Source organism: Silene latifolia, unplaced genomic scaffold (genome assembly GCF_048544455.1).
Source record: "Silene latifolia isolate original U9 population unplaced genomic scaffold, ASM4854445v1 scaffold_57, whole genome shotgun sequence".
Taxonomy (NCBI): Eukaryota; Viridiplantae; Streptophyta; class Magnoliopsida; order Caryophyllales; family Caryophyllaceae; genus Silene; species Silene latifolia.
In genome coordinates, this window is record NW_027413480.1 from 6,916,000 (window position 1) to 7,060,178 (window position 144,179).

At 38.4% G+C, this 144,179-nt stretch overlaps 1 non-coding gene across 1 annotated transcript; it reads right to left on the reverse strand.

The window, feature by feature from the left end:
• Positions 1-84,152: 84,152 nt before the first annotated feature.
• Positions 84,153-84,259, reverse strand: LOC141639880 (small nucleolar RNA R71). Its single transcript, XR_012542741.1, has one exon. It is a non-coding gene; the product is annotated as a small nucleolar RNA R71 (small nucleolar RNA).
• Positions 84,260-144,179: the final 59,920 nt, after the last annotated feature.

Below are 144,179 nucleotides of genomic sequence, written 5' to 3' on the forward strand. Positions count from 1 at the left end.
CAGCGTCCATATCCAGCTCTCCCAGCGAAGAGAAAGAGAAGGGTAGGAAACCATAACCAGCCGACGTGTACAAATCCTGGTACTTAGCACACTTTCGCTGAGCAGCATCAGCGACAACCCGACCCAGCACAAAATCAGACAACCCAGTCTGAGACAAGGGGGAAGACCCCGTCAAATCGACACACATATCTCACCCCCTGTCCAAGGAATAAAGAAGCAGATCCGCCGGATGAAGGGAGCTACCATGTCCATCAACCAAACCGATATCATGAAGAGTTCTTTAACGATTTTCAACAGATTTGAATTACAGAATCCCAAGATCTCATGCATGTTAAGTATTAAGATTAAATAAAAGGGGTGATTAGCAAACTTACTTGGATGCGGAAGAATTCCAATAATATGCTGATAGTAAGAAGTATAATAAAACCCAAATCGCAGCTCCTTGAATAGAAATATAATCTGTGAGAGCGTCTCACAATAACGCCCCAAGTGTTGCGCCTCTAATGGTATCCACACGACATGAGTATGTATGCTAGTACAAATTTAAGGGCAATTTTCTTCCTTTTCTCCCTTGAGGTTTTGTCTTTCAGAACAATTGATCATCAAACATCTCCCCTTATATCTCTATATATAGGGAGTTCAAGGAGAATCCTAGACTATCTAGAATATGGAAAGTCGAATAGAATAATCTTTTATTATTCTTATTACCTTTATAATAATTAATATATATTAATTATAATTGCCCAAAACTCATCTAGTGCGTGACCCTGTAGGACCGATTAATACTACCCGAATCCTAACTCATTTAAGACTCAGACTACAAGCGGCTCCTAGCAGAACATTGTAGCCACATAGAATTAATCGGTTATACAATATTCCGGATATATGGGCAAACTAACTCCTTCATTCTCCCACTTGCACTTATTTCCTATAAGGCACCATAATCTCTTTGCTTCTATCTCTTTAGATGATAATAGGGTAGGAGAAGTGTCATCCCTATAAATCTCTATCTCTTTTCTCGAATCTCTGAGTTGAATTATTACAACAGACGACTGACTTTCACCTCGTTTGGACATGGCCATGCACTTATACAATTTCCACTCTTCGAGAGGCCAAAGATGATAAACTACTTTCTCAAAGGAGGAGCAAATCCCATTTTGTCTAACCACATTCTGTCACACATTCCATGGCAAGTTCAACAATCACCTTTATAGCCACCAGCCACGGTTGACGCTTGATGATGTCAAAACTAGCACTTCACATGTATAGAATAGTCAAAGACTCGGGTCTAAAGACTACCAAACGGTGAAAGAAACTTTGTTGACACTAAGCGAAACCTTAACAAAGTTATTTGACGGGTCAGTCTAATACACATTCCAAACATGTATCTATGTGCCTGGTTTGATATCTCAATATCATGACTTACGGAACGTAGTCATCAACCAACTCACAACTAATCATTATGAGGCATAAGTGTCCATTTCACTATGCCCTGATTAGAGACTTATATAAATATATTATCTTACAAAACAGAGTTTCATAACAAAGTCACGCACTTGGTGATCTGTTTAAACATTGTATACTATTTTAGGACAAACATTCAATTATACGATAATTAAATGCAAAATCAACCTTTTATCATATAAAAGAACATGCCATACAAACGTATCAATCATATCGAACATAACCTCCCACTAAAATAAAGACCTCTTGGTAGTATTAAGACCACTCGCTAATGCGTCTTATACAAATCGCAGTGCTATGAATTTTCATATTATAATTGCGAAAGAGGTTTTCTACGGGACATGCAACCATTGCATCAATTACTATCTTACATATGTTTAACTTACCTTATCTGAATAAAGTAAAATCAATAGCACACGTTTGATTCTTAAATCAAATGTACTCTTTGTTTTTTCATAAGCAACAAAGTATATAGTTGTGTATATGTTTGATTTCCAAACCACACACTCTATTTGATGTTTCATAAGCAAAAAAGTACTCATTTTAGTTGTAAAATTAGTCATAGTGTCGTACTTGAAACCATTTTAGCACACAATTACTTTCATTTAAAGATAATGTGTCCAGATTACAATCAGGAACCATACTTGTCTATTTGAAATTGATATCAATGTAACCAACTTACAATGATTATTTCTCATGTTGTCCATAATAGTCATCAAGACTAGATTGGTATCCACTCGTCATACGAGTACATATACAACATTTTTGCAAGTCTCATTGAGACAACAAAATGTCGTTTCCTTACTATGTATGTCATTAGCATACCAACCCATAAAAGCAAATTATACTCCCATAACTTTCGTGTACATATAAAATTATCCTTATCTCAAATAATTCAAAACACTTCTGAATCATTTTATTGAGATTGAAAATTCCAACCTCTGTATACTCGTTTCAAAAACTTTCTCACTTGCCTAGCACACTCTGATAACGTGAATCTCAAGGTGTGTCTGACACAACTTATTGCATATTTCCATTAAGGAAAACTACATTATTCACGTATACCTGTCAAATCTCATTTCATGTATGTTGACATGTGCTAGGAGAATCCAAACTCTATATGATACATGAAACCATTTTGGATTCATGGCCTTTAGCCACTTTACACCTTTTTTGAGTTGAAGCACAATATTGCTTCCTTAAAAGTCAAACTTATGCGGGCTTATTCATAGGTGGTACATCCATGACTTTTTATGGATCTTAGCCATCTCCATCAACATTTGATGAGAATTCCTATGAATCTTGATCTTTTTAAGAATATTCTACTCCCACTGTTTCTTTAGAGACAACATTCCCATTGAGAATCATTCCAAGTAACAAACTCTTTGTACTTGAATGGGACGTAGAATTAATATACTACCTTAGAATAATCCCACAAAGTACATGTCAAATTTGAGTCTAATTTCAGAAAACTTTTTTTTTTTAAAGTTTTAAAGATCTCAAATATTAAGAAAATACTATATAGGAACAATTCCTTTACATATCTTATATGTAATGTATATTCATTGACTTAGATGGAAACAATTTTTAAATTGTGTACCTAGATAATTTCGAGCAAATAGCGAGATCTGCATGACTCATCATAGACAGAACCATATCAAAATAGGGCTCTTCTTATCTTATAAGACATAACATTCCACAATCATTTAGAAAAAGACCACCATCAAAATAAAATTAGTATGATATTTCCCATTTGGGATGAACCCACATAGTTATATCTTTGTGACATTCCCAATATACCACATACCAATTTTAGTTAGTGATGTCCTTTAAGAAAAATAATTATTCTCTAATATTCTTACTGTGAAACTTAGATTGTCTTCTTAAGACTAGTAGTGAAACAATTTCATTACTATTATGATGATCATAAACATTTGGTTTAAGTTTCCCCATCTCGATCAAATCGAGCGATACTGATTGTCTTCCTAAGTTGACCTTTACTTCAGTCCAAGTCTATTTCAAGTAAACCTTTTAAATGGTCAGACTAATGTTCATCGTATGAACATATGCATAATTACTAAAAATAGTAATTATGATGAAGTATTAGAATCTCATTCCTTAACAACATCACTTAATTAATCCACACATATCTGAATATGTGTGACCAAAGTAGTCGGTTGCCCTCTTAACAAGTTAGAGGCACGTTACAGTTTTTCCACCATTTAAACAAAATTCACTTGCCGTAGTTGATCCAAATCAACAAGGCTTAGAGTTCCATCATCATGGAACTTCTTTGAATGTTTTTTGTTTCTTGGCTCATAAGACAATGTTGTAAGCGCGTGAAACTCGAGTCATAAGACTTGAACCCTTTTGTATTTCATGTCATAGATGAGATTGAACAAAACTAAAATTGTCTTAACAAGAAAGAGAACAACAATTGTTCTTTATAAAATATTAATTCAATTTAGTTCCAAACAGGAAATAATTAATATTTTTCTAACGACAAATGTGAGAATAACTATTATTCAAATAAATCTAGTTTTGAACAATACAATATTCAAATGAATAACTTCTACGCATAATGCATTTCCTCATTATATACCTAGATATATTTCATTCTTTACCATTATCCTACTCTACATGGCATTACATTCATAATGTAAATACCATCTTTGGTACTTATACGTTATAGTAGAATATTCGTAGTAACTTTTACTTCTATAACATGCATACTTCATTTAGAAGTCATACTTCAATAGCTTTCGCAGATGTTCGAGACATTTCTAAAAGCTATCTTTCCAATGTTATCTGTCATTACAGTAATGACGTTAATCACTAAATGATTTCTATACATGTGTAGACATTGATCATCAAGTTGGACTTGACAACGATTTTCCATTCCACCATTACCAGTGTCTAAAATCATATCTCAAAGTCTATTTACTGATGAACTCAAAGAACATTAGTTTTTTTATTCTTCTTGATATGAAACTCAATTGTCACTATGTGAGAAATTCGCTTAAGTTACATGCATCATTCACAATGAATTGAATATAACTTAAGGTAAAACTGAAACAGTTTCAATCATCAACCTTTGATGAGAAGGATATCCAATTAATCCAAATTATCAATATAATTATATCATAACAATGACAAGTGGACTAAGTGATTCATTCCACAAATTTTTCTCACTAAGCGGGAATAATTCCATTATTTTAAACAATTGACACATATGATACGAATAGTCATGTTTATGACTTTCGGTATATAATATAAACTATACATTAGCATTAAGTATGGTTTGATAAAATTTCTTTTGAAGACAAACTTCACTTTGCCTAATTGAGAACAATTCTAAAAAAAAAACCAATCTATGAATTTGAACGATACAAACTCACTTGAAAAACATGACAACAGTGATAAATTACAACTATCAACATATGCAAAACTAAATCGATATATTAATACACTGTGATTATCTTAACCAATTTAAGACACACAATTTGTACGAGATTCTTAAACAATTTTAATATTTACTACACACACAACCCTCATATGTGCATAGTATCCTAGAATCCCCAATCATATATAACTTGAGTGAGCTTTGGCTCATCGCCCAAATTACACATATCAAGGTAGACATCATATGTCAATCGCACCAAATGTGACTCCTAGTCGTCAGGTAACATTTTATGTGACTTGACTATTTGCCCCAAAGTCCAAAACTGTTATGATGACCTTGTTAAGTGAACCAAATCTCACGTGTGGGTAACTGTTACCCACCTATTCTACTTATATAGAAGGAGTACTCTACTTTGGCAGACAATACTTCCAACGATATAACTATTTTACAGTCATTAATTTGAAAGGGCATTACTTAATATTTTAATTGAGGGAATATTGAGTCATACATGACACGGGTCCTAAACATGGCGCTAGTTCTCTTAGGAAAAGGGTATAAGGAAACCTAGCCATTCTAATCAACACATTAGGCTTCAATTAATATTTAAACATCTTATGTAAAAAGTATTATAAAAACATTTGTAAATTAGAACAAGTCAAGTTAAGAACCCAAAAACGATTCATAATCGTCTACAATTCATAATTGTTTGTTTTTAAACATCTTATGTAAAAACATATAACATGGGTAGATGATAAATATTATCCAGGGTATATATACATTAAATAAAGATATAAACATAAATCAATACAACATTGTAACAATCAATCAATCAAAGTGATTAAAACCCAAAACGAAATTATGAAAAATCAAAATCATAGTTTTTAATCAAAAACGACCTGAAAGTCAATCAAGACGTCAGAATATGGCTTAAAAACGCCGACCCTGCGATGCAGTCCTGTTTGGAATGCCGTTTACACTCGAAAAACACTATTGTAACATCAAAATCCGACACTCAGAACTGATGAACAGTAACATTCCGCGAACAGTACCCGTGCGTGAATAATGTTTCGTGAACAGTATTTTTTTTCTTTAATCAAAATTAAAAACTGATTAAACAATTTAATCACCTAATCAAATTAGGGTTTATTATATATCTATTCTAATTAGATCCAATCAAATTAGAAATTTTAAGACAATCTTAAAAAAGGCATCTAGCAACAAATTAGGGCTTTGTTAAAATCAATTAAATTAGGGTTCTTTTAATCGAATTAAAGGAATACATCATAATATCAAATATTACAATACATGCCTAAATTTAATGTTTAACAGCATAAAACAATTGTATTAATTGAACAAATTCAATTTCAAAGCTCCAATCTTTGAATCATAGAACAAACACAAGGATACAACAATTATATCTTAAGGAGCAACCTTTTAATCTAATACTTAACAATACATGTTCGCTCTGATACCACTAAAGGGTTCTTTAACGATTTTCAACAGATTTGAATTACAGAATCCCAAGATCTCATGCATGTTAAGTATTAAGATTAAATAAAAGGGGTGATTAGCAAACTTACTTGGATGCGGAAGAATTCCAATAATATGCTAATAGTAACAAGTATAATAAAACCCAAATCGCAGCTCCTTGAATAGAAATATAATCTGTGAGACCGTCTCACAATAACGCCCCAAGTGTTGCGCCTCTACTGGTATCCACACGATATGAGTATGTATGCTAGTACAAATTTAAGAGCAATTTTCTTCCTTTTCTCCCTTGAGGTTTTGTCTTTCAGAAAAATTGATCATCAAACATCTCCCCTTATATCTCTATATATAGGGAGTTCAAGGAGAATCCTAGACTATCTAGGATATGGAAAGTCTAATAGAATAATCTTTTATTATTCTTATTACCTTTATAATAATTAATCTATATTAATTATAATTGCCCAAAACTCATCTAGTGTGTGACCCTGTAGGACCGATTAATATTACCCGAATCCTAACTCATTTAAGACTCAAACTACAAGCGGCTCCTAGCAGGACATTTTAGCCACATAGAATTAATCGGTTATACAATATTCCGGACATATGGGCAAACTAACTCTTTCATATCAACCTCACTACCAGCAGAGATCCCCGACCTGTAGCAGATGTCCAATAAGGTTTCGCGAACGAGGTTATTGTTGTTGTTGTTGTTGTTGTTGTTGTTGTTGTTGTTGTTGTTGTTGTTGTTGTTGTTGTTGTTGTTGTTGTTGTTGTTGTTGTTGTTGTTGTTGTTGTTGTTGTTGTTATATTTTTTATTTTTTTTGGTCCAAGGTAAAAAAACATTTATTAATGCATCAATGAAGTACCCACCATAAGGCCATTTCACTCTATTTTATCGAGCTACATCTGGATTTACATCACTCACAACATGATATATGAATTACATTACAAACAATCAATTTGCCTTAACCAATCCACAGGTACCCTATGCTTCACAGTCTAGCTTCTACCTTGAAAACGCATCTGAATACACTTATGAACCTCCTGTATAAGATGAGTAGGGTGGAGGACATATTTGTTAATCCTGCACTTGTTACGAGTCATCCAAGTCAGGTAGATCAAGGCGTAGACAACAGCACAAACAATTTTCTTCTTTATCAGGGACTTGCATCTGAAATAACTATAGCACCGCAAGGGTTGAACTTTTGGAACCTGCACTCCCAACCATCCATTCAACATGCCCAAACACACTCTATTATAGTTGCATTCAAAGAATATATGAGCATGAGACTCAGATTGTACCATACACATCTCACATCCAGCATCCACCCCCATACCAAAATGATAAAGCCCATCCTTAGTCATTAGTCTTTGTTGTACATAGACCCAAGCAATTAAACTATGTTTTGGCACATTCAAAGTATTCCACACCACATGTAACCATTGGACCTTATCACGATCCCACAAAAGCCTGTCGTATCCAGAATGTTATACCATTCTCCATTAGAGCATCATTGCTCCTGCACATACCCTGCCTTCATCAAATTCTTAATTTTATATATATGTCTCCATGTCCAACTCGAGTTTAGAGAAGGTTTGTAACTGAATCAGTCTTAACCCTTGATATAAATGTGGTTGACCCATTAAATCCACAAATGATCAGCCTTAGTGACAATCCACCAATAATACTTACCTATAATTGCTTGATTCCAGTATTTGCTGTGTATCACACCCAAGCCTCCTGTTTTTTTCTCAGTGCATACCCTATCCCATAAAACAGGTGGAACTTTAAGGAATTCCTCAATGCCTGCCCACAAATAGTTTCTACAAATGTTCATCAGTTTAGTAATAATAGTACTAGGGATCATGAATATTCTTGCCCAATAAGAGTGCAATTGGGTCAACACACTTTGAACTAGAAATAATCTTCTTGCATAACTCAACTTACAAGCCCCCAACCCCCTAATTCTGCCCACCAGTTTCTCCACTAACCTATTACAATCCCCTGTTGCAGTTCTGTAACACCCCCCATTAACTAGGAAGCCTTCCTTAAAGGCCATCCCAGTAAATGAGGGCGCTATACATCTTGGTTTCCCAAGGTAGTTGTGCGAACATCCGAATTAGAAATATTTAAAATGGATAAGTATATATTTTTTGCAAAAAATTATTTCATTTTACTGAGAAAAGAAATTACATTTGCAAATAACTAGCACACTAAAAGATCAGAGAAATAATATCTAAAAATTATAGGCCATAAAATGGCCAAAATAGAAACTAATGACATTGGTATCGGGTAACCATATTATGATCTCGATTTTTTACTTTTCTGAGAAGTTTGATTATGACAAGGTACTGAATTATCCTAATAATACCTTTAACAGTCCCTTGGCCATTGTTGAATATTCTGCACTTCCTCTCCGTTAAGATTTGGTGGACAACAGGTGTAATGGAAAGCTGAAACAGAACCCTTCTCTAGTTATTCTTACCACATAGAGCTTGAATATTCCCCAACTCTTGCATTAATGTACTTCCTGATCTGTGAATTCCCATTCAAGACAGCATTCCTTGCAATATGGCAGAGGAGAAGGGGCAAGAAAAGAATAAATGCAGGTGAGATTCCTCATTAGTTCGACAAAGACAACACCTATTTGCAAGATGAAATCCCCTTCTTTGCATATTGTTAAGAGTAGCTAACTGATTCTAAACAGCTATGGAACATGCTACTTTATGACTAGGAACAATTGCAGATTGCATAAGACTGATGGGCCATGAACCTGTAGAAGAGGTGTTCCTGAAAAAATCATACACTTCAGAAATATTTAGCTTCCGCCCTTTTGTCCATTTGATAAGAAGCTGTTGTGCCACCTGTATATTCCGAGCCTGGGCCACAAGTCTATCCCTTGATGCCAGCATACCATTAAAACTTGCTGAGAATTTATTATTAGAATCTAGAGTCCATATATCCTGTTATTTTAGACAGTTCGCAGTATGCCATTTTGCCCAAATCTCCCCAGTATTATTGGAAAGCTTCCATAGCCACTTAATCAGCAGAGAATAGTTCCAGTCCCGGATGTCTTTTATATTGAACCCACCAGCACTCCAAAGAGCAAAAGTTTTAGTCCAACTCTCAAACACCATCCTTCTACCATTATCAGGGATACCCCAAAAGAAATTTTTGCATAGCCTATTGAGAGTTTTAACCACTTCCTTAAGGAGAAGACCTCTGGAACTCCAATAACTCTCAAGCCCAAAAATTACAGAGTTTATGAGCTGGGATCTACCTACATAAGATAACAATTGAGAGGATTAGATAGCTTGAGGATCAAGCTAAGGAATTAGATCTCGAGTCAGATTTCTGACATCGAGTAGGATTAGGAAAGAGAGCTTATTAGTCACGCTGGGTAGGAGTATAAATAGGATTTCGTTGTAACCTTATTTTTCAGATTATGAGTTTAATAAAAAACGTTCCCTGTGTGAGAACAATCGAGTTTTAAAGCTTGCGAGCTTTGACTTTCAGATCTTCTTTGCGAAGTTGATCATTTGAGTTTCGAGTTCGTACCTTGCGAGGCGGAGAGCGAGATTCACCATACTATCCCGGTTACTTTGTTACTTGTTACTTTTTACGTGTTACAACAACTTTAGTTAAATTCCGCTGCGTTAATCCTAAAATACTTAGACGAAGAGACAAACAAACTGTCAGATTGTCACATTTTTCATCCTGAACAGACGGTCGAACTGTTCAATATAATTCATCTGAGTTATTTTACATCAATTTGGTATCAGAGCTTCGGCTCTTGATTTCCTTAAATCCAGACGATCCTATGATGGGACAAAAGATGGAACCCTACGACGATGCAACTTTATCCAACTTGAGACGGTCACGAGAAATTGAGTGTCTAAGGATTGGAATAGGAGATTTGGCACGTTGTACTATGTGTCATGGATTTGGACATTCATATATTTGTTGCGCTAATGAGGAATACATATCCTTCGAACAATATTGATGCTTTGAATGATTACGCATTCAAGGTAAACTGATGGTACCAAAGGATATTGGCATACAAAAATTAAAAGAAGAAAAGGTAGAATCTTACAGTGATGCTCACGAAGAAGAAGCAGAAAAGCATGGAGAGACGACACAGAACAGTCCAGACGACCGTCAGATTGTTGAGATGCCTGATCTTGTCCAAACGAACAGTCCAGAAGACTGTCAGATTCCGTATGATGAAGCAAAGGGGGCAGACGAGATTGTTACAGATATTGTCGAGCCATCAGATGAAGGTGATTCTTTTTTAAATCTTGATTTACCGCCTAGATTTGATGATTATGGAGATGAGGAAGCGGTTGTTATAAGTGTCAAGGAGCCGTGTTGTCCAATCAATTATGGCTATAAGTTCGATATGATTTCTAAGGTTTACAAGAGCACGATCAGTTCTGTTAAGTTTCAAGAGCAATCACCTTGTTATTTGGTCGATTGTGTAGCAACTATGAAAGAATCGTCATGTTCGACTTATTTGTTCATCAATGAACATGAGTCTGAGTTAAATTCTGAATCCAACAAGAGTACAATTTATCCTATTAAATTTCAAGAACAATCCAATTGTTATTTCGTTGATTTCCTAACAGAAAAGGGTGCTGCAATTATGAAAGGATCTTCTTGTTTATATTATTTGTTCACTGATGAGTTTGTACTTGTGCACGGAGGGAGGAGGGGTGAAAGGCACAAACTAAAAAGGCACGATAGGGGACCGAAATCGAACAAGATGAATGAGCTTAAAGTTTGCATCGAGGATGATGAGCTCAAAGATGATTCGAGTGAATTGATATTTCTTATCAACGAACTTGCATCCAAAATTGTAAGGTTCATATTTGATCCAGGAGGTCGCGGTCCAAGAATCGGGTCGATTCTTTTTGAAGAAAGGGAGTGTGATGTAGGAGCATACTCGGACAAGCAAGAAACACGGGTTACTTGGTGAGCAAGCAAGGGAGCTGGATTAATTGGCGTGCAAGTAACACGGATTCCGAGTCCGAGCTGTGGAGACACGGTTTCCTAAACGGTGTGGAGTTAGTTTTACCTTATTTTATTTAATTTCGAATAAGATTAGGAAAGGTTAGCTTATCCTATTTATAGTCATATTAGGAAAACTTGTTATTTCCTAATCCTAGTTTAATTAGAATACCCTAAGGGGGCGTTTGGTACGGGAAAGGGTAAGAGAATGAAATCAAGAAAGGGTAAGAGAGGGAAATGAATGGGATCACCCATATTATACTTGGGTGTTTGGTTGACAATTTGAGGGAAAGGGAATTAAAAGCCAACATCTACCACCTCCACCACCATTACCAGCGGCGCCGACGATCTTCCTCACGGTACCCCATGGCGAACCTAATCACCGAGCATCACGCCCTCAACAAACACTACAATCCCGACCCCAAACACCTTATTCATTCTATAAAAATCCACCACAACCCTTCGAAAACCCCTCCCCCACCCCTTAAAACACCAGATCTGGTGTGGCCGGCGTCGGGCGGTTGCAGTGGTGTGGCCGAGGAAAGTGTTGGTGGTGGTTGGTGGGGTGGGAGAGTTACTGAAAGTGTTGGTGTAGTGTTTAGTGGTTGAGGATATGGGGTAGCGTGGACAGGCGGCGTCGCTGGTGGTGGTTATGTCGGCGTCGCTGGTGGTGGTTGTGTCGGTGTGGTGGGTGTAGGGTGTAGGTGGCAGTGGTTGACGGTGTGAGAGGGTATGGTGGGTGTTGGTGGTAGTGGTGGAAATAGGGAGTAGGAGGAAGAAGGGATTATGGGGTTATGGGCTTACCCAAGGGGGGGAGTGAAGGAAATGTAGATCTTTATACATACTAACATACTCATATATGTCGAAATTAATTTGTCATAAAATTAAATACGGATTTTATGCATGCAAACAATATTAAAATAGAGGAGAAATCATATTCTTACATTGGATGTATCGGTTTTATGGGCACAAAAGAAATCTCCTTTTCTTTTGTTCTTGAGCTTTCCTTATGGATGAACCAAGATCCAAGTGTAGGATCTCTCCCTAAGCTTTATACCCAAGGCTTACTCTTAATCAAATTAATATTATATGAGCTAGTATAATATTAATCTAGTGAAAAAATTGAACCAAAATTGTTTGGTTTTGGCTCCTAAAACCGGGTAGGAGAAGAGGAGAGGAAGAGAATTATTTTTATCTCACTAGAAATTAATTTTTGTGAAGTGAATGAATAATATTATCACCCACACATACGTATGGTAAATGATAATAAAATAAGAAAAAGAACCCTTGTTCTTTTCTAGATGAAAACCAGTTGGGAGGAAGAGGAAGGTCAATGCATGGGCTAGGTGCTCTTCCACAAGAAGCACTAGGTATGCATGCCTATTGTAAAAAGAATGATTACATCTTCCACTACACTAATTAACATTATAAGAATATGTTAATTAAGTCCAATATTTCGGTCCAAATGGATAAAATGGAATCCATTTTATTTTTGTCAATTGTCAATATGTCACATGTCATATGTGACATAAATTTGTCATGTATTTTTATCATATAAAAATCAACGTATTAATAAAAATACGTCATATACAAAAATCGACTTAGTAATTCAAAATTACTTATACCAAAATATTTCACCAGTTTATAAATCGTATTTATAATAATTCATTCAAATTCAATTGTTTCTTTAAACAATAATTTCATCCGAGTAATGATACAATTCGATTACTCAGACCGTATCTCATTTAATCACATTTCAATTTGATACGTAAATTTTACTTCCAAAATCGTCCGTCAATTTTTCAAGTAATTTAATTAACTCGTAACATTATACGATTAATTAAATGATCAATTAAGAGTGTTGCACTATAGGTATGACCTAGGGGTCAATCGATCACCACCGTCACACGACAAGTAATGTCAAACTCTAGTCGACCAATCATTACCGATATATGTTGACCAGTTGATGAGTATAAATACTTCCCAATTGAATTCTTTAAAATGAGATTTAATAATGATATTTAAATCATATGATCGCACTATTGTTGAGGACACATTTCCCAACAATCTCCCACTTGTCCTCGACAAGTGTGCGTCACCAATTCTCTTGTCCTATTACTATCTCCCACTCAATACAAGGTGTCTTTCGTGTCGTACTTGCAAGTGAACATATCGAGAGTGGTTTCCTCGATCGGAGAATAAGCGATTGACCGGACTTATCTATCATAGATACTTTCCGAGCGTGGCCACACATTTCCAGTTCATTACTCCTCGAGTGGCCCTGAGATATTGTTATAACCCTGACTAGGGGTGGACAATTCCTATCGCACTCATTCCCTTCGACTAGCCACAGCCATCATAACCCAAAATATGCCCATTTGACCCCATTTACGAAGGTCGTAGTAACACAAATCAAAGTTAATCTGAAACCGTGCCATCTTAGGTGAATAGTCTTTAGTCAAAAGAATCGACTCATTAGAATACTATAGTAGCTCTCGCCACGACCAGGCTATATAAATTTGCCAGAACTCTATAAGCGGTCATTAGGCCCGACAAAATGTTCCTAACAGTCTGCCTATGTGATCGACTAGTCATCTTACATGACTCTATGGCACTTGAACTTGCCATCAATCGCTTCACACTCTAGTCACTTCGAGACGTCACCTCATACAAGTGACTATGGGCAAATACTATGTTAATCCGTGTTCACTTTAACGGGGTTCAATTGTCTTCACAACCCGTTTGGATGTAACAATGTATAAATTAAAGATAAAAGACAAATGTGATTGTGAACATGAATAAAAACAACACTTTTATTTCATTTCAAAGTCTAACAAAAATTTGGTACACGTTTAAGTCCCATGGACGTAACATGTCCATCATGTTTAGCCTGCGATAAAGGCTTGGTGAGCGGATCGGCTATGTTATCATCCGTCCCAACCTTACAAATCGCAATTTCCTTCCTTTCAATAAAATCTCTTATTACATGATATTTTCTAAGTACATGTCTAGATCTATTACTAGACTTTGGCTCCTTAGCTTGGAAGATCGTCCCACTATTATCACAATAGAGAGTGATGGGATCATTGGCGGTAGGTACTACTTTTAGACCTTCCGTGAATTGCTCGATCCACACAGACTTCCTTGGCGCCTTCGATCTTTGCTATGTACTCAGCCTCCGTTGTAGAATCCGCGATTCTGACTTCCTTGAAGCTTCTCCACTACGGCACCACCATTGAGCATGAACACGAAACCGACTTGTGATTTCAAGTCTTCTCTATCTGTTTGAAAACTTGAGTCCGTGTATCCATTAACACGCAACTCGGTGTCTCCTCCAAACACAAGGATAGAGTCCTTAGTTCTTCTTAAGTACTTAAGGATGTTCTTGATCGCAATCCGTGACTCTCACCTGGATTTCCTTGATATCTACTCGTCATGCTCAAGGCATACGAGACATCAGGACGTGTGCATATCATGGCATACATGATTGATCCAACAGCGGAAGCATAAGGGATCAACTTCATGCGTTCAACATCATGGGGTTCGGAGGGAGATTGAGTCTTGCTCAATATCGTCCCGGTTACCATTGAAGGAAATGTAGATTCATATACATACTAACATACTCATATATGTCAAAATTAATTTGTCATAAAATTAAATACGGATTTTATGCATGCAAACAAATAAACAAAAGGAGAAGAAATCATATTCTTACAATGGATGATTCGGTTTTATGGGCACAAAAGAGATCTCCTTCTCTTTTGTTCTTGAGCTTTCCAAATGGAAGAACAAGGATTCAAGTGTAGAATCCCTCCCAAAAGCATATACCCAAGGAATACATCTTAAAGACTAATATAATATGATCTAGTATTAAAATTAGTCTTACTTAAAATATGACACAAAAATGTTTTTGTACTCTCACATATTTCGGTTGAGAGAGGAGGAATTTTGTGATTTTATTTCTCTAGAAATCTCATAAGATTGTAGAGAGCATATAGATTTTCTTACTCTAGAAAATTATTGCATTGTGTGAATGAATAAATTTAAAAGAAAAAGCTCCTTTTCTTTTCTTGTATGGTTGGCCGAAATGGCTAGGGTAGGATGCCCAATACTTTTTGTTTTTGCTCTTCTCAAAAGCATAGGTTGGCATGCCTACTAGCTAGCTTTCATCATTGTGTTTATATTTAAACAATTAACACAATTTCCACTAACTCCCTCTTAATATTTCGGCACTTATAAAATGGAGAGTCCATTTTATATTTTGTCATTTGTCAATTTTGTCACATGTTACATGTTACATGACATGTTACAATGCAATGTATTTTTATCATATTAAAAATCAACGTATTAATAAAAATACGTCATATACAAAAATCGACTTAGTAATTCATAATTACTTGTACCAAAATATTTTACCAATTTATAAATCACAATAAATTGTATTTATAATAATTCATTCAATTCAATTGTTTCCTTAAACAATAATTTCATCTGAGCAATGATACAATTCGATTACTCAGACCGTATCTCATTTAATCATATTTACAATAAGTTACGTAAATTATACTCACAAAATCATCGGTCAATTTTAAGCAATTTAATTAACTCGTATCGGTATACGATTAATTAAATAATCAATTAAGAGTATTTCCCTATAGGTATGACCTAAGGGGATCAACTGATCACCACCGTCGCACGACAGTAATGTCAAACTCTAGTCAGCCAATCATTACCGATATGTGTGGACCAGTTGACTGTAAAATATTACATCCCACATGTATTCTTAAAATGAGATTTAATAATGATATTTAAATCATGTGATCGCACTATTGTTGAGGACACATTTCCCAACAATCTCCCACTTGTCCTCGACAAGTGTGCGTCACCAATTCTCTTGTCCTATTACTATCTCCCACTCAATGCAAGGTGTCTTTCAGGTCGTACTTGCAAGTGATCATATCAAGAATGGTTTCCTCGATCCGGAGAATAACGATTGACCGATTTATCCACTCGGATACCTTCCGAGCGTGGCCACGCATTTACGATTCATTACTCCTCGAGTGGCCCGAGATATTGTTATAACACGACAAGGGGATGGACAATTCTATCGCACTCATTCCCTTCAACTAGCCTTGACCATCATAACCCAAAATATGCCCATTTGACCCCATTTACGAAGGTCGTAGTAACACAAATCAAAGTTAATTTGAAACTGAGCCATCTTAGGTGAATAGTCTTTAGTCAAAAGAATCGACTCATTTGAATACTATAGCAGCTCTCGCCACGACCAGGCTATATAAATTTGCCAGAACTCTATAAGCGGTCATTAGGCCCGACAAAACGTTCCTAACAGTCTGCCTATGTGATCGACTAGTCATCTCACATGACTCTATGGCACTTGAACTTGCCATCAATCGCATCACACTCTAGTCACTTCGAGACGTCACCTCATATAAGTGACTATGGGCGAATACAATGTTAATCCGTGTTCACTTTAACGGGGTTCAATTGTCACTACAACCCGTTTGGATGTAACAAAGTATAAAGGAGTTTTTAAAGAAAAACTCGAACGACAAATGCGATTATCACATATGAATAGTCAATGCCTGATTACTATTTCATATTCTATAATCTAATTTGATGTTGTATGTAGTTGCTCATTTCAATTCAATTGAAATGACATGACTCATCATGTTAAGCCTATGAGAAGGCTTTGGTTAGTAGGTTTTATCAACTTCTTGTACCTTACTCAACCCTACTACATACTCGTTTTCCTTTGTAATGTATACATTTGCATTACAAAACTTTCCGAGTACGTGTCGAGATCCAATCAAGACACAGGCCCTCTAGCCTAAGAATAGCTCCCACTGTTTTCACAGTGTGCGGGACTCATCCTTCTTGCACATCTCATGATTGCAAATGTACTCAATTTCCGTTATAAATATCTCTCATTGTTCTTTATTGCCTAGAACGATTCTAGAAAATCTACTTCTTAATTATCATAGCCACAATGGTATCTTAACCATCCTAATGTGTTTTGATTATGGTTTTGTCGGAAACCATGCGCAACCTCAATTGTCAATTGTCACTTGTGTAACACTCTTACACAAAATTGCATCATAAACACTTTGCTTTACGTCCTTAATGCTTCTGCAAGCACTTAAGGGTAATCTTTATATACTAGGTAAAGATTACTTAAATTCGATTTTGAAAACAGTTCATCATACTCAAAGTATATGAAGTGTTATACATCATTACTTATTTAATTGATCCGGCAGCGGAAGCAAATGGAATCAATCAAATATGTTCAATTTAATTGAACTAGTCATGAATCTTATCAACATAAGACTTCTTCGACGCTGATATCATGTGGATTTATCTTCATAAATCCGGATATTCAAGATGTATTATAATACTCCAAAAGTCTTAAATCATTCTCAATGATCAATATGTCATCCACATATCGGACTAATTAAAATTTCCGTAACTCCCACTAAACTTCATGTATAAACAAAACTTCTCGACTTATCGAGAAATGTTTTATCACATGATCAAAATGTTGATTCTAACTCATTGATGTCCTACTTAAGACCCTCTCTTAAGTTTCACATTATCTTAGGATTGCAAGAATCTTCAAAACTCAAGACATGTATTGAATACATTCCTTCTAATTGAAGAAGTGGGTTTTAGATTCACTCGCTATGTATTTCATAATAATGAAACACAATCCCTAAGAAGATCCAAATAGACTTAAGCATTTCAATTGGTGCAAAACCCTTTGCAACCAATCAAACCTTGAAATCTCTCTTTATTAGTGCAAAACCCTTTGCAACTAATCAAGCCTTTTAATTTCGGATTTTCATGGCTCTAAGCCTTATATTGAGTTGTGACTTAAACACTCTTATGTAAGTCATATGTTCATTACTTTCTTGAAGTAATCATCTTGAATCAAACAATTTCTTTTGTAAGTTATAAGCTCTTTACTTTCTTAAAAGTAACATGAATTCATCATTTTTAACAAGTGACGAATTTTAACCTCCTAGGTTTTGAAGAAACAATGTATTACACAAAACGTCTCATGTAGCCAAGAAAGACCAGTTTCTTGCGACAACGTTTTACACAAAACATCTCACGTAGCCAAGAAAGACCAGTTTCTTGCGACATAACATCTTTGTGGCTCTTTGAATATTTTCTCCCACTCTGTCTTCTAGAAATAAACTTGTATTTTAGAAAGACAGCTTCATGAGCCGCAAACCCGTCGTACTCGTGATAATTGAAAGGGAAAAATTGAGCATTTGTTTCTTGTGAGAACTTACAACCATGGTACCCTTACCATTTCATATCTCATATGATTCGATTTAGTGGAAAAAATAATTTAGACAAAAATGATAAAATCCCCAAAAGGATCAAGTAACTCAAAGTAACTTGATTGAAATCCAAACCATATCGAATAGCGTTTGATTTCTTATCCAATCACACATTATTCCATGATGCGTGCTAAGAGAGATTAACTTGTGATACTATATCACATTTCCTTTGGCTTATATCAAAGTCTTCACTTTGATAATCCCATCACGACTAAATCGTGATTCCTTGAACTTTTGAACTTCTTCAAAGATTTCTCAATTTACCTTATTAAGTGAACACACTAGTGTCAACTTGAATCGTTGGTAAAAGAAAATGATCAACCTATTTTGGATCAATGATTTACAATCTCGATCTCCTTTTTCAAACAAAAGGCACGAGACATCTTGCTTTGAATACAAGATACGCATATACCATTAACAATCTAATGGTTTCAAGAGTACTCGTTAACTCTTTGCGTTCATCATTCCAAAATATTAAGGTTTAATCTTGGGTTACCAATTTGAGTCTTTACATCATCTACATGATATATCATTCTAGTTTGGTTTAGACTATAATCACCTTGATGATGGGCTAGCCATACATCAAATCATGGTGTATATGGTCACAAAAGTGAAACCTCTTTTGTATCTTTAACAAATTGTATTCTTATTTAGAGTTTATGTACTTAATAGTCACAATTAAGTACAACTCGAAACACAAAACTAGATTGATTACACAATGACTCTATCTCTCAATATGATTGTTGCTAGTCGTCATATTCTAATCATCCTATGTATCAAGTACAATGATGAAAACCTCCATTGGTTTCTAATATTGTGAAGTGGTACTAGCAAAAAATTATGTTTAATCAAATAAACATTTAAAGAAGAAGGTCCCATTAGATGTCCCACAACTAACTTGTTGATTCTTCAATAATTTGGGGTAGTTTCCTTTCTCGTGTCCAACATTTGAGACAATGGAAACTTTATCGGTCAGGATTGATAGGTTTAGTATCGTCATTCTCAACAACTTTACTTTTAACATTACCTTGTATCAATTCCATTATAATCTTTTACTTCTTGAACCTCGTCCTCATCTTAACGGTTTAAGAGAATGCTCCCACTCATTTCAATGAGTCTTTGCTTTGAGAAGCAAAAATTGAATTCATGAAGATTACTCTCCATTTGTTCGTTTTAGTCTTAAAACTTTCATTGAAGTGGTTGCGTTATTTTGGTCAATTACGAATTTGAAAATCTAATCACCAAAACAATTTATCACTTCAAGGTACTTAATTCAATTAAGCACATGAAAAATAATCCATTGTAAGTAGATGTGTTAGTCAAAAATCAAAAACCTGTTTGATAATGAATAACTTTATTCTATACTCTTTACAAGAGATCCTTAGCAATGGTTCATTTGAGGTTTTCAGAAGCAAAATTCAAATTTGTCTCTAGTTACGATGTTTTAATGGAGATTTTGGAAAAATCGAAATGATATCGTATATGAATTGTGGTAAAGAAATAGAACAATATAATAACGGAATAGTGGAAAACTTAACATTTATCGTTATATTAATACTTGTAAAAACAAGTATAGCATTTACATAGTGACCTCTACCCAACTATGATAAATGATTCCAAGATCCAAATTCATATTAACTTAGGCACGGTGGGGCCGATACATCCCTTATCAATATAACTCGGTGGATTAACTCTTTAATCGATTCTACTTTTAGAACTCTTGGTCGATAACATTACATTAACAATTATCTATAGCCCAAAACACATCGACAAGGGCACGGTGGGGCTGATACATCCCTTATCAAATACTTTTGTTGAGTTCAATCCAAATTTCGAATAAATGTGTCCATGATCCAAACCCACATTAACTTGGGCACGGTGGGGCCGATACATCCCTCATCAACATGAATTCGGTGGATTAACATTCATCACCCACTTCCCCTACGTAACAAGGTTTGTACCCCGGTGTGGCCGAGCGCACTCCCCCGCGAAATAGGTTTTCATGGTTTCTACTATTTGGTAAGGCTATGTCTCAATTGATAGTTTTAGCGAGAGGTCATGTCAATTTATTATCTATCACGTTTTAAGTGAACTAAAGCGGTGAACTACGATAATTTTAATTGACACGGTCGATAAACTCGATAAAAGACAATGCATGTTTAGTTATGGCGATTTAGCGATGCATGTGACATAAAATAAAATGCAAGCATAAAGATAAATAAATCCTAGTATGGCCTTCCCTAAAATAGAAAAACTATTAATCTATTACATATTCGGAAACCAACTCCATTGGTCCCTTGAACTTCGGTTGTGGCACACATCTCGAGGTAACACCGTCTTTATGTATCGCCATTCTTGAAGAAATCCGTCTTTAGGAACTCCGGAATGAATAAAATTACATAATAAATTACATAATTTCCTATTATACATTTGTAACTAAAATAAAATAAATCTATTAAATTACAAAACGGTGATACGAGATCACAATAAAAATTACAACCGAATCGATATTCCCATACATTTCGGGAAATACCAATTAAAAATCTAAGGCCATACTAAGTAAAATTACATAATTCAAAATTACATAAATTAAAAATATGACAATCATAAAGAAAAATGCAGCATTATAATATGTATGAACATGCTCAATTTTTATGCTAAATCGCCTTTAATTAGCCAATATCATATATTACTCGGTTTTTACGGATTTGCGTGATTTCAACATTTTATAATCACAAAAATACATAAACTCATATTTATGCATAAGTTAATTACCCTAACCTCTTAGGACTCAAAATATAGTCTTCACTAATAATTTTGACCATAATTAACTTTTATTTACAAAATTGTTCATAAATGGACCAAAATTACAAAAATAAGCTATTAAACTTCAAATAAATCCAAAAATTTCAAATAAATTCAAAATTTGAAATTTAAATTCATGAACATTCTGGAAAAATTCCATGACACTCATAATGTTCAAAATCTTAGGTTAAAAATTTCGAAAATTTTTTTCGGAAAAACAATGTTGCGGTTTATCGATTTATAATAAAATAATCATAAAAACATGGAAAAATTATTTTCACTAACTTTTCAATTTTAGATCTGAAAAATATGATAAAATGCAACATTATACGTTTTTCCTAAGTCATAGATTATATTTTATTAATTTTCACTAATAATGTCACTATTTATGCCATTTTTCTTCAAAAATTCATAAATCATGCTAAAAGACTTCTTTATAGCCAATTATTTTACACACATCTTGTAAAATTGCATGTGACAACATATAAATTTTCTATGACCAGATTCGAAATTTAACTCATATTAACCTATTTTTCTCTTAAATCCGAATTTAATAATGAAAAATTCATTTTTCGAGCATAACAAGTGCAAAAATTATGAAAATTTACAGGTTATCTCAAAATAATATATGTAACAACATATCCAAACACCAAGTGAAAATTCGAAGTATAGCTATTTTTAGACCAAAAATGACATTTTTACTCATAAAATCACATTTAAATGCCATTATTGTAAAATATGAACAATAAAAATCCGAAAAATTAACCAAAATATCCTAAAACACTTTAGGACCAGAAATATTAACATGCATGTAATAATTTCGTGATATATCATAATAACACAAATTTTACAAGTTTTATTTTGTTATTCATATAACTCGGAAAAACTTTTAACCAATTTGCATGCAAACAACCGTGGCTCTTGATACCGATTGAAGGAAATGTAGATTCATATACATACTAACATACTCATATATGTCAAAATTAATTTGTCATAAAATTAAATACGGATTTTATGCATGCAAACAAATAAACAAAAGGAGAAGAAATCATATTCTTACAATGGATGATTCGGTTTTATGGGCACAAAAGAGATCTCCTTCTCTTTTGTTCTTGAGCTTTCCAAATGGAAGAACAAGGATTCAAGTGTAGAATCCCTCCCAAAAGCATATACCCAAGGAATACATCTTAAAGACTAATATAATATGATCTAGTATTAAAATTAGTCTTACTTAAAATATGACACAAAAATGTTTTTGTACTCTCACATATTTCGGTTGAGAGAGGAGGAATTTTGTGATTTTATTTCTCTAGAAATCTCATAAGATTGTAGAGAGCATATAGATTTTCTTACTCTAGAAAATTATTGCATTGTGTGAATGAATAAATTTAAAAGAAAAAGCTCCTTTTCTTTTCTTGTATGGTTGGCCGAAATGGCTAGGGTAGGATGCCCAATACTTTTTGTTTTTGCTCTTCTCAAAAGCATAGGTTGGCATGCCTACTAGCTAGCTTTCATCATTGTGTTTATATTTAAACAATTAACACAATTTCCACTAACTCCCTCTTAATATTTCGGCACTTATAAAATGGAGAGTCCATTTTATATTTTGTCATTTGTCAATTTTGTCACATGTTACATGTTACATGACATGTTACAATGCAATGTATTTTTATCATATTAAAAATCAACGTACTAATAAAAATACGTCATATACAAAAATCGACTTAGTAATTCATAATTACTTGTACCAAAATATTTTACCAATTTATAAATCACAATAAATTGTATTTATAATAATTCATTCAATTCAATTGTTTCCTTAAACAATAATTTCATCTGAGCAATGATACAATTCGATTACTCAGACCGTATCTCATTTAATCATATTTACAATAAGTTACGTAAATTATACTCACAAAATCATCCGTCAATTTTAAGCAATTTAATTAACTCGTATCGGTATACGATTAATTAAATAATCAATTAAGAGTATTTCCCTATAGGTATGACCTAAGGGGATCAACTGATCACCACCGTCGCACGACAGTAATGTCAAACTCTAGTCAGCCAATCATTACCGATATGTGTGGACCAGTTGACTGTAAAAATTACATCCCACATGTATTCTTAAAATGAGATTTAATAATGATATTTAAATCATGTGATCGCACTATTGTTGAGGACACATTTCCCAACAACCATAGGTACCAAACCCCTTTTGGATTTGTCCATGCTGAACCGTCGAAGAATCTTATCAACATAAGACTCTTGACTTAGTGCCAATATCCTCTTGGATCTATCTCTATAGATCCGGATACCTAATATGCGTTGTGCCTCTCCTAAATCCTTCATTTGGAAGTGGTTACCTAACCACTTTTTAATAGAAGACAACATTGGAATATCATTTCCAATGAGTAGTATGTCATCGACATACAAGATTAGGAACACAACATTGCTCCCACTGAATTTCATGTATAAACATGGTTCCTCAACACTTCGAGTGAAACCATTTTCCTTTATCACATGATCGAATCGATGATTCTAACTTCTAGATGCTTGCTTAAGACCATAAATAGATCTCTTAAGCTTGCACACTTTGTTAGGATTTTTAGAATCAACAAAACCTTCGGGTTGTATCATGTACACCTCCTCTTCTAAATGCCCATTTAGAAAAGCGGTTTTGACATCCATTTGCCATATTTCATAGTCATGAAATGCGGCAATCGCTAACAAAATCCGTATGGATCTTAGCATGGCTACGGGGGCGAAGGTCTCATCTTAATGGAGACCTTGGACTTGGGTAAATCCTTTTGCCACTAGCCTAGCTTTGTAGACATCGTCATGTCCTTCTATGCCATTCTTGACCTTGAATATCCATTTGCATTGGAGGGGTCTTGCCCCTTTAGGCAAATCTACCAAGTCCCAAACTTGGTTTTCATGCATAGAATCCATTTCGGACTTTATGGCTTCAAGCCATAAAAAGGAATTTGGACTAGAGATTGCGGCCTTGTAGGTGGCGGGCTCGTCACATTCCATAAGTAACACATCGAGTGTTCGATCTTCCTCGATAAGTCCCACATATCGATCGGGATGGCGAATTACTCGGCCCGTCCTTCTTAGTGGAGGAGGTACAACCGCGTTAGGCGACGAAGGAACATCTTCTTGCGTCTCTATCTCGGTTTGTGGCTCTTGAACTTCATCAAGTTCAAAATTTCTCCCACTCTGTCTCTTAGAAATAAATTCTCTTTCTAAGAAGACAGCCTCGCAAGACACAAACACTTTATGATCTTGAGGTTTGTAGAAGTAATATCCTCGAGAGGTCGAGGGGTAACCTACAAAGATGCATTTTTCGGATCTTGGGGTAAGCTTGTTGTCGTTCTTAGTTTTGACGTAAGCATCACATCCCCAAATCTTCATATAGGATATATTGGGAACCCTTCCCGTCCACATTTCACATGGAGTCTTTTCGGTGGACTTTGTGGGACTATTGTTCAAAGATCGAATTGCGGTTTGAATCGCAAATCCCCAAAACGAGTTCGGTAACTCGGTTTCACTCATCATGGATCGAACCATATCAAGTAAGGTTCGATTTCTCCTTTCGGCAACACCATTAAGTTGTGGTGTCCCGGGTGGAGTAAGTTGTGATATAATACCACGACTTTTCAAGTGTGAATCAAATTCAAGGCTAAGGTATTCACCACCACGATCGGATCGTAGTGCCTTAATCCTTTTGTTCAATTGGTTCTCTACTTCGTTTTGAAATTCCTTGAATTTCTCAAACGCTTCACTCTTATGTTTCATTAAATAGATATACCCATATCTACTTAAATCATCGGTGAAGGTTATGAAGTAGTCATAATTACCACGAGCGGTGATAGTCATTTTGCCAAGTAAGCAATATTCGCATGTACCATATGATTGATAATCAAATGGTGTAATCATATTAGTCGAAATTAATCTTTTGATGCGATTCTCGTTTATGTGACCTAATCGACAATGCCAAATGAACGCTTCACTTGGGTCACTTGATTTGAGTTTCTTTGATTGAATGTTATAAATATCATTTGTCGGATTTGAGGTCTCTAAAATGTAAATGCCATTAATGGAAGAAGCTTGGCCAATAACCAAATCATTCCTAGAAATAGTACAACGATTGTTCTTAATGACAAAACAAAAACCGTCCATGTCTAGCATGGCGATTGAAATAATGTTTTTAGAGAGCGTAGGCACATAAAAACAATTATGCAAATACAACTCAAATCCATTAGGCAAAGCTAAAACATAAGTTCCCTTGGATTCGGCCGCTACCCGAGATCCATTTCCAAGGCGTAGATCCACATCTCCCTTGCTAAGCCTCTCCACATCTCTTAAACCCTGTAAATGATTACAAAGGTGAGAACCACAACCGGTATCTAGTACCCATGTCGTAGTGGAAGTATAATTTATATCAATAACATAAATTTCTTTAGGAATTGTACCTTTTGGAGTAATGAGTCCTTCCCTTATATTTTGCAAATATACGGGACAATTCCTAAGCCAATGTCCCATGCCATAGCAATAATGGCACTCATCATTAACTTGCTTGAAGTTTTTGATTTTCTTTCCTTTCTTCTTGAACTTTTTGCCCTTTGAAGCAAGAGCTTGATTGCTTGAGCTCCCACTAGCTTTGGCATCTTTATCTTCCAGAGACAAAGACCCTATAGATTGTATGAGGTAGTCTTCCTGAGACGGACTCACACGAGGTCTAGTAGTAGTAGGTGGTTTAGAAGAAGTGATGAAGTTAAGGTTTCCATCCGAACCTATCCCGAAATGAAGTTCTCTAGTAGTATCGAAATCATTGTTGGAGCATACGTCGTCAAAAACATTGTGATACGACTCAATAGTTATTGGTGCGGTAGCATTTGATGGATTCATTGTAAAGAACTACAAATATGGAGGAAAAAGGAAATATTAACATTTGTCATTTAAAATCATACTTGCAAATTAACAAGATATGAACATTTATATAGTGACCTCTACCCAACTATAATAAATGATTCCAAGACCCAAATTCATATCGACTTAGGCACGGTGGGGCCGATACATCCTTTATCAATATAACTCGGTGGACTAACGTTTAATCGATTCTACTTTTAGAACTCTTGGTCGATAATATTACATTAACAATTATCTTTAGCCCAAAACACATTCGACAAGGGCACGGTGGGGCCGATACATCCCTTATCAAAAACTTTTATTGAGTTCAATCCAAATTTCGAATAAATGTGTCCATGATCCAAACCCACATTAACTTGGGCACGGTGTGGCCGATACATCCCTTATCAACATGAATTCGGTGGATTAACATTCATCACCCACTTCCCCTACGTAACAAGGTTTGTACCCCGGTGGGGCCGAGCGCACTCCCTCGCGAAATAGGTTTTCATGGTTTCTACTATTTGGTAAGGGTATGTCTCAATTAATTGTTTTAGCGAGAGGTCATGTCAATTTATTATGTATCACGTTTTAAGTGAACTAAAGCGGTGAACTACGATAATTCTAATTGACACGGTCGATAAACTCGATAAAATGACAATGCATGTTTAGTTATGGCGATTTAGCAATGCATGTGACATAAAATAAAATGCAAGCAAAAAGATAAATAAATCCTAGTATGGCCTTTCCTAAAATAGAAAAACTATTTAACTATTACATATTCGGAAACCAACTCCATTGGTCCCTTGATCTTCGGTTGTGGCACGCATCTCGAGGTAACACCGTCTTTATGTATCGCCATTCTTGAAGAAATTCGTCTTTGGGAACTCCGGAATGAATAAAATTACATAATAAATTACATAATTTCCTATTATACATTTGTAACTAAAATAAAATAAATCTATTAAATTACAAAACGGTGATACGAGATCACAATAAAATTACAACCGAATCGATATTCCCATACATTTCGGGAAATACCAATTAAAATCTAAGGCCATACTATGTAAAATTACATAATTCAAAATTACATAAATTAAAATTATGACAATCATAAAGAAAATGCAGCATTATTATATGTATGAACATGCTCAATTTTATGCTAAATCGCCTTTAAATAGCCAATATCGTATATTACTCGGTTTTTACGGATTTGCGTGATTTCAACATTTTTATAATCACAAAAATACATAAACTCATAATTATGCATAAGTTAATTACCCTAACCTCTTAGGACTCAAAATTTAGTCTTCACTAATAATTTGACCATAATTAACCCATATTTATAAAATTGTTCATAAATGGACCAAAAATTACAAAAATAAGCTATAAACTTCAAATAAATCACAAAATTTCAAATAAATTCAAAATTTGAAATTCAAATTCATGAACATTCTGGAAAAATACCATGACACTCATAATGTTCAAAATCTTAGGTTAAAAATTTCGAAATTTTCCCGGAAAAACAATGTTGCGGTTTATCGATTTTTAATAAAATAATCATAAAAACATGGAAAAAATTATTTTCATTAACTTTTCAATTTTAGATCTGAAAAATATAATAAAATGCAACATTATACGTTTTTCCTAAGTCATAGATTATGTTTTATTAATTTTCCACTAATAATGTCACTATTTATGCTATTTTTCTTCAAAAATCCATAAATCATGCAAAAAGACTTCTTTATAGCCAATTATTTTACACACATCTTGTAAAATTTCATGTGACAACATATTAATTTTCTATGACCAGATTCGAAATTTAACTCATATTAACCTATTTTTCACCTAAATCCGAATTTAATAATGAAAAATCCATTTTTCGAGCATGACAAGTCCAAAAATTATGAAAATTTACAGGTTATCTCAAAATAATATATGTGACAACATATCCAAAAATCAACTTAAAATTCGAAGTATAGCTAATTTTAGACCAAAAATGATATTTTTACTCATAAAATCATATTTAAATGCCATTATTGTAAAATATGAACAATAAAAATCCGTAAAATTAACCAAAATATCCTAAAACATTTTAGGACCAGAAATATTAACATGCATGGATTAATTTCGTGATATATCATAATAACACAAATTTTACAAGTTTTATTTGTTATTCTTATAACTCGGAAAAACTTTTAACCGATTTGCATGCAAACAACCGTGGCTCTTGATACCGATTGAAGGAAATGTAGATCTTTATACATACTAACATACTCATATATGTCGAAATTAATTTGTCATAAAATTAAATACGGATTTTATGCATGCAAACAATATTAAAATAGAGGAGAAATCATATTCTTACATTGGATGTATCGGTTTTATGGGCACAAAAGAAATCTCCTTTTCTTTTGTTCTTGAGCTTTCCTTATGGATGAACCAAGATCCAAGTGTAGGATCTCTCCCTAAGCTTTATACCCAAGGCTTACTCTTAATCAAATTAATATTATATGAGCTAGTATAATATTAATCTAGTGAAAAAATTGAACCAAAATTGTTTGGTTTTGGCTCCTAAAACCGGGTAGGAGAAGAGGAGAGGAAGAGAATTATTTTTATCTCACTAGAAAATAATTTTTGTGAAGTGAATGAATAATATTATCACCCACACATACATATGGTAAATGATAATAAAATAAGAAAAAGAACCCTTGTTCTTTTCTAGATGAAAACCGGTTGGGAGGAAGAGGAAGGTCAATGCATGGGCTAGGTGCTCTTCCACAAGAAGCACTAGGTATGCATGCCTATTGTAAAAAGAATGATTACATCTTCCACTACACTAATTAGCATTATAAGAATATGTTAATTAAGTCAAATATTTCGGTCCAAATGGATAAAATGGAATCCATTTTATTTTTGTCAATTGTTAATATGTCACATGTCATATGTGACATAAATTTGTCATGTATTTTTATCATATAAAAATCAACGTATTAATAAAAATACGTCATATACAAAAATCGACTTAGTAATTCAAAATTACTTATACCAAAATATTTCACCAGTTTATAAATCGTATTTATAATAATTCATTCAAATTCAATTGTTTCTTTAAACAATAATTTCATCTGAGTAATGATACAATTCGATTACTCAGACCGTATCTCATTTAATCACATTTCAATTTGATACGTAAATTTTACTTCCAAAATCGTCCGTCAATTTTTCAAGTAATTTAATTAACTCGTAACATTATACGATTAATTAAATGATCAATTAAGAGTGTTGCCCTATAGGTATGACCTAGGGGGTCAACTGATCACCACCGTCACACGACAGTAATGTCAAACTCTAGTTAGCCAATCATTACCGATATATGTTGACCAGTTGACAGTATAAATACTTCCCAATTGTATTCTTTAAAATGAGATTTAATAATGATATTTAAATCATATGATCGCACTATTGTTGAGGACACATTTTCCAACAGGGAGGGGTATGGATGAGAATGGTTTTGGGGGTAAGGGGGGGGGGGGTATGGGTTACCCTTTCTTTGTGTCAAACAAACAACAACAAAAGGAATCAACCATTTTTATTCTCTTTCCCTTTCCTTACTCCCCCCAACCAAACGCCTCCAAAATCTGATTGTATTTTAATTACTATTAGTTTAATAACTTTCCTAGTTAATTTAGGAAAGGAGTAGATAGCTTGAGGATCAAGCTAAGGAATTAGATCTCGAGTCAGATTTCTGACATCGAGTAGGATTAGGAAAGAGAGCTTATTAGTCACGCTAGGTAGGAGTATAAATAGGACTTCGTTGTAACCTTATTTTCCAGATTATGAGTTTAATAAAAAACGTTCCCTGTGTGAGAACAATCGAGTTTTAAAGCTTGCGAGCTTTAACTTTCAGATCTTCTTTGCGAGGTTGATCATTTGAGTGTTTCGAGTTCGTACCTTGCGAGGCGGAGAGCGAGATTCACCATACTATCCCGGTTACTTTGTTACTTGTTACTTTTTACGTGTTACAACAACTCTAGTTAAATTCCGCTGCGTTAATCCTAAAATACTTAGACGAAGAGACAAACAAACTGTCAGATTGTCACGTTTTTCACCCTGAACAGACGGTCGGTCTGTTCAATCTAATTCGTCTGAGTTATTTTACATCAGAAATATTCAAGGTGCATAACCAGTATCCTGCAGAATCCTGTGCTTCACTTCAGGAGCAACACCACCAAAGTATATGCTAGTCTTCTTTGCATTAGCAAACAGACCAGAGTTCTTAGCAAACTTGCTTGCTGAGTACTCTCTTGATTGCATAGACATAAGGACAGTCTACCCTTATTAATATCATTAAATCATCAACAAAGATGAGGTGAGTGCAGTATATGGTTAATCAACCTAACCATGTTAGCGTTTCCACGTACTCACTTGATTTAAGTACGTGAGAATTAACCGGTTTGTCCTACATGAGACGACATTCGACAAAGTGGACCACGACTTAATACTGGAGAATTTATCTCGTGAGCAATATGATTGATGCATTGTCATTGTAAAGAAGGTGTCATTGCAAGAATCAAAATATTTTTTACCAAGCATAACTATTGTTTATACTCTTCATAAGAGACCCTTACAACGGCGAATACGAGGTCAATATGAATATACAATTTGTCATTTTCTATGGTGGTTTTACGGAGACTTGCAACCTAATCGAAAAATTTGCTTACCGTCTTCCTTAAGGAAAGCATTTATATGGAATAACGGAGTTGCGAGTTTTAAAATGAGGAGCATATTAATTGTTTGTCATTGCGCCATAAATAAAAGTGGAGTAATTGAGAAATTAAACATTCATTATAAATAAACACTTGAAAAACAAGTTTAAAAAAACCATTTATATAATGATCTCACACCTAAATTATATAAATAATTCCGAAATCCGTCTCTAAATAAATCTCGTCTCGGTGACGCCAGACATACGAGATCTAAATAAATTCTGTGGTCAACTCCTTGACTGATTGTATTCCTAGAAATCTCGGTCGACCGAGTTCATATAAATCCGTCTCCTAGCCCCGGAACACAAGACCGGGCCCAGTGACGCCAGACATACCAATCTTGATATTCCGTCGAGTCCAACCAACTTTTACGTGTAATAACATTTATTACACTATTTACCCAACTTAAAAAGGGAATACCTCGGTGAGGCCGAACCTGCCCCATAATGAAGAAGGGATTCATAGGTGTTGCTAATTGGAAAGACTAATCTCAATATTAAATTATATGAGAGATCTTGTCAATTAGTTATCAATTACCTATAAGTGAACTAAATCGGCGAATTATAGATAACTGTATATTGACAATAGTGGGAAAATAAAATTTAAATAAAATGCATATTTTAGGCAATTTGGCATGATACACAAATAAAACATGTAATTAAAAACATTCACAAAATCCTAGTATGGCCACCTAAAACTAGTTAATCTAATTAACTATTCTAATACAAATTCAGAAATCAATTCCTTGGTCCCTTGCCTCTTCTTTGGAACTCCTTCCGATTTGGCACCATGTTCAAGAAGCCATCGGTCTTCATCGAAACTTCTTCCGATTGGCACCGTCTCGGGAAATCGCCGGTCTTCGAAAAATTAAATTACAAATATATGTATATAAATGAATTACATTGCAATTCCTATTATACATTTGTATTAATAAATAAAATAAAACTATTAATTATTCCAAATTGGCGATGCGAGATCGCAATTAAATACAAACCAATTGGTATTCCCTTTCATTACGGGTAATACCGATTAAACTAACTAGTCAATACTAGGTACAAATTACATGATATAATAAATGAATCAAATTCATAAAAACAATATAAATATTATCTAATATCGGAAAATAAAAAAATCATGCCAAATCGCCCAATTACCATCATTTGATATTAAGGTCGATTTTTATGGAATTAACGATTTTTAACCATTAAAAATCTATAATCAACACTTAAATCATATTTAAGCTCAAAATCATCTAAACTGATTTAGTACTCAAAAATTAGTCCTCACTATAATTTTTTGATAATTAATTAGTTTGATTTTATTTTATTAGCTAATTAAGTCGGTTTTATCTTAACAATTATGAAATAAATCCAAATTATTCACAACAATTATGAAACATTTGAAATAAATCACAATTATTCATATTCTGGAACATTTCCAGGAACTAAAATTAGTCAAAAATTTTGCCCAAAAATTTATTTTGTATCATATACACAATTTAATTGTCCTTTTCACAACTTTTATGACTTAGTTCCAAATTAATCACATAAATTATGAAAATTACAAAATAAAATTTTTAATATTCTGGAAAAAATTTCAGAACCTAAAAATAAAAATGATAGATGGACCATCTCAACCAAAACATGTCTACTATCCAGCGAAACCACAGCCAAGGTCACAGGTTCAAAATCCTGACAGCCTCCAATAACTCACGAGGTGGAAATTCAGCATATGGTATGAGGGGACCTGTGCACTAACCACTCTTCGAGCCCAATGGGCACTCGAGTGAGGGGGCGTAATAGGAATAAATATAATAGTTGGACTTCAACTATCAGCTTAAGATTTTGGTTGAGATGGTTCATCTCACAAGAAAAAAATCGACCAAAAAATTTCGATTAATATTTTTGAGAAAAACAATCACTATTTATCGGTTTTTATCATATAAAAACCAATAAACATCCAAAATTAATCAAATTAATTTTTAAATTCCACTTCTCATACGTAAAATATGCATGTGACCATATATAAATTTATAAAACCCAGAAAATTTCGTTTTATATTTTTAAGCAAAATAATCACATTTTATTGATTTTTATATGAAAAAAAATCAATAAGCATGCAAAATTTAACTAATTAATTTCAAAATTTTACTTACACTAAGTAAAACATGCATGCATGATTATATAAAATTTCCATGGCCAGAATTAACATGAAGTTTTTTTTAGTTAACTTTTAACTAAAAATAAGCATTTTGACTCGGTTTTTAATCGAAATATGATAATAATTGTAAGATCAGTATGAGTACATTCAAAATAAAATTTCTCTCGAAAACCCTTTTTAAACACAAAATTTTAATTTTATCAAATTATCTCATAATTCGATTATTATGTCGTAAATGAACATGCATGTAACGATTAAGCTCTGATACCACATGAAAGTTCTAGACCCCTAATTACATTCTTCTAATCTTCTCTATATTAATCCAGAAGCATTTCAAGCAATTTCATGCTTCCACGTCATTAATATGCAGTTTTTATTTTTCATTTTTTTTCCGGAAATTGAGTTAGTGGTGGGGCCTACTGGTGTACAAATGCATTTATTTGATAAAATGTCGCGCGGTTAAACACACTTGATAAAAGTCGATAATTAATTGTATTCTAATTAACTTCGCAAGATTTTGTTTACAGAAATTAATTTCATTGAGGCAATTAATTACATAATTAATTATAAAGTCCATAATTACAATTAAATATATTGTCTATTTAAATAGACTGTATTAAGGCAATAAATTTTGGACGGAACTAAGATTGTCTAAGAATAATATAAATACAAATGGAAATTACGATACAACTTTTGCTGAAAAAAGAGTTGTACTAATAAATTAGCCAATTATTATTATAAATGAAATAGAGCATAAAATATTCATGTATATTTATTAATATATTTTAAATGTCAATTATTATATAAATGTTCTTCAAAACATACCCGTGCAATTTTGCACGGGTTGAAAACTAATTAGTTACTAAATAACATTTATTTAATGTCTTAAGATGATCTAGTTACATGCATGTTAAGATAAATTGATAAAAATAAGTATAAAGATAAGAATACTACCTATTCTTCATCTTCAATTTGGCAAGAAGATGGAAATCATCAACCCTTGATGGTCTTGGCTTCATGCATATGATGATCCTCCTAGCATTTAAAATAGAATGCTTCATTTGGTTTGCACCCAAGATATTACCCCAAAATACCTCTAGTTTTATGAACTACAGTAGATAATAACTAGAAGCATCCCTTAAATATTATGTATATTACTACTATAGTAATATTTCTTGTATAATATTAATATTTATGTGTGAATTTATTTGATGAATTTTGATCAACTTTTGATCATTTATTTTATGATGAAGATCTTAAGAGAAAATAACAGAACCATTCTCTTTTTTTTTCTCTCTTCATATCACATGGTACAAAGTTCCTCTTTTTATAGGCAAATTTGACAAAAATAACCCAACCTTTGATATGTCTTCCAGAAATAACCCAACCTTTTAACTTAAACAATAATAATACACCCTTTGTATTTTTGTCACAAAAATATCTCAAAATCTCACCTAAACTGATTTCTACCTAATATTGAGAAATGATATTTTGTAAAATAGTTTCATAAATCTTTATTAAGTTTATTTTGCGATACCATACTTAAAAAAAAATCATAACAAAAAATTTGAAAAATTATAATTGCCTTAGTTGTAAATGGAAAATTAATTAATAAAAAAAATATATAATTTTTTGAAAAAAAAAGTTTGGAAAATATTGCAAGTTTCAAACTTTTTTAATGTTAGCGAAAATTTGTAGAGTTGATAGCCATGTTTGTGATTTCTCAATTAATAAAAAGTTTGGATCTTTTTAATTTTCTACGTGATTATTTGATTTTATGTAGTATTAATAAACTTTATATAAAGATTTATGAAACTATTTAATAAAATATCATTTCTCAATATTAGGTAGAAATTAGTTTAGGTGAGATTTTGGGATTTTTGTGACAAAAATACAAAGGTTGGATTATTATTGTTTAAGTTAAAAGGTTGGGTTATTTCTGGAAGACATATCAAAGGTTGGGTTATTTTTGTTAAATTTGCCCTTTTTATATGGTTTTTCTTCAATTTTTCATCATCTTATAATGACCATAAGAAAGGGTATATATATAATAGGTCAAATGTTTAAAAATGGTGAATAGTAGGTAGACATATGCACATGGTTTTGTTATCCAAAATTGGCCAAATAAAAGTGTGTCTAACACTCCTTAAAACCGGAGCACATGTTAGTTTCTGGGTCCATTTTGACTTTTGACATTTATCTTACAAATACTTATAAGTCTTATATTTAATTATCCTATATAGTTAAATATTAATTTGATCATTTAATAATTAAATGATACAAAATAGTGACTAATATACACTTAACTTTTAAGTGATATTTGACCATTATATCGATATATAATGGGTTTTATAAAACACAATTACCTCGTTTTACAACTGCTTGTAAAATAACTAGCTAATTATCTCTACTTCATATTATATAAAAATGCCTCATAAATTTAGTGAATTAACTATTATCCACTAAATATCGTCTTATTTAATCTTATTAATATATGGCATAAAATTTATTAATCAATCCCCTATCTACTATATGAATAGGCATCTTCACAAATTTTCCTTCCAAAAAGCATCTTTCCAAATAAGATAGCTAATAGAAATTATGTATACATTAACTAAGTAAAAAAGCTAATAATTATAATAATTTATTTCATTAAATTATTATCTTTTCATTTAAATTAATCTTTTCATCAAATTACAATTTTTTTTACTAACTCTAATCTATAATCTTTTTATTTAAATATTAAAAAAAATGTACCAAACTATAAATTACTAAATATTTGACAGATGCTATTATTTCAGAATAATTTGACTCATACTGGATATAATACAAAATTATAAACCATTTTAATTACTCTCGAGGCAAAAAATTGAGAAAATTTATAAATTGGAATCATTAGCTTTGCGGTATAAAAAAATATTCTTTTTCAAAAATACATTTCAACATGCTACTCAATTTTCTTAATTAATTTCCAGTTCCAACTTTTTATTTCTCGAAGCAAAATGCATTAACGAGAAAAATGAACAACTAATGAGATATTATATATGTAATTTAGTATAAATAAAAATAACTCTATAAAACGTGCATTTAATGCACGGGGCCTAACTTAGTAAAGTAAGTAAATTATTGAGAATTTGGGATACAGAGAGTATAAAAATCGAATTTTTAATGTACATTATTTTTCTAGGTTTGTTTGGTAAAATTAGCTATAAAATTAGTTTTAACCCGAAAAGTAAACTGATTATATTAAAAAAATATTGTCAAACTAGCTGATTTTTGATGAAATGACGTAAAAGGACATTATAAAAAATATTCTCTTAGTTTTCCCTCCAAAATGTATTTATGTAACTAGGGAAACAAATAAAATTTTCTGTCATTAAACTATTTATCCTTTCAATAAAATATAATCCTATAATTAACTATAATCTTTTGCTTTAATTTAAAGTTATACGTAATTATTTTCATTAAAATAAAATAAAATTGGTGTTAATACACTACTCTGTACACTAAACTCTACTTATTATCAAAAGTGATACCTCTTCAGGTGAAGTATGTTCCATGGTTTGTGTATGATTTGACCATCCATGGTCATTAATCTGTACGCCCCATGGCCAACAACTCCTTCTGCCTGGTATGGTCCTTCCCATTTGTAGGCGAATTTGCCTGCCTTACGATTCTTTGTGTTTTGGAACACTTCACGGAGAACCAGGTCTCCTACCTCCAGGAGCCTGACTTTTACGTTCTTGTTGTAGCTTCTGGCGACTGACTGCATATAGGCAGCCAGACGTATTTTTGCGCTTGCTCGCAACTCGTCTATCGTGTCTAGGCTCCTGATCATCTCTGCACTGTTCAGTTTCCTTGTCATACATCCATACCTGTGAATTGGAACTAGAATCTCTGATGGAATTACTGCTTCTGCGCCAAACACCAGGCTGAAGGGTGTCAGGCCTGTCGTCGTCTTTGGTGTCGTTCTGTCTAACCATAACCCTAGTGTCAATTCATCTGCCCACTTTCCTCCTAACTCCTGTAACCTCCTTCTTAAGTTATCCATGATGATCTTATTGCTGGATTCAGCTTCCCCGTTGGACTTTGGAGTCTTAGGTGCTGACTTTTTTTAGAGAGATGTTCCATCTGGCACAGTATCCTTCCACGTCGTTTGAGATGAATTGTGATCCATTGTCACATATAATTTCTGACGGGTATATACCGAACCTGCAGATGATGTTCTGTTTGATAAAAGAGATGACCTATTTCTCTTTTACCTCTGTGAACGCTTCGGCTTCTATCCATTTGGAGAAATAGTCTGTCATTGCTAGCATCCATATTCTGTTTCCTGTGGCTCTAGGAAGAGGACCCACTATATCCATTCCCCACGTCATGAATGGCCAGGGAGAAATAATGAGATGTAGGGACTCTGCTGGCTGATGGATCATTGGCGCTGAGCGCTAGCAGGCGTCGCACTTGTGGGCATATTCTGCCGAGTTTGCCCTCATTGTGGGCCAGAAGTAACCTTGTCTGAGGGCTTTGTTTGAAAGACTCCTGCCCCCTACATGGTTTCCACATTCGCCACTGTGGAGGGCATGCAACACAGTCTGTGCTTCTTGTCTATCCAGGCACCGTAAGTAGGGTCCTGCCAGCGACTTCCTGAAAAGCACATCGTCAATTAGTATGAATCTGGAGGCTTTCATTTTAAAACCTCTTATCTCCTTCTTGTCATCTGGCAGCTTGCTGTGTCGCAACCAATCTAGGTATGGTGTCCGCCAGTCCTAGTCATCTTCCTGGCCAGCTGTTTAAACGCTTGACTGGGCAGCCGTCTGGCCATCTGGCTGATCGTCTGGCTAGGCAGCTATCTGGCCATCTGTAGTTGGTAAAACTGCTGCCCCATCTTGCTGATCTTCCAGTTCTCCTCTGCCCGACTCTTCTAATTTTTGGATAGAAGGTTCCAGCATGTGCGCAATGGGAATGTTGGACAGTTCGGTTGGTTTGAAGGTTGCCCCTAGAGTTACTAGCGCATCTGCCTTCACATTCTGGTCTCTGGGAAACTGCTTGAGCTTGCAAACTTTGAATTTCTGTTTCAACTCTTTTTGCCACTTTTAAGTAGGCGACCATCTTCGAGTCCCTGGCTATGAATTCATCATTCACATGGTTAACTATTAGTAAAGAGTCACTGAATATTAGTAGGTTTCTGACTCCTACTTCCAGGGCTAGCTGCATTCCTAGTATCAGAGCTTCGTACTCTGTTTCATTGTTAGTTGCCTTAAATTCGCATCTTACTGCTTGTGCTATCAGGTCTCCCTACGGTGATCGCAGGATTAGTCCTACACCCGCCCCTCTTTGATTGGAGGCTCCATCAATGTGCATCTTCCAGGCTTCTACCTCCTTGGTCCCTTTGAGGGTTAGTATCTCCTCATCTGCCAGATTTTGGATAGCTGGGCTGAAATCTGAGACAAAATCTCCCAGCGCCTGTGATTTTATTGCTGTTATTGGATCATACTTGATGTCGTACCCACTAAGGTGTACGGACCATTTTGACATTCTGGCTGACAGCTCAGGCTTCCTTATTACAGATTTCAATGGATAATTGGTCACGACATGTATGGTGTGGGACTCAAAGTAGGGGCGTAGTTTATAAGATGCAATTACGAGTGCTAGTACTAATTTTTTAAGAGATGTGTACCTGGTCTCTGCTGGTAGCATAGACTTGCTTACATAGTAGACTGACTTTTGCTCCTTGTCCTGCTCTCTAACTAGAACCGCACTCACTGCTACCTCTGTGACATCTAAATAGAGGAACAATGGTTCTCCTTGCTCCGATTTTGACAGTAGTGGCGGGGTGCTGAGGTAGTGCTTCAGCTCCCTAAATGGCTGCTCGTGGTTTGCAGTCCACTCAAACTTCTGGCTCTTTCTCTATATGTCGTAGAATAGTCTGCACTTGTCCGAAGATCTTGAGATGAATCTGCTCAAAGCTGCCACTTTTCCTGCTAACCTTTGCACGTCCTTCGGTTTTTCTGGTGACTCCAGCTGTAATACGGCCTTAATCTGCTCGGCGCTGGCTTCTATTCCCCTTTGAGTCACGATGTAGCCCAGGAATTTGCCGGGTGAAACTCCAAAGGTGCATTTGGATGGATTCAGCTTCATTTTGTATTCTCTGAGGGTGCTGAATGTTTCTGCCAGATGCTGCATGTGGTCCTTAGCTTTCTATGACTTTACCACCATATCGTCAATATATTCCTCCATGGTTCTTCCTATCTGCTCTTTAAACATCCGGTTGACTAGCCTTTGATATGTGGACCCTGCGTTTTTCAGGCCGAAAGGCATGCCGTGTAGCAGTATATTCCTCTTTCAGACATGAATGTTGTCTTCTCTTGATCTGCTAGATCCATCTTGATTTGATTGTAACCACTCCAAGCATCTAGGAATGGTAACATTTCATGTACAGCTATCGCATCCACCATTGCGCCAATGTGTGGTAGTGGGAAGGGGTCCTTGGGATATGCTTTGTTGAGGTCGGTGAAGTCCACGCATACTCTCCATTTTCCATTCTTCTTGGGTACCACCACTACGTTTGACAGCCACTCTGGGTATTTCACCTCTCTGATCTTGTTTGCTGCTAGCAGGCTGTCTACCTCCTGGTTGATCCCCTTATTCCTTTCAGCTGCGAACTTTCTCCGTCTCTGCTGGATAGGCTTGGATCCTGGGTCCACGAAGAGTTTGTGTGTTATGATAGATGGATATATTCCTATCATGTCGTCATGGGATCATGCGAAACAATCCATGTTGGCTTGTAAGAATTTGATTAGGTGCTGCCTAAGGTCTCATGTACACCCGGCCCCAATTAGTACGGTCCTTTCTGGGTGCAGCTTGTCCAGGTTGATCTGGTCTAACTCCTCGGTTGGAGGCTCAATGTATTCATCCTAGACATGCTGCTTCTGTAATTACTATGCTGGGAGGCTGGCTGTGCACTTTAACGCTTTCTTGTAGCAGCCTCTAGCTTCCTCTTGGTCTCCTCGTATTGTCTCTACTCCCCATGGCGTGGGGAATTTTACGCATTGATGATATGTTGAGGGGACCGCTTTCATTAGATACAACAATGGTCTTCCAAGAATGACATTGTAGGTAGATGGTCCGTCTATGATCAGGTACCTTACCTGTTTGTTGACTCTTCCTACATAGGTTGGGATTACTATTTCCCCTAATGAGTTAGCTGTCTCTTCACTGAACCCTACCAGCGGGATGGTCTTCTTCTGCAAATTCTTCTCGCTGAATCCCATATTTTCTATGGTCTTTAGCATGATCAGATTGACCGAGCTACCAGTATCCACCAGGACCATTCTAACTGTGTAGTTGGCCATTGATAGAGTTATGATAAGTGCATCATGATGTTCCTGTCCATCATGTACATCCCCTTCGTCGAAAGCAACAGTAAGTAGGTCACTATGAGAAATTCTGCAGGAAGTTTCTGGTCTATGTCCCTTAGTTTCAGTAGCACGCCTTTTAGCTGCTGAATATGTCAATCCACTTAAGTTTGAGCCGCTTGTTATCACGTTTATGATCTTGGTGCATGTAGGTGGCGTTGCAGGCTTTGCGGAGCCTACCTTATCCTGCTACTTGCCCCCCACGTGGTAATAGGTGGCTCAGTTCTCCTTGCTCATACACTCGTCTAATCTCCATGCGTAGTGTGTAGCAATCCTCTGTGTTATGCCCGATGTCATGATGGAACTCACATTTTTCTTACTGTCTTTTTACCATGCTTGTCCTTCTACTGGTGGCATGGGCCATCTTACCCCGTCTCCCATCTCTCTGATTGCTTTCAGGATTCCTCCGACGCTAGTTGTGAATCAATATTCTGCCAGTGTGGGGAGTTGCTGGTTCTCTTCTTTATTGTCAACTCTGTTGTCAACTCTGTTGACTCCCCTACCATATGGCCTGTATCTTTCATCCTTCTTGCTAGTGGGTTGCTTTCTACCTGACTTCTCTATGGCTGACGTGCTGGATACGCTTGGCGTACTTGGCATGCTGGCTCTGGCTAGGATATCTTCTTCTAGTCTGATCACAGTTGTTGCCTTTTCTTGCACCGCTTCAAAGCTATGACAAGGGTGCATAGTTAATTGCTTATATAGGTCAGACTCGTGGTGCAGACCCCTTCGGAAGGCTTTCACTGCTGTTGACACATCACATTCTCGCAATGCCACCTTCTCATTTTTAAATCTGGTGTTGTATTCTCCAATGGTCTCGCTTGCACCTTGAACAATTCTGTACAGGTCGCCTGCATGCTTTTGTGGCCTCGGACTGCTTTTGACTTGCGAGTGAATGCGTTTACCAGGTCGGCAAACGTAGATATTGATCTATTAGGCAAACTTACAAACCATTGGAGTGCTGGTCCCGATAGTGTGGATCCAAACCCCTTGCACATAGAGGCTTCTTTTACTTGTCCTACAACCGTCACTGTCATCATTTACTGCTTGTACTGGCTCATGTGGTCAAAGGGATCTGTCGTGCCATCAAAGAGAGGTATGCTTGGATTTGTTCTCCTTTGGCATGGCAACAACAGATATGGCATCCACAAATGGAGAGTCAGCGTAACTATCGGGTGTTGCCTTCTAAAGTGGAGGTGGTAGTCCTAGGACCCTGCTCAGCATCTCCCTCAGCTCCAGATACTGCTGGTTGGTCACGCTTCCCGAGTCCTGGATAGGTCTGTCTGCTGCCTGGTGACTTGGAGTGCTGCTTCTAGGCCCGAATTCTTGCAGATTTTGATGCGGCGTGACACCTAATGGGGTTGAGGTCACGAGCATTCCCTTGTGCCAGCTTACCTGCAGACTACCTGTGGATCCTGCACCGGGTGTTTGGTTCGTTATCATGAGGTTACCAACTGGGATGTTACCTGATTGTACTTCCACGCGACTGGCAGGCTGCCAGCTGTTTGGCGTGAGGTATCCAAGTCCCTGTGGGGGTTACCCTTTCTCCTGTTGGTAATGCTGTCAGGTCTAATCTTGTTACCAATTCAGCCGGTATCTGCTATAGTTGACTCCTGCTGCATGATGCCCCCTGGGTGAGATCTACTACTGGGCCCGACCTTCATCCCCCACGCTTGCTGGCGTGCTAGACTGTTGCTTCAAGATGTCTATCTGGGCCCAGAGTTCCCTATTCCTCTTCCTCGCCTCAGCTTCTGCCTTCTTTTGGTCTTCTCGCATACCTTCCATGACCATCTGAAGATTCTCCATGCTACTAAGCAAGGTTTGTGTTGGACTTGGCGGCGGAGTGAGGCCTGAACTTGCTGTTCCCTTATCTGATCTGGGTTGTGCCGCAACAACAGGAGTTTTAGGAGGCAGAGTGACTTTTGTCACGGCGGTGGTTCTGAATGTGTGTCCGGGGGCCTGAGTTTGTGCCGCTGATGCTGGATTTTGAACTGGATTTGGTGGTATCGACGGCTGACCACTCCCTGACACAACTGTTGATGTTTGTTTGTCCATTATATGTCTGAGTAATTAACGATTGACGACCAAAATGCCCCACGGTGGGCGCCAAACTGTTTTGGTAATTTTCTACCGAATTAGGTTAAGCCAGGTCAATGTGGTCTTACTCGTTGTATGTTGATTGTATGTTTATGTTGATGTTAAATAAAGAGATTAAAGACGTAAATAAAGGTTAACACAAGAGATTTGGTGACGCGGAAAACCCAATGTGGGAAACGACCGCTGGAAAGGACGACACCCTTCCAAGGATTGCACTAGCTGTTAATATGAGGACGAGTACAAAGAAGACGAGATGTAAACCTAGCTAGCACAATGTGCTACGTATGTATGAGAGATCTTGAATGCCCTTTCTCCCTTGCTTCCTCGGCTATTTATAGGGTAAGAACCCTAGATGTATCCAACTCCGTTTATGGTAAGCAATATCAATCCTACTATGCTTTTTTCCATAAACACGGTCTTGTACTCTACACTCCCTAATCTCCCTGAAATCTTCCTGAAGACTCCTTAGCATGCGGGTTCCTTCTATTCATGGACTTCTTATAGTCATAAGTTCCTCGGCCCAACTTATTAGACGGATTTACTTGGGCTTGCTCCTCATTAGGCCAATAAGCGGATTTTGGCCCAAACAATAAGTTTGTAAATTTTCATTAATGGAATAGTTATGCTTTAGAGAATAACTTGACACATTCTTACTATTAGTTTCATGAGGAAAAAAATCATTAAAATAGTTGGTGAAAATTTATAAAATGATTCTTAGTTTTATGGTAAAATAATATTTTCATAAAAACACACAAATCATCACTTTTCTCAATTCATCTCTTTGATTAGTTTTACATTTCAATTTTTTTTTTTCTGTTTCATATCAAACTACAATGGAGCGAAATATGAAATATTACTGAGGTACCGATTTAAAATGTATAAATAATCCGTGAAAATAAAAACTCTATTTATACCGTGCATGCATTGTGCTAGATCTATACTAGTTATCATATAATTGAATAATAAATTCCTTTGACCTAAGTTCCTAACTCATTATCAAATAAAATCCACTTGACTAACTTTTAGTCAATATATTCAAGGGACTAATTAATCTGTATCATATATATAAAAAATAAGTTTATCCATTGGGGCTCCATCCTATATGTGTGACCGAAAGGGATCAGCTGAACACCGCCATCATATAACACTAACATCTAACCCTAGTCGGCCGAGCTTTACCGTTATACATTGAACAGTTAACGAGTATAATAACAATATATCCCTAGTATATTACTTTAATGAGATTTAGTAAGTAGATGCACTATTATGGAGGACACCTACTCCAACAAATACAAAAAAGTAAGGGGATAAGGGATCACCTTGGTTTATCCCACTCTGGCCTTGGAGGAACCCTGAAACCCCTCAATTGATCTTTAGATAAAACCAAAAGTTGGTTATGCATCCCATAATCCATTTTTTGAACTGGGCAGGGAAACCAAAAACCTTAAGCATGTCAGATATGAAGTCCCAATGTAAAGAATCAAAAGCTTTTTTAATGTCTACTTTGATGAGGCACCTTGAGGAATACTTTTTCTACTATAACTCTTTACAAAAGACTGGGAAAGATAATATTTTCAAAAATATTTCCGCCCTTGATAAATGCTTTGCTCATCTCCGACAAGGGTAGGTAAAACAGATTGCAATATATTCGAAATTATTTATTGGCTGTTTTATAAAAAACAGTGTAACAGGAAATTGGTCTAAAATCCAAGACTGAAGAAGCTGCCTGTTTCTTGGGTATCATGGTAATAAGGGTGGAGTTGGTTGTTTGGCCATTTGACCAGATTTAAAGAAACTTTGGACAGCCCTGCAGTAATCCTTTCCTATTATGTGTCAAGAGGATTTGAAAAAACTAGATGAGAAGTCATCTATACTAGGGCTACCATTGGTGTCAATGCCAAAAACAACTTCCTTAATTTTCTTAAACAGTGATGTCCTTAATTATGAGGGGCTTTTCAGCAGGGGAAAGAACATCAGAACTAAACATAGCAGCATCTAGTTTAGAAACATTGGTCTTAGTTCCAAGAAGAGACTGATAATAGTCTTGAAAATCATTCTCCCCTTTATCAAGACCCTGTTGAATGAAGCCTCGGGAATTTTTTATGGCACCAATAATCTGCTAATGCTTCCTTTCAGCTATTTTTGCAAAAAAAAAGTACTTGTATCTTGAACATATTTAATCTTAGCTCTTTGCATCAGAATTTGAATCTCAACTTCCTTTCGTTTAATATAAATAGATAATAATTTTTTTTCTCAGTTATTAGGTGATCAGAAAAAGGATATAGAGAAAGACTTTTTGACAAGTTTTGAGAGCAACTTTAGCAGCCTTCACTTTGTCAGAGATATTAGTGAAATCATTCTTATGCAATTGAGTGAGGGCATGTTTGACATTTCTCAGTTTATTAAACAAGCAAAAAATGGGATTGCCTTGCTTATGAGTATACCAAGCATTTTTAACAGTTTCCTCATAAGCAGGAACAATCGAGCTGTTGAGGAAGCCTTGCTCTTTCAAATTTTGACCAAACTCTTTCGTTCTTCTTCTCTCACCTCCTTTTACCCGCGTCACCAAGCAAGAATTAACACATATAGAATCATATACACCATTCGTGTCATTTGTATTTAGCCATTTTTGTTTCTTTTCCATATGGGTAAAAATACCCTCTCATTTTCATCATGACATGGCAACTCGCTATTGGGTAAGATAGAGGCACACAGATCAATGACAAGGCAGCAGGCTGCTAGACGCAAGTGATGTGACCAATATTTGAGCATATTTAGTCCCCGAATTAGCCTCGTTCCTATGCTTTTTTAGTGCATAATTGGGTCATTTACTATCTTTAGCCTTTCGTTTTGCATATTCTTTGAGGTTTTGATCCCTTGGTAGGAAAGGGGTAAGAACCTTGCATTTTCATGGCAAAATGGAGCTAAATTGATCAAATATAATGACCAAGCATCAAAGTGAAGATAAGACTAGAAGGCCTATGTAAATAATGAAGTAAATGGGCAATGACGCGAAAATCCTTGCATCTCCAACAAGATCCTTGAGGATTGTTGGAGAAAGAAAAGAAGAGAAGCTGACTGGCTGCTGATCCGGGCATCGCAGTGCACGGGACGAGTGTCCTGGCCTGCCACAATCCGAGCGTCCCGTGGTCAAGACGCTCGTCCTGGTCCCTCTTAATCCGAGCGTCGCCCTCAACCAATCCACTCAGATTCCTCATCAGTGCAGACCATCTCTCCTTCAAGCCGCTCGGGATGAGCATATTATATGAAGACTAGCAAAGCGGAGATGAGCATCTCCTTCGAGAGGAGCACTTCCTCAACTTTTCTTAAGGGTCTTAATCATCATTTAAGCCCTTAGTAACCCTAATTTATGTACCTAATCCTTAGTATAAATACCCCATTGTACTAATTAGATTAAGGGAGGCTCTCTTTATATTATTTTAATCTAATTTTAATCTCATCTTAATTCTGTAATCAACTCTTAATTAAGCATTAATACAAATCTCATTTCCTTAATTTCTTTATTGTTCAAGATTTATTTTGTGAAAATGAAGATTATTTGGGGTTTATTTGGAGGATTGACAACCTTCCATCAATCATCAAGTACTTCTAACGACAAGTAACCGAACACACGATAAGTCCCGACCAAAAATGGCGCCGTTGCCGGGGACGGTGTTAACTTGATTTGATTTTCTTTGATTGTTCTTAGTTGTGTCTTTCTTTGCCTTGGGGAAGTAAAACTCCTCAAGGTTTGTTCTAATTGTTTTCGAGTTGTTTGATATTTTGCATGTCTAGAAGATCACAAGGTAACTTGTTACCCATTGATCACGAAATTGAAAGGACTTTGACAACCAATAGAAGACTTGCTAGAAATACTTTGAGAGGTCTTGGTGAGGTTGTAGATATTCAACCAAACACTATTGAGTTCATCAACCCTTTTGCAAGAGAAGGTAAGGATAACCCAATGTTGAACTATGTGTCCTCCGACAATAATGCGATCACAACTGTTGATCATGATGATCACATGTTTAAATCTCATTTTAAGAATACATGTGGGATGTAATATTTTACAGTCAACTGGTCCACACATATCGGTAATGATTGGCTGACTAGTGTTTGACATTACTGTCGTGCGACGGTGGTGATCAGTTGATCCCCTTAGGTCATACCTAAAGGATAACACTCTTAATTGATTATTTAATTGATCGTATGTCGATACGGGTTAATTAAATTACTTAAAATTGACGGACGATTTTGGAAGTAATATTTACGTATCTCATTGTAATTTGATTAAATAAGATACGGTCTAAGTAATCGAATTGTTTTATTACTTAGATGAAATTATTGTTTACGGAAACAATTAAAACTGAATGAATAATTTATTATAAATACAAGATGGTGTAATTTATAATTGGTAAAGCGTTTTGGTACAAGTAATTTTGAATTACTAAGTCGATTTTTACATGACGTGTTTTATTAATACGTTGATTTTTAATATGTTAAAAATACATGACAATTTTACATGACTTGTGACATGTGACAAATTGATAAATTGACAAAGATAAAATGGAATCCATTTTATCTAATATGGACCGAAATATGGAGGGAGTATGGTGTTTAAATTATCTTAAATTATTTGAGTGGAAACAAAATAATTATACCTAGCTATAGCCATGCAAGCCGATGTTTTCTTGGATAAAAAAACTTGTTCATGCATTGGCTCCTCATCCCTCCTTCCCACCGGTTTTTGAAAGGGCTAATAGAGAGTTTTTCTCTATTATTATTCATTCATACAATATACAACAATTCTAGTGTAAGAAATTGAAAAGCTCTCTAAGAAAAACTAGAGAAATAAAACTCCAAATGTCTTCCTCTCTTAGCCGAAATACAAGAGATAAAAACAATAGTTTTGGGTCAATTTTATTAATATTAATATTGTTCTAGTATTAATAATATTAGTCTTTTAGGAGGTTATCTTGGGTATAATTCCTTGGGAGAGATTCTATCCTTGAATCTTTGTTCATCTATATTAGGAGAGCTCAAGAACAAGTAAGAAGGAGATCTTACTTGTGCCCTTTGATCCGAAATCTCAATGTAAGGATGACGATTCTTCTTTATATTTATTTATGTTTGCATGCATAAGATCTAAATTAATTTTATGACTAAATTAAATTGTAACATATAAAAATATGTTGTATTATGAGATATAGATTTCTAACAAGCGGTATCACGAGCCTTAGGTTGTTTGCATGCAAATCGGTTATAGTTTTTCGGAGTTATACGATTAACAAACAAAACTTATAAATTTGTGTTTATTATGATATATCACGAAATAAATTATTCATGTTAAAGTTTCTGGTCCTAAAATGTATTTAGGATATTTTGGTTAATTTATGGATTTTTATTGTTCATTTTACATAAAAATGGCATTAAAAATGTGATTTTATGATAAAAATGCCATTTTTGGACTAAAATTAGCTAAACTTCGATTTTTCCAGTGTTTTTTGGATATGTTTTCACATATATTATATTTTGATTACCTGTAATGTTTCATAATTTTATGAGTTCTTATGCTCGAAATATGGATTTTTCAAGATAAAATCGAATTTAAATGGAAAAATAGGTTAATATGAGTATTATTTCGAATCTGGTCATAGAAATTTAGTATATTGTCACATGCAATTTTACAAGATGTGTGGCTATAATGAAGTCTTTATGCATGATTTATGAATTTTTGATGAAAAATCACATAAATAGTGACTTTAATTAGTACAAATTGCTAAAACATACTGCATGACTAAGGAAAAACGTCACATGTTGCATTTTATCTCATATTTCAGATATAAAATTGAAAATTTGATGAAAATAATTTTTCTCAAATTTTTATGGTTTTAATTGATAAATCCGATAAACCGCAACATTGTTTTTCTCGATAAATTTCGAAATTTTTAACCTAAGTTTTTGAATATTATGAGTGTCATGGTATTTTTCCAGAATTTTCATGAGTTTAAAATTTCAAATTTTGAATTTATTTGAAAGTTTTATGATTTATTTGAAGTTTATGGCATTATATTGTAATTTTAAGTCTTTTATGAACAATATTAAGAAATATAAGTTAATTATTGTCAATATGTTAGTAGAGACTAATTTTGAATCCTAAGATGGTTAGGGTAATTAACTAGTACATAAATATGATTTTATGTAATTATTGTGATTTTAAAAGGTTGAATCACGCAAATCCGTAAAAACCGATTAATATACGATATTGGCTCCTTAAAGGCGATTTAGCATAAAATTGGGCATGTTCATACATATTATAATGCTGCATTTTATTTATGATTGTCATAATTTTATTTTATGTAATTTTTGAATTATGTAATTTTGCTTAGTATGGCCTTAGTTTTTAATTGGTATTGCCCGAAATGTATGGGAATATCGATTCGGTTGTAATTTATTGTGATCTCGTATCACCGTTTTGTAATTTAATAGATTTATTTTTATTTTAATTACAAATGTATAATAGGAAATTATGTAATTTGTTATGTAATTTATTTATTCCGGAGTCCTTGAAGACGATGCCACTCAAGAAGGCGATCCATTAAAGACGGTGTTACCTCAAGATGCGTGCCAAAACCGAAGTTCAAGGGACCAATGGAGTTGGTTTCCGAATTTGTAATAGTTTATTAGATTTACTATTTTTAGGAAGGCCATACTAGGATTTTATTTATGCTTTGCATTTTATTTATATGTTGCATGCATCGCTAAATCGCCATAACTAAAACATGCATTATCATTTTAATCGAGTTTATCGACCGTGTCAATTACAATTATCGTAGTTCACCGCTTTAGTTCACTTAAAACGTGATAGATGATAAATTGACATGACCTCTCGCTAAAAATAAACAATTGAGACATAGCCTTACCAAAATGTAGAAACCATGAAAACCTATTTCGCGAGGGAGTGCACTCAGCCACCCCGGGGTACAAACCTTGTTACGTAGGGGAAATGGGTGATAAATGTCTATCCACCGAATTCATGTTGATGAGGGTTTCATCGGCTACCCCGTGCCCAAGTTAATGTGAATTTGGATCATGGACACATTTATTTGAAATTTGGTTGACCTCAACGGAAGTATTCGTGACCATAGTCGCATGTGTTCCGGACTATAGATAAATATTAGAGTAATTTTATAGACCAAGAATTCTAAAAGTAGAATCGATTAAAGAGTTAGTCTACCGAGTTATATTGATAAGGGTTTCATCGGCTAGCCCGTGCCCAAGTTAATATGAATTTGGATCTCGGAATCATTTATAATAGTTGGGTAGAGGTCACTATATAAATGCTCATATCTTGTTAATTTATTTACAAGTATGATATTAAAAAGACAAATGTTAATATTTCCTTTTCCTCCATACTTGTAGTTCAATATAATGAATCCATCAAACGCTACTACACCGATAACTATTGAGTCTTGCACTACTACAAAAGTAGACGTAATGCAACATTTTGTGTGCAACACTTACGATTTGTGTTGCAATTTTTAGTTAATTAAGCAACGGTTTATTTAAAAATGTTGCTTTTACTTACATAGGGCAAGTGTTGCAATGTATTACTACAAGTGCAACGTTCTTATAAAAATGTTGCATTTAGTCGCAACACTTGAGCAACACTTATGTCACATAAGTATATACCCTCTAAAATTTTTTCATTCTTCGTTTTTACGCCTTAAGATATTTGTCAAATGAAAAGTTTGCGCCGTTTTTTTTTTGGGAATTGCAACCATTATTCATTCATTCCCATCTAACATTTCCTCCTTCCTTCTCATTCCTTCACACCGTCTTCTTCATCCGTCTCTTCATTCAGTCATTGATTCATTCACATCCACCGTCTCTTCATTCAGTCATTCATTCATTCACATCCACCGTCTCTTCATTCTAATTCACTTCATTCAATCTCAACTTTGTTTCACCCAAAAACGGCGAAGTCAATGTCAACTTTGATTCACCCAAAACGCCGATCAATGTAATTGATTGGGATTCTGTCGAAAGGTATGATACTCATCCAATTTCAATTATTTTTACCATTTCTCATTGTTCAAATTCATTATTGAATTGTTTTTTTCGAATATTGTTTCCTGCATCTAATTATCTTTTTTCATTCCTGTTAATTATTTTTTTTCGCATTTAATTTTGTGTTTTCATTGAATTTCAATGCTGATAAGAACATTTAATTGATGTTGTTGTTGTTGATATATGATTGTGACAATGTTGTTTGTTGAATGATTTAGGGGAGTTTATAGGGCATATGATGGTTGAAATTGTATTAGAATAGGGGTGAAATTTAAGTATTCGGGTGAAATTTCAGTATTCGGGTCATCTTCTATTTTGAAGCTGAAATATTAGAAGCCCTAATCTGAAAATAATGCTGCAATTTACAATTGAAAACATATTTGAATCACAACTGAGAGAAAAAAAGTGCGGAATATAGGAATAGACTTAGGGTGCTATACAGATTCTTGTTTCCAGTGATTAAAAAATGGCCATTTTATACATATAAAGCAAGAGTAGTGCATATGGAAACATTTAGAATTGTAGCTAACGCATTATAATTGTACCTGTATAAACCAGGGGGATAAAGCAAGAGTAGTGCAAACACTGCTATTTGTACAAGGGATAAATACACTACTACAAACGCTTTTCGGTACGCGATTACCAACAGTGATAGGAGGCTCATATGCTTATATGGTCCCTATCATATCCATCATCAACAACTCATCTTTCACTACACTTGATCCTTCTCAGGTGCTTCTAATATTTCAGCTTCAAGTGTCGATGCTTAAGAGATGTGTCAACTTATCACAAATGTTCTTTTTATAGTGTTTCATATAGTCATGCTATGTGCAATGTGTGTACTTTAATTCAGCACAAGTCAAATGAGCTTTATTATTCTGAACAGGACTCATGAATCCTCATTCCTCACCTGTATCTTTTTACTTGCACCCCTTGTGTCATTACCTAATACATAGCTTCATACATCAAGTACTTGGCTTCATACATCAAGTACTGTAAGGCATGTTTGTTAAGGCATGTTTGTAGTGTTCAATGCCAAACCAAACAAATTTCATTGTTCTGAAAAATGAGACTGAGTTCATATATGTATTTGTAAGACCTTGGAGGAAGTGAAATTTTTTGTATTCTGATTTGTATGTCATTCTGTTTATTGTCTTCTATGTGGTCATAAGTTAGACTTGGGACTTGGGAGTGCTGATTAGAGATTAATTCGAGCCACTTCATGCCCAGTACTCACTTAAAGCAGTACGCTTAGATAGTTCTTACTTCTCAGTCTAACTCTACTCCGACTCAGCTGCGAGTGTCAGATGTACCACTGTAGGAGTGTCATATCAAATTTGTGAAAAAAAAATTCATGAAGCGTTGAAGTATGGTATTGTGCCGAGAACAGTTGTTGAGCTCTCCATTGACACTTTCTTAGGAGAGCAAAAATCAATAGACACCCACATTAGCAAAATTCTACATGCGTCATATAACGTTTTGGGATTATCTCCTTATTATTTACATCTTTAAATGAAATTCACTCTCACATCTCCACTTGATATGGCACACTAGGGTGGATCTTACCCAAACCTCACGATCACAAAATCAAAATTTTCCTAAATGTCCCACTTGGTGTGCAGAAGTAGTATTTTTTCGACGTTTTTAGTGATGATTAATTGAGGGGAAGCAACACTATTTACTTTAGGACAAAATCTATTACTGGTACATGCTTTGGGGAAACATAGACTATTGTATTGACGTCTAATATAAATACCGACAGCTGTACAAGTCCATGCTGCTTCCGTTTATTCCAGTCTTTGTTTGATTTCAGTGTGAGTTATGTCTTGGGCTATGATATATAGAGGTCGTATGAGTTTTTTTGAAGAACTAAACACATGCCATTCTGTTCTTCTAATTTAAATATTGCATCATTCTTGCAGGTTTGTACAAATCTTAGAGATACATTTAAATGCTGGTATATCTGAAATGAGTAAGCAGATTGTAGTACACCTAAGGTGAAAGTTTTTCTCATGTCATACATTCGTTTTTTCCACATTAAATTTAACTGAAGTATCTGCAATTGTTTCCTGTACTTATTCCCCATAACGTGTTTACTGGCTCTTTGATGTGAATTAATATAATCTGCTACCATCCGAATATACTACAGTTTGATCTCCAATGGTTATAGCTGTGAGTCGCATAACTTGTGAGCATGTGACAAAAACTGGTTTAAACCGTCTTATTGCCAGGATTCATGTTTATAAGTTTTCAGTGAGCTTGTGAGCTTGTGTAGATTCTTAAAATAACTTAAGTCACATCAAAGGCAAGAATCACTCTAGCTATTTTCTGCACATAGGCAGGCTGGGTTCACTGTATTCTGCACATAGGCTGCTGATCTCTTCAGTGCAATTGAATCACTCTATTTTGTGCACGTCCTTGACTACTTGTTAGTTGTCCTTCAATGATAAGTGTGACATCTATGCAGTGATATGGCACACAAATCAGAGCCTTTGAATTCCTCAAATCTAATTGTGTTCCATTTTTTATGTTACAGGTTGCTTTGGGTTGATTTTTTGTTCGGATAACAACATATATATGGTCACAAGTATACAACATTGAAGACTTTAAATAATCGTTAAGCATTTGTTCTATTTAAACATTTGTTACATTATTTGTTCTACTTAATTAAACATTTGCGAAGTTCTACTTTTGATCTTTTTTTGAAATGTAATTGACATATATTTTTAAGACTGAATCTATTGGAATTTTGTAATATTTTGCAATTGAATGCACAATTAGTGAGAATTACAATTGTTGTCTTACAAGTCTTTATGTTGCACTTTATTAATTGAGTATTGTTGTTGGATAAACTAGTGTTGCATTTGTTTATAATAAGTGTTGTTTTTGGACGTAACTAGTGTTGCGTTTTCAAAATAAAAATGTCGCATTTGTTTGATATAAGTGTTGCTTATCAACATGAAAAGTATTGCATTAGTTCAAGAAGTGTTGCTTTTTTTTTCACAAGAATTGTTGCATTAGCAGATAAAAAATGTTGCCTTTGCAATTGGAAAAAAGCGTTGCATAAACATAACCAATGCAACACTTTACAAAAGTGTTGCTTCAGATTAGAAAGTGTTGCATTAAGCGTTGCAATGACCTAATGCAACAAGACCTGATGTAGCACTTGATTAAGTGTTGCATAAACTCTATTGCAACATTTATATGACATTATGCAACAATAGCAAAGTGTTGCTATAGAATCTAAATGTAGTAGTGCCACAATGTTTTTGACAACGTTTGCTTCAACAATGATTTCAACACTACTAGAGAACTTCATTTTGGGATAGGTTCGGATGGAAACATAAACTTCATCACTTCTTCTAAACCTCCTACTGCTACAAGATCTCTTGTGAGCCGGTCTCAGGAAGACCGCCTCATAAAATCTATAGGATCTTTGTCTTTAGAAGAGAAAGATGCCAAAACTTGTGGGAGTTCAAACAATCAAGTTCTTGCTTCCAAGGGCAAAAAGTTTAAGAAGAAGGGAAAGAAAGGGAAAAACTTCAAGCAAGTTGAAGATGAGTGCCATTATTGCTATGGCATGGTACATTGGCTTAGGAATTGTCCCGTATATTTGCGAAATATAAGGGAAGGAATCATCGTTCCAAAAGGTAAAATTTATTCCTAAGGAAATTTATGTTATTGATATAAATTATACTTCCACTATGACATGGGTACTGGATACCGGTTGTGGTTCTCACCTTTGTAATCATTTACAGGGTTTAAGAGACGTGAAGAGGCTTAGCAAAGGAGATGTGGATCTACGCCTTGGAAATGGAGCTCGAGTAGCGGCCGAATCCAAGGGAACTTATGTATTAGCTTTGCCTAATGGGTTTGAGTTGTATTTACATAATTGTTTTTATGTGCCTACACTTTCTAAAAACATTATTTCAATCGCTATGTTAGACATGGACGGTTTTTGTTTTGTCATTAAGAACAATCGTTGTACTATTTCTAGGAACGACTTGGTTATAGGCCAAGCTTCTTCCATTAATGGCATTTACATTTTAGAAACCTCGAATCCGACTAATGATATCTATAACATTCAATCAAAGAAACTCAAATCAAGTGACCCAAATGAATCGTTCATTTGGCATTGTCGATTAGGTCACATAAACGAGAGTCGCATCAAAAACTTAATTTCGACTAATGTGATTACACCATTTGATTTTCAATCATATGGAACATGCGAATATTGCCTTCTTGGCAAAATGACTCGAAATACTTTTAGTGGTAAAGGGACACGAGCTAGTGAACAATTGGGACTCATACATACCGATGTATGTGGACCAATGAGTATCACCGCTCGAGGAAATTATGACTACTTCATAACCTTCACCGATGACTTGAGTAGATATGGGTATATCTATTTAATGAAGCATAAAAGTGAAGCTTTTGAGAAATTCAAGGAATTTCAAAACGAAGTAGAGAACCAATTGAACAAAAGGATAAAGGCACTACGATCCGATCGTGGTGGAGAATATCATAGCCTTGAATTCGATTCACACTTGAAAGGTTGTGGTATTATATCACAACTTACTCCACCCGGAACACCACAACTCAATGGTGTTGCCGAAAGGAGAAATCGAACCCTACTTGATATGGTTCGATCCATGATGAGTCAAACCGAGTTACCGAACTCGTTTTCGGGATTTGCAATCTAAACTGCAATTATATCTTTGAATAATAGTCCCACAAAGGCAACCGAAAAGACTCCATTTAAGATGTGGAAAGGAAGAGTTCCTAATCTATCCTACATGAAAATTTGGAGATGTGATGCTTACGTCAAGGCAAAGACTGACAACAAGCTTGCCCCAAAATCCGAAAAATGCATCTTTGTAGGTTACCCCTTGACCTCTCGAGGATACTACTTCTACAAACCTCAAGAGAGCAAAGTGTTTGTGTCTTGCGAGGCTGTCTTGTTAGAAAGTCAATTTATTTCTAAGAGACAGAGTGCGAGAAATTTTGAACTTGATGAAGTTCAAGAGCCACAAACCGAGATAGAGACGCAAGAAGATGTTCCTTCGTCGTCTAACTGTAACACCCCCATACTCCAAGTGCCTTACCAGGACCACTCAGGTATGAAGACATTACCATCTCGGTTACCCGAGGCAATGATAATCAAACAACAATAAAGAAACAACGTTTATTATAAATAATTTAGTGAATAGATACAATCCTCAAAACCAAACCAAAAGTACGATACATTATTTCAAACTGACTGTCTAACTGAAATGTAAATAAACTAAAGGCTACAGCGGAAGACTCCTATCATCATATCGTGGCATCCCAGCTATCCCAGTACTCATCTCAATACCTGCTCAATATCTGCTCACCATCCCCGAATGGATCACCGCAGGTTTACAAAACAACACCGGGGTCAGTACTAATCACACAATCAATATAGATAACAATAATAAGATAAACAGACAGCTGAACTGTCACACACACACACACACCACCAATTCCCCTCATCTCAATCCTGACTGTCCACTGGACCAGCCCTGCCAGTGGGGGACCGCAGCCATACCCACCAAATCCCCGCTCCACATAGTGAGCGATAACCCTGTCCATTAATGTGCACATCCCCTTCCGTGGCGGGTTCCACGAAGGGCGAAACTAGGGCGTGAAGTCACTCCCGCAAGTGACCCCACTCAGCCGAGAACGCATCTCGAGAACCATCAACAAACACAACCACAAACACAAGACAATCATTATATCAAACAACCAAATAAAGCACATCACCAATATCCCATTATGGGACTAATAACGAGTAGGAAATCCTACCTGGAAAGCACAACAATGATCAGACGGTATCAACAATTTGTATCAAAAAGCCTCTTCTACGAACCCTCCTCCTATCATATAACACATAGAGGCTACACATCACATACTACACACAAAAACCCCCAATCTCTAAATTAGGGTTTAACCAAATCAAGGGAAAAACGATAAAAAGGGTACGTAGATCTTACCCACGACGCAAGGAACTCAACGATACAAATTACGACAAGAACTGACCGTCTGAACTCCGGGAATTGCTAAGAATGCGATTAGGAAGATGAACTTGTTGCTTTCTCTCTTAAACAGGGTTTTAGGTTTTGTAAAAGTGATTTAAAACAATGACGACGATACTTAAATACCTTAATCGCATAATTAACAAAACCCGAGAAAATTCCCCGTAAAACCGGACACTCGATCGAGTACCCTAGGTACTCGATCGAGTACCCCCTTACTCGATCGAGTACCCCAGCTACTCGATCGAGTACCCAACAGGTCAGAAACTATTTTATTTCGCAACTTACCCTTACTCGACAGAGTAAGGGCTACTCGATAGAGTACCCCAAGACTTATAAATACGGAGTATTACAGTCTTCCCTCCTTAAAAAGAACTTCGTCCACGAAGTTCAAACCACTACTAAACCAAGGTACTCCCACAACATTCCCGACTCAACAATCAAACAAAATTCAACATAAAACATGATACTACCCTAACTCACCCCAACAAACATACCGACACAACATATAAACGGGGTATAAAACTCTTAAAACTGCTCGCGATCATCTCCTACCCCCCTAAAAGAAACAAGGTTACGTCCCCGTAACCATACATACCTGATCAAAAAGGAAAGGGTAACGCTCTTTCATGATATCCTCTGCCTCCCATGTAGCTTCCTCAGTCTCGTGGTTAGACCAAAGGATCTTAAGCAAAACTGTCTCACCACTCCTAGTCTTCCTAACCTTTCGGTCAAGAATCTGCTTAGGTACCTCAAGATATGATAAGGACTCATCTAGCTCTAAGCTCTCTGCCTCTAACACATGTGACGGGTCACTCACATACTTCCGCAGTTGCGATACATGAAACACATTATGCACTCTCTCTAACGCAGCTGGTAAAGCCAGACGATAAGCAACTTCCCCAACTCGCTCTAAGATCTCATAAGGCCCTATAAACTTCTGACTTAACTTGCCTTTCTTCCCAAATCTCATAACTCCACGCATCGGAGACACTTTTAGAAGAACCTTGTCCCCAACTTGAAACTCTATGTCCCGACGATGTAGATCTGCATAACTCTTTTGTCGATCCTGGGCTGCTCTCATCCGTTCCCTGATCATCATTAATTTGTTCCACCATCTCATGCACCATCTCTGGTCCTAAAACCCTTGCCTCAAAGACTTTGTCGTCCCCAGATTGGACTCCTACATCTCCTCCCATACAAAGCCTCAAACGGTGCCATGCCAATACTGGTGTGATAGCTGTTATTGTAAGAAAACTCTATCAAGTCCAACCTCTGCTCCCAGCTACCACCAAAATCCATCACACAAGCTCGCAACATATCCTCAAGAGTCTTGATTGTTCTCTCGATCTGCCCGTCGTCGCAGGATGAAATCTTTGTACTCATCTTCAAAGTTGTTCCCAACGATTCCTGCAACTCTTTCCAAAACCTCGATATAAACCTCGCATCTCTATCAGACACTATGTCCTTAGGGACTCCATGTAACATAAGCACGTTCTTTCGATAGGCCATAGCCAATTGTGCCTTAGTCCATGTATCTTTCATTGGAACAAAGTGAGCTGACTTGGTCAGACGATCCACTATTACCCAAATCATGTTGTTACCTTGTTGACTCTTAGGCAAACCCACAATGAAATCCATGGAAATGGATTCCCACTTCCACTCAGGCACCTCTAAAGACTGAATCTTACCTTGTGGTCGTCTCTGTTCCCCTTTAACTCTCTGGCATGTCAAACAACGGGACACAAACTCAGCTGTCTCTTTCTTCATCCCAGGCCACCAAAACGTTTTCTTCAAATCCTTGTATAGCTTGTCTCCACCTGGATGAACTGAATATGGTGTGCAATGCGCCTCTGTCATGATCGTCTTTTTAAACTCCTCATCATTAGGAACACACCACCTACCATCAAACCTCAAGCTACCACCTACCATCAAACCTCATCATTAGGATCCAAAGCCTGCTTATCCCGAATATCATCATAAAACCCCAGATGTACTGTCATATCACCCATGGCATCTCCTTTCTGCATCATATGTATCCCAAAGCTCGCTACCTCATCCCTCAGCCTCATCAAAGATAGAGCTGTACACAAGGAATGTACACTCTTCCTACTCAAAGCATCAGCAACAACATTGGCCTTCCCTTCATGGTAGATGATTTCCATATCGTAGTCGCCAATCAACTCCATCCACCTCCTCTGTCTCATGTTCAACTCCTTCTGCGTGAAGATGTACTTAAGAATCTTGTGATCAGAAAATACCTTAAAAATTGCTCCATAAAGGTAATGTCTCCAAATCTTGAGAGCAAACACCACTGCACCCAACTCCAGATCATGAGTAGGATAATTCTCCTCATAAGGCTTCAACTGCCTAGAAGCATAGGCAATCACTTTACCATTCTGCATTAACACACATCCCAGCCCATTCTTCGAGGCATCTGTATAAACCTCAAAATTCTCGCTCAGTAAGGCAATGCTAAGACAGGAGCGTGGTCAAACGCTCCTTTAATGTCTGGAACGCCGTCTCACAACTCTCATCCCAACGAAACCTGTTCTCTTTCCTCATCAACGCTGTCATCGGTCTAGCTATCTTGGAGAAATCTTTCACGAACCGTCTGTAGTATCCAGCTAAACCCAAGAAACTCCTAAGCTCAGCAACATTCTTTGGTGCTTCCCACTTTGTCACTGCCTCAATCTTCGCCGGATCCACAGCTACCCCATCTTTAGAGATCACATGCCCCAGAAAAGCAACTTTCTCTAACCATAACTCACACTTGGACAGCTTAGCATACAACTCATGATCCCTCAAAGTCTGCAACACGATCCTCAGATGCTCCTCATGCTCCTCCTTAGTCTTAGAGTAGACTAAGATATCATCGATAAACACCACTACAAACTGGTCCAAGAACTGTCTGAAGATTCTATTCATCAAATCCATAAACACTGCCGGCGCATTAGACAACCCAAACGGCATCACCACATACTCATAATGGCCATACCTCGACGTGAAAGCTGTCTTTGGTATGTCCACCTCTCTAATCTTCACCTGATGGTACCCCGACCTCAAATCAATCTTAGAAAAGACTGTTGCACCGCTCAACTGATCAAACAGGTCATCTATCCTTGGCAAAGGATACTTGTTCTTTATCGTCACACGGTTCAGCTCCCTGTAATCTATGCACAACCTGAAGCTCCCATGTTTCTTCTTCACGAAAAGAACTGGTGCTCCCCACGGCGATACACTTGGTCTAATGTATCCCTTCTCTATCAAATCATCCAACTGCTTTCTAAGCTTCTCCATCTCCTTAGGACCCATACGGTACGGTGCCTTAGAGATCGGCCCCGTCCCTGGCTTCAACTCGACGGTGAAATCTATCTCCCTCTTCGGTGGCAATCCCGGAATCTCCTCTGGAAAAACATCCGCAAACTCCCCCACCACCCGGTATCTCATCCCCAGGGCTCTCTATCCGGTCATCTCTCACATGGCACAGGATCAAAGGACATCCCTTCCTCAGATAAGACTTCAAGGTAACAGCTGCAATCAACTTAACTTTGGGTTTGACTAGAAACCCACGATAAGACACACTAACACCCTTTGGACCTCTTAAGGACACTTTCTTTTGATGACAGTCTATCTTAGCTTTATACTTTCCTAACCAATCCATCCCAACTATCATCTCAAAACCGTTAAAAGGAAACTCTAGCAAGTCTACAGGGAAATCAACTTGCCCAACTATCAAAGATACATCTCTAAAACACCTCCTAGACGATACAGACTCACCCGAAGGTATGAAAACTTGCTCACTAACAGATTCATATACTCTCAAACCCAACTGTTTAACATGACTCGAAGACACAAATGACTGAGAAGCCCCCGAATCGAACAAAACAAAGGTAGGAATACCATTAACAAGGAATGTACCGGTGATAACATGCGCATCTTCCTCAGCTGCTTTCTTCTCCATCATGAATAACTTGCCACTGGTCTTCTGCCCACCTCCTTGGACAGTACTCGCTGATGCGGTCGGCTTAGCACCCGACCCTTGATTGTTGTTGTTGTTCGTCGGTGTTTTCTGATAAGAATTACCGCCGTTGCGGTTGCCTCCACTGTAACTCGACTTCCCGGTTTGGCCATGATCGGCCCGGTCCGTTGCTCGCGAAGCTCGTGCAGTCTCGAAAAGATCCCGGTGCACTCGTGCACTCATGTCTCTTGTGGCCTACACCACCACAACCATAGCAGGTCACTCCCCAACTATTACTCACACTCCCACGGCCACGCCCAAAGGAAGCCCCAGCGCTAAACCCAGACCCAGAAGAAAACCCCTTTGACTGATTGTGGTTGCCTTTCTTGTAATTAGATTGGCCACCACCCTCGCTCTCAGACTTCCTCTTCTCACCACCAGACCTCTCCTGAGCCATTTCCACCAACCTCTCCGCTCTCCCAGCCCTCTCATAAGCTTCCTTAACATCGGTAAGGATTCCCACGGGTAACTTATCCATAATCTTGGTAGTCAACCCTCTCTCAAACCTCAACGCCAGGTTCTCCTCACTCAAACCCATATCCTCAAAGATACCTGGACTTCTCATTGAACCGTCTCGTAGTACTCGGCTACTGAGACATCTCGCCGGTCATCTTAAACTTATCAAACTCTTCCCTCAACTTACTCCTCTCATGCTCCGGTACGAACTCCTTCCTCACAGCCCTACGAAACTCCTCCCAAGGTATAGCAGGCAAGCCTTGGTTGGTGTATATCTCCTTAGCACTCACCTTCACTGAATCCCACCACTTGCCTGCTGCCTCCCTCAGATAGAACGCAGCCTGTTCCACCCTCATCTCATCAGGATAGTGAACTAAATCTAAGATGTTCTCCATCTCTCTCAGCCAACTATCAAGCAGATTAGGCTCCCCAACTCCCTTGTACTCTTTCGGGTTAAACCTCGCAATATAGAGGCTGATTTTAGAATGATCAACCTCCTTCTCCTTATTCTTATCCTTGTCCTCATTCACTCTCTTCAGGGTCTCAGTAAGACCATCCTGGTGCTCTAACATCTTAACGATGTCATCCACGGTCATAAGCTCAGCTCTCGCATACAAAGCAGTTCTCTTGGGCGGCATCTTGAAGCTATATAAGAAAGGGTAAACATAAACGCACGTACTAAACGTCAAAACACGAAAACACGATGCCCAGAACCCACTCGATCGAGTTCCCAAACACACTCGATCGAGTAACGGGCTACTCGATCGAGTGCCCCACGTACTCGATCGAGTACCCAAACTTCGACTCCAAACAGACCTTCGATCTCTTACCTACTCGATCGAGTATCTAGGCTACTCGATCGAGTGACCCCCTACTCGATCGAGTACCCCTAGTTACTCGATCGAGTGCCCCAAAACTCGATTCTGGACTCAAAATTGCCAAAAACCCACCCGATCGAGTCAGTCTCACTCGATCGAGTAACACTAATTCATAGAAGCTACCCGCATGTTACGTCATATGCTAACATGCTAAACTTTATAAACCACATTATATCATAATAAGCATACTACGCATCTTTTCTACTATCTACGAAACCATTTCATCATATTATTAAATGCCACATTGTAAATCATCCAACATGTTATCATTTCATCAACAAATTTCCTCATATCACCATTTTATTTCACATGCCCAACTTTCTACTTCAACATCCAACAACTAACACATTCCATCGCATTCGTAAACAAGTTAACCAAACACACATACGACTCGACAAACACTTCCCCCATGTGACCGGTTCAAAGTTGTAGGGCGACCCCCGCGACTTTAGGACGTCTCCCAAGCCTTTGCACTAGCTCCCACAACTTTTACCCCGGGTTCATTTTAATTGACTCCCTATGTTCATTAAGTTCATTGGTTACAGGTTTCAGGATCGTCGCTCTGATACCATTTGTAACACCCCCATACTCCAAGTGCCTTACCAGGACCACTCAGGTATGAAGACATTACCATCTCGGTTACTCGAGGCAATGATAATCAAACAACAATAAAGAAACAACGTTTATTATAAATGACACGTCTGTCGCGTACCTGTCAAAAATACCAACTGGCTCTAACTAATATAGCTAGGGAAGTCGGGTCGAATCCACAGAGAGGTAGGAAATTGTCTTCTAAAACTAGGTTCGTCAAGGTAACCAAATTGGGGGGTTATGAATTGTGATTTCTAAACTAAGAGGATAAGGAAAAGAGGATTAAAAACAGAGGAGATGACAGATAGAGAAAAATAGCTAAGACAATCGGTTCACCGTAATCATTCGGTCAGGCAATCTAGGTCTCAGGTCAATACAAATACGGTCTAAGGGGTAGCGAACGTCGCCTTTCGGTCCTTAATTCACCCTAAAGTGTAAACAGCTTAACTTTCGTCCTCACTGCGATACTCTATTGTTCGCTACTAGTCTACCTTTTCCAACCTTTCGGTCCAGGTCAAGGGTCACTAGGAATTATATGTCTAATTGCGTCGACTCAATTAGAAAGATACAGTTAATTGTAGCATTTAAGCAACTAAAACAGTACTAGCATTGACCTAATGAATTGACTACCTTCCCTTCATATTACGGATCCCCTATAGTCTTAGCAAGGGAAATTAGTTACTCATTACAATAGAATTAACAATAATAATAAACAGACAATTGGAATCGAACATTATAACAACTAAATAAGATTGAATCAAGCAACAAAATAAGAGAAGAAGAATTAAAGCAGTGGATAGAATTGGAAATAAATTAGAATGATGATACCAATCGCGAGATCCAAATCTGAGTAGCAAGGTAAAAGAAGGGCAAAATATCCAAAGAACAGTGACAAGGAATAGAACCAAACTAATGTCTAAGTTCCAGAGATGAGTAACGTAGTTACTCTCTTCAGTCTTATACTAGAAAATCGTCTTAAACCTAATCTATGGACTAATTACAAAAGCCCATAAAAGATTAGGCGGAAATAAACTAAAAGCACATGAAAACCCTTCGATCGAGTAGAAAGATTACTCGATCGAACGCCAATCACTCGATCGAGCTAGAACAACCTCTCGATCGAGCACTGCTTGCAGAACTTCCTCGATCGACTCCTTAAACTGGTCGATCGACCAATTTTGAGTGTGTAGAGCATTCGATCGAGCAAGAGACACTCGATCGAACTATGTAGGCATGTTAGGAATTGAATTGCTTTCCAAACTCAGCTCATACGTCTTCCAATTGATAGATTTCCAAGCTCCAGCTCCTTCTTTCCATGAATGCGTGCAATTGGGACAGTTAAGGCTCGATTTAGCTTCTCTTCAGTCAATTCCTGTAAATTACAATAAACGGACCAAAGTAGAATATTCGGGGGCATTTGTAGCCAGATGCTACATAAAAAGCACAGAAATGCGTGTAAAAATGAGGTGAAAACCTTATATAAAAGACACGCATCAAATCTCCCCAAACCAAACCTTTGCTTGTCCCCAAGCAAATATGAATGCAACTAAGGGTGAACAATGGAATGGGACCAACGCATCGGCTACAAATCGTCCACTAGAACCAGTTTAATGCAACAAAATGACAAAATGGCAGCTGAAAAGTGCAAACGAGTTAAATTAATGTTTCAAGCTTACTGAACCGTCGACCTTGCAAGACTCAAAGATGTCGGACTCTCACGGGTCGCTCGTCACTCAAAAACAGGTACAGGTGAGTATAAACGTGAAAGATAGGGAAGAATCAGACACTCACCTAACTCGATCTATAAGAACATGCATGCAGTTAACATGAATAAAGTCTCTACAACCGTACATATGCATTCCAACCATACTAATGACCAAGACACGTGCCGAGGGCTTACATTTGGGTTAGTGAGGTAATGGGTAAGAAGGGGCTAAAATGAATTTGGATATGTGGGGTTAATAGCCAGGCTAGCAACAACGGATCCAAGTATAGACTGCATCCCAACTTCGTACTCATAACAGCAAGATGAACGGTGCCAAATTATGCACTGGACTCACAAAACACCAAAAATCGTCAACTCCCCATAAAATATAAATAAGGCATGGGAGTGTGAAACATTGTGCAATTCGCATTCCTTTTCAAAAATAATCTTTCTGTTTTTGTTCTTTTTCTTTCTTTTCTTGTTTTCGCATTTCTCGTTCTCGTTTTCTCTTTTTCATACTTTTTTTTTTCATTCAACATTTTTCTTCTTTTTCTTTCTTTCCCTTCAATCTTTCCACCATCTTCTGAAATCAGATAAAATAACCATATTGCAATAAAACATTCCAAGAACTACTCGTTACTAGCTCAGCTAGGGTAGGAAGTATTATAGAAAGTAGTTGATAGGACAAAAAGGCAATTTGGCTATGTGAGGCTCATGGGTAGAATGAAATAAAGGGGACTGCCTCTCCTAACACGTGTCACCATCCACAAACCGAACGCATACAGGTATTAAGAAGACTGGACTCATGCTTATGCAAATTGATGTTACATGTCTTAGAGAGAGTACTACTCACATCCTAAATGAAACCGGTCATGAATGTCACCAGTTTATAAGCTCTAGCCTCAGAATGTAATGTAGCTTGCCGACATAATGAATCAAGTCTATTCGTTCAGATAAGGAGGAATCAAAAACTCGTAGATTATGCACATAATCATGCCAACTAAATGTCAAGAATATGCAGAGCTCAAATAAGGATTCAAAGTAGCGTCAATGTTCAAACGTTCCGACTCAAATTAAACATGAAAATTTTTTGAAAATTTTTGGATTTATGAAACAAACAAACAATGATGCATGCGAAAATAATAAATATGGAGGCAAAAATGCAATGAAACATGCAGACACAGATATGGATGCATACCTCCCCAAACCAAACCGTACAATGTCCTCATTGTACTAATAATAGGGAAAGAAATGCAAACTGAAAGGAAAAAGGGAGACGGAGTCAGAAAACTTACAAAACGTCATAAGGAGGGACCTCCCCAAACCGAACATGAACATGGGAGGTCAAAGAAAGTCTAGCAGTGGCTCCATAGACGTACAACAGCAGCTGGAGATCATAACTACTCGATTGAGCGCCTGGAACAGCTCGATCGAGTGGTTCAGTGTATTGGAAGGGCTCGATCGAGTGACAACCCACTCGATCGAGTAAGCACGGGTTTGGATCTGGTCGATCGAGGAGCACATCACTCGATCGAGTAACAGCTGCATCAGAAAGTGCTCGATCGAACACAAAATCATTCGATCGAGTACTTGACCTGCAAAAGACGCATTAAAAGCAAGGAAAATACAGAGGGGGTTCATAAACAGCGTCTAAAGTTTAACGTAAAGCTAAAGGAAAATAAATAGTTCAACAAACGTACAAATAAAACAGTCCGGGCTGCCTCCCGGAGAGCGCTGGTTTAAGAGGTCCCGCACGACTTTTCTGGCATCAATTAACTGGCGCGTCGAGCTCGTCGAAGCGCAAGACTTCAACGCGGTTGTCCGCTTCACTCGCCTCGTGGTAATGCTTCACATATTGGCCATTCACCTTGAATCTATGACCCTCGGAATCTTCAAGCTCCACGGATCCAAATTTGGTAACAGCTCTCACCGTGTATGGACCACTCCACCTTGGCTTTAGCTTGCCAGGAAATAGTCTCAACCGGGCATTAAACAGCAACACCTTCTGCCCCACATGAAACTCCCGAGGTAGGATTCTCTTGTCATGCCATCTCTTCGTCTTTTCCTTGTAAATGCGCGAGCTGTCATAGGCATTAAGCCTAAACTCCTCTAATTCATCTAGCTGCAAAAGATGATTCTGACCACACAATTTAGGATCATAATTAAGCTCACGGATTGCCCACCAGGCCTTACATTCCAGCTCAACAGGTAAGTGACACGATTTCCCATAAACTAACCTATAAGGTGATGCACCAATTGGTGTCTTAAAGGCAGTTCTATAAGCCCATAATGTGTCATCTAGCTTAAGACTCCAGTCTTTCCGTGATTTAGAAACTACCTTAGACAAGATCTCTTTCAGCTCACTATTAGAGACCTCTACCTGACCACTAGTTTGGGGATGATACCCCAAACCACGCCGGTGTTGGACACCAACTCTAGACAGTATGGAGGTGAGTTTCTTTTCCTTAAAATGCATCCCCCCATCACTAATGACGACCCTAGGGACACCAAAACGGGGGAATATGATCTTTTTGAACATCTTTATCACGGTCTTACCATCACAATGAGGTGAAGCAATTGCCTCAACCCATTTTTTGAGATAGTCACTGACTACTAAGATGTACTGTTACCTTTTTGGGACGGAACGGTCCTTGGAAATCAATGCCCCGGACATCGAAAACCTCAACCTCTAGGATGCCGTTTTGTGGCATCTCATGTCTCTTCGAAATGTTCCCGATCGTTGGCAAGCATCACAAGCTGAAACAAAAGACTTGGCGTCAAGAAACAAAGAGGGCCAAGTAAAAACCAGACTGAAGTACCTTAGCCACGGTGCGCGATGGACCGTGGTGACCACCATATGAAGAGGAGTGACAGCCTTCCAGGACTATTTTGGTCTCCCACTGCGGAATACACCGTCTGTAGAGACCGTCTGCACATTCCTTAAACAAGTAAGGATCATCCGGAAATCGCTTAGCGTTATCGTAAAACGCTTCTTTTTTTGATGAGAAAGGTCAGTGCGGCTTGCCACCGACAACGAAGTTAGCTATATCTGCATACCAAGGTTCTTGGTCAACAATAGACGATATAACAACAATTAAAGTATCGTCAGGAAAAGAATCATCAATAGGTAGAGAATCTTCCCCTTCTTGTCACATCAGCCGCGACAAATGATCAGCTACAACGTTCTCAGCTCCTTTCTTATCCTTAATCTGCAGATCAAACTCCTGAAGAAGGAGTATCCATCTCAGTAGCCGTGGTTTAGCCTCCTTCTTAGCAAGGAGATGCCTCAAAGCTGCATGGGTCAGAAAAAAGCAGTGACTTCGACCCAACTAAATAAGTACGAAACTTCTCTAAGGCATAAACTACAGCTAACAGCTCCTTCTCAGTGGTAGTGTACTTCACTTGAGCCTCATCCAGAGTTCGGCTCGCATAGTAAATAGCATTCAAGGCTTTGTCTTTCTTCTGGCCTAGCACCGCTCCTAGTGCATAGTCACTCGCGTCACACATGATCTCAAACGGCAAGTCCCAGTTGGGAGGCTGTATGATCGGTGCGGAGACTAAGGCCTGCTTTAACTTTGTTAAAAGCGAGAAAGACAAGCGTCGATAAACACAAAAGGGGCATCTTTAAGCAACAATTTGTGTAAGTGGTTTAGGAATTTTGGAGAAATCCTTGATAAACCGGCGATAAAAACCGGCGTGACCAAGGAAGCTCCTCACCCCCTTAACATTAACAGGAGGTGGTAATTGCTGAATCACTTCCACCTTTGCTTTGTCAACTTCTATTCCCCTATCAGAAACCAAGTGCCCTAAGACAACTCCCTCGTTGACCATAAAGTGGCACTTCTCCCAATTCAGCACAAGGTTGACCTCAATACAGCGCTGCAACACTTTCTCAAGGTTAGACAGACAGTTAGAAAAATCACTTCCGTATATACTGAAATCGTCCATAAAAACTTCCATGATAGACTCAATATACTCTGAAAATATCCCCATCATACACCTTTGGAAGGTGGCAGGGGCATTGCACAAACCAAAAGGCATTCTGCGATACGCAAAAACGCCCTTAGGACAGGTAAATGTAGTCTTGGCACGATCGTGCGGGTGGATAGGGATCGAAAGAACCCGAATACCCATCTAAATAGCAGAAAAATTTATGAGAAGCTAACCTTTCTACCATTTGATCAATAAAAGGAAGGGGAAAGTGATCTTTCTTGGTGGCGGCATTTAGCTGTCTGTAGTCTATGCACATCCGCCAACCAGTTACTACTCGAGTAGGAATTAATTCATTCTTCTCATTCTTAACTACAGTTGTCCCTCCTTTCTTCGGGACCACCTGTACCGGACTCACCCATCTAGAATTACCGACAGAATAAATAATACCTGCATCCAGCAGACTTCATTACCTCGGCCATCACGACATCCTCGCATCTTCGGTTGTAGGCGCACGACCTGTCCGCAAGGTTTGTGATCCTCCTCCGCTCTATCCTGTGCATACAAATATCGGGACTAATCCCCGTGATATCGTCCAATGAATAGCCCATTGCTTTCCTGTTTTTCTTAAGTACGGCTAACAAAGAGGTGGTGATCATCACTAAGCTTAGCACCGACAATGACCGGATATCTTTTTTCTGTATCGTCTAGAAAAGCATATTTAAGATGAGATGGGAGAGGCTTACGTTCCGGTACCTTTACCTCAATGGAGCAAAGAGTGCTGATCATTTGTTCCACTTGCTCCCCGTCATGCTCATCTAAATCATCAATAAGCAAATCCAACGCAGCGTCATCGTCCTCTGGGCTATCTGCACACTCATCAAAAAGCATGAGAGCTTCCGGTGGGTCCTTCATAAAAGAACACGACCGAAGTCATAAATAGACTCATCAATGATATCGACCGAATAACAAGTGTCCTCTATCATTGGGTGGGCTAAAAAATCTTGGGCAAACTAAACGTGATAGCGTCATCCCCCTCGCAAGAGTCGACGCCCTTGTCGACATCAATAACGGCCCCAAACTTGTGTACAAAGGAATGGTCTTCCTAAGATAATTTGGGTCCGGGTGTCCTCAGCTATATCCAACACAATGAAATCTACTGGGATGTAAAGCTTGCCTATTTTCACAGGCACATCCTCTAGGACGCCTAAGGGTCTCCTAACAGATCTATCAGCCATCTGTAGGGTAATGTTAGTCACTTTGAAGTGACTCATCTTCAGTTTCTTGCAGACAGGAAGGGGCATGACACTGACACTGGCACCTAAGTCGCAAAGGGCCTTATCAATAACCATATTACCTATAACACAAGTAATAGAAAAGCTGCCCGGGTCTTTCATTTTTGGAGGGGCCTTATTTAACAGCAGGTTACTAGACTCTTCCATGAATGAAATCGTCTCAAATTCACTCAAATTCCTCTTACGCGTCACGATATCCTTCATAAACTTAGCGTAAGTGGGTACCTGAGTAACAAGTTCGGAAAAAGGGACAGTTACCTAGAGGTTCTTCACGATGTCCACGAACTTACCGTACTGTTGCTCGATCCTTGCGTCCTTCAGACGACTTGGGAAAGGTACCCTGGTAGCGATGAGTGGTCCCGCAACCTTTTCTTTACCCTTATCGATGCGTGACGTCTCCACAACAGGGGAATATGACACGGTGGCGGTATTAGATAGTAAATTAGAATTTCCGCCACATGAAGTACTGGATCGAGTACCTTTGTCGCTCGATCGACCATGTTCTTCGCTCGATCGAGTGATTTCTGCAGCTGAGTTCCTCGATCGAGTAGTACTATCGCTCGATCGACCAACTTGGAATTATGCGCTTCTCGATCGACCGCCATTGTCACTCGATCGAGTGACTGGATGATTAGAACCGCTCGATCGAGTAGATGAGTTGCTCGATCGAGTGGTGACTGCACACGCAGCAAGTATTTCCTGCAAAAACTCGTCTAGATCATCATCTGAGTCATCATTAGCTGCCAAAACCTCGTCTTCTTCATGAGGAGGGTCATTTTGAAAGTTCGTTGCACTGACTGGATCGCAAATTGGAAGAAACTTGGCTTGATCTGTCGCGTGTGTCAACTGCGCGACTTGTTCTTTAAATTCCGATATAACCGTTTCAGATTGCTGTGACATCTTTGACATACTCATCATAATGGATTTCAACTCAGCAATTTCTTCTCTTGCGAGAGGGAGAGACGGTTGTGGTAATCGGCGCAGAAAGGGTAGAAACGCTCTTTATCTCTTCATATAGCTGGGAGAAAGGAACTCCCTGCTTGTACTTCTTGTATGCAAGGGCGCGCTCTACACCTGCCGTGCATTCATAAAGATCGTGCCCTTCCTCGCCACATCTACCACATGGCTCTGTATGCTCTGTAATCGTAGGCATATTGTCAAACAACTTCGAAGCAACAGCTAATCTGCAAAACTGATCAAAACTTTGCAGAAAATGAGATCAGCCTCAAGGAATAAATTCCTTGAGACAAAGACAAACTTAATTAAAGCAACAAAATTACGCCACCTCCCCGGCAACGGCGCCAAAATTTGACACGTCTGTTGCGTACCTGTCAAAAATACCAACTGGCTCTAACTAATATAGCTAGGGAAGTCGGGTCGAATCCACAGAGAGGTAGGAAATTGTCTGCTAAAACTAGGTTCGTCAAGGTAACCAAATTGGGGGGTTATGAATTGTGATTTCTAAACTAAGAGGATAAGGAAAAGAGGATTAAAAACAGAGGAGATGACAGATAGAGAAAAATAGCTAAGACAATCGGTTCACCGTAATCATTCGGTCAGGCAATCTAGGTCTCAGGTCAATACAAATACGGTCTAAGGGGTAGCGAACGTCGCCTTTCGGTCCTTAATTCACCCTAAAGTGTAAACAGCTTAACTTTCGTCCTCACTGCGATACTCTATTGTTCGCTACTAGTCTACCTTTTCCAACCTTTCGGTCCAGGTCAAGGGTCACTAGGAATTATATGTCTAATTGCGTCGACTCAATTAGAAAGATACAGTTAATTGTAGCATTTAAGCAACTAAAACAGTACTAGCATTGACCTAATGAATTGACTACCTTCCCTTCATATTACGGATCCCCTATAGTCTTAGCAAGGGAAATTAGTTACTCATTACAATAGAATTAACAATAATAATAAACAGGCAATTGGAATCGAACATTATAACAACTAAATAAGATTGAATCAAGCAACAAAATAAGAGAAGAAGAATTAAAGCAGTAGATAGAATTGGAAATAAATTAGAATGATGATACCAATCGCGAGATCCAAATCTGAGTAGCAAGGTAAAAGAAGGGCAAAATATCCAAAGAACAATGACAAGGAATAGAACCAAACTAATGTCTAAGTTCCAGAGATGAGTAACGTAGTTACTCTCTTCAGTCTTATACTAGAAAATCGTCTTAAACCTAATCTATGGACTAATTACAAAAGCCTATAAAAGATTAGGCGGAAATAAACTAAAAGCACATGAAAACCCTTCGATCGAGTAGAAAGATTACTCGATCGAACGCCAATCACTCGATCGAGCTAGAACAACCTCTCGATCGAGCACTGCTTGCAGAACTTCCTCGATCGACTCCTTAAACTGGTCGATCGACCAATTTTGAGTGTGTAGAGCATTCGATCGAGCAAGAGACACTCGATCGAACTATGTAGGCATGTTAGGAATTGAATTGCTTTCCAAACTCAGCTCATACGTCTTCCAATTGTTAGATTTCCAAGCTCCAGCTCCTTCTTTCCATGAATGCGTGCAATTGGGACAGTTAAGGCTCGATTTAGCTTCTCTTCAGTCAATTCCTGCAAATTACAATAAACGGACCAAAGTAGAATATTCGGGGGCATTTGTAGCCAGATGCTACATAAAAAGCACAGAAATGCGTGTAAAAATGAGGTGAAAACCTTATATAAGAGACACGCATCAATAAATAATTTAGTGAATAGATACAATCCTCAAAACCAAACCAAAAGTACGATACATTATTTCAAACTGACTGTCTAACTGAAATGTAAATAAACTAAAAGGCCACATGGAAGACTCCTATCATCATGTCGTGGCATCCCAGCTATCCAGTACTCATCTCAATACCTGCTCAATATCTGCTCACCATCCCCGAATGGATCACCGCAGTTTACAAAACAACACCGGGTCGAGTACTAATCACACAATCAATATAGATAACAATAATAAGATAAACAGACATTTTGAACGTCACACACACACACACACCACCAATTCCCCTCATCTCAATCCCGATCGTCCTTTGGACAGCCACGCCGATGGGGGACCGCAGCCGTACCCACCAAATCCCCGCTCCACATAGTGAGCGATAACCCTGTCCATTAATGTGCACATCCCCTTCCGTGGCGGGTTCCACGAAGGGCGAAACTAGGGCGTGAAGTCACTCCTGCAAGTGACCCCACTCAGCCGAGAACGCATCTCGAGAACCATCAACAGCAAACACAACAACAAACACAGTACAATCATTATATCAAACAACCAAATACAGCACATCACCAATATCCCATTATGGGACAAATACTGAGTAGGAAATCCTACCTGGAAAGCACAACAGTCAGACGGTATCAACAGCTGTATCAAAAAGCCTCTTCTACGAACCCTCCTCCAATCATATAACACATAGAGGCTACACATCACATACTACACACAAAAACCCCCAATCTCTAAATTAGGGTTTAACCAAATCAAGGGAAAAACGATAAAAAGGGTACGTAGATCTTACCCACGACGCAAGGAACTCAACGATACAAATTACGACAAGAACTGACCGTCTGAACTCCGGGAATTGCTAAGAATGCGATTAGGAAGATGAACTTGTTGCTTTCTCTCTTAAACAGGGTTTTAGGTTTTGTAAAAGTGATTTAAAACAATGACGACGATACTTAAATACCTTAATCGCATAATTAACAAAACCCGAGAAAATTCCCCGTAAAACCGGACACTCGATCGAGTACCCTAGGTACTCGATCGAGTACCCCCTTACTCGATCGAGTACCCCAGCTACTCGATCGAGTACCCAACAGGTCAGAAACTATTTTATTTCGCAACTTACCCTTACTCGACAGAGTAAGGGCTACTCGATAGAGTACCCCAAGACTTATAAATACGGAGTATTACACTAACACGGTTGTCTCTCCTCCACTTAGAAGAACGGGCCGTATTATTCGTCATCCCGATCGATATGTGGGACTTATCGAAGAAGATGGAACACTCGATGTGTTACTTTTAGAAAGTGACGAGCCCGCCACCTACAAGGCCGCAATCTCTAGTCTAAATTCCTCCTTATGGCTTGAAGCCATGAAGTCCGAAATGGATTCTATGCATGAAAACCAAGTATGGAATTTGGTAGATTTGCCTAAAGGGGCAAGACCTCTTCAATGCAAATGGATTTTTAAAGTCAATAATGGCATAGAAGGACATGATGATGTCTACAAAGCTAGGCTAGTGGCAAAAGGATTTACCCAAGTCCAAGGTCTCCATTATGATGAGACCTTCGCCCCCGTAGCCATGCTAAGATCCATACGGATTTTGTTAGCGATTGCCGCATTTCATGATTATGAAATATGGCAAATGGATGTCAAAACCGCTTTTCTAAATGGGCATTTAGAAGAGGAGGTGTACATGATACAACCCGAAGGTTTTGTTGATTCTAAGAATCCTAACAAAGTGTACAAGCTTAAGAGATCCATTTATGGTCTTAAGCAAGCATCTAGAAGTTGGAATCATCGATTCGATCATGTTATAAAAGAGAATGGTTTTACTCGAAGTGTTGAGGAACCATGTTTATACGTGAAATTTTGTGGGAGAAATGTTGTGTTCCTAATCTTGTATGTCGATGACATACTACTCATTGGAAATGATATTCCGATGTTGTCTTCTGTTAAGAAGTGGTTAGGTAACCACTTCCAAATGAAGGATTTAGGAGAGGCACAACGCATATCAGGTATCCGGATCCATAGAGATAGATCCAAGAGGATATTGACACTAAGTCAAGAGTCTTATACTGATAAGATTCTTCGACGGTTCAGCATGGACAAATCAAAAAGGGGATTGGTACCTATGGTAACTGGGACAATATTGAGCAAGTCTCAATCTCCCTCCGAACCCCATGATTTTGAACTCATGAAGTTGATCCCTTATGCTTCCGTTGTTGGATCAATCATGTACGCCATGATATGCACACGTCCTGATGTCTCGTATGGCTTGAGCATGACGAGTAGATGTCAAGGAAATCCAGGTGAGAGTCACTGGATAGCCGTCAAGAACATCCTTAAGTACTTGAGAAGGACTAAGGGTTCTATCTTAGTGTTTGGAGGAGACACCGAGCTCCGTATTAATGGTTACACGGACTCAAGTTTCCAAACGGATAGAGATGTCATGAAATCACAAGCTGGTTTCGTTTTCATGCTCAATGGTGGTGCCGTTAGCTGGAGAAGCTTCAAGGAAGCTGTGACTGCGGATTCAACAACGGAGGCTGAGTACATTGCAGCATCGGAAGCTGCCAAGGAAGCTGTGTGGATCAGGAAATTTACGGAAGGTCTAAGAGTAGTACCTACCGCTAATGATCCCATCACTCTCTATTGTGATAATAGTGGGACAATCTTCCAAGCTAAAGAGCCAAAGTCTAGTAATAGATCTAGACATGTACTTAGAAAATATCATGTAATTAGAGATTTCATTGAAAGAAAAAAGGAAATTGCGATATGTAAGGTTGGGACGGATGATAACATAGCTGATCCGCTCACCAAGCCTTTATCGCAGGCTAAGCATGATGGACATGTTGCGTCCATGGGACTTAAACGTGTACCAAGTTTGTGTTAGATTTTGAAATGAAATAAAAGTGTTGTTTTTGTTCATGTTCATAATCGCATTTGTCTTTTATCTTTTCCTTATACATTGCTACATCCAAACGGGTTGTAGTGACAAATTGAACCCCGTTAAAGTGAACACGGATTAACATAGTATTCGCCCATATTCACTTGTATGAGGTGACTGTTGGAGCTTGTGTCCTCCACAAGTGTGATAACATTTATAAATCTCTTATAGGTTCACAAGGGTATACTTCATATTTTATCAGTTGATTAACGATTACCTAATAACGGTTGGCTTGCTAGAAAGTTTGACGTTATTATCATACTGATGGCGGTGATCAACTGGTCCCTAAAAGTCACACCTAAAGGATGTGCTTGAGAGATGTGATTATGGATATGTAATCACATTGATGCCTAATATGACTAAAAAGTTAGTCCATGTATTTGACTAAACAGTTAGTCAATGTGTTGATGAGATGATTATTTAATCTAATTAAATAATATTAGCTGAGATGAATTAACTGTCAATTGGTAAATTGAATATAATATGTTATATTTAATTAGTGCATATAATGTTAGATTGGACGAATTAATATGTTAATTCGTAATTAAATGTAATCGGTTATATTTAATTAGCTAATTATAAATATGCGATATTTATAATTAAAGTATATTATACGATATTGTCATAATAAATTATTACAGACCGACATTAATAAATCGACTGCAAGCTGTTGTGTGTAGACTTATTAATACGGAATTAATTAAATGACAATTTATAAATAATATTTTTTATATACATTTTGTATACTACCAAAATAAGAAGATTTAATCTCCTTATTTTTGGTAGGTTAAAAAACCGAAAATGAGAAAACAATTTTCTCCTATTTTACGGTTGGATGGGCCGAAAAAAAGGAAGAAAATATCTACCCTATTACTCACCTAATACACGGTTTAAGTAGGTGAGGGGTAGATCATTTTTCTAACCTAATTTTTAACCTAGCACACTCTCATCAAAAATACACACAAAACCCTAAAAATTAATCAGTTAATTATGGGATCGATTCTAGCAAGAACTAAAGGCATATCTCATATCATCTTGGGTGCAACTGATAGGTGAATATCATTGCGATATTGTTCTTAGGCCGATTTTGCTAGGACCGAAGGTTGATTTCAAAATATCTCTATTTTGTTTATGCAAATTTCTTTTATGACTAGTTTTCATATTAATAATTTAGTTATAATCCTTATAATGTTAATGGAAGTATACCGATATTTCCCACAAGAATAAAGGTATGGGCAAATCTCCAGGTGACCTAACTGTTGGTAAGCCAAAGTTTAAAAAGCCAGAAAACGGTAAGAGTGGGCCTGGTGAGACTAGTGGCTCACAGGGCAAGGCAAAGAGCAAGGGCGGTGACATTGAGTGCCACCATTGTCACAAGACTAGACATTGGAGGAAGAACTGTCCCGTGTACCATGAGGACATAAAAGCAGGGCGCGTCGTTCCTGTTGGTATGTCATCTTATATTCATATGATTGAGGTTAACCATGCAAGTTTCGGAACTTGGGTACTTGATACTGGTTGTGGTTCTCATCTGTGTAATCATTTGTAAGGCCTAAGAAATATCACACCTCTAGGAAAGGGTGATGTGGACCTGCAAGTCGGGAATTGAGCTAGAGTTGCTGCAGTCTCGAAGGGAACAAATGTAATCCAACTCCCTAGTGGTTTTGAGTTATTTTTATATAACTGTTACTATGTACCCAGTTTATCTAAGAAAATTATTTCTGTTTCCGTACTCGATAAAGACGGTTTTGCATTTTCAATCAAGGATAATAGCTGTATTTTTTCTTTTAATGAAATGATTTATGGCAAAGCAGTTTCCATGAATGAAATTTATATCTTAGATCAAACCAGGAAAATATTACACGTGAATAATAAGAAATTTAAGGTTGGTGACAAAGATCAAACATATCTATGGCATTGTTGAATGGGACACATAAATGAAAAACGTGTAAAGAAACTCGTCGATAATGAGACTATTCCCGCATTCGATTTTTCTACATATGGCACGTGTGAATCATGTCTCATTGGCAAAAGGACTCGAATTTCCTTCAAAGGTGTTGGAATGCGCGCTAGTGACCTATTAGGACTCATACATACTTATGTTTGTGGACTTATGTCAATTACCGCTAGAGATGGCTATATATATTTTATCCCTTTCACGGACGATTTGAGTAGATACGGATATGTCTATTTAATGAAGCATAAAAGTGAGTCCTTTAAGAAATTCAAGGAATACCAGAACAAGGTTGAGAACCAACTGGGTAGAAAGGTTAAAGCACTCCGTTCAGATCGGGGTGGCGAATATCTTTCAAATGAGTTTGATTAATACCTTAAAGACTGTGGAATCGTTTTACAGTTAACTCCACCTGGAACACCTCAATTAAATGGTGTGTCCGAACGGAGAAATCGAACCTTACTTGATATGGTTCGATCCATGATGAGTCACACGGTAGTACCTGATTCATTATGGGGTTTTGCTCTTTGTCATTTTGCTCTTATACTTAACCGAAGTCCGACTAAAGCTGTCGACAAGACTCCATATGAAATGTGGAAGGGAACGGTCCCTAACTTGTCCTTTATTCGGGTTTGGGGCTGCGAGGCTTATTTCAAGTGGAGACACGAGGATAAGCTCGGCCCGCGATCGGTCAAGACATACTTTATTGGTTATCCAAAAGGAACGTTTGGTCATTACTTCTATTCGCCTACCGAACATCGAGTTTTTGTTGCGGCTAGTGCGACGTTCTTAGAGAAAGAATTTCTCGAGAACAAGACAAGTAATAGAACCTTCGAGCTGTCGGAGATTCAAGAACCAACAACCGAGGAACAGATGGAGGAAGTTGTTCCTCCAACTGATGATACGGTTAATATTCATGAGGAACCTAGGAGGTCGGGTAGAGTCTCTAATCCTCCGGACAGATACATTGGTATGGTCGAGGAGAGTGACATTTTGCTCCTAAAGAGTAATGAACCCGCTACCTGTAAAGGTGCCATGACCTGTTCCGACTCAAAGCTATGGCTTGAAGCCATGCAATCCGAGATGGACTCCATATATGAGAATGACGTATGGGATCTAGTTGATTTACCTAATAAGGTAAAACCTCTACAGTGCAAATGGCTTTACAAAATAAAGCGTTCTGTATACAGGCAACCATATACCTATAAGGCACGACTAGTGGCAAAAGGTCTCACTCAAGTGCACGGTTTGCATTATGATGAAATTTTTGCACTCCTAGTTATGTTGCGTTCCATTCGGATAATCTTAGCAATTGCCGCTTTTCATGACTATGAAATTTGGCAAATGGATGTGAAAACCGCCTTCTTTAACGGTTATTTGGAGGAGGAGTTGTACATGGTGCAACCCGAAGGTTTCATAGATCCTGAGAATCCTAAGAAAGTGTGCAAGCTTAAGCGTTCAATTTATGCACTTAAGCAAGCTTCTCGGAGTTGGAATCATCGTTTCGACCAGGTGATAAAAGAGTATGGTTTCACTCGATCAGAATGACATTCCTCTCTTATCTTCGGTTAAAGGATGGTTGAATAACCATTTCTAGATGAAAGATGTGGGTGAGGCACAATGCATATTGGGAATCCGTATCTACCGAGATAGATCACGACGGACGTTATCACTAAGTCAGGAGTCTTATTTGGATAAGATTCTTGAGAAGTTCAGCATGACCAACTCCAAGAAGTGGAACCTTCCAATGACGTCTGGGATGCAGTTGAGCATGTCTCAGTCACCCACGACGCCTGAAGGAATTGAGCGCATGAGTTGTGTTCCTTATGCATCTGCAATAGGATCAATCATGTATTCCATGATATGCACACGTCCAGACGTGGCATATGCATTGAGTATGACGAGTCGGTACCAAAAGAATCCAGGTGAAACACACTGGATAGCTGTTAAAAACATCCTTAAGTACCTACGGAGGACTAAGGATAGGGTATTGACTTATGGAGGCGATACTAAGCTATGCGCAATCGGTTACGCAGATGCTAGCTTCCAAACGGATCGGGATGATTCAAAATCTCAATCCGGGTTCGTCTTTACTCTTAATGGTGCTATGGTCAGCTGGAAGAGTTCCAAACAGAGTGTTGTAGCAGATTCTACCACTGAATCCGAGTACTATGCCGCTTCGGAAGCAACAAAGGAAGCTATAAGGATGCGTAAATTCTTACAAGGACTTACGATAATTCCTAGTTCGAATGACCCGATCACCATCTATTGTGACAATTGAGGTCCCATATTCCAGGCTAAGGAGCCTAAGTCTAGCAACAAATCTAGACATGTACATCGGAAAGCTCACCTGATCCGTGATTACGTGGAGCAAGAAGAGATAGTGATTGACAAGATAGCTTCGGATGATAACATCGCGGAATCTCTCACTAAACCGTTGAATTTTGATAAAAATGAAGGGCACGTTATTTCCATGGGAATTAAACGTGTTCCTGAGTTGTAGTAGTTGATTATGGATTTGATACATTACCTTTTTCATATACTATTTATAACTTCATCATTTTTATAATATTTTGTTTTTCATGTGGATTGTACCGACAACATTGAACGCCACAAAGTGAACTGAATTACATTATATTTATTTGGTCCGTAATCGCCTTAATGAGCTGATAACTCTGGCTATTATATTGTGCAGTCGATTGATTGTGGGTTCAACGAACCATAAGTCAAACAGTTGACTGATCGATCACTAATACGGGTTATAACGATACCTCGTAGGACAATTATTTTTGTGACAACGTAATGGAGTCCTAAATGTTTAAAAACATTCGGTGCCAGGTCGTGGATAGGACATCTATTGTGTTCCTAGAGTCGATTCTTTTGACTATCGACTGTCTCTTGAGATTAAGGCAGTTTTTGGGTGACTTTGGTTTCTTTCTCATGGTCTGCCGTAACTGGAGACTAAGTAGATTTTTTCTGGGTCATTTCATACTGTGTTTATATCTGCAGGATTCGAGTTGAGGAAAATATCCAACCCTTATCAGGTTTAGTTATTTCTCAGGACCACGCGAGGAGTTGTAACTGAAATGCATGGCCATGCTCGAATGATGATTCGTTTATCAGTTAAGTTACTCTCTAGTCGGGGAAACCACTCTTGATATTGATCACTTGTAAAATACGACCTTTGTGAATACGGATTTTGCAAATTGTTTTACATCGAGTGGGAGAAATTTTAGGATATGAGAATCGGTTATCGCACATACACTTGTGAGGACAAGTGGGAGTTTGTTGGAGCTTGTGTCCTCCACAAATTAGTGTGATAACATTTATAAATCTCTTATAGGTTCACAACGGTATACTTCGTATTTTATCAGTTGATTAATGATTACCTAATAACGGTTGGCTTGCTACAAAGTTTGACGTTATTATCATACTGATGGCGCTGATCAACTGGTCCCTAAAAGTCACACCTAAAGGATGTGCTTGAGAGATGTGATTATGGATATGTAATCACATTGATGCCTAATATAACTAAAAGGTTAGTCCATGACTAAATAGTTAGTCAATGTGTTGATGAGATGATTATTTATTCTAATTAAATAATATTAGCTGAGACGAATTAACTGTCAATTTGTAAATTGAATATAATATGTTATATTTAATTAATGTATATAATGTTAGATTGGACGAATTAATATGTTAATTCGTAATTAAATGTAATCGGTTATATTTAATTAGCTAATTATAAATATGCGATATTTATAATTAAAGTATATTATATGATATTGTCATAATAAATTATTACAGACCGGCATTAATAAATGGACTGCAAGTTGTTGTGTGTAGACTTATTAATACGGAATTAATTAAATGAGAATTTATAAATAATATTTTTTATATACATTTTGTATACTACCAAAATAAGAAGATTTAATCTCCTTATTTTTGGTAGGTTAAAAAACCGAAAATGAGAAAACAATTTTCTCCTATGTTACGGTTGGATGGGCCGAAAAAAAGGAAGAAAATATCTACCCTATTACTCACCTAATACACGGTTTAAGTAGGTGAGGGGTAGATCATTTTTCTAACCTAATTTTTAACCTAGCACACTCTCATCAAAAATACACACAAAACCCTAAAAATTAATCAGTTAATTGTGGGATCGATTCTAGCAAGAACTAAAGGCATATCTCATATCATCTTGGGTGCAACTGATAGGTGAATATCATTGTGATAATGTTCTTAGGCCGATTTTTCTAGGACTGAAGATTGATTTCATAATCTCTCTATTTTGTTTATGCAAATTTCTTTTATGACTAGTTTTCATATTAATAATTTCGTTATAATCCTTATCATGTTAATGGAAGTATACTGATATTTCCCACAGTGATGTCTCGAATTGACTAAAGTATGTTGCGATTGATGGCAAGTTCAAATGCCATGAATTCATGTGAGATGACTAGTCGATCACAGAGGCAGACTGTTAGGAACACCTTGTCGGGCCTTATGACCGCTTATAGAGTTCTGGCAAATTTATATAGCCTGGTCGTTCTGGCAAATTTATATAGCCTGGTCGTGGCAAGAGCTACTATAGTATTCTAATGAGTCGATTCTTTTGACTAAAGACTGTTCGCCTAAGATGGCACAGTTTCAGATTAACTTTGATTTGTGTTACTACGACCTTCGTAAATGGGGTCAAATGGGCATATTTTGGGTTATGATGGTTGTGGCTAGTCGAAGGGAATCAGTGCAATAGGAATTGTCCACCCCTTGACAGGGTGATAACAATATCTCAGGGCCACTCGAGGAGTAATGAACTGGAAATGTGTGGCCACGCTCGAAAGGTATCTATGGTAGATAATTCCGGTCAATCAGTTATTCCCCAGATCGAGGAAACCACTCTCGATATGATCACTTGCAAATACGACCTGAAAGACACTTTGCATTGAGTGGGAGATAGTAATAGGACAAGTGGGAGATTGTTGGAATATGTGTCCTCCGACAATAATGCGATCACAACTGTTGATCATGATGATCACATGTTTAAATCTCATTTTAATAATACATGTGTGATGTAATATTTTACAGTCAACTGGTCCACACATATCGGTAATGATTGGCTGACTAGAGTTTGACATTACTGTCGTGCAACGGTGGTGATCAGTTGATCCCCTTAGGTCATACCTAAAGGATAACACTCTTAATTGATTATTTAATTGATCGTATGTCGATACGGGTTAATTAAATTACTTAAAATTGACAGACGATTTTGGAAGTAATATTTACGTATCTCATTGTAATTTGATTAAATAAGATACGGTCTAAGTAATCGAATTGTTTTATTACTTAGATGAAATTATTGTTTACGGAAACAATTAAAACTGAATGAATAATTTATTATAAATACAAGATGTTGTAATTTATAATTGGTAAAGCGTTTTGGTACAAGTAATTGTGAATTACTAAGTCGATTTTTACATGACGTGTTTTATTAATACGTTGATTTTTAATATGTTAAAAATTTCATGACAATTTTACATGACTTGTGACATGTGACAAATTGATAAATTGACAAAGATAAAATGGAATCCATTTTATCTAATATGGACCGAATTATGGAGGGAGTATGGTGTTTAAATTATGTTAAATTATTTGAGTGGAAACAAAATAATTACACCTAGCTATAGCCATGCAAGCCTATGTTTTCTTGGATAGAAAAACTTGCTCATGCATTGGCTCCCCATCCCTCCTTCCCACCGGTTTTTGAAAGGGCTAATAGAGAGTTTTTCTCTATTATTATTCATTCATACAATATACAATATTTCTAGTGTAAGAAATTAAAAAGCTCTCTAAGAAAAACTAGAGAAATAAAACTCCAAATATCTTCCACTCTTGGCCGAAATACAAGAGATAAAAACAATAGTTTTGGGTCAATTTTATTAAGATAAATATTGTTCTAGTATTAATAATATTAGTTTTTTAGGAGGTTATCTTAGGTATAATTCCTTGGGAGAGATTCTATCCTTGAATCTTTGTTCATCCATATTAGGAGAGCTCAAGAACAAGTAAGAAGGAGATCTTACTTGTGCCCTTTGATCCGAAATCTCAATGTAAGGATGACGATTCTTCTCTATATTTATTTATGTTTGCATGCATAAGATCTAAATTAACTTTATGACTAAATTAAATTGTAACATATAAGAATATGTTGTATTATGAGATATAGATTTCTAACACCCAACACAAAATCAACTCACAATGCCTAAATTTTCATCACATTCCGTACCAACCGAGGAGAGCCTACCCAATGATACTCCCACACCACAACATTTGACCGGTAATTTCATTGCAAAATCCGCATTTATCCAATTAGTCGAAAGAAGACAATTTGGTGGGATGCCTAGTGAAGACCCTCATTCTCACATGGAGAATTTTTGTGACTATTGTGATGCGATTTCACAAACCGGAGTGACTCAAGACCAAATTTGATGGGTCTTATTTCCTTTTTCTTTGATTGGTACCAAGAAACAATGGTCAAAGATCCTTGATAAAGCTACCCTTGGTATTGACTCTTGGAAGAAATTGGCACTTGTTTTCTACAAAATGTTCTATCCTCCGGAAAAGACTAACATGCTAAGAGCCCAAATCACGGGGTTCAAACAAAGGGACGAAGAATCTTTGTATGAAGCTTGGGAGCGATTCAAAGGAACTTGTCGCTCATGTCCTCATCACGAACTTAGCGAGTGGTTCTTGGTACAACAATTTTGGAATGGTCTTTATGAAGACTCCCGAAACATTCTCAACATGGGATCAAATGGTATGTTCACTGAAGTTGACGATAATCAAACATGGAACAAGATTGAGGAAATGGCGGTCCATAACTCACAATATAGTAGACCTCGAAAGGCTACTAGAGGAGGAAAGCATGAAGTGGACTCTATTACTCAATTGAGTGCTCAACTTAGTGCTCATATTGATACCATCAACTTGAAGTTTGAGAAGGCTATGGCTAAACTTGAAGAAGCCTCCAAATCACCTAAGCAACATGTTAATGCCATGGTGGCATCTTCATCAATTCCAAGTGGAGTATGTGAGAGTTGTAGAACTTTGGAACATGACCAAAGTGAATGTAGGGGAACAAGTGAATGCTTTCCAAGCATACAAGAGTGCTACCCCTTATTCCAATTATTACAATGAAAACACCAAATTCCATCCAAATCTCTCATACAAAAGCCAAAATGTTCAAAATCCTCAAACAACATACACCCCACCTCCAATGAGAAACCAAAATCAAAGACCCTTTTACAACCAAAACCAAGGTTACCAAAATCAAACTCCATACAACCAATCTAATGACCAAGGTTTTGATTTTCAAAAAGCGGTCCTCCAAATGCAAAAGAACCAACAAGAATTTTTCACTCAAATGCAAAAAGATAGCCAAGCAAAAGACATCACCATCAACAACATCCTAGCCCAAACAAAAATGTTGGAAACTCAAATGACTCAATTAGCATCTTCTAGCTCTCAAAGACAAAAGGGGCAATTACCACCTTAAAGTAATCCCCCAAGACATGAATCGGTGAGTGCCATCCACTTGAGGAGTGGTACAAGCTATGAAGGGCCACATAAGCAAGTTGAGGATGACATTGTGGAGACTAGTGACAAGGAAAGAGTTGTTTTAAACTCTAGGGAAGAAGAACCCACCATTCAAGAAGTCTCAAAGAAGAATGAAGAAAAGGCCAAAGAGAAGGAGCCTATTGTGATTAGACTTCCATTCCCAGGTCGTCAAGCTAAGCCTATGTTTGATGACCAACTTGAAAAAGTCATGGAGATTGTGAAGAATTTAGAAGTCTCGATTCCATTCACGGAATTGATCAATCATGTTCCGGCCTATGCAAAGTATATGAAAGACATTCTTACAAAGAAGAAATCCATCCGGAAGCTTGAGACTATCGCTTTCACCAAAGTGAGTAGTGCTATTCTTCAAGGAAGTTCACCTACAAAGCTCAAGGATCCGGGAAGTTTCTCCATTCCATGCACTATTGGTGGCACTACAATCAACAAAGCTTTATGTGACCTTGGGGCAAGTGTTAGTGTCATGCCATATTCGGTAAGCAAGAGGCTAGGAATGGGAGAGCTCAAGTGCACTAATATCACGCTTCAAATGGCGGATAGATCAACAAAGATACCATTAGGGGTATGGGAAGATGTGCCCGTAAGAATTGGCAAATTCTTCATCCCGGTGGATTTCGTTATTGTTGACAGGGAGGAAGACTCCAACATTCCAATTATCTTAGGAAGACCATTCTTGCACACCGCGGGAGCGGTGATCGATGTGAAACATGGAGAGCTCACCCTTGAAGTGGAAGATGAAACCATCACTTTCAATCTTGACAAGACAATGAGAGCTCCCCGATTTCATGAGCCATGTTTTATGGTTGATCACTATAGCCGGCAAGATGATAGGAAGAAGTTGGCATTTCAATGGAAGAAGAAAGTGGATGATGCTCCATCAAAAGAGCAAGGAAATTGCAACAAAGAGAGCTTGAAAGCTCACCCATGACAAGTGAAGAAGAAGGCCTCATTGGCCAAGATAAGAAACAAGGAGAGTTGTCTTCATCAACTCATGACATTTTTAGTGATCAAGTAGACGAAGTATGTGGTCTTTGGGATGATGAGTTTGAAGGGATATTCAATCCCTATATTGGTAATGCTATGACCCAAGACCACCATGAAGAACAACAAGTGCAAAGGTCTATTGAAGATTTTTATCATGACAATGAACAAGCTTTCGACTACTTCTTCAAGGTGTTGAGCAACATCAACAACACCTTGAACATGCCCCCTTGACATCTCATTATTGGATGAGAGTTTGGTGGAGTCCTTCCTAAACCACCACTTGTAAATATTCTAACTCCCTAACTTGCATTTTAATTATTGTATTACATTTTTGTCAATTTTGGATTTACATTTCTATGCCTTGATCAAGATTTTCATCATTTTGAGAGAAGTGAGGGAGGGACTTAATTGTTTATTGATGTGTAGTGTTTTGCCTTAGTGTGGGGATAGCAATTGCCTAGGCTATCCAAGCTTTTGAAGTGCCCCCACAATGAAGACCACAAGAAATAAAGAATGAATGACACGGGTTACAAAGCACCCACGGATTGACCTAAATCCGTGTGGCAGAGGGACAATCCGAGCGACCCGACGAGGATCCGCTCGTCCTGAAGCAAAACCCGAGCATCCAGGGTTAAAGACGCTCGTCTTGTGAAGCCGGGAAGCAGATATTTTTTTCTGATTAGAGATCCGAGCGTCCTCAATGACAATCCGCTCGTCTCTGTTGGGACGGACGTCTCTCCAGGAATCCGTTCGTCCTGATGGTATTAATTTCTGGCATTTCTCCCTTGAAAGGAATCCGAGCGTCTCCAACTTAGGACGCTCGTCCCATTACACAAAGACGCTTGTCTTGCTGATAAGACGCTCGTCCCAGAGCGATTTTTCCTAAACCAATTCTGCAGCAAAAGATGCTCGTCCCGACGCCTATCCGCTCGTCTCCCCTCTGATTTTCAAATCTAACGGGCTTAAAAACTCCCTTTTCCCAATTCATATTCATTCATCCAAACATAAACACTACCCAAAGCCTCAAAACCCTCATTCTCTCCATCAACCAACATCAAATTTCTCAACCAAAATCACCCAAATCAAATCCAAACTTCCTAAAAACTCAATTAAATCACTCCTTTACCAATAACAAGTGATTAAAACACCAACATCTTCAAAGTTTGAGTCGATTTTTGGGATACATGGCAACATTCAACTATCCTAAATCGATTTGGGTCTTAATTGAAATTGAAGAAATCAAGCTTATCTTTGGTGTTACTACATAAAAGAGCATGGCAAGAACAAAAGGTGGAAGTAAGGAACCCCAAAAGAAGACCCTTTCTAAGAGACAACAAGATCTTCAAGCTATTCAAGCATCAAAGGCATTGGTGGTTCACAATGCAAGGTTGGAAATTCAAGAGCAAAATCCTCTTATGGAAGCTACTACTTCTACTACTCCGGTTGTTGAACAACTAGCCGATTATCCGGAGGTTTTTTTCACTTCTGACTCTCATAGGAAGAAATTTATTTCCTTTGCTAAGAAAAATATCTTTCCCACCAAGTTCATTTGTCAAGACACTTTGTTGAAATTGGGTGTCCTAGAGCAAACAAAGACCTTTTTCGAGTCTATGGGATTGAGTACATTGTTTGAAATACAAGAATCAACCCACTCTTCCCTCACCTTAGAGTTTTTGAGCTATTTGAAAGACACCAAGGTGGAGACCCGAACCAATATTGAGTTTCGTCTCGAGAATGTTGATAGATGTTTGTCTTATGGAGAGTTTGGTAAAATATTTGGCCTTAGTGATGACCCGACTTACACAAAGAAGCCTACTAAGTATGACACCGCTCCTTTATGGAAGGCCATTTCCGGAAAAGAATTCACATCTTACCATGATTGTCGTGCTCTCTTAGTCCATCATCCGGGCATAAGAGTATGGCATAAGGTTGTTGGGCATACCTTGATAGCTAGGAAAGGTACAAATCACCTCACCAAACTTGGACTTTATTCTTCTTGAGTCGACTTTGAACATTGGAAGAGAGTTCACAAAGCCATACAATGCTTTACGACTTTTGATTGAAAGACGGCTCAATGTTGATTGTGGCAAAGAAGGCACGGCCTTTATTGTCAATGGAGGATTAGTGACTTATTTGGCTAAGCACTTTAACCGGGATTTCAACAAGAATAACACATATACACCGGTAAAGGGAGGCCATATCATTGATTTGCACACCATGGTTCAAAAGTTCAAATGGGTCAATAATGATACTCTTGATAACAAATTTGGGTGGTTGACAAATGATGCTAAATCCTTAACATTGCCTAGCAAGATTTGCCGTTTGAATGTTCATAGGCCGAATTACCTTCTCCCACTCTCCGAGGAAGCCGAATATATTATTCAACACCAAGGGGAAGAAGTTGCCGAGCCCTCCTCCTCCATTATCACCCCACCTTATCCATTCACCTACCACGAGTTCAAACCCGAAAATGCTAAGGCGGGAAACGACTACTTGACTCTATTGATGAAGGAAATGCATAAACAAGCTTATGAAGATAGAGTCAATGCTTACAAAGCACAATATCCGCCCCTCCTACATCTTGCTAGGCAAGGACTTCTCAATCCATCTTGTCCTTTGCCTAGTTGGGCGGATAAAGAGGTCTTCTTTCCTAGCACTTCTAGAGGTGGTAGATCGGGCGAAGAGGAGATGGTTGTTGATGAGAGTGATGAGCAAGAAGAAGAGCAAGAACAAGAAAATGAAGAAGAGGGAAATGAAAGTGAGAGTGGTGATAACTCCACATCCATGGAGGTTGATAATGCCTCAAGTGAGGAGGTTGATGATGATGATGATGATATGGGCAAGGACTAGCAAACTCTTGGGAGGATCCTACATTCCTACACCTCCTTTATGGTTTGTCTACTTCTCTTATTTTTCTTATAATTTTTTATCTTGATCATGACTTGTGGAGTCCTAGCATCATATAGAGGACTAACATCTCGGTTCCATTCCGGTGTTCATTTTATTGTTCCCATTTTCAAAATCCAAAATGACAAATTTTAGTTTCATGCATTGCACTTTTGTGCATGAACTCCCCCAAAATTTTTGACATTAGAAATAGTGTCTATTTTGGTTTGGGGAAGTTTATGCATATGCATTGGGAGCTAATCTAAATTATGCTCTCCACCATAACAAAAAATCATGCATCATGTAGTATAGTTTAGTTTAGTTTGCATTTAGCTTAGAAATCATGCACTTTCATATAAATTGCATAATTTCCTATCGTATTAGCCATTGAGGACAATGCCCATACTAGTGTGGGGATGGGAAATTCTAACTTGACTTTTTAAACAAAAATCAAAAAAATTGAAAATTTTTGAAAAAAAATAAATAAAAATTTGAAAAATTGAAAAATCCAAAAACATGTTCATTTCCATTGTAGTGTAGTCTTGTATATTGTGTTTGTATATATTGTGTTTGTTCATCCTTTTTCACATTGATCGACTACGCCACATCCGAGACATGAGGATATTGAAGACCGCATGGTATGATCTTTCCAATCTCCTTTTTCCTCTTTATGTTAATGACTATGTGGCTTTATTTTGATTGATGCGGTATAAACAATGTGAAATTAGGATTGCATCTAGATAATTTGGCATAATAGTTGATAGAAGCATATGCATTAGGATGTATAAATGTTAGTTGCATCATGGCATATAGTTGCATTTAGGAGAAAATTTTGTGAAACCGTCTATTTGGGAAGCTTGACAAGTGTATATAGGCCATTGTAGATACTTTTTCTTCTTAAGACTTTGCTTGTTAGAATACTTGTAAAACACCCTAGGATGTGTCATGCTAGTATCCTTTGACCCATGGATTAAGGCCTAGTCAAGAGTAACTTGTGGTGTGATAACTTCTTGGCTACCGTTTATTCCAAGGTGACCCTTGAAACCATGCAACCATCCATCATCCATGTTCTACCACATTTTTGTGATCAAAGGGAATGGGCACAAAAATTGTTCAAAAATTTGAGTTCAAGAATTGAAATGAAAAGTCAAAAGGTTTTCAAATTGCATCAAAAGAAAAGAGGAGCAAAAATAGACTCCTAAAGGTTCAAATATAAGCACCCTCCCTACAAATGGGGTAGTTTTGAAAATTTTCAAAAGAAAATGCAAAAAGTTGAAAGTTGTCAAGTATTGAAATTGCCAAACATCAAAAGAAATGGCAAAAAGAAAGTGTTCTCAAATGTCAAATGTCACAAAAAATTGGCGGGAAAAACAACAACAAAGCAAACTCCCAAATGAAACTCAAATACTATTGATCCCTTTTCCATTGTATCCACTTTTGTGCATGGTAGAGAGGGGACGACCCTTCTTCTTGTCTAGGCAAGAAGAGGAATTCCGCGATCCTCCAGCGTTTCTAACACCATAGGGAGTCTACTCTTGACAAAAGCATTTAACGATTGAAAACAAAGGTACCCTAGCTTGACACAACTTGTAGGTGATTTATTGGTATCGTTCTAGGCTTAGTAGTTTGAAGAAACCATATCTATAATGGAATGTGTACCCTTAGATTGCTTCCCCTTTAGATAATTTCCGCCACTTAGGTGAGGAAAGTGGCTATTCTTTTGTAGATGCATCCATTACTTTATTTTGTGTGCTTTAATGCTTGGATGTATCCCCATTTTGGCAAGCCCCACCTTGCCTTGCAAGAAGGCATCCTAACTCATGGTTGTCTTGTTGTGAGTTGAAGGGGCGGACTGAGACCCGCTAATTGTCTCATATTGGCTATATTAGTAGGTTAAGTTGAATAAGGGTCCTAGTTTTGTCTCCTCTTTACTCGGGACGAGCAAGGTTCGGTTTGGGGATATTGTTATGGCCAATATTTGAGCATATTTAGTCCCCGAATTAGCCTCGTTTCTATGCTTTTTTAGTGCATAATTGTGTCATTTACTATCTTTAGCCTTTCGTTTTGCATATTCTTTGAGGTTTTGATCCCTTGGTAGGAAAGGAGTAAGAACCTTGCATTTTCATGGCAAAATCGAGCTAAATTGATCTAATCTAATGACCAAGCATCAAAGTGAAGACAAGACTAGAAGGCCTATGTAAATAATGAAGTAAATGGGTAATGATGGGAAGATCCTTGCATCTCCAACAAGATCCTTGAGGATTGTTGGAGAAATAAAAGAAGAGAAGCTGACTGGCTGCTGATCCGGGCGTCGCAGTGCACGGGACGAGCGTCCTGGCCTGCCACAATCTGAGCGTCCCATGGTCAAGACGCTCGTCCTGGTCCCTCTCAATCCGAGCATCGCCCTCAACCTATCCGCTCGGATTCCTCTCCAGTGCACACCGTCTCTCCCTCAAGCCGCTCGGGATGAGCATATTCTATGAAGACTAGCAAACCGGAGATGAGCATCTCCTTCGAGAGGAGCACTTCCTCAACTTTTCGTATGGGTCTTAATCGTCATTTAAGCCCTTAGTAACCCTAATTTATGTACCTAATCCTTAGTATAAATACCCCATTGTACTAATTAGATTAAGAGAGGCTCTCTTTATGTTATTCTAATCCAATTTTAATCTCATCTTAATTTTGTAATCAACTCTTAATTAAGCATTAATACAAATCTCATTTCCTTAATTTCTCTATTGTTCATCATTTATTTTCGGTAATTGAAGATTATTTGGGGTTTATTTGGAGGATTGACAACCTTCCATCAATCATCAAGTACTTCTATTATTCTTTGCTTATTATTTGGAATCCTCATTAGGTATAATTCTCTTAATCTCTTTTTTTAATTATTGTTAATCATCTTCATTTATTCATCATGTTTTGTCTTGCTAGTATGATTGACAACCTTGTTAGTATGTTAAACTTAATAATGAGTGAGTAGTCATCTTAACTAGGGTTAATGGGGAATTAGGGGAACCCAACATGGGGATTGATTCATGCTTAATCTAATATGCTTTCATAATTAATTTTCTTGCTTGTTGTGATTTCAACTTATGCACATGTTATGTTTGATGAAATATGAGCCTATGAATCCTTGCATTTTTTACCCATCACTTATCTTTTCAATGAGACTTGTAAGACATAAACCAACTCGACTCTCATTAGACCATGCATATAGTTGGATAGGGACGATTAAGTCGGCTTGTAGGTGTTGTACAATATAATCGATTCGGCTCCGGGACCCAAACTTTCCTAGGGATTGTAAGATATACACTAACTCGATCCCATCACAATAATAATTGTTTGCATCAAGTTGAAATTAAAACATGTTTGTATGATCGAATCCCATGAATCCCCTATGAACCCATGACATCCTAGTGCTTTTAATCAGTTATTTACACCGTATTTTAATCATCTTGCTTGTTTTCATTTAATTTGATTAGTTTAGTGATCTCTTATGTCAACCCAAATTGTGACACCCTTAGACACGGCCATTTGCAATCGAAAATCATACATCAATACCCGTCCCTTGGGATCCGACCTTTACTTACCTCTTTACTATTAGTAGAGCAGTTTGTGAAGTTATAAATATTGTTTTGGTCTAGGTACTGCTAACGACAAGTAACCGCACACACGATAAGTCTCGACCAGCAAGGAAGAACAAGGGGGGATGAACCTGGACATGCAAATAATGCAAAGGCCACGCTTGAACTAAATAACAAACAGACAGCAGGAATGTTGAAATGGTAAGCAGGAACATTGCGGTTATCAGCAGGAGCTTTGACAAAGTCAGCAACCAATTCCTATTTCATAGGAAGTGGAGCATATGGATGAGCGAATATAGGGACATGTGCAATAATTCAAGGAAGGCTATAAAAGAGCAACAAACATGAGATTCCAGGCATTTTATGCGTGTATTTTATATAAGGTTTTTACCTCATTTTTACACGCATTTCTGTACTATTTTACGTGGCATCTAGCCACAAATACCCCCGAATAGTTTACTTTGGTTTGTCTTATGTAAATTGCAGGTACAGACCGTAAAGAAGATATACAAAGCCTAAACTCGTCCCATTTGCATACATTTACGGAGAACAAGGAATTGGAGCTTGGAATCTATCACTTTGAAGACGTGTGAACTGATTTTGGAAGGTGTCAAAGTGCCTTATGCGCTAATATAGCTCGATCAACCTCTTTTCAGTCGATCGAATGCTTTATCTCTTGAAGTTTCACTTGATCGAGTTGTTTTCATACTCGATCGAGAAGGCCATTATAAGAAGTCCTCGATCGAACGGTTTTTCCATTCGATCGAGAGGAATTGCTGCTTAGTTACTCGATCGAGTGGTTTAATTCTACTCGATCGAGTGGTTTTAATCCTGTAATTGTGTTTTTGCCTATTTCCGTATGGGCTTTGTTATTAGGCCTTGTTATTAGGTTAAGTAGTAGGATTTTCGACTACTTAATCGCTGGGTAGACTACGTTACTTCCTCTCTGCTCTTCTTCCCTCTTAATCTCTCTTACTCTTCCCTTGGATCGAACCTTGTAATCGGTATTATACTCTCTTTTCTTAATCTTAATCCTTTGATTGTTATTATTTCCTCCTTTTCTTTATTTGCAATTACTTTACTCAAATCCTTCTCTCTTATTATTATCATGTTTAACTCTTCTAGTCTATGTATGATTGTTGTTGATCTGATGATGATGCATAGCTAATCCTCTTTGCTAAGATTTAGGGAATCCATGATTATGAAGGAATTGTAATCGATTTATAGGGTTTAATGCTTGTGTAGTTTATGTTGTAAATCGCTACATTTAATTGTTTCTGTCTAATTGAGTCGTCGCAATTAGTCATTTATTCACAGTAAACCTTGACCTGAACCGGAAGGTTGGAAAGGGTGATACTCGTAGCGAACATTAGGGCACCGTAATGAGGGCGGAAGCTAAGCTATTTGTGCTTTAGAGCGAATTAAGACCGGAAGGAGATATTCACTGTCCCATAGACCATACTTGCATTGACCTGAGACCTAGATTGCTTGACTGAATGATCATGGTGAACCGACTGTCTTAGCTATTTTCTCCTTATCTGCTTAATCCTTATTCTCCTACCTTTCCCCTCTTCCCTAATCTCATTAGTTTAGAACAAACAAATTTAAACCCCCAAATTGGTTACCTTGACGGACTTAGTTAAAGCTGACATTTTCTCATCTCCCTGTGGAGATCAACCCGACTTCCCTAGCTATATTAGTTAGAGCCGGTTGGTTATTTTTGATAGGTATACGACTAGCCTGTCAAATTTTGGCGCCGTTGCCGAGGTGGTGGCGTAATTTTGTTGCTTTATTTATGTTTGTCTCTCGTCTCAAGGAATTTATTCCTTGAGACTGATCTCATATTTTTGCAAGTTTTTGATTAGTTTGCAGGATATCTATTCTAGAAAGAGAACATTGTCGTATCTGCCCCACTCTGTAAACTCTATCTGCCAGGATGCCGAATATAGCCAGCCATTCAGATGCAACGGTGGATTCCCTTCCAAAAGGTTTCCTATTACCCACTACTGACTCAGGAACCTTTGGAATTCACCCATCTTACATACAGCTGGTAGAGAGAAATCTCTTCAGGGGGGTAACTGGAGAAGATCCGTGCAAGCACATAGAGCTGTTTACAGAGTATTGTTCCACCATTCCTCTTGCTGCTGGGGTGACACAGGATAAAGTGAAGGGGGTTCTCTTTCCCTTCTCTTTAGTTGATGATGACCGGGAATGGTTGAGGGATTTAGTAAGGGAAGCATCCGGTGTAACCAACTAGAATTCCCTTGCCTTGGCCTTTTACAGGCGATATTTTCCACCACAGCGCACTAATGCGTTAAGAGCTCAGATTACTGCATTTGAGCAACTACCTACTGATGACTTGAATAGGGTGTGGACTAGGTTCAAGAAGCTCGTTCGTTCTGTGCCTCATCACGGTTTCAAGCGTTGGTTCTTATGTACCCAATTCTACAATGGGTTGTATCCAGACCAAAGAGCCATTCTTGATAGTGCAGCAAAATGAATATTTCAGAAGAATGTAGAGGATAGTAAAGGGTGGCATCTTATTGAGGAGATGGCCATTCACGTTGCTGAGTATGGAAATCCTCGAGGAGGTAGGAATGCAAACGAGTTGGTAGTACCTGAGGTGGAGAGTCCTAGTGGAAGTCTAGGTAGTCCAGAGATTATAGAGACTGTTGGTGAGCATGCACAAGTTTGTGCAATTACTGAGCATGAGATAGTATGCGGTAGATGCGGCATGGAGGGGCATGACCCTATTGGTTGTCTGGCGAGTGTAGAGCGTGTCCTTGCATCTCAAAAATTCAGGTAAGGAGTTCCCTTTTCTCAATTATATGAAGACTTGACGAGTGCTTCTACTTCTTCTACGCGAATGCCGCAGCCGGGTTCCCCTTCTACAAATGGGGAGTATGCCGAACTGAATCCTTGGTTTTGAACTTAACGCAACAACTTGGGGAGAAAAGTAACAAGGATAATACCGCTATTGTGGAGTTAAGAGAGGTAAGTTGCGCAGTTAACGCTCACGCAAAACAAAATTCATCATCCACCCTCGTGCGATCCAGTCAATGCCATCAATCTCCGAAGTGGCCTTGCTTATGAGGGGCCAAAAATGCCAGAAGACGGGGTTGTGACAGCTGATGATGCCCCGGAGGATGAGTTGGACGCGTTTATGGGCGATATCCCTGCTGCATATTGTCGAGGCACTCGATCGAGTGAAATTTCTACTCGATCGAGTGAAATAATCCATCCAGATGCTCGATCGAGTATAAATCCTACTCGATCGAGAGGTGCTCAATTTACAGAACTCGATCGAGCAACTAATTCCTCTCGATCGAATGCTTTGGCAGAAAAAACCACTTGATCGAGTGACAATGGTACTCGATCGATAGAACCTGAAATACAAGAGCTCGATCGAGAGCTTCATTTACCTCGATCGAGTAACTCTAAAGACAAAACCACTGGATCGAGTGAGGAAGTGTTCGATCGAGTGCCAGAACCAGCGGAGATCCTATTTTAACATCTAATTCCGCTATCGTGTCATCTTCCCCTGCTGTGAAGACGTCACGTGCTGATAAAGGTAAAGAGAAAGTCGCGAGTCCACTCATTGCTACCAGAGTACCCTTTCCAAGATGTCTGAAGGACGCAAATATTGAGCGACAGTACGGTAAGTTTGTGGAAGTTGTCAAGAACCTCCAGGTAACTGTCTCCTTTACCGAACTTATTACTCAGGTACCTACTTAAGCCAAATTTATGAAAGATATTGTGACGCGTAAGAGAGAGCTAAGTGAATTTGAGACTGTTTCTTTTATGGAAGAGTCTAGTAATTTACTTTTAAATAAGGCTCCACCTAAAATGAAGGACTCGGGTAGTTTCTCTATTACCTGTGTTATAGGCAGTGTAGTAATAGATAAGGCTCTTTGTGATTTAGGAGCCAGCGTCAGTGTCATGCCTCTATTTGTTTGCAAGAAATTAAATATAGTTCACCTTAAATTGACTAACATTACTCTATAGATGGTTGATAGATCTCTAAGACGACCCTTAGGTGTCTTAGAGGACGTGCCTGTGAAAGTAGGCAAGTTCTTTATACCAGTGGATTTTATTGTTTTAGATATAGCTGAGGACACCCGGACCCCAATTATATTAGGAAGACCGTTCCTATGTACAGCTGGGGCCATTATTGATGTCAAACAAGAAAGTTTGACTCTTGCAGTAGGGGATGACGCGATTACTTTCAGCCTTCCTATCACATTGGCTCGGCCAATGATAGAGGATACATGTTATTCTGTTGATATCGTTGACGAGTCTGTTTATGACTTCTGGTCGGGTTCTTTTATAAAGGACCCACTAGAAGCTCTTATGCTTTTGGATGAGTGTGAAGATAACCCAGATAACAATGACGCTGTGTTGTATTTGCTTGAAGCTACTTTAGATGAGCGTGAACTCACCGACGCTGAGGGAGAGCAAGTGGAACAGATGATCAGTACCCTTTGTTCCATATAGGTAAAGGTACCCGAGCGTAAGCCTCTTCCCTCTCATCTAAAATATGTTTTCTTAAATGATACTGAGCAATATCCAGTTATTGTTAATGCTAAGCTTGATGATGATCAACTGACTGCTTTGTTAGTTGTGCTTAAGAAAAACAGGAAAGCTATTGGTTATTCTTTGGATGATATCAAGGGGATTAGTCCCGATATTTATATGAACATGATAGAGCTGGAGGAAGATCAAAAACCTTGCAGACAGGGTCAGTGCCAGTTGAATCAAAAGATGCAAGATGTTGTGATGGCTGAGGTAATGAAGTTGCTCGACGCAGGTATTATCTATTCTGTTGGTCATTCTAAGTGGGTGAGTCCAGTGTAGGTATTTCCTAAGAAAGGAGGTACTACTGTGGTCAGGAATGACAAAAATGAGTTAATACCTACTCGAGTAGTGACTGGTTGGCGGATGTGTATAGACTACAGACAGCTGAATGCCGCCACCAAGAAAGATCACTTTCCCCTTCCTTTTATTGATCAGATGGTAGAACGGTTAGCTTCTCATAAGTTTTTCTGCTATTTGGATGGGTACTCAGGGTTCTTTCAGATCCCTATTCACCCAGATGATCAAGCTAAGACTACTTTTACTTGTCCTCAGGGCGTGTTTGCTTATCGCAAGATGACTTTTGGCTTACGTAATGCCCCTGCTACCTTTCAAAGGTGCATTATGGGGATATTTTCATAGTACATTGAGTCTATTATGGAAGTTTTCATGAACGATTTTAGTGTTTATGGAAGTGATTTTACTAATTGTCTGTCTAACCTTAATAAAGTGTTGCAGCGCTGCATTGAGGTTAATCTTGTGCTTAACTGAGACAAGTGCCATTTCATGGTCAACGAGGGAGTTGTCTTAGGGTACTTAGTTTCTGACAAGGGAATAGTAGTTGATAAAGCAAAAGTGGAAGTGATTCAGCAATTACCTCCTGTTAACGTCAAAGGAGTGAGGAGTTTCCTTGGTCACGCCGGCTTTTATCGCCGGTTCATCAAGGATTTTTCAAAAATTGCTAAACCACTTACATAGCTGCTACTTAAGGATGCCTCTTTTGTATTTACTGATGAGTGTCTTTCTGCTTTTAACAGGTTAAAGCAGGCTTTGGTATGTGCGCCGATCATACAGCCTCCCAACTGGGATTTGCCGTTTGAGATAATGTGTGATGCCAGTGACTATGCACTAGGAGCGGTGCTAGGCCAAAGTAAAGACAAAGCTTTAAATGCAATTTACTATGCGAGCCGAACTCTGGATGAGGCTCAAGTGAAGTACACCACTACTGAAAAAGAGCTGCTAGCTGTGGTTTATGCCTTAGAGAAATTTCGTTCTTATTTGATTGGGTCAGAAGTTACTGTTTTTACTAACCATGCAGCGCTAAGGCACCTCCTTGCTAAGAAGGAGGCTAAACCACGGCTATTGAGATAGATACTCCTTCTTCAGGAGTTTTATTTGCAGATAAAAGATAAGAAAGGAGCTGAGAACGTTGTAGTTGGTCATCTGTCGCGACTGTCACGGCAAGAGAGAGAAGATTCTTTACCTATTGATGAGTCTTTTCCTGATGATTCTTTATTTGCTTTATTGTATTCTATTATTAATCAAGAACCTTGGTATGTAGATATAGCTAATTACGTTGTCAGTGGCAAGCTGCCGCCTGACCTTTCTCATCAGCAGAGGAAGCGTTTTCTGTATAACCCTAAGTAGTACTTCTGGGATGATCCTTATTTGTTTAAGGAGTGTGCAGACGGTCTCTACAGATGGTGTATTCCGCAGTGGGAGACCAAAGTAGTCCTGGAAGGTTGTCACCCATCCTCTTATGGTGGTCACCACGGTCCATCGCGCACCGTGGCTAAGGTACTTCAGTCTTGTTTTTACTGGCCTACTTTTTTTGCTGATGCTAAGGCTTTTGTTTCAGCTTGTGATGCCTGCCAACGATTAAGGAATATTTCAAAGAGACATGAGATGTCACAAAATGGTATCTTAGAGGTTCAAGTTTTCGATGTCTGGGGCATTGATTTCCAAGGACCATTCCCATCTAGTAAAGGTAACATGTATATTTTAGTAGCTGTTGATTATGTGTCTAAGTGGGTTGAGGCAATTGCTTCACCCAATTGTGATGCTAAGACCGTGATAAAGATGTTTAAAAAGATCATATTTCCCCGATTTGGTGTCCCTAGGGTCATCATTAGTGATGGGGGAATGCACTTTAAAGAAAAGAAACTAACTTCCATTCTGTCTAAGGTTGGTGTTCAACACCGGCGTGGTTTGGGGTATCATCCCCAAACTAGTGGTCAGGTCGAGGTCTCTAATCGCGAGATTAAAGAGATCTTGTCTAAAGTAGTTTCTAAATCACGGAAGGACTGGAGTCTTAAATTAGAAGACACTTTATGGGCTTACAGGACTGCCTTTAAGACACCGATAGGTGCATCACCTTATCGGTTAGTTTATGGGAAATCATGTCATTTACCTGTTGAGTTGGAATGTAAAGCTTGGTGGGCACTTCGTGAACTTAACTTTGATCCTAAGCTATGTGCTCAGAACCGTCTTTTACAGCTAGATAAACTAGAGGTGTTTAGGCTCAACGCATATGATAGCTCACGCATTTACAAGAAAAAGACGAAGAGATGGCATGACAAAAGGATCTTACCTTAGGAGTTTCATGTCGGGCAGAAGGTGTTGCTGTTTAACGCCCAACTGCGATTATTTCCTGGAAAGCTGAAGTCCACGTGGAGTGGTCCTTATACGGTGACAGCCGTCACTAAATTTGGATCCGTTGAGCTAGAAGGTCCCGAGGGAAATCGATTCAAGGTGAATGGGCAATATGTGAAGCACTATCACGAAGCAAATGAAGCAGACAACCATGTTGAAGTCTTGTACTTCGACGAGCTTGATGCGCCAGTTAATTGATGCCAGAAAGGTCGTGCGGGACCTTTTAAACCTGCGCTTTTCGGGAGGCAACCCGGACTATTTTGTTGTACTTTTGTTGAACTTATTTCTTTTCCTTTAGCTGTGTGTTGAACTTTAAACGCCAAACTATGCGTCCTTTGTATTTCCTATACTTCTTATACGCGTTTTGCAGGTGGAGCAGCTCGATCGAGTGGTTTTTCTACTCGATTGAGCACTTTTGCTAAGTTTTTCTACTCGATCGAGCAACTGCTATCCTCGATCGAAATGCTGCAAATCACGTTCTCTCGATCGAATGTTTTTGACACCATTCCTCTCGATCGAGTAACCTATTCTCTCGATCGAAATGCTGCAAATCATGGTCGGTTTGGGGAGGTCCCTCTTTACGTCGTCTTGTAAGTTTTCCGACTCCCGCAATCCATTTCTCCTTTGTTTGCATTGCTTTCCCTATTTTTGGTAAAAGGAGGGCATTGTACGGTTTGGTTTGGGGAGGTATGCATCCATATCTGTTTCTGCATGTTTTCTTGCATTTCCGTTTGCACATTTATTCATTTTCGCATGCATCGTTGTTTTTAATTCAAAAAAATCACATAAAATTCAAAAAATTTCACGTTTATTTTGAGTCGGAACGTTTGAACTTTGACGCTACATTGAATCTTTACCTCTGCCCTGCATATTCTTGACATATTATTGGCATGATATTGTGCATAATCTACGAGTTTTTATTTCTCTCCTATCTGAACGAATAGACTTGACTCACGTATTGGCAAGCTACATTACATTCTGAGGTTAGAGCTTTATAAACTGGTGACATTCATGACCGGTTTCATGTAGGATGTGAGTAGTACTCTCTATAAGGCATGTAACATCAATTTTCATAAGCATGAATCTAGTCTTCTTAATACCCGTATGCATTCGGTCTGTGAATGGTGGCACATGTTAGGAGAGGCAATTCCCTTTTATCTCATTGTACCCATGAGCCTCACATAGCCAAATTGCCCTTTTTGTCCTATTAGCTACAGTATATAATTTTGCCTACCCTAGCCGAGCTAGTGATGAGTAGCTATTTGGAAAGCTTTACTGCAGTTTGGTTATATATCTGATTTCATAAATCGGTGGAAGAGTTGAAGGGGATGAAAAGAAAAATGTTGTGAAAAGAAAAAAAAAAAAAGCAATAGAAAAAAAGAATTGAAAAAGAAATATGAAAAGAAAGAAAAAAATCATATGCGGAAAAATGAAATAATTGTATAGATGATTTTCACTACCATGTCTTATTTGTATCCTATAGGGAGTTGACAAGTTTATGGAGTGTTGTGAGTTGAGTGCATCTAATTTGCACTCTTTTGTATTGTTAGATTGATTACGAAGTTGGGATGCAGTTCAAAATTTGGATCCGTTGTTGCTACCTTGGCTATTAACTCCACATTTCCAAATTCATCTTAGCCCCTTCTTAGCCATTACCTCACTTACCCAAATGTAAGTCCTCGGCATGTGTCTTGGTCATTAGTTTCGTTGGAATGCGTATGTACGGTTGTAGAGACTTTATTCATGTTTTATAGGTCGAGTTAGGTGAGTGTGTTTACTTCTTTCTATCTTTCACTTATATACTCACCCTATGCTTAAATTTGAGTGATGAGCGACCCGTGAGAGTCCGATATCTTTGAGTCTTGCAAGGTCGACGGTTCAGTAAGTTTGAAACATTGATTTAATTCGTTTGCACTTATCATTTGCCACTTTGTTAATTGTTGCATTAAACTGGTTTTGGTGGATGATTTGTAGCTGATGCATTGGTCCCGTTCCACTATTTGTTCTTAGTTGCATTCATAGTTTGTTTGGGGACAAGCAAAGGTTTGGTTTGGGGATATTTGATGCGTGTATTTTATATAAGGTTTTTACCTCATTTTTACACGCATTTCTGTACTATTTTACGTGGCATCTAGCCACAAATACCCCCGAATAGTCTACTTTGGTTTGTCTTATGTAAATTGCAGGTACAGACCGAAAAGAAGATATATCAAGCCTAAACTCGTCCCATTTGCATACATTTACAGAGAACAAGGAATCGGAGCTTGGAATCTATCACTTTGAAGACGTGTGAACTGATTTCGGAAGGTGTCAAAGTGCCTTATGCGCTAATATAGCTCGATCGACCTCTTTTCAGTCGATCGAATGCTTTATTTCTTGAAGTTTCACTCGATCGAGTTGTTTTCATTTTCGATCGAGAAGGCCATTATAAGAAGTCCTCGATCGAACGGTTTTTCCATTCGAGCGAGAGGAATTGCTGCTTAGTTACTCGATTGAGTGGTATAATTCTTCTCGATCGAGGGGTTTTAATCCTGTAATTGTGTTTTTTGCCTATTTCCGTATGGGCTTTGTTATTAGGCCTTGTTATTAGGTTAAGTAGTAGGATTTTCGACTACTTAGTCAATGGGTAGACTACGTTACTTCCTCTCTGCTCTTCTTCCCTCTTAATCTCTCTTACTCTTCCCTTGGAATGAACCTTGTAATCGGTATTATACTCTCTTTTCTTAATCTTAATCCTTTGATTGTTATTATTTCCTCTTTTTCTTTATTTGCAATTACTTTACTCAAATCCTTCTCTCTTATTATTATCATGTTTAACTCTTCTAGTCTATGTATGATTGTTGTTGATCCGATGATGATGCATAGCTAATCCTCTTTGCTAAGAGTTAGGGAATCCATGATTATGAAGGAATTGTAATCGATTTATAGGGTTTAATGCTTGTGTAGTTTATGTTGTTAATCGCTACATTTAATTGTTTCTGTCTAATTGATTCGACGCAATTAGTCATTTATTCACAGTAAACCTTGACCTGGGCCGGATGGTTGGAAAGGGTGAGACTCGTAGCGAACATTAGGGCACCGTAGTGAGGGCGGAAGCTAAGCTATTTGTGCTTTAGGGCGAATTGAGACCGGAAGAAGATATTCACTGCCCCATAGACCATACTTGCATTGACCTGAGACCTAGATTGCTTGACTGAATGATCATGGTGAACCGACTGTCTTAGCTATTTTCTCCTTATCTGCTTAATCCTTATTCTCCTACCTTTCCCCTCTTCCCTAATCTAATTAGTTTAGAAAAAACAAATTTAAACCCCCAAATTGGTTACTGTGACGGACTTAGTTAAAGCTGACATTTTGCCATCTCCCTGTTGAGATCGACCCGACTTCCCTAGCTATATTAGTTACAGCCAGTTGGTTATTTTTGATAGGTATATGACTAGCCTGTCAGCATTCTTCATTCATCATCATTAACTCCACTCGAAAAAATACCATTCATCAGCCTGCAACACTCAAGAATTAACACATCTAGAATCATATACACCATTCGTGTCATTTATACTTAGCCATTTGGAGATCTTTCTGCTGTTCCTCCTGATTGTTCCAGCTAGGTTTATCCTCGAATGCTATTATTACTATTGGATCATTGGTGGGATACCATTCCCCCCGCGGTTTTTCCCACATTTTGGGTTTCCCGCGTCACCATTTTGCTTGTGTCGTTTGTCTCTCTTTCTTTTCGTTTGTTTCTCTTTCGTACTAGTTGTTTACTTTCGTTCTCACTATATTCTTACTATCGATCTACTTAAGTCTTTAATATCGTATTTTAATTGGAATAGCCGCATTGACTCACAAATCTTTAGTCAGTAAAATCTTACCAAAACAATTTGGCGCCCACCGTGGGGCATTGTGGTTAAATCTTAGTTAAAATACCTCTTTTCGAAATATCCTAAAATGTCTATAGTTGGTAATGTCAGGATCCAATCAGAACATATCAAATCAGATGTGTACATCAGCACACACTCCAGTAGTAGGGGCAACGCCAGCAACCTCCGGTGTTCCCACAACGGCGGTCCCTACCACCAGAGTGACTGCAGGCCAGGCTCAGCCCCACGTATCAGCAAAGCCTCCTTACTCCACCAAAATCACAGATCTAGGAGCAGGGAAGGCTAGCAAATCACCAGTTATCAATCCTGTACCCAAGTCTAATAGGGACGGGAGTCCGCAGCGCCCAGGATCACCAGGACACCTGACAGGAGCCCGTCTCCCAGGAGCGTCACAACCGGATCCGGTACAGCAGTTGCTCCAAGGGATGACATCCTTGCAGCAGCCGGTGATAGGGCTACAAAGGGAGAACCAATCCTTGCAGGAAAAAATAGATGCAGTGTCACCCCTGGGAACGACCCAACAGATGGCAAGGTCGACACTCGGCCAGGGGAATGCCAGGGAGTACTCAGGAAGGCTACTGCCGCAAAATCTAGTAACCAGGCTCGATATGGATATGCTGCCACCAAAGGTAACCACACCACCCGAGCAAGTATATCCAGCAGGAACAGTGGCCACCCAGGGTACAATCCAACCACCAGGGGTTCCACCACCACCGAGGATGCCGCAAACGTACCCTATGGTACTCAATCCTGTGGGATTAGGAGCACTAACTCCAGATCCCGTACCAACAACCAGCAGTACGCCAGTGGTACCAGGAAGCAATCCAGGGGAACAGTCAGCAAGAAACGCATATCCCGGGATGTGCTCCTATATGCCATATACTCCGGACAGCCAGTTCAGGCCTATTGTGAACTCAACACCATTACCTGGAAGCTACATGGTCCCTCCTTATATGTCAGGAGGAACACCAAATCCATATGGGGTCTACTCAGTACCCCACAACCAGGGTATGGGGGTAGGAAGCCATATAGAACAACAGTTGCAGGATATCAGGTCCCTTCTCAGCAAGGTTCCAGGGTTACCACGTCCCATGGAGGTGGCAACCCAGAGTGCTATGCGGATTCCCCCTTTGTGGAAAGCATTGCCCTTGTTAGCATGCCAAAGGGGTTCACCACGCCAACAATGACGTTGTATGATGGAACAGAGGATCCGCTTGAGCACATCAACCAGTACAAACAAAAAATGATGGTGGTTGCAGCAACAGGGAATGAAAAGGAGGCATGCATGTGCAAAGGATTCAGCTCCACCTTGTCAGGAGCCGCACTCCAATGGTTCTTTAACCTTCCCAACAAGTCTATTTCTAGCTTCGTGGGGTTAGTGAACATTTTCAATCAACAGTTCGCAAGCAGTCGCAAGCCAAAAAAAATTCCAGTGATCTTGTGGACATGGCCCACCTGCAAGCCCACTTCGATCCGTGGACGTACAGCGGCCTTTTGAAAGCCACGCTCGGCGGCGTAAAAATGCTTTCGACCGGATCATTTTTAGATCGGCCGGTTTTGTTTTGGTAAGGGTCTAGAAACGATTAGACATGTTCGGAGTCGCCACCAAGCATTTGTGGGATGCCTGGAACCCGTTCAAATTCCACTTTATACCTCGGTCAAATCGAAGCACAAAGCAGCGTTTGACATAGGTACTAAAGATAAGGAAATCGTCCCTCTTTAGCATCCTATCTCTAGAATGACTCTCGTATGCCCTGGATATGGTCGTCCACTATCCAAAGTTTCTGAGTAAGAGGTGAAGGTACGTATTGGGAAGCCCTTTAATCAGACACCCAATCCCGCCCGCGGTAGCGGCCTCTACTGATCGATCTTGGTTGGTTGAATGCAAAAGTTGATAAAACGGTTTAAATGCATGAATGCGCATCCAATAATTTAAACCTAACATGTGAGAGCTTTCTAAGTCGGTTGATTTAATCCAAGTATCAAGTATAAGATATCGAGTTGGATTAATGATTGATTCGCATGCAAGACGGAAATTAAACATCCATTTACCGTATTAGGTTTAGGGTGTATAACATGATCCATTTGTCTTAGTAAGGCATTTTTCAAATATGGTTTTGGATAACCAAATAGTCATCTGATCCGTCCTATATCCGGGCTAACCGGAGTCGGGATCGTCCTAGACTAATGCTGGAAGGGAACAGGCCCTGTATCAGACGGCCATATGAGCCGCGAGCTAGCCAGCGATACAAGGGACCTCCCCCTGGTTTTGAAAATGAGAAATGGAGGGCCTGTTTAGGCGCGGGTTAGCCCACGGTTTATGTGCCGTGTTCTGACCTTTTAGAAAACGTTATAAAACGTGTTTGGAAATGGGTATTTGAACCCGGTTTAATTTGAAAGGGTCGTTTAGACCGTATATGTTGATTTGAAGAACTAGACTCGAATAATCATCATTATCTTGATAATATTCGGTGTCGGGTTCGATTAGACAAACTTGACATGAATGGTTTTGAGAATAATTATGGACTAATTGTTTTAAGTCCATTTGAATGTTATTAGTCGATACTCATCATCGTACCCGGGATAAAATCCGGCATGGTATGTAGAACCAAGGATGACTTTGTGTTGGGGACTAATATGCTTGTTTGAAAATGTAAATAAATGAAATAAAAGGTTTTAAAATTCCTTTTAAATGTCATTAACCAAATATTATCACCGAAACACGGATTTAACCGTCATGGTATGAGGAACCAAGGGTGAAAAATGTTTTATGGTTAAAAAAAGTGAGATAAAATAAAAAGGGTTCGATAATATTTGGAACGGTAAAAACCAATTACAAATATGAAAATGAATTAAAGGGAAATGACGAGAACAAACACGGTTGATCTCTGGTCTGAACACCCCATTTAGGCGTGGGTAAGCTGGCGACCTAAGGGGCTTCTGCCTCAGACCAAAAATCAGTTTTGGCTCGTTTATTCCATATTTTGGTTCATGTTATGCACGTTTTAGCACGTTATAGTCATGAAACAAATGAAAACGTAATAAAAAAGGATTTGTAAACCCTCATACTTACATGTTTGGTTATGGCGAGTGACCGACGTAAGTTTAACAACTCGTTTGATCGGAAAAAACTCGGTTTAAAACCGTTTTGGTAAGTAAAAAGAGTGTTTTAATGTTAGTGACGGTGTAGTGGTCAAAGTGGTCGGTCAAGTGATTTAATGAACGATGACGGTACCAAACAACGTGTAAGGCTTGTATTTACGATTGGTAGGTTATAAATACGCGTCGGGTTGTGACTTAAGAAGTCGAGTCGAGAATTTTAAGGGAGAAAAGAGGGGACGGACACTCGTGTAAGTCTCAAATGAGTGGCATTTGAGGGGTATTTATAGGAGAATGAGTGGTTGTGTGAGTTTTGAGCGACGTGGCCACCTGGGCTGCTCAAAGAGGCGCGAGCCACGTCGCGGTTCTTCGAGTTGTGTTGTCACTTTCACAACAAACGCAATCATTATTTGTTATATCCTAGGTTTTGAAGTCACATGTTTGGTACTTGACCAACATGAATCCGGGAAAACTTAAGGTAGAAGGTTTGAAATGTTTTGTTTTTGGTGGTTGACTCGGCTTGACTTGTCATTGGAGTCGGGAATTGAATTTTTGAGTCGGTTTTTGGTCCGGTGTCGGTTTTGACTCTAGTTAGTATCATTGCGACCCCGTCATCGTGCATTAAACACTTTAGGTATTTTTGAAATGTTTTGAGATATTTTATTTTTGAAATCGTTTTAAGTTTTCCGACGTAAAGTTGTACACAAACTGTCGATCAAACGCCGCGATTCCAAAACATGTTATAGTCCGATAATCATCGGGTGTTTGTTGGAGTCTCAGCAGATACTGGGTATCTACAGAGCCCCCACTTTGACAAAGGCTTGGACAGGGCGAAAGTCAAAGTAGAGCCCCCAGGTCAATCGAAGATTACAATCTGAGACCCAAGCGACGTCGAGGCGGCTCGAAATGATTCGAGCCAAGGACCTGCCGTCGGGAAGGGCGACGCTAAGGCAACTCGAGGGTACGAGTCAAGGACTTGTCGTCGGGAACGGTTTAGAGTTTGTCGACTGTCCGTGCGGGTCGTTTAAAGTCCGTTAGACTACGTACGAAGGCTCGCCAGCCACAAGAAGGAGTCATACCTGAGGCATCTTCGAATACGTCCTTGCACTTTTGCGGATAAAGGCTCACCAGCTGTGGTAAGGAAATGTACCCGAGGCATCTTCGTGATCTATCCTTGCATGTTTGCGGACAAAGGCTCGCCAGCTGTGACAAGGAAATGTACCCAAGGCATCTTCGGGATCTGTCCTTGGATGTTTGCGGACAAAGGCTCGCCAGCTGTGACAAGGAAATGTACCCGAGGCATCTTCGGGATCTGTCCTTGGATGTTTACGGACAAAGGCTCGCCAGCTGTGACAAGGAAATGTACCCAAGGCATCTTCGGGATCTGTCCTTGGATGTTTGTGGACAAAGGCTCGCCAGCTGTGACAAGGAAATGTACCCGAGGCATCTTCGGGATCTGTCCTTGGATGTTTGCGGACAAAGGCTCGCCAGCTGTGACAAGGAAATGTACCCGAGGCATCTTCGGGGTATGTCCTTGGATGTTTGTGGATAAAGGCTCGCCAGCCATGAGGCGGTCGATTAATGGACCATGGGAATAGCCGCGTCAAATTAGCTTGTTTGAACGTAGCGAACTCGTGATGCCGCCTGTGAACTTGAATGAGAATAGCCGCGTCAAAAGGGCTTGTTTTGAAAGTAGCGAACTCATGATGCCGCCGTTGAAATAGTGAATTTGAATTTTCACTATCACTGTTTTTGAAATGAGCGGGTTCCACGAGGAAGCCCCCTGCTGGTATTTGAAGGAATAGTGAACTAGGAATCTTCTCCATTCGTCGTTCTTCTTCAAATTTGGAGTGGAGGTTTCGATCGCCGTTCGTTTGTGTTTTGAAGGAAAATAGCAAATTTTAAGTCTGCTATTACGTTTGAAGTGACGGTTTATGTGCCGCCGTTGACATTTGTAAGAAATAGTGAATTTGGAATCTTCACTATTGATTGAAGTGACGGTTTATGTGCCGCCGTTGACATGTGTGGTGAGAATAGTGGAATTCAATTTCCAGCTATTATTTTGAAAATGACGTTTTTAATTGCCTTCGCTTAAAATTTGAAGAAATAGCGGATTTTGAATTTTCGCTATTATTTTTGAAATTTTTAGGAAAATAGTGAATTTGATTTCACCATTATTTTTGAAATTGGCGGTTTTGATCGCCGTTTGTTTGAAATTTTTGAAAAATAGCGAATTTAAATTTTCACTATTTGTTTTTTTTTTGTCCTTGAGGAAATGACGATTTTCAATATCGTCAATGAAAATTCGAAGTTTAATATGGGAAAGTGGGCTAAAGCCCAAATTTCGGTGAAAAAGCAAGGGAGGCCGGATTGAGGCGCGAGCCATCTTGCGAATCAAAGGGGCTTCCCTTTTTTCTGTAAAAGACGCAAGTTCAGGCTGCATCCCATTCACCATCTCGTCTTCTTCACATTTCGACAAAAACAAGCTAAGATCGCCATTGTTGGACCTTCTAGCTCGCTCCCATTCGTGCCATTGACATCAATGTCATCTCAAGGTATGTATTTTCTCTTGAATCCATTTAAATTGTTGGCCTTTTAACTTGATTGAATTAGGGCAAAATTTGCCCTAGAAAATCGAATTGGGTATTTTTGATTGAGCCCATTTCGAGTGAAATTGATGCTTGCATTAGGTTAGAAACCTGTTTAGGAGTATAAGGGTGCTTTTAGTTTTCATTTTGGTCCCCGTTCCCGCTCCCTATGCTCGAAAAACGCGAGTGAGGTGAGACACCGTCTCATTTCGCAATGCCAAGTTTATTTGCTTGGGTAGTGGGTCCCACTAGGTTGCATTGTAGTTAGGAAAACCCGTATTCGCCATTATAGACCTTTGTTGGATATTGTGGGCAAAATTGGATTTTTGCCTTTTGTGACGGTCTTATGTCTGACAAGATAAGCGCCTGTTTGAGCTTGAATTGAGTCAGTTTGCCTTGAAATGGACCTTATTGGTAATTTAGGTCACCTTGAGGCGTGATAAAATCACGTTTGCCTTTTGCGGTCGTTCTCGAGTTTTTGACCGGTTTGGGCTCAAATTAGCGTATGAATTGCCTTTTTGAGCCGTAGAAAAATACCCCATTGTGTCGGGAATGTATTTTTGTTTGTAGATGGACCTTATATGGGTCTTGAAATGCCGTTTATGTGGTTTTGACTCGTCTTTTGCTTGAAAAGATGGGCGAGTCGTTTTTTGTGTGGTGCATTGTTTTGTTTGGTTGGATTTTGGGTGGCATTGCCCTTGTTTTGCACTGCAAGATGTGTTTTTTGGATGTATCCATTTCATTCCGTCGTAATGACGAAATTTCGGCTGACATTTTTTGTTTATAGGAGATTGTTCGGGACAGGTTGAGTCCCTTGCTGCGACTCTCGAAGAGTTGTTCGGGGCGCGGCCGGTTAGTACTCCGGCTAGTACACCCACTGTGGTTGTGGAGGACGTTACCAAGGAGGAGAGACCTCCCAAGCAGGCTGTTGGGGGGGGGGGGGGCGTTGAGGAGCGTGAGGTGCCCGTTGTTGGTGCCACTGTCACTGGGAGAGCTCAGACTGGGTCTGAGGCTGGTACCTCCGGGAGGAGGGTTTCTACGAGGCCGCGTCGTCCCCAGACGACTAGACGGTCGTTACAGAACGTCACCAAGGTCGTTGAGATGGGCTATACCCACCACGTTGAGTCCCGCGGCCATAAGAGACGGAGAGCGGAGACAGCCGAGGACAATGCCGACGTCGCGAGTTGGAGAGCCAGGCGAGCTACGGCCCCACGGGGGTTGCTTTTACGGGCGGCGCCTGCTTGGGCCGAGGGTTTTGACGGTAGCCAGTTGTTGCTTCGACTGGACAGACATATCTCCTACCGTGCTCACGAGGGTTTGGTGAGTCGTGTTCGTTGATCGAATTTTGCCGCTTTTGAAGTGTCGGGCCCGAATAGGTATTCTGACGTTATTTGTTTTTGATTTCAGGAGATTGGCACCATGAGTACTTTTTCGGGCTTCTCTACCTATTTGGATTTCTACGACGTTCTTCGAGCCGGGACGAGGGCGTTGATAGAGAGGTCGGCTTTTGGGCCGTTGGTGGTAGCCTGGCGGGACATTCACAGGTCTTCGATTAGGGTGAACCTATGTCTGATCCGCGCCATTTTGGATCGGTACTGAGATACAACGTCGTTGTTCCACATGGAGTTTGGGGAGGTCGGCGTGGCTTTAGAGGACTTTGCCATGGTATCCGGTCTTCCCTGTGGCGAGTTGCCCATTGAGTTTACCGAGACGCCGGAGAGAGTGTCCTCTCTTGCGGTTACTGATTTGATCGGTACTGCTTTTCCGGAGCCTTCCGACGTCACTCCATACTTGATTGCGAGGTCGTACATGAAGGACCACTTCACTGGGAGGGTGGCAGGTGTCGCTCTGGCGCCGTTGGAGAGTCCGGAGGTAGAGGTTGAGGCCGACACGAAGGAGGCGCGGCTGTGGTTATGGTACTTCCTGGGTGCCACGTACTTTGGTGACAAGGGTGAGCGCTTGTCGACCAAAGTGCTTCCTCTCCTTACTGACCTTGACACTTTGAGTCAGTTCGACCGGGTTACGGCGGCACTGGCTAGTTTCACCCGGTACTTGTACGCGGCGGTGCGTCCGGAGACAGTGTGGGAGGGCAGTGCTCCTGCATTGGTTGGTCCCGACCTCATCTTTGAGGTACGAGTATTTTTGGTGGTAGTTTTTTTTGAGTTTGATTTTGATTTAATTGGTCGTGTTCCCTCGTGGGGTTTAGTTTTCAGTACTTGTCGTTAGGAGGACCTAGACCAAAACACAATTTATAACTTCACAAACAACTCTACAATTAGTAAAGAGGCAAGTAAAGGTCGGATCCCAAGGGACGGGAATTTAGATGAGATTTCTATTGCAACTAGCGGTGTCTAAGGGTGTCACAATTGGGGTTTGAAGTAGACGATCACTAAACTAAATAGCAATGAAAGTAAACAAGCAAGATGAATTAAAAGGGATGTAAACAATTGATAAAAGGCACTAGGGTGTCATGGGGTCATAGGGGATTCATGGGAATTGATCATACAAACATATTCTCAAGTTATAACCAAGCAATTATTGTTGTGATAAATCGAGTTAGTTTATATCTTACAATCCTAGGAAAGTTTGGGTCCCAGAGCCGAATCGATTAGATTGTACAACACCTACAAGTCGACTTAATCTTCCCTACTCAACAATATGCATGGTCTAATGAGACTCGAGTTGGTTTATGTCTTACAAGTCTCATTGAAAAGATAAGTGATGGGTAAAAAATGCAAGGATTCATAGGCTCACATTTCATCAAACATAACATGTGCATAAGTTGAGATCACAACAAGCAAGCAAATAAACTATGAAAGCATATTAATTTAAGCATGAATCATTTCCCATGTTCGTTTCCCCTAATTACCCATAAACCCTAGCTAAGGGAACTACTCACTCATTATCATGTTGAACATTCTAGCAAGGTTGTCAATCATACCAACAAAGTGAAACATGATTAATAAATGAAAGTGATTAACAATAATTAAAAAGGGATTAAGAGAATTATACCTACTAATGATTCCAATAATAAAGCAAAGAATAGAAGAAGTACTTGATGCTTGATTGGAAGGTTGTCAATCCCCCAATAATAACCCAAATAATCTTCAATTACCCAAAATAAAGGATGAACAAGAGAAAGAATAAGGAAATAAAACTTGTATTAAAACTTGATTAAATGTTGATTACAAGATTAAAGAGAGATTTGATTGATATTAACTACACTAAAGATTGCTAAGAAGAACATGCTCTTCTAATTAGACTAATGGGGTATTTATAGTGGGGATTAGGTGCATAAATTAGGGTTTACTAAGGGCTTAAATGACGATTAAGTCCTTGAGGAATCGCCGGTCTCTAGGGAGACTCCGGTCTCTTTTTCGCCGGTCTTAGAAAAAGATGTGCATCCTTCCTTGAAGCTTGTAGAAGACAAAATGGGACTGCCTGGGAATCCGGGCGTCTTTAGCATGGGACGAGCAGATTTGGCAGCTTCTGGACGGGCGTCTTCTGGGAATTCTGCCCCGGCCGTCCAGCTGAGGAAGACGCACGGATTGTCAGGCAGTTTCGTTTCTTCTTCTTTTCTTCCTTTTTCTTCATAAAATCCTTGATGATTTCCTCGTGGATGCAAGGATCTTTTCTCATCATTGCACATCTACTATAGTATGTACAAAGGCCTTCTAATCTTATCTCTCCTTGATGCTTGGTCATTGAATTAAATCAATTTAGCCTCATTTTGCCATGAAAACGCAAGGTTTGCACTCCTTTCCTACCAAGGACACAAAACCTCAATAAATAAGCAAAACAAAGAACTAAAGACAATAAATGACCCAAATATGCACTAAAAAACCATGGGAACAAGGCTAATTCGGGGACTAAATATGCTCTAATTATGGTCACATCAAATATCCCCAAACCAAACCTTTGCCCGTCCCGAGTAAAGAGGTGACAAAGACTAGGACCATTATTTAAACTAACCTAATAAAATAGCCGATATGAGACAATTAGCGGGTCTCACTCCGCCCCTTCAACTCACAACAAGACAACCATGAGGTAGGATGCCTTCTTGCAAGGCAAGGTGGGTGTTGCCAAAATTGCGACACACACAAAATCAAATAATGGATGCATCTACAAAAGAATAGCCACTTTCCTCATCTAAGCGGCGGAAATTATCTACAAGGGAAGCAATTCAACGGTACACACTCCTTCATAGATGCATTTTCTTCAAACTACTAAGCCTAGAAGGATACCAATAAATCACCTCCAAGTTGTGTCAAGCTAGGGTACCTTTGTCCTCAATCGTTAAATGCTTTTGTCGAGAATAGACTCCCTATGGTGTTAGAAACACTGGAGGATCGCGGAATTCCCCCTCTTGCCTAGATAAGAAGAAGGGTCGTCCCCTCTCTACCATGCACAAAAATGGATATGATGGATAAAGGGATCGATAGAATTTGAGTTTCACTTTGGGAGTTTGCTTTTGTTTTTGTTCCCCCCCCCCCCCCAATTTCTTGTGGCATATAACATTTGAGAACACTTTCTTTTGCCATTTCTTTTTGATTTTTGGCATTTCAACACTTGACAACTTTCAACTTTTCTTTGCATTTCTTTTGAACATTTTCAAAGTCACCCCATATGTAGTGAGGGTGCCTTATATTTGAAGCTTTAGGAGTCTATTTTTGCTCCTCTTTTCATTTGATGCATTTTGCAAACTTTCTTTCACTTTACATTTCATTGAACTCAAATTGCTTTCTTTTTGTGCCCATTCCCTTTGATGACAAAAATGTGGTAGAACATGGATGATGGATGGATGCATGGTTTCAAGGGTCACCTTGGAATAAACGGTAGCCAAGGAGTTATCACACCACAAGGTACTCTTGACTAGGCCTTAATCCATGGGTCAAAGGATACTAGCATGACACATCCTAGGGTGTTTTACACGTATTCTAACAAGCAAAGTCTTAAGAAGAAAAATCATCTACTAGGGCCTATATACACTTGTCAAGCTTCCCAAGTAGACGGTTTCGCAAAATTTTCTAACATGCAACTACATGCCATGATGCAACTAGCATATATACATCCTAATGCAAATGATTCTACCAACTAATATGCCATATAAACTAAATGCAAGTCCTAAGTTCACATTGTTATACCGCATCAATCAAAATAAAGCCACATAGTCATTAACATAAAGAGGAAAAAGGAGATTGGAAAGATCATACCATGCGGTCTTCATGATCCTCATGTCTCGGATGTGGCGTAGTCAATCAATGTGAACAAGGATGAACAAACTCAATATATACATGACTACACTACAAAGGAAATGAACTTGTTTTTAGTTTTTCAAATTTTCAAATTTTTATGGTTTTTCGAAATTTTTTGATTTTTTTGGATTTTTGAATAAAAGTTAAGTTAGAATTCCCATCCCCACACTAATATGGGCATTGTCCTCAATGGCCAAAATGATGGGAAATCATGCAAGTATGATGCATGAATTCTACACTAAATGCAAGCTATACTATACTACACTATATGATGCATGGGTTTTTGTTTATGACGGAGAGCGTAATTTAGATTACCTCCCGTTGCGTATGCATGTACTTCCCCAAACCGAGATAGACATTATTTCTAATGTCCTAAAGTTGGGAGTAGTTCATGCACACAAGATGCAATGCATGAAACCAAATTTGTCATTTTGGATTTTCAAAAGTGGGAACAATGAAATAAGAACACCTCAATGGAGCCGAGGTGTTAGTCCTCTATGTTGCTAGGACTCTCCAACCATGATCAAGATAAAATAAATAAAACAAAGAAAGAAGTAGACAAACCTCAAGAGGGTAGGAGCCTCCAAAGCTTGCTAGTCTTCTACCATATCATCATTGTCATCATCTTCCTCAATAGAAGTGGAGTCATCACCACTTCCCTCTTCACTTCCTTGCTCACTTCCTTCATCATCCTCTTCTTCTTCATTAGCCTCTTCTTCTTCATTCACCTCTTCTTCTTCATTTACAACCTCATCACCGACAACCTCATCGTCACCCGGAATCTCACCTCTAGATGCACTTAGAAAGAAGACTTCCCTATCCGCCCAACTAGGCAAAGGACATGAAGGATCAAGTAGTCATTGCCTAGCTAAATGAAGGAGGGGTGGATATTGGGCTAAGTATGCATCTTCCCGATCCTTATAAGCTTGTTTGTGCATCTCTTGCATAAGTAGAGTCATGTAGTCATTGCTTGCTTTAACACCTTCGGGTTTGAACTCATGATACTTGAATGGATAGGGTGGTGTGACAATGGAGGAGGAGGGCATTTCAATTTCACCCCTTTGTTGACGGATGATGTATTCGGCTTCTTTTGAGAGGGGAAGAAGGTAGTTGGTCCGATGGACACTTAAACGACATATCTTGGAAGGCAAAGTAAAAGATCTAGCCTCATTGGTGAGCCACCCATATTTGGTGTCAAGAGGGTTATGAGTGACCCACTTGTACTTCTTAATCATGGCATCCATGTCAATGAGATGACCCCCCTTTTTCGCCACATACTTGTTATCCTTGTTGAAATTCGGATCAAAGTACTTAGCCAAAAGAGTGACTAGACCTCCATTTACAATAAAAGTGGTGCCTTGCTTTCCACAATCAACATTGAGCCATCTTTCCACCAAAAGCCTTAGAGAATTATAAGGCTTGGTGAATTCCCTTCCAATATTTCAGGCCGACTCAAGTAGAACACAATCGAGCTTGGTAAAGTGGTTAGTGTCTTTTCTTGCAATGATAGTATTCCCGATGACCTTGTGCCACACTCTAATGCCCGGATGGTGGACTAATAGAGCGCGACTAGCATGATAGTTCTCAAATTTTCTCCCGGAAATCGCCTCCCAAAGAGGAGCGGGGTCATACTTTTTGGGATTCTTATAATAACTTGGTGAATCACTAAGACCCAATACTTTACCCAATTCATCAAAGGTGATGCGCCTACTCACATTAGCAAGGCGGAACTCGATGTTTTCTCTAGTCTCTACCTTAGTAACTTTCAAAGAACTCAAGAATTCTAAGGTAAGGTTGGGTATGTCAATTCTCTTGTAGCAAACAATTTTCCCAACCCCATGGCTTCAATGAAGGCTTTTGTTTGTTCAAGTGTATAATGTCTTACACAAAACGTCTCATGTAGCCAAGAAAGACCAGTTTCTTGCGACATAACATTCTCTGTGGCATTCTTTGTGGCTCTTGAATAATTTCTCCCACTCTGTCTTCTAAAAATGAACTTGTATTTTAGAAAGACAGCTTCATGAGCCGCAAACCCGTCGTGCTCGTGATAATTGCAAGGGAAAAATGAGCATTTGTTTCTTGTGAAAAACTTACAACCATGGTACCCTTACCATTTCATATCTCATATGATTCGATTTAGTGGAAAAATAATTTAGACAAAAATGATAAAATCCCCAAAAGGATCAAGTAACTCAAAGTAACTTGATTGAAGTCCAAACCATATCGAATAGCGTTTGATTTCTTATCCAACCACACATTGTCCCATAATGTGTGTTAAGAGAGATTAACTTGTGATATTATATCACATTTCCTTTGGCTTATATCAAAGTCTTCACTTTGATAATCCCATCACGACTAAATCGTGATTCCTTGAACTTTTGAACTTCTTCAAAGATTTCTCTATTTACCTTATTAAGTGAACATATTAATGTCAACTTAAATTGCTGGTAAAAGTAAATGATCAACCTATTTTGGATCAATGATTTACTACCTCGATCTCCTTTTCAACCAAAAAGCACGAGATATCTTGCTTTGAATACAAGATACGCATATACCATTAACAATCTAATGGTTTTAAGAGTACTCGATAACTCTTTGCGTTCATCATTCCAAAATTTAAGGTTTAATCTTGGGTTACCAATTTGAGTCTTACATCATCTTCATGATATATCATTCTAGCTTGGTTTAGAATATAATCACCTTGATGATGGGCTAGCCATACATCAAATCATGGTGTAAAGGGTCACAAAGGTGAAAACCTCTTTTGTATCTTAACAAGTTTATATCTTTATTTAGAGTTTATGCACTTAATAGTCATAATTAAGTGCAACTCCAAACCCAAAAACTAGATTTGAGTACACAATTACTCTATCTCTCGATATTGTTGTTGCTAGTCGTCATATTCTAATCATTCTATGTATCAAGTACAATGATGTAAACCACCACCGATTTCTAATATTGACGAAGTGGTACTAGCAAAATTTTATGTTTAAACAAATAAACATTTTAAAGAAGAAGGTCCTATTAGATGTCCCACAACTAACTTGATAATTCTTCAATAATTTGGGGTAGTTTCCTTTCTCGTGTCCAACATTTAAGACAATGGAAACTTTATCGGTCGGAATTGATAGGTTTAGTATCGTCATTCTCAACAACTTTACCTTTAACATTACCTTGTATCAATTCCATTATAATCTTTACTTCTTGAACCTCGTCCTCATCTTAACGGTTTAAGAGAATGCTCCCACTTATTTCAATGAGTCTTTGCTTTAAGAAGCAAAATTGAATTCATGAAGATTACTCTTCATTTGTTCGTTTTAGTCTTAAAACTTTCATTGAAGTGGTTGCGTTATTTTGGTCAATTACGAATTCTGAAAATCTAATCACCAAAACAATTTATCGCTTCAAGGTACTTAAATTCAATTAAGTATATGAAACATAATCCATTGTAAGTAGAAGTGTTAGTCAAGAATCAAAAACCTGTTTGATAATGAATAACTTTAATCTATACTCTTTACAAGAGATCCTTAGCAATGGTTCGTTTGAGGTTTTAGAAGCAAATTCAAATTTTGTCTTTAGTTACGATGTTTTAATGGAGATTCGTTATCAAAATCGAAATGATATCGTATATGAATTGTGGTAAAGAAATAGAACAATATAACAACGGAATAGTGGAAAACTTAACATTTATCGTTTTATTAATACTTGTAAACAAGTATAGCATTTACATAGTGACCTCTACCCAACTATGATAAATGATTCCAAGATCCAAATTCATATTAACTTGGGCACGGTGGGGCCGATACATCCCTTATCAATATAACTCGGTGGATTAACTCTTTAATCGATTCTACTTTTAGAACTCTTGGTCGATAAAATTACATTAACAATTATCTTTAGCCCAAAACACATCGACAAGGGCACGGTGGGGCCGATACATCCCTTATCAAATACTTTTGTTGAGTTCAATCCAAATTTCGAATAAATGTGTCCATGATCCAAACCCACATTAACTTGGGCACGGTGGGGCCGATACATCCCTCATCAACATGAATTCGGTGGATTAACATTCATCACCCACTTCCCCTACGTAACAAGGTTTGTACCCCGGTGTGGCCGAGTGCACTCTCTCACGAAATAGGTTTTCATGGTTTCTACTATTTGGTAAGGCTATATCTCAATTGATAGTTTTAGCGAGAGGTCATGTCAATTTATTATCTATCACGTTTTAAGTGAACTAAAGCGGTGAACTACGATAATTCTAATTGACACGGTCGATAAACTCGATAAGACAATGCATGTTTAGTTATGGCGATTTAGCAATGCATGTGACATAAAATAAAATGCAAGCATAAAATAAATAAATCCTAGTATGGCCTTTCCTAAAATAGAAAAACTATTTAACTATTACATTTCGGAAACCAACTCCATTGGTCCCTTGGACTTCGGTTGTGGCACGCATCTCGAGGTAACACCGTCTTTATGTATCGCCATTCTTGAAGAAATCCGTCTTTGGGAACTCCGGAATGAATAAAATTACATAGCAAATTACATAATTTCCTATTATACATTTGTAACTAAAATAAAATAAATTTATTAAATAACAAAACGGTGATACGAGATCACAATAAAAATTACAACCGAATCGATATTCCCATACATTTCGGGAAATACCAATTAAAATCTAAGGCCATACTAAGTAAAAATACATAATTCAAAATTACATAAATTAAAATTATGACAATCATAAAGAAAATGCAGCATTATAATATGTATGAACATGCTCAATTTTATGCTAAATCGCCTTTAATTAGCCAATATCGTATATTACTCGGTTTTTACGGATTTGCGTGATTTCAACATTTTATAATCACAAAAATACATAAACTCATATTTATGTATAAGTTAATTACCCTAACCTCTTAGGACTCAAAATATAGTCTTCACTAATAATTTGACCATAATTAACCTTTATTTACAAATTTGTTCATAAATGGACCAAAATTACAAAAATAAGCTATTAAACTTCAAATAAATCACAAAATTTCAAATAAATTCAAAATTTGAAATTTAAACTCATGAACATTCTGGAAAAATTCCATGACACTCATAATGTTCAAAATCTTAGGTCAAAAATTTCGAAATTTTTCCGGAAAAACAATGTTGCGGTTTATCGATTTTTTAATAAAATAATCATAAAAACATGGAAAAATTATTTTTATTAACTTTTCAATTTTAGATCTGAAAAATATAATAAAATGCAACATTAGACGTTTTTCCTAAGTCATAGATTATGTTTTATTAATTTTCCACTAATAATGTCACTATTTATGCTATTTTTCTTCAAAAATCCATAAATCATGCAAAAAGACTTCTTTATAGCCAATTATTTTACACACATCTTGTAAAATTGCATGTGACAACATATTAATTTTCTATGACCAGATTCGAAATTTAACTCATATTAACCTATTTTTCACCTAAATCCGAATTTAATAATGAAAAATTCATTTTTCGAGCATAACAAGTCCAAAAATTATGAAAATTTACAGGTTATCTCAAAATAATATATGTGACAACATATCCAAAAACCAAGTGAAAATTCGAAGTATAGCTAATTTTAGACCAAAAATGACATTTTTACTCATAAAATCACATTTAAATGTCATTATTGTAAATTATGAACAATAAAAATCCGAAAAATAACCAAAATATCCCAAAACACTTTAGGACCAGAAATATTAACATGCATGTAATAATTTCGTGATATATCATAATAACACAAATTTTACAAGTTTTATTTGTTATTCTTATAACTCGGAAAAACTTTTAACCAATTTGCATGCAAACAACCGTGGCTCTTGATACCGATTGAAGGAAATGTAGATTCATATATATACTAACATACTCTTATATGTCAAAATTAATTTGTCATAAAATTAAATGCGGATTTTATGCATGCAAACAAATAATATAAAAGAGAAGAAATCATCCTTACATTGTGATTTCGGTTCTTATGGGCACAAAAGAAATCTCCTTTTCTTTTGTTCTTGAGCTTTCCAAATGGAAGAACAAGGATTCAAGTGTAGAATCCCTCCCAAAAGCATATACCCAAGGAATACATCTTAAAGACTAAAATAATATGATCTAGTATTAAAATTAGTCTTACTTAAAAATATGACACAAAATGTTTTGTACTCTCACATATTTCGGTTGAGAGGGAAGAGGATTTTTGTGATTTATTTCTCTAGAAATCTCATAAGATGTAGAGAGGATATTAATTTTCTTACACTAGAAAATTTTGTATTCTATGAATGAATGAATTAGAAAAAGAAAAACTCCTTTTCTTTCCTTAGGGTGGCCGAAAATATGGCCTTGGGTAGCATGCCCAATGCCTTTAGTTTTTGCTCTTCTCAAAAGCTAGTAGGCTTACATGGCTAGAGATTAGGCTTTAATAATTATGTTTTTCTCTTATTAAAATAATCAACATAATTTTTCCACTAACTCCCTCTTAATATTTCGGCACTTATAAAATGGAAAGTCCATTTTATATTTTGTCATTTGTCAATTTTGTCACATGTTACATGTTACATGACATGTTACAATGCAATATATTTTTATCATATTAAAAAACAACGTATTAATAAAAATACGTCATATACAAAAATCGACTTAGTAATTCATAATTACTTGTACCAAAATATTTTACCAATTTATAAATCACAATAAATTGTATTTATAATAATTCATTCAATTCAATCGTTTCCTTAAACAATAATTTCATCTGAGCAATGATACAATTCGATTACTCGCATCAGTATCTCATTTAATCATATTTACAATAAGATACGTAAATTATACTCACAAAATCATCCGTCAATTTTAAGCAATTTAATTAACTCGTATCGGTATACGATCAATTAAACAATCAATTAAGAGTATTTCCCTATAGGTATGACCTAAGGGGATCAACTGATCACCACCGTCGCACGACAGTAATGTCAAACTCTAGTCAGCCAATCATTACCGATATATGTTGACCAGTTGACAGTAAAATATTACATCCCACATGTATTCTTAAAATGAGATTTAATAATGATATTTAAATCATGTGATCGCACTATTGTTGAGGACACATTTCCCAACATCAAGGACACCCAATTTGTTCAAGGCGTCTTCACATATGAATTTGGTGGGTAGAAAGGATTTTCTAGCATACTTGGCAAATGTATCCCTATGGGAGTTAGAAATGAAAATTACCTCCGGATAGTTTGATAATTGAGCAATTTCCGGAGTTGTTGATGTTGTTGCTTCCAAGGGAGGTTGTTGTTGTTGAACTTCCAAGTTTGAACTAGCTGCCACCATAGCCAATGAGGCTTTCTTTGCTTGAAGACATTTTTGTCTTGTTGAGAGTGCCTTTGCCTTAGGTGACTTTGTTGATCCTTTTGTCCTTGCCATTGATGATTATACCAAGAAAAGAGTGAAAATATTCAATTTCCAAGTATACCCAAATCGATTTTAATATGAAAGGCTTTGCCTTTATAATTCAAAAATCGACTCAAAGGTTGAAGATTTTGGTGCTTGGTTTGATTTTTGTTGGAAGAGGAGTGATTAATTGTTGTTAAAAGGAAGTTTGGATTTGATTTTGTTGAATTTTGTTGAGGAAATCTTGTTTTGGTGATGGAGAGGATGAGGGTTTTGAGTTTTGGGGTTTATGGGTAGTGTTTTGAATGAATGAATGAAGAAATGAATGTGGGATGGGGTATTTAAAGTACCCGAAAATTTCAAAACTGCAGGGGAAGACGAGCGTCTTTCCTTTGGGACGCACGGATTCTGCCTATTTTGGGTTCAGAATTCCCGCCTAAAGACGGGCGTCTTTCAGCAAAGACGCTCGGATTTATCGCCTGCAGGATGGGCGTCTTCTGCTGAAGACGGGCGGATTCTCAAACAGTGAGCTTTCTTGTTTTTCACAGGCAAAAAGACAGGCGTCTTTCCTTCTAAGACGGGCGGATTTCTGAAGAAGAGCGTCTTCTCTACCAGGACGCTCGGATTCTTCGACAGTCCCAATATTTCAAATTATCAGTTAAATGGACGGGCGGATTCTGGCAAAGGTGACCGGATTGCCTGAAGACGAGCAGATTCCCATGAAGACGCTCGGATTCTCCCTATTTTACCCGGATTCAGTTCCATCCGTGCACTTGCATATCTCTTGTCATTTTTCATTCTTCAAATCCCGTGTTCTTCATTGTAGGGGCACTACTAAGGCATGAATAGCCTAGGCAATTGCTATCCCCACAGTAAGCTAAAGCACTACACATCAATTAAATCATTAATCCCTCCCTCACTTTTCTCAAAAAAGATAAATATCTTGATCAAAGCATAAAAATCCAAAAATGACAAAAAATGCAATGTAAGAATTAAAATGCAAGTTAGGGAGTTAGAAATATTTATAAATGGTGGTTTAGGGAGGACTCCACCAAACTCTCATCCTTAGTGAGATGTCATGGGGGCATGTCCAAGGTGTTGTTGATGTTGCTCAACACCTTGAAGAAGTAGTCAAAAGCTTGTTCATTATCATGATAAAGATCTTCAATAGACCTTTGCCCTTGTTGTCCTTCATGTCGGTCTTTATCGATAGCATTACCAATATAGGGATTGAAAATCCCTTCAAACTCATCGTCCCAAAGACCACAAACTTCATCTACTTGATCACTAAAGATCTCTTGAGTTGATAGAGATAACTCTCCCACTTTCTTGTCTTGGCCAATGAGGCCATCCTCTTCATTGCTTGACTTTGGTGAGCTTTTCAAGCTCTCTTTGTTACAATTCACTTGCTCTTTGAATGGAGCATCATCAATTTTCTTCTTCCATTGGAATTCCGACTTCTTCCTATCATCCTTCCGGCTATAATGATCAATCATAAAACATGGTTCATGCAAACGGGGAGCTCTCATGGTCTTGTCAAGATTAAAAGTTATGCTCTCATCTCCCACTTCTAGAGTGAGCTCTCTATGCTTCACATCAATCACCGCACCCGCGGTGTGTAAGAAAGGTCTTCCTAGGATGATTGGAATGTTGGAATCTTCTTCCATGTCAACAATGACAAAGTCCACCGGGATGAAAAATTTCCCAACTCTTACGGGAACATCTTCCCATATCCCCAATGATGTCTTCGTCGATCTATCGGTCATTTGGAGTGTGATATTGGTGTATTTAAGCTCTCTCATCCCTAACCTTTTACTCACCGAGAAAGGCATAACACTCACACTAGCCCCTAGATCACATAAGGCTTTGTTGTTCGTGGTGTCGCTAATGGTACACGGTATTGAGAAGCTTCCCGGATCTTTGAGTTTTGGAGGTGAACTCCCTTGAAGTATTGCACTACTCACCTTAGTGAAGGCGATAGTCTCAAGCTTCCGGATCGACTTATTCTTTGTGAGGATGTATTTCATGTATTTCGCATAGGCCGGCACGTGATTGATTAATTCCGTGAAAGGAATTGAGACTTCGAAATTCTTCACAATTTCCATAAACTTTCCAAGTTGGTCATCAAATTTGGGCTTGGCTTGACGACTTGGAAAAGGAAGTCTAATCACAATGGGCTCCTTCTCCTTGACCTTGTCTTCATTTTTCTTTGAAATTTCTTCTTTTGATGGTTCTCCATCTTTGGAGTTTTGCACAATTTCTTCTTTGTCACTAGCTTCCACAACTTCATCCACAACTTGCTTCTTCGGTGCTTCATACCTTTTTCCGGAACTCCGAGCTTGTGGAGGTCTTTGAAAGATGGTGGGCCACTCGGCCGCTTTAGGAGGTGCCAAACCCCGTTGCGACGACATGGGTGACTCCCGCTTATGTCAAGTGGTCACGTGCTCCGTCCTTGGAAGAGAGATCCAAATTTCGTAAGGACGAGGTTGTCGATTTGAAGTATCGAGAGGTTGGCAAGGCCAACCGTGCCTTCTTTGAGGAGTATGTTGATGGAGCTAGCCCGGATGTGGTGAGGCCACTAAAGAGGAGAAGCTCGGGTCCCAAGAATATGGTGGGCCGTGCATTGGCTCGTCTTGGGTCGAATATGGGGTCTTGTGCTAGACCGGAGGCCGTCACCGTCTTAGATCCGTTTAGGATCCGTTCCGAGGAAGAAGTCAATGCTAGGCGGGCCAACAAGAAGAACAAGGGGAAGATGTACCCCGAGGGAAAAGGCAAGGGTAGAATGGAAGAGTGAAGACCTCCATTACCCACTTTATTATTATGTTGTATTATTGTTGTGAGTTTTTATTATGTTGTACTAGCTATGTTTTGTGTGTTTTGTGCTAGTTTTATTATGTGAGGTGTTTTAGTTGACACCTTAGCTTTGACAAGTTGTAGACTCGTCGAGCTCTGTTTGTTGTTGAAATTGTAATCCCTCCCATTATTAATTAAATAAGAGGATTGCTCGTGTCGAAAATTGTGAACACTTGTTTCTTCAATCCATTTGGTAAAGTCAATTCGATTTGAATCGTCCTAAACATTTGCATTCGGGAAAGTGGTATTTTGTGGAAAGGGAGAAAGGCTCATTTCGTATTTTGGTGGGAAAGGGGATGGTTTTCCCTTTTTTTTTTGGGTTGTTTTTTTTGTACGTGGGATTTTTGTATGGGGATGGTGGTTTTTTATTGTGGGAATGGTTGTATCCTTCTTGTGTAAGAAAGGACTGCCTACGTATTCACCCGAAGAGGTGAAATCAAACCATGATCGTAGTTCGAAATGTTTTGTGAATTTGAATTGGGTTTTGTGGTTGTATCCCTCAGGCATAAGAGGGACTGCCTACGTATTCACCGGAAGAGGTGAAATCAAACCATGCTCGTAGTTCAGGGGATTTGTTTTAGTGCAAATGGATGTTGCCTTTGACAGATCAAAGGACATTCGAAACGGGCAAGGTGCCGCAACTTAGACTCGATAAAACATGCAATTTCAAATCAGAACACGTTGAGGAACTTGACTTGAAAAGGGTTGAGGTCGTTGCTAGTTTTAAAACTAGGCTAGGGTCGTTGGTTGCTATGGTTCAAGGGTAGTATTTCTTGAGTTGGTCTAGGTTGGTTGGGTTTGTAAAGTCCTCCCCATCTAGGTCACTCAGTCTCACTGCGCCCCCCGAAAGTATTTTCTTGACCAGGTATGGCCCGGCCCAGTTGGGTTTGAATTTCCCCCTCGGATCGACGGGTAATGGTGCTCGAACTGACTTCAGGACCGAGTCGCCCTCCTGGATGTTTCTGGGTTTAACCTTCTTGTTGAATGCCCGTTGTATACGTCGTTGGTATAGCTGGACGTTGTGCAAGGCGTTGAGTCGCTGTTCGTCTAGATGGGTGAGTTGCTCGTACCTTCGACGGGTCCATTCCGCCTCAGGGACTTGACTCTCCGGTAGGATGCGTAGAGATGGGACCTCTAACTCAATCGGTTGAACCGCCTCCATACCGTATGCTAGGTAGAAGGGTGTGGCGCCTGTCGGTGTTCGAATGGAGGTTCGGTATCCCTAGAGTGCAATTGGGAGTTTGCTCGGCTAATCGCAGTAGTTGTCTTGCATTTTCTTGATAATGGTGACAAGAGTTTTGTTTGCTGCCTCCACCGCTCCGTTGGTTTGGGGACGGTAGGGGGATGATCGATATCACTTGATTTTGTATTTGTCCAGCAAAGCTTGAGTTTCCGCCCGAAAGTGAGAGCCTTGATCGCTGATGATTTCATGAGGTACCCTGTATCGGCAGATGATATTGTTTTGAATGAACTTGGCCACTTGTTTGGCGGTCAAGACTGCATATGACTGTGCTTCTACCCATTTGGTGAAGTAGTCGATGGCGACGAGGACGAAGCCATGCCCCTTGGTGCCTATCAGGTTGACTTTCCCGATGATGTCGATGCCCCAGGTTGAGAAAGGCCAGGGCGACGTCATGGTGTACAAAAGGGATGGCGGTATGTGTTGTATGTTGGCGAAGATTTGACAAATGTGGTAATGTTTGACGTAGTTACGGCAATCGGCCTCCATGGTGGTCCAGTAGTAACCTAGGCACATGATATTCCGTGTAAGCATCATTGCGCTAATGTGAGGGCCACATTCTCCGTCGTGAACCTCTCCCATGACTTTCTTGGCTTTGTGATGGTCAATGCAAAGGAGGAGAATTCCTTGGGGTGCTCTTTTGTAGAGTTGATTTTGGTTTATCACGAATTGTGATGCAAGTAAACGGATGGCTCTTTGTCCCCTTTGATCAGAGTTGGGAGGGAATTCGTTTTTGGTTTTGTAATTGAGGATGGCTTGGTACCAAGGTTCATCATGGCTTTCCTCGTCGTCGATAATGGCACAAATGTGAACTGGCTCGCTCCTTCTCTCGACACATAGGGGCATTGATGTTATATCGTCAGGTATGTTGACGAGCGCGGCATGTTTTGCCAGGGCATCAGCAAATTGATTTTTCTCTCGTGGCAGATGGAAGTAGTCGACTTGGTCGAAGAATTCGGCCTCTTGACTGATCTTCGCTCGGTAGGGAGCTAAGCTGTCTGATTGGATTTTCCATGATCCGGACACCTGATTGATGATGAGCGAGGAATCACCGTGGACCCCCAGTCTCTTGATGCCAAGTGTGATGGCTGCTTATAGACCGATGAGGCATGCTTCATATTCAGCGGCGTTGTTGGTGACGGCGAAGTCTAGCTTGACCGAGATCGGAACGTGTTCTCCCTCTGGTGATATTAGAAGGATTGCTACCCCGAAGCCTCTCAGATTAGATGCACCATCGAAGTATAGGTCCCATGCGTCGGAGTCGGCACAAAGGATGTCTTCGTCAGGAAGTGACCATGTGTCGGTCGTTGGATCCTCGTTGACGGGATTTTCTGCTCGCAAATCGGCAACTACTCTTCCCTTGATAACCTTGAGGGGTACAAAATTGAGATCAAATTCGGACAGCATGAGTGTCCACCTAGACAACCTTCCGTTTAGTATGGGTTTTTCGAAGATGTATTTAACCGGGTCCATCTTGGAGTAGATGTGGACCGTGTAGCTGAGCATGTAATGCCACAGCTTTTTTGTTGACCATACTAGGGCAAGGCATGTCTTTTCCAGTTGGGTATACCTCGTCTGGTACTCAATGAACTTTTTGCTGATGTAGTAGATGGCCCGTTCTTCGTTGCCGACTGTTTGTGCTAACATTCCTCCCATGGCCGTGTTGGTAACAGTCAGGTATAGGGATAGAGGAATCCCCGGTTGAGGTGGCATGAGGACAGGAGGTTTGGATAGAATTTCCTTTATCCTATTAAAGGCCTTCTGACAGTCGTCGTCCTAATCGGTGTGATCGGAGGCGCGAAGCTTTTTGAATATTGGTTCACAAATCATTGTGAGCATGGCAATGAAGCGGCTGATGTATTGGACCTGACCGAGAAATCCCCAAATCTCCTTCTCGTTCCTAGGCCGAGGCATTTGTTTAAGGGCTTTGATTTTGGTTGGATCAATCTCAATGCCTCTTTTGCTGACGACATGTCCTACGAGTTTTCCGGAGGTGACCCCGAATGCACACTTCTGAGGATTTAGTCTCATGTTATATTTCCGCAGACGAGCGAAGAATTTTCGGAGGGCACTGATGTGGCTGTCCCGTTCTTTTGATTTGACAATCATGTCATCGACATATACCTCTACCTCATTGTGCATCATATCATGTAGGAGAGTGGTAGCGGTTCTTTGATAGGTTGCCCCGGCGTTGATGAGGCCGAAAGGCATGACCGTGTAACAATATGTACCCCACTGGATAGTGAACGCAGTCTTGTGCATGTCTTCCTCAGCCATTTTAATCTGGTTGTACCCAGCATACCCGTCCATGAATGATAGGAGAGCATGTTCGGCAGTGTTGTCTACCAGAATGTCAACATGTGGCAAAGGGAAGTCTGTGGGAAATAAATCTGTATACTTCCCTTAAACTAGAAGGATTATAACGATTTAATAAAGATGATCTAAGGTCATAAAATAAAATACATAAACATAAGTAAAAAGATTTAGAATTAACCTTCGGTCCTAGCAAATATGGCCTAAGAACAATATCAAATTGATATTCGCCTATTAGTTGCACCCAAGACGATCTGAGATATGCCCTTTGATTTTGCTAGAATTCAATCTAAAATTTTCTGTAAAATTTAATTGTCTAGAGGAGGTTAGGTCAAGAAAAAGCATTAGGGTAGAAATAATTCTCTACCTTTCTTTTTATACAGACCGAAACTTGGAGTCAATTAGGAAAAGAAAAACTTTCCCCAATTTCGGCCAAGTGAACCGAAATAAGGAGTATTTTTCTCCTTATTTTGGTCTTTCCAAAAATATATAAAGTGTGTTAAATTGTCATCTAGTGAGGATCAAACCCATGACCTCTTGGCTTGTGTACCCTCACTATTACCACTATGACACATTCAACTTGTTGATATTAAATACAACTGATTATATTTAACTACGAATTAACAGATTAATTCGTCCAAACTAACCTTATATATATTTAATTTTAATATAACTTATTATATTTAATTTTTAATTGATTAATTCGTCTCAACTTAATATTATTTAATTTTCATTAAATAATTATCTCATCAACACATTGACTAACTTTTTAGTCATTTTGGGCATCAATGTAATTATATTTCTATAACCAAATTTCTCAAACACGTCCTATAGGTGTGACCTATAGGGACCAGTTGATCGCCGCCATCTGTATGATAATAACGTCAAACTTTCTAGCAAGCCAACCGTTATTAGGTAAACGTTAATCAACTGATTAAATATACGAAGTATACCCTTGTGAACCTGTAAGAGATTTACAAATGTTATCACGCTAATTTGTGGAGGACACCAGCTCCAACAAACTCCCACTTGTCCTCACAAGTGTGTGTGCGATAACCGATTCTCATATCCTATAAAATTTCTCCCACTCAATGTAAAACAATTTGCAAATCCGAATTCACAAAGGTCGTATTTTACAAGCGATCAATATCAAGAGTGGTTTCCCCGTCTAGAGAGTAACTTAACTGATAAACGAATCAACATTCGAGCATGGCCATGCATTTCAGTTACAACTCCTCGAGTGGCCCTGAGAAATAACTATACCTGATAAGGGTTGGATATTTTCCTCAACTCGAATCCTGCAGATGTAAGCACAGTATGAAATGACCCAGAAAGAATCTACTTAGCCTCCAGTTACGGCAGACCGTGAGAAAGAAGCCAAAGTCACCCAAAAACTGCCTTAATCACAAGAGACAGTCGATAGTCAAAAGAATCGACTCTAGGAACACAATGGATGTCCTATCCACGACCTGGCACCGAATGTTTTTAAACATTTAGGACTCCATTACGTTGTCACAAAAAGTTGTCCTACGAGGTATCGTTATAATCTCGCATCTGTGATCGATCAGTCAACCGTTTGACTTATGGCTCGTTGAACCCACCATCAATGGACTGCACAATATAATAGCCGGAGTTATCACCTCACATTGGCGATTACAGACCAAAATAAATATAATGTAATTCAGTTCACTTTGTGGCGTTCAATGTTGTCAGTACAATCCACATGAAAAACAAAATATTATAAAACCGATGAAGTTATAAATAGTATATGAAAAAGATAACGTATCGAATTCATAATCAACTACTATAACTTAGGTACACGTTTAATTCTCATGGAAATAACATGCCCTACATGCTTATCATAATTCAACGATTCAGTAGTAGAATCTGCTACAACACACTAAGAGTGAAGACGAACCGGACTGAGATCCGTTTGGAAGCTAGCATCTGCGTAACCGGTTGCGCATAGCTTAGTATCTCCTCCATAAGTCAATACCCAATCCTTAGTCCTCCGTAGGTACCTGGATTCTTTTGGTACTGACTCGTCATACTCAATGCATGTGCCACGTCTGGACGTGTGCATATCATGGCTTACATGATTGATCCTATAGCTTATGCATAAGGAACACGACTCATGCGTTCAACCCCTTCAGGCGTCGTGGGTGACTGAGACTTGCTCAACTGCATCCCACATGTCATTGGAAGGTTCCTCTTCTTGGAGTTGGTCATGCTGAACCTATCAAGAATCTTATCCAAATAAGACTCCTGACTAAGTGATAACGTCCGTCGTGATCTATCTCGGTAGATACGGATTCCCAAAATGCGTTGTGCCTCACCCAGATCTTTCATATGGAAATGGTTCTTCAACCATTCTTTAACCGAAGATAAGAGAGGAATGTCATTCCCAATCAAGAGTATGTCATCGATATATAATATCAAGAATACAATCTTGCTCCCACTCGACTTGATATATAAGCATGGTTCTTCGACCGATCGAGTGAAACCATACTATTTTATCACCTGGTCGAAACGATGATTCTAACTCCGAGAAGCTTGCTTATGTCCATAAATGGAACGCTTAAGCTTGCATACTTTCTTAGGATGTTCAGGATCTATGAAACCTTCGGGTTGCACCATGTACAACTCTTCCTCCAAATAACCGTTTAAGAAGGCGGTTTTCACATCCATTTGCCAAATCTCATAATCATGAAATGCGGCAATCGCTAAGATTATCCGAATGGAACATAACATGACTACAGGTGCAAAAATCTCATCATAATGCAATCCTTGCACTTGAGTGAAACCTTTTGCCACAAGTCGTGCCTTATAGATATCTGGTTGCGCGTCTACAGAACGCTTTATTTTGTAAAGCCATTTGCACTGTAGATGTTTTACCTTATTAGGTAAATCAACTAGATCCCATACGTTATTCTCATACATGGAGTCCATCTCGGATTGCATGGCTTCGAGCTATAGCTTTGAGTCGGAACAGGCCATAGCACCTTTATAGGTTGCGGGTTCATTACTTTCTAGAAGTAAAACATCATTCTCCTCGACCATACCAATGTATCTGTCCGGAGGATGAGAGTCTCTACCCGACCTCCTAGGTTCCTCAGGAATATTAACCGTATCATCAGTTGGAGGAACAACTTCCTCCATCCGTTCCTCGGTAGTTGGTTCTGGAATCTCCGACAGCTCGAAGGTTCTATTACTCGTCTTGTTCTCGAGAAACTCTTTCTCTAAGAACGTCGCACTAGCCGCAACAAAAACACGATGTTCGGTAGGTGAATAGAAGTAATGACCAAATGTTCCTTTTGGATAATCTATAAAGTATGTCTTGACCGATCGCGGGCCGAGCTTATCCTCGTGTCTCCACTTGACATAAGCCTCGCAGCCCCAAACCCGAATAAAGGACAAGTTAGGGACCGTTCCCTTCCACATTTCATATGGAGTCTTGTCGACAACTTTAGTCGGACTTCGGTTAAGTATAAAAGCAGCTGACAAAAGAGCAAAACCCCATAATGAATCAGGCACTACCGTGTGACTCATCATGGATCGAACTATATCAAGTAAGGTTCGATTTCTCCGTTTGGACACACCATTTAATTGAGGTGTTCCCGGTGGAGTTAACTATAGAACGATTTCACGGTCTTTAAGGTGTTGATCAAACTTATTTGAAAGATGTTCGCCGCCCCGATCGGAACGGAGTACTTTAGCCTTTCTATCCAGTTGGTTTTGTACCCTGTTCTGGTATTCCTTGAATTTCTCAAAGAACTCACTTTTAAGCTTCATTAAGTAGACATATCCGTATCTACTCAAATCGTCCGTGAAAGTGATAAATTATCTATAGCCATCTCTAGCGGTAATTGACATAGGTCCACAAATATCAGTATGTATGAGTCCTAATAGGTCACTAGCGCGTATTCCAACACCTTTGAAGGAAATTCGAGTCATTTTTCCAATGAGACATGATTCACACGTGCCATATGTAGAAAATTCGAATGTGGGAATAGTCCCATTATCGACGAGTTTGTTTACATGTTTCTCATTTATGTGTCCCATTCGACAATGTCATAGATAGGTTTGATCTTTGTCACCAACCTTTAATTTCTTATTATTCACGTGTAATACTTCCGTGGTTTGATCTAAGATGTGAATTCCATTCATGGAAACTGCTTTGCCATAAATCATTTCATTAAAAAGAAAATAAAGGTATTATCCTTTATTGAAAATGCAAAACCGTCTATATCGAGTACGGAAATAGAAATAATGTTCCTAGATAAACTGGGTACATAAAGTACTCTAGCTCCATTCCCGACTGGCAGGTCCACATCACCCTTTCCGAGAGGTGTGATGTTTTTTAGGCCCTGCAAATGATTACACAGATGAGAACCACAACCAGTATCAAGTACCCAAGTTCCGAAACTTGCATGGTTAATCTCAATCATATGAATATAAGATGACATACCAATAGGAACGATGCGGCCTGCTTTGATGTCCTCACGGTACACGAGACAGTTCCTCCTCCAATGTCCAGTCTTGTGACAATGGTGGCACTCTATGTCACTGCCCTTGCTCTTTATCTTGCCCTGTGAGCCACTAGTCTCACCAGGCGCACTCTTACCGTTTCCTGGCTTTTTAAACTTTGGCTTACCTACAACTAGGTCGCCATGAGCCTTGCCCTTACCTTTAACCTTGTTTGAAATCATGAGAACATCCTGCTTCATGCTCCCACTCAATTTCATATCCTTCTCGGTCTGTACGAGAAGGGAGTGTAGCTCATGAGGACTCTTTTTCAAGTCATTCATGTAGTAGTTCGCCCTGAAAAGGGCAAAACCATCGTGAAGAGAATGAAGCATTCGGTCAATGACAATGCTCTCATTGATTCTACAATACAGTGACTCCAGTTTCTCGACATTCTCAATCATGTGAAGAATGTGTGGGCTAACCGGTTGGCCCTTCTGGAGTTTCGCATCAAAGAAGCGACAGGTATGCTCATATGTAACGATTCTCGGTGCCTTTGAGAACTTGTTAGTGAGCGTGGTGAAAATCTTGTTTGCACCTTGGGCAATGAAGCGTCTCTGCAAATTGGTTTCCATTGCAAAGATGAGTACGTTCTTTATCGCACCCGCTTCCATAACGAAATCACTATAAGCTAGTGACTCGTTGATTCCTGCATTTGGGCCTGGGTTGACCGGTATTGGCTCAGTTAAATACCTGAGCTTACCATCAGCAGTGGCAGCATTCCGTAGTGCCGCCTCCCAGTCCGCAAAATTGGACCCATCATTCTTCAGTCGAGTGGACTGATTCATTTGGTCCATGAACATTTTAAGCCAGGACGAACGATCTAGTGTGGCACTAGGCATTGGGATTGCGTTATTTCCAGCCATTTGTTGTAACAGTATTATTGATAATAAGCGTGTTCTACACTGCGAAAGAAGAATAAAATAATAAGCATGCATCGTTTTTATTTTAAGTCTAATGAACTAATGTCATAACGCGAAGACTCAAAAACATTTATACAATTGACCTCCCTCAAGAATTATATAAATGACCCCAAGACTCAATTCTCTGTAAATTGATAAGCTAACCTGTTAGCTAATTCTACCGTTAGAATTCTTGGTCGATAAATTTCTGTAAATACTATCTTTAGTCCATCATAATCACGAGAAACTCTTCGGACTACAATGTTGAGGTGAACTAAGTCAACAAAACTACTTACCCAACGTAGAAGGGGTCATATTAGGCCTACCGACGAAGAAGGGATTCATAGATGTTTGCCCTTATAAAGACTAATCTCAATTTCCGTTTTAGAGGAAGATCCCATCAACTTTTTAATTCATTTTAAGTGAACTATAATCTAGCATGCGAGAATGATTTAAACTAAGGTGATGGCTTAAAGACTGTGACATCTGTATGTCCATGAAAACTAACATACAACCTCTATGAGTCAATTTTCATGCATTTTAGTAGTAGGTGGTTTGGTTTTAGGCGGAATATGATGCAATTACTAGCATGTGAACGAAAAGCAATAAAATGAAAAACGTAAAAAAAAACAGTAAAAGTCCTAGTGTGGCCTATCCTATCAAAATGAACAATAAATACAAGTTTGGAATCCATCCTTGGACCCGAGAAGCTTGTCTTGATGTTCCATCTTGATCCATGTAGCGGGAGTGAGCTTGAATCTTCATCTTTAGTCTTCTTTGAAATTACGATAAATAAAATTACATAATTGACCTATTAATTACATTCTAATTTCAAAACCCAAAACTAAAATAAAGGAGATTCGAGATCTCATAATTACATAAAAATCACGTTTCCTTCATTACGAAAAGAAAATTGACTAAGGCCACACTAAGTATTACAAATTACAACCGATTGCAAAATTAAATACGTAAATAAAATTCATTCATTCGATTCATTCAACATAATTAAAAGCATCAACTAAAATAAATTAAACATACATAATACAATACATTAATTATGTTGATTAATTTATCCAAACCACCTATTTAAATTAAATTAAGTGACAATTCCTCAATTTCATCACATTAATTTCATATAATCCATATTAAACTTTTAATATGAATTCTATCCGTCAAAATTTTAAACTGCTTTAAAATAACTCGGTATCATTAAATTGTGAACCGATTCACAATAACTAATTGGCCAAAATAAAAAAAAAATAAAAACAAAATTCCCCTTTTTTATTTTGTCTCGGCAAAAATAAAACAAAAATTTTTATTTTTTATTTTTATATCACGGCCGAAATAAAAACAGCCAATTACCTTTTGTTTTCTTTCTTTTCGGCAATTAGGAAACCCATAAAAAAACTTTCCATAAATTTTCTTTCGGCAATATGGCAAAAAAACAAGAAAACAAAACTTTCCTTTTATTTTTTTCTTTCTCATTCTCGGTTTACAAAAAACAAAAACAAAAAAAATAAAATTTTTTTTTTCGGCAAACCCTAAAATCGTCCCCCTTTTTTTTTCTTTTCTTTTGCGGCAATATGCCCTAAAACAAGATTTGATGACTAAATTGTTTACCTTTGCTATTCGAACATGATTAGCATATGAAACAATAAACATGATTAATTCATATGCCAAAAACTATATAGCAAAAATAATCTTTTTATCATAAACATGACGATTCCATTTAATTTTAACTTAATCTACATTAAATCAAAAACTACCAATTCTTCATATGATAATTTTAACTGATTATAAACTATAATATGAAAAATAAAATGGAAAGATATCATCAAACTAAAAGAAAAAACGGCAGGGAAAAAAAACGGCACAAAAAAAATTTTTTCGAACCAAAAAAAAAATCCGAAACTCTAATTTATTCAAGAATTAGGTTATTGTTTACATAAAAATTTTATGAAAATCATCAAAATTAAAATCGTAGCCTAAAGATCTGATACCACTTGTGGGAAATAAATCTGTATACTTCCATTAAACTAGAAGGATTATAACGATTTAATAAAGATGATCTAAGGTCATAAAATAAAATACATAAACATAAGTAAAAAGATTTAGAATTAACCTTCGGTCCTAGCAAATATGGCCTAAGAACAATATCAAAATTGATATTCGCCTATTAGTTGCACCCAAGACGATCTGAGATATGCCCTTTGATTATGCTAGAAATCAATCTAAAATTTTCTGTAAAATTTAATTGTCTAGAGGAGGCTAGGTCAAGAAAAAGCATTAGGGTAGAAATAATTCTCTACCTTTCTTTTTATACAGACCGAAACTTGGAGTCAATTAGGAAAAGAAAAACTTTCCCTAATTTTGCCAATCGAACCGAAATAAGGAGTATTTTTCTCCTTATTTTGGTCTTTCCAAAAATATATAAAGTGTGTTAAATTGTCATCTAGTGAGGATCGAACCCATGACCTCTTGGCTTGTGTACCCTCACTATTACCACTATGACACATTCAACTTGTTGATATTAAATACAACTGATTATATTTAACTACGAATTAACAGATTAATTCGTCCAAACTAACCTTATATATATTTAATTTAAATATAACTTATTATATTTAATTTACGAATTGACAGTTAATTCGTACCAACTTAATATTATTTAATTTTCATTAAATAATTATCTCATCAACACATTGACTAACTTTTTAGTCATTTTGGGCATCAATGTAATTATATTTCTATAACCACATTTCTCAAACACGTCATATAGGTGTGACCTTTAGGGACCAGTTGATCACCGCCATCTGTATGATAATAACGTCAAACTTTCTAGCTAGCCAACCGTTATTAGGTAAACGTTAATCAACTGATTAAATATACGAATTATACCCTTGTGAACCTGTAAGAGATTTACAAATGTTATCACACTAATTTGTGGAGGACACCAGCTCCAACAAAGTCGTCCTTTGTACTCGCCTTGTTCAAATCCCTGAAGTCCACGCAAACCCGAATTCTTCCGTCTTTCTTTGGTACGGGCACAATGTTGGCCATCCAATCAGAGTATTCAGACACTTTGATAAAACCAGCCTTGAACTGTTTATCCACTTCTTCCTTGATTTTTAGGGTCCACTCAGGACGCACCCGGCGTAGCTTCTGTTTCACAGGTTTAGCTCCGGGTTTAATGGGTAACCGGTGCTCTGCAATTTCTCTTTCAATCCTAGGCATGTCTCTGTAAGAACAGGCGAACACGTCCTTGTATTCGTGGAGGAGGTCAATGAACTGTTGTCTTTTCGAGGGGTCCAGGGTTGTCCCTATCTTGAGTTCTTGAGGTGTATTGTCGGTTCCTACGTTAATAGGTTCGGTCTCCTCAATGATGGGGGTTCTGGTTTCCCGTTTGTCAAGTTCTTTGGCTAGGTGAGGTGGGTACTCACTCAAGTTAAATTCCTCGTAGTCATTCATAATTGCATTGCAGTTAAATTGAGACGAGTCATAAGCAAACTTAGCGTTCGTTAAGTTGACACGAGCGAAAAGCTCGGAAAGGACAGACATCTCGTGGTCAGTCAGAGGCGACACAACAGAGGAGGTGGCCCCTGGAACAGGCTCCAGGTTGTCACCATTCATGAGAGTGGGGGTGACCCTAGTAGACTCAGCCTCTGAATCAGCCACGACTTTGTGATAAAACAGTGGGAAGGGGACCTTGACTGGGACATCAGAAGCGTTAGGAGCTACGACAGACTCTGACTCTGACTCAGACTCAGACTCAGATCCTTCTTCACTTCCCTCATTGAACATACGGCCTTCTCCAGTTGTTATCTTGAGAATGCGGCCTTGGTGATCGGTCCACTTGACGGTCTTCCTCCAGCCTTGGGTAGCTTTCTCCGGGTCAGTATTGGAGATCAAGGTGGTTGAGTCAAAGTGATTGTCTTTCAGGGCGATGTTGATGATTTCCTCATAGTCGAGGTGTTTGACGTTATCTTCCCCAAAGAGGAGTGTGACAGCTTATCCGTCAAGGCATGGTGACGGCTTGGACTCAGTTGATGCAGCTCCGATGTTGTCGGGGATAAAGAAGCACTCCTGGAAGACTTCCACTCCCAGGTACCTAGCCCTGGCCACAGAGTCATATATTGGCTCCGGAAAGCCATGGTAGAGCTCGGACTCTGCCTCGGGGACAAAGTATCCGTTGAGTGTCAGATGATAGGGACGGAGGATAACCCCGTGCTTCTTGCGTTTTCGGACTAGGAGGTTCATCTCCTGGATATCTTCGTCGGTAGGTTCGTACCCCAGCCCAAAGGGAATGTTGGGGACCTTAGCCTGTTTCAAGGGAGGCAATGGGTCTTTCCGTGGATTGAGCGGTAAACCCGGGAAGTAACCTAGACGCATCATGATACAGTTGACCGTGAGGTTGGTGAACGGGTCGTCACAATCAGAGGGCGTCAATTCATCAGTTATGGCGTTCACGGCTTGGAAATCCCACATTTCATTATCATCCTCCTCGATGGCTTGGGAGGCTATTCCCCTTCTCCTGACAGCTTTGATCGGGGAAGCAGGAATTGTGATTATTTTTCCGTTGAAGGGGACCCTGATCTTCTGGTGGAGAGTTCAGGTAACCGCCTTGACGGCGTGGATCCAGGGACGTCCCAGGAGCATATTGAAGGAGGCGTCGATATCGACCACTTGAAAACTGGTTTGTCTTTCCAGTGGTCCGGTTGCGATGGTAAAAGTGACAAGCCCAGCGACCTTGCGACGAGTATCGTCATAGGCCCGCACTCCTTTGTTTGTCGGGACCAAATCAGCTTCCTTAATACCCAGCCTGTGGGCAGTCTTGAGAGGAATGACATTCACCACGGATCCGTCATCCACGAGGACCATGGGTATATTTTTCTGGAGGCATTGTACGGTGATATACAGGGCCAGGTTATGATTGGCTCCGAACGGAGGGATATCCTCGTCGGAGAAGACGACTGGGTTGTTTAGATCAGGGGCGTTCCTTGTCATGTGCGCCACTATTTCTTCTGGGGAAGAGGTGGAGGGCTGATCGGTCCGTTTCGTGTTCACAATTGAATAGGTGTTGTCGTTGGGTCACGTCCGAATCAAAACACAATTTATAGCTTCACAAACAACTCTATAATTAGTAAAGAGGCAAGTAAAGGTCGGATCCCAAGGGACGGAAATTGAGATGAGATTTCTATTGAAACTAGTGGTGTCTTAGGGGTGTCACAAATTGGGTTGATGTAGGAGGTCACTAAGCTAAATAGCAATGAAAGTAAATAAGCAAGATGAAATAAAAGGGTTGTAAACAATTGATAAAAAGCACTAGGGTATCATGGGGTCATAGGGGAAACATGGGAATTGATCATACAAACATGTAATCAAATTATAAACAAGCAATTATTGTTGTGATGGATTGAGTTGGGTTATATCTTACAATCCTTGGAAAGTTTGGGTCCCGGAGCCAAATCGATTAGATTGTACAACACCTACAAGTCGACTTAATCTTCCCTACTCAACAACATGCATGGTCTAATGAGACTCGAGTTGATTTATGTCTTACAAGTCTCATTGAAAAGATAGGTGATGGGTAAAAGAATGCAAGGATTTATAGGCTCACATTTCATCAAACATAACATGTGCATGTGTTGAGATCAAAACAAGCAAGCAAATAAATCATGAAAGCATATTAATTTAAGCATGAATAATTCCCCATGTTGGTTTCCCCTAATTACCCATTAACCACAGCTAGGACACTACTCACTCATTATCATGTTGATCATGCTAGCAAGGTTGTCAATCATACCAACAAAAGGAAACATGATGAATAAATGAAAGTAATTAACAATAATTAAAAATGGATTAAGAGAATTATACCTACTAATGATTCCAATAATAAAGCAAAGAATAAAAGAAGTACTTTATGCTTGATTGAGAGGTTGTCAATCTCCCAATAATAACCCAAATAATCTTCAATTACCCAAAATAAAGGATGAACAAAAGAGAGATTAAGGAAATAAAACTTGTATTAGAACTTGATTAATTGTTGATTACAATACTAAAGAGAGATTTGATTGATATTAAATACTCTAATTATTGATAAGAAGAACATGCTCTTCTAATTAGACTAATGGGGTATTTATAGTGGAAATTAGGTGGATGCATTAGGGTTAACTAAGGGCTAAACTAGTAATTACACTTTTTAGATTGAGTAGGGAGAAGCCGGTATTTTTCGAAGGAAGAGCTTCTTTCTTTGTAGCTTGGATAAGACGAAATTTCGCTGTACTGGAATCCGTGCGTATTGGAGTCGGGACGGGCAGATTCAGGCAGGGGAAAACGGGCGTCTTCAAGGGAATCCGGACGGATTCTGGTGGCTGCTAACCCGGGCATCTTTGAGGGAAAACGCACGGATTGTGCTGTGGAGGACGGGCGGATTGTGGAGAAAGCGCACGGATTTTAGCTCAGCATTGTTTCTTCTTCTTTTCTTCCCTTTTCTTCATAAAATCCTTGGGGATTTCCTCGGGGACTCAAGGATCCTTTCTCGACATTGCTCATCTACTATCAGATGTACAAAGGCCTTCTAATCTTGTCTCTACTTGATGCTTGGTCATTGAATTCAATCAATTTAGTCTCGTTTTGCCATGAAAATGCAAGATTTGCACTCCTTTCCTACCAAGGGATCAAAATCTCAAAGAATATGCAAAACAAAGGACTAAAGACAATAAATGACCCAAATATGCACTAAAAAGCATGGGAACAAGGCTAATTCGGGGGATAAATATGCGCTAATTTTGGTCACATCAAATATCCCCAAACCGAACCTTTGCTCGTCCCGAGTAAAAAGGTGACAAAGACTAGGACCATTATTTAAACTAACCTAATAACATAGCCGATATGAGACAATTAGCGGGTCTCACTCCGCCCCTTCAACTCACAACAAGACAACCATGAGGTAGGATGCCTTCTTGTAAGGCAAGGTGGGTCTTGCCAAAATGGCGACACATCCAAACATTAAGCACACAAAATCAAATAATGGATGCATCTACAAAAGGAATACCCACTTCCTCATCAAGTAGCGGAGGCAACCAAAAGAGAACAAATTTTAGAGCATGTAATCCTTCACAAATACTAGTTCAACAAATTACTAAGGCTAAGAGGATGACACTAAATCACCTCCAAATGGTGTTAAACTAGACTACTTTCGTCCTCAATTTCCAAATGCTTTCGTCAAGAGCGATCGGATGGTGGTGGAATGATGATCCCTCTGATGCTAGTAGCATATGACATGACAAGTCTCGAATTCTCTACAAAAGTAAAGGTCATGGATCGTCCCAAGCTCGACAAAGTGGCTTGACAAAAAAGCTTTTTGGGAATGAAATGCTCAAATCTTTATAAACAAGGGTGGATATGACTAGTATTCAAAATTGTCCTCATTTAACTTTTACATTTCAAAATTTTAAGATGGGGTTTGTCCCTTCCGAGCTAGTGTCCTTTGCTTTCGCCAATCGCTTATTAGGCAACCGGTTAACCTCTAGACAATAGCTTTTCGGGGTGATAGTCACTCTGTCTCTGGACGGTCGAATTCACAACCGTGTGGGGGCCCAATTCAATGGATCCCTCTCCAAAGCACATCGAAGTGGTACGCCTCCATCAAAACAACTAAAATTCTCAACATTTTAACATTTCATAACATTTGAGGTTTCCTTAGCAATAAATTACTTCCACATGACAAAATTTTCGAAATGAGCACTTCAAACTTATTGATAGAAAAGTATTTTTGGGTTGCCTTACCACAAGGTCAATCAAGGTCACCTAGACAAGTTAACCAAGTCCACATCGCATCACGGGGTTGGATAGGTGACTCACATGCAAACCCTTGACTAGGCTTTGGGTCATGGGTCAAAAGACACTAGTATGACACTATCTAGGGTGTTTTACAACCATTCTAGTAGGCAAAGTCTTAAGTTGAAAAAGTATTTGTAATGGCTTAGTTGCTCTTGTCAAAGTTCTCAATTAGGCACTTTTCAAAACTTTTTATCTACATGCAACTACATGCCATGATGCAACTATTATATACATCCTAATGCTAGTGATTCTATCAACTCGTATGACATATAAACTAAATGCAAGTCCTAAGTTCACATTGTTATACCGCATCAATCAAAATAATGCCACATAGTCATTGACATAAAGTGGAAAAAGGAGATTGGGAAGATCATACCATGCGGACTTCATGATCCTCATGTCTCGGATGTGGCATAGTCATTCAATGTGAACAAGGATAGAACAAACACAATATATACAACAATATATACAATATATATATAACTACACTATCAAAGGAATAAACATGTTTTTGGGTTTTTCAATTTTCACATTTTTATGGATTTTCGAAAATTTTCAATTTTTTTGATTTTGAATAAAAGTTAAGTTAGAATTCCCCATCCCCACACTAATATGGGCATTGTCCTCAATGGCCAAAATGATGGGAAATTATGCAAACATGATGCATGATTTTTACACTAAATGCAAGCTACACTAATCTATACTACATGATGCATGGTTTTTGTTTATGACGGAGAGTATAATTTAGATTACCTCCCGTTGTGTATGCATTAACTTCCCCAAACCGAACTAGACATTATTGCTAATGTCCAAAGGATGGGTGTAGTTCATGTACACACTATGCAATGCATGAAACTAATTTTGTCATTTTGGATTTTGAAAGGTGGGAACAATAAAATGAGAACACCTCAAAAGTACCGAGGTGTGAGTCCTCTATGGTGCTAGGACTACTCCAACAATGATCAAGAAAAATAAATAAAACAAAGAGAGAAATAGACAAACCTTGAGAGGGTAGGAGCCTCCAAAGCTTACTAATCTTTCATCATATCATCACTATCATCATCTTCCTCATTAGAAGTGGTCTCATTGCCACTTCCCTATTCACTCGCTTCTTCACCTTCTTCTTCACCTTGCTCATCATCCTCTTCTCCTTCTTCACTCGCTTCTTCATCAATGTTATCATCAACCTCTTCATTACCAACAACCTCATTATCACCCGGAACAACCCTAGATGCACTCGGAAATAGGACTTCCTTATCCGCGCAACTAGGCAAAGGACATGATGGGTCGAGTAGTCCTTGCCTAGCTAAATGTAGGAGGGGTGGATATTGGGCTAAGTAAGCATTTTTCCGATCCTCAAAGGCTTGCTTGTGCATTGCTTGCATGAGAAGAGTCAAATAATCATTTCTTGCTTCAACACCTTCCGGCTTGAACTCTTGGTACTCAAAAGGGTAAGGTGGTGTGACAATGGAAGAGGAGGGCATTTCAAGTTCAGCCTTTTGTTGTTGGATAATATACTCGGCCACTTTTGAAAGGGGAAGTAGATAATTGGTCCGGTGGACGCTCAATCGACAAATATTTGAAGGCAAAGTGAAAGAACTAGCCTCACTAGTGAGCCATCCATACTTGGTGTCAAGAGGGTTATGGGTAACCCACTTGTACTTGTGTATCATAGTATGCATATCAACGAGATGACCACCTTCTTTCGCCTCATACTTGTTATCTTTGTTGAAGTTAGGATCAAAGTATTTAGCTAGGATAGTGACTAGGCGTCCATTCACAATAACGGTAGTGCCTTTCTTCCCACAATCAATATTTAACCATCTATCCACCAAGAGCCTTAGAAAGTTAAAAGGCTTGGTGTGTTCTCTACCAACGTTCAAAGCCGACTCAAGAAGAACAAAATCGAGTTTGGTGAAATGGTTGGTGTCTTTTCTTGCATTGATGGTGTTCCCTACGACCTTGTGCCACACTCTTATGCCCGGATGGTGGACTAAAAGAGCACGACAAGCATGAAAGTCTTCAAATTTCCTTCCGGAAATCGCCTCCCAAAGAGGGTCGGGGTCATATTTGCCAACATTCTTAAAATAACTCGGAGAATCACTAAGACCCAACGCATTACCCATTTCCTCAAAGGAGATGCGCCTACTAACATTAGCTAGACGAAACTCGATGGTCTCCATGGTCTCAACCTTGTTAACTTTCAAAGAACTCAAAAATTCTAAGGTAAGGGAGGGGTATGTCAATTCTTTTGATTTAAACAATTTCTCCAACCCCATGGCTTTGAAAAAGGCTCTAGTTTGATCAAGGACACCCAATTTTTCTAAGGTATCATCACAAATAAACTTGGTGGATAGAAATGATTTTCTAGCAAACTTGGCAAAAGTGTCCCTATGGGATTTGGAAATGAAAATTACCT